At 41.6% G+C, this 144,179-nt stretch overlaps 2 protein-coding genes across 5 annotated transcripts; one reads left to right on the plus strand and one right to left on the minus strand.

Annotated features, from left to right (window-relative positions):
- Positions 1–24,117: 24,117 nt before the first annotated feature.
- LOC132537714 (ATP synthase membrane subunit K, mitochondrial-like) lies at positions 24,118–24,477 on the minus strand. Its single transcript, XM_060188627.1, has one exon. The coding sequence runs from the start codon at positions 24,475–24,477 to the stop codon at positions 24,199–24,201; it is 279 nt and encodes a 92-aa protein (XP_060044610.1). The 3' UTR covers positions 24,118–24,198.
- Positions 24,478–27,123: 2,646 nt separating this feature from the next.
- Positions 27,124–101,965, plus strand: USP46 (ubiquitin specific peptidase 46). Of its 4 annotated transcripts, none has more exons than XM_007539702.3 (9): positions 27,124–27,305; positions 58,753–58,833; positions 64,197–64,410; positions 66,663–66,892; positions 75,342–75,418; positions 89,367–89,450; positions 92,392–92,589; positions 95,175–95,253; positions 95,962–101,965. In XM_007539702.3, the coding sequence occupies exons 1-9, from the start codon at positions 27,270–27,272 to the stop codon at positions 96,061–96,063; spliced, it is 1,101 nt and encodes a 366-aa protein (XP_007539764.1). In that variant the 5' UTR covers positions 27,124–27,269; the 3' UTR covers positions 96,064–101,965. The 4 variants fall into 4 exon arrangements, with proteins under 4 accessions (XP_007539764.1, XP_016040398.1, XP_060044049.1 ...); XM_060188065.1 differs by lacking the exon at positions 27,124–27,305 and adding an exon at positions 30,382–30,493; XM_016184912.2 differs by lacking the exon at positions 95,175–95,253.
- Positions 101,966–144,179: the final 42,214 nt, after the last annotated feature.

Consider the following 144,179-nt stretch of genomic DNA (forward strand, 5'->3'; position numbering starts at 1 on the left):
TTTAATGAGTAATAAAAACCTTGCTTTCTTGAACTTCTTAGCCTTATTTGTTAGAGGTTGAATGTCTACACAAAAGAATATTTTTAAAAACATACTTTTTTTTTTTTTGCCTTCAGGGTTATTTCAGAGCATGAATTCACTGCTCCTGGAGGCTTTTTCCCCTTTTGTTGCCCTGGTTGTTTTGTCGTTGTCGTGGTTATTATCATGTAGTTAGATAAAACAGAGAGAGACAGAGAGAGGAAGGGAAGACAGATGGGGGAGAGAAAGATAGACACCTGCAGACCTGCTTCACTGCCTGTGAAGCTACTCCCCTGCAGGTGAAGATCCAGGGCCTCGAACCGGGGTCCTTATGCTGGTCCTTGCGCTTTGTGCCATGTGCGATTAACCTGCTGTGCTACCGCCTGACCCCTCAAACCTACTTTCTTTTTATTAAATTAAGTTTTAGGCATATCTTCAAATAAAGAGTAGAATATTAAACATCAATATCAAGTAGTATGAAGCTTCAGCAATTAGAAATATTTTAACAGTTTCATCCCATCTGTCTACCTACCATTATTTATGTTGCTATTTGTTTTTTTTCTTATTGTGGTGCTAGGGGAAGAACTGAAGATTTTGTGCATTAACACTGAGTGACCTTCCTGCCCCAATTTTTATTCTATATTATTTTATTTTTATCATCATCAGGGTTTCATTATTCTGAGCCATCTTTTTTTGTTTTCCAGATAACTAAGGGTAGGAAAGAGAGCATAATGGCTTTGCAAAAGGCTTTCATGCCGGAGGTTTCAAAGTCCTAGGTTCAATCTCCCAGACCAACACAAACTGGAGCTGAGCTCTGGCTAATGAGAGAGAGAGATAGAGAGAGAGAGAGAGAATATAAAATTCTACTTTTCTTCAAACACTATATGGTTAACCCCTCAAAAAAACTATTCATAGGTTAAAGCAGAATAAATAATCTTATTTGCCCTTATTACATGTCAGAGTAATACAATGTCCATTAATGGTGGAGAGGTGTCTTGTTTTTTTTTTTAATTTTTAAAAAATATTTATTTGTTCCTTTTTGTTGTCCTTGTTGTTTTATTGTTGTAGTAATTATTATTATTGATGTTGTCATTGTTGGATAGGACAGAGAGAAATAGAGAGAGGAGGGGAAGACAGAGAAGGGGAGAGAAAGATAGACACCTGCAGACCTGTTTCACCACTTGTGAAGCGGCTCCCTTGCAGGTGGGGAGCTGGGGGCTCAGACCGGGATCCTTACACCGATCCTTGTGCTTTGCTACCGCCCAACTCCTGGTGGAGACGTTTCTTTGCAGTCCTGCATCTTGGTTGAGACCATGTAGGTTCTGACCACCCATTGTTAGTAAAACTCAGGAGTGGTTAAAGAGGCAGCACAGCAGTAGAGGACAGGACTTGCAAGCACAGAATTTTGAGTTCAAACCCCAGCAGTGCATATGCCAGAGTGATGCTTTGATTCACTTCCCCTCTCTTTGTCTTTCTTTTTTATTTATTTTATTTATTTTTTTATTAAAGAAAGGATTAATTAACAAAACCATAGGGTAGGAGGGGTACAACTCCACACAATTCCCACCACCCAATCTCCATATCCCACCCCCTCCCCCGATAGCTTTCCCATTCTCTATCCCTCTGGGAGCATGGACCCAGGGTCATTGTGGGTTGCAGAAGGTAGAAGGTCTGGCTTCTGTAATTGCTTCCTCGCTGAACATGGGCGTTGACTGGTCGGTCCATACTCCCAGTCTGCCTCTCTCTTTCCCTAGTAGGATGGGTCTCTGGGGAAGCTGAGCTCCAGGACACATTGGTGGTGTCTTCAATCCAGGGAAGTCTGGCCGGCATCCTGATGACACCTGGAACCTGGTGACTGAAAAGAGAGTTAACATACAAAGCCAAACAAATTGTTGAGCAATCATGGACCCAAAGCTTGGAAAAGTGGAGAGGAAGTATTAGGGAGGTACTCACTGCAAACTCTAGTATACTTCTGCTTTCTTACTTTGGTGCCATACTCCAAACTCAGGCAATTTCTGCTTTGCGTTTCTACTTCTTTTTTTTTTTTTTTTTACATGCATAACATTCCCCAGATTCCCATTTAGCAATACAACCCCCACTATTTCATTCATCATTTTTCATGGACCTGTATTCTCCCCACCCACCCACCCACCCCAGAGTCTTTTACTTTGGTGTAATACTCCAATTCCATTTCAGGTTCGACTTGTGTTTTCTTTTCTAATCTCGTTTTTCAACTTCGGCCTGAGAGTGAGATCATCCCATATTCATCCTGCTGTTTCTGACTTATTTCACTCAACATGATTTTTTCAAGGTCCATCCAAGATCGGCTGAAAACGGTGAAGTCACCATTTTTTACAGCTGAGTAGTATTCCATTGTGTATATATACCACAACTTGCTCAGCCACTCATCTGTTGTTGGACACCTGGGTTGCTTCCAGGTTTTGGCTATTACAAATTGTGCTGCCAAGAACATATGTGTACACAGATCTTTTTGGATGGATGTGTTGGGTTCCTTAGGATATATCCCCAGGAGGGGAATTGCAGGGTCATAGGGTAGGTCCATTTCTAGCCTTCTGAGAGTTCTCCAGACTGTTCTCCACAGAGGTTGGACCAATTGACATTCCCACCAGCAGTGCAGGAGGGTTCCTTTGACCCCACACCCTCTCCAGCATTTGCTGCTGTTACCTTTTCTGATGTGTGACATTCTCACAGGAGTGAAGTGATATTTCATTGTTGTCTTGATTTGCATTTCTCTGACAATCAGAGACTTGGAGCATTTTTTCATGTGTTTCTCAGCCTTTTGGATCTCTTCTGTGGTGAATATTCTGTCCAATTCCTCCCCCCACTTTTGGATGGGGTTATTTGTTGTCTTGTTGTTGAGTCTGGTAAGCTCTTTATATATGTTGGTTATTAAATTCTTGTCTGATGTATGGCATGTAAAGATCTTCTCCCATTCTGTGAGGGGTCTCTTGATTTGGGTAGTGGTTTCTTTTGCTGTGAAGAAGCTTTTTAATTTGATGTAGTCCCATAGGTTTATACTTGCCTTAGTCTTCCTTGTAATTGGATTCGTTTCATTGAAAATGTCTTTAAAATTTATGCGGAAAACAGTTCTGCCAATATTTTCCTCTAAGTATCTGATAGTTTCTGGTCTAACATCCAAGTCCTTGATCCACTTGGAATTTACTTTTGTATTTGGTGAAATACAGTGATTCAGCTTCATTCTTCTGCATGTTTCAACCCATTGTTTCCAACACCATTTGTTGAAGAGACTCTGCTTCCCCCATATAATAGTCTGGGCCCCTTTGTCAAAGATTAGATGTCCATAGGTGTGGGGCCTCATTTCTGGGCTCTCAATTCTATTCCACTGGTCAGTGTGTCTGTTCATGTTCCAGTACCAAGCAGTTTTGATGACAATGGCCCTATAATATAGTTTGAGATCTGGCAGTGTGATGCCTCCGGTTCTGTTCTTTTTTCTCAAGATTGTTTTGGCAATTCTAGGTCTTTTCTGGTTCCAGATAAACATTTGTAGCATTTGTTCTATTCTCCTAAAAAATGTGCTTGGGATCTTGATGGGGATGGCATTAAATTTGTAGATGGCTCTGGGTAATATATTCATTTTGATGATGTTAATTCTTCCAACCCATGAGCATGGAATATCTTTCCACTTCTTTGTGTCTTTTTCAATTTCTTTGAGTAGTGACTCATAATTTTCAGTATGCAAGTCTTTCACTTCTTTGGTTAGGTTTATTCCTAGATATTTTATTGTTTTTGTTGCTATAGAAAAAGGAACTGATTTCTGGATTTCAATTTCTTCTAACTTAGTGTTTGCATAGAGGAATGCCACTGACTTTTGAATGTTAATTTTATAGCCTGACACATTACTGTATTGCCTGATGATTTCCAAAAGCTTCTTGCTAGATTCCTTAGGTTTTTCCATGTATACTATCATGTCATCTGCAAATAAGGAGAGTTTGACTTCTTCTCTTCCAATCTGTATCCCTTTAATTCCTTGCTCCTGCCTGATTGCTATGGCAAGAACTTCCAACACTATGTTGAATAGTAATGGTGATAGTGGGCAGCCCTGTCTAGTACCTGATCTGAGGGGAAAGGCTTCCAGTTTTTCACCATTGAGTATGATGTTGGCTGTAAGTTTGCTATATATAGACTCCACTATCTTCAGGAATTTTCCATCTATTCCTATTTTTTGTAGTGTTTTGATCATAAAGGGATGTTGTATTTTGTCAAAGGCTTTCTCTGCATCTATTGATATGACCATGTGGTTTTTGGTCTTGCTTTTGTTGATGTGGTGGATCACATTGATTGATTTACGTATATTAAACCAACCTTGCATGCCTGGGATAAACCCCACTTGGTCATGATGAACAATTTTTTTGATATACTGCTGTATTCGGTTGGCTAGAATTTTGTTCAATATTTTCGCATCTATGTTCATCAGAGATATTGGTCTGTAGTTTTCTTTTTTGGTTGTGTCCCTGTCTGCTTTTGGTATCAGGGTGATGTTGGCTTCATAGAAGCTGGCAGGGAGTATTCCAGTGTCTTCAATCTTCTGGAAGACTTTTAAAAGTAGAGATATTAGTTCTTCTTTGAAAGTTTTGTAGAATTCATTTGTAAAACCATCTGGTCCAGGACTTTTATTTTTGGGAAGATTTTTGATAACTGTTTCAATTTCATTAGCTGTGATGGGCCTGTTCATGTTATCCACTTCCTCTTTACTTAGTTTTGGAAGTTGGTAGGTATCTAGGAAATCATTCATTTCTTCCAGGTTCTCTAACTTGGTGGCATATAGTTGTTCATAGAAGCCTCGCATGATATGTTGAATTTCTGCGGTGTCTGTTGTGATATCTCCTCTTTCATTTACTATCTGATTTATTTGGGTCTTCTCTCTTTTTTGTTTTGTGAGTCTGGCTAAAGGTTTGTCGATTTTGTTTACTCTTTCGAAGAACCAACATTTACTTTCATTGATCTTTTGTATGGTTTTCCTATTCTCAATGTTATTTATTTCTGCCCTAACTTTAGTAATTTCTGTCCTTCTGGTTGCTTTAGGGTTCCTTTGTTGTTCTTCTTCTAGGTCTTTAAGATGTGCAATCAGGCTGTTTATTTGTGCCTTTTCTTGTTTCCTAATGTGTGCTTGTATAGCTATGAACTTCCCTCTTAGAACTGCTTTAGCTGTGTCCCAAATATTTTGATAGCTTGTGTCTTCATTTTCATTGAACTCTTGAAACATTTTGATTTCTTCCTTGATTTCCTCTTTGACCCAGAAGTTGTTAAGAAGTGTACTGTTGAGCTTCCACATTTTGGTACTGTTACTAATCTTTTGTTGATTGTTAAGTGTTAGTTTAATTCCACTGTGGTCTGAGAAGATGCTTGGGATGATTTCAGTGCTCTTGAATTGGCTGATGCTGTCTTTGTGGCCTAACATATGGTCTATTCTTGAGAATGATCCATGTGGATTTGAGTAAAATGTGTATTCCAGTTTCTTGGGATGAATGACTCTGAAAATGTCCAATAGTTCTAGTTTATCTATCTCTTCATTTAGCTCCCTTATGTCTTTACTGATTTTCTTCCTGGATGATCTGTCAAGTTGAGAGAGTGGGGTGTTGAAGTCCCCTACTATGATTGTGTTACTGTTAATATATTGCTTTAGCTCTTTCAGTAGAAGTTTGATGTATTTAGATGGCTTCTCATTGGGTGCATAGATATTAATAATTGTTAAGTCCTCTTGATTGACTGATCCTCTGAGCATTAAGTAGTGTCCATTCCTATCTTTTTTAATCTTATCTATTTTAAAGTCTATCATGTCAGATATGAGAATAGCTGTTCCTGCCCTTTTTTGTGGGCCATTGGCTTGAATGATAGTTTTCCATCCTTTCACTTTAAGTCTGTGTTTGTCTTGTTGCGTTACGTGAGTTTCCTGTAAACAACATATTGTTGGGTTGTGTTTTCTGATCCATCTTCCTACTCTGTGTCTTTTAATAGGTGAATTCAGGCCATTGACATTTATTGATATCAAAGATTGAAGATATTTTAACGCCATTCTTGTAGATTTTTAGAGTGTTTTGATATATGTTCTATTTGTGGTGGTCTGGTTGTTTATAGGAAACCTTTCAGAACTTCTTTCAAGGCAGGCTTGGTGATGGTTGCTTCCTTCAACTGTTGCTTGTCTGAGAAGGTTTTGATGCTTCCATCTAGTCTGAATGACAATCTAGCAGGATATAGTATTCTTGGCTGAAAGCCTTTCTCATTGAGCACTCGATAGATATCTTGCCATTCTCTTCTGGCCTGTAGTGTTTGTATGGAGAAGTCTGCTGCTAATCTTATGGGTTTTCCTTTGTAGGTGACTCTTTGTTTTTCTCTTGCAGCCTTGAGGATCCTTTCTTTATCCTTATTCCTTTCCAATCTAAGTATGACATGTCTTGGTGTCTTTAGGTCTGGGTTAATTCTGTTTGGGACCCTCTGGGCTTCTTGAATCTTTATGTCTTTGGTGTTGTCTAGACTAGAGAAATTTTCAGCTATTATGGCCTGGAGAACGCTTTCTTCCTCCCCTTCTCTTTCTTCCTCTGGTAAGCCAATAATGCGTATATTGTTTCTTTTGAAGTCATCCCATAGGACTCTGTTGTTGTTTTCAGCATCTCTTAATCTCTTTTTGAGATCTCTTACTTCTTTTTTAGTTGTCTCTAATTCATCCTCAATCTTGCTAATTCTGTCTTCAGCCTCATAGATTCTATTCTCTCTGCCCTCTACTGCTTTCTGGAGTTCATCTATTTTGTTGCCCTTCTCTGATACTGTTTTAGCTTGTTCAGAGAGTTGCCTTCTTAGCTCAGCAATTTCAGCTTTCAGCTCTCTAATAACCATGAGATTATTAGAATTTTCTTCCAAAAAAAAAAAAAAAAAAAGAATTTTCTTCCATATTCTCATTTGTTGTTCCTGCAGTTCTGATTACAATTTTTTCAAATTCTTTACTCACTCCTGTTATTATTTCCTTAGCTAATGTTTGGATGTTGAACTCGTTGTTTTGTGCTTCACCCTCTGGAGGACTTTTAGCTGGACTCTTGTCCTGGTTCGAGTCTCCAATATTTTTTCTTGTTGTTTTAACCATTTTATATAAGTTAACAGTTTTTTCAATCCCTGAGTTAGAGTTCAGTGGTGTAAAAGCCTTTTTTTTTTCCCCTGTAGGCTATGGGAGCCTGAGGGCTTTTAAACTATCAATAGGCTTCTTGGCTTAATCACTGACTCCTGACCAAGAGATAAAGCAGGGTGTGGCAGAGATAATCCAGTGGTTATGCAAAGAGACTTTCACAGCCCCTCAGCTATGCCACCGAGGTATAGGTCTTCTCCTGAGTTTCCCGGTTAGATCTCTGTACCCTGGTGTCCCTCCCTGTTGCTGCTCCAGATTCTGAGGGTAGTAGCAATGGTGACTCAGAGTTGCACTTGGTGAGTCTCTGGGGAGTGCTTTCCTCCCTTCAGTTGTCCCCTTGTTGGTGGAGCAGACTGGAGGTGGTGTCTCCACTGACAAACTGTCAAACTGTTAGCAGTCACTTAATCTCTCCTTAGGCCCCTCTCTCCTCTCTGTCTCCAGCCACGCGTGTTTGTACTCACGGGTGATTTACTGGGTTTCTGTGGTCATTCTAGTCCTGTCTTGTTTCGGTCCGGGTGGTCTCCTTTGGTATTCCTAGTTGATCCAGGAGAGGAGAGGAGAGGAGAGGAGAGAAAGCGATCTGCTGCTCGTAGCTCCGCCTCCGGAAGTCTCTCTTTGTCTTTCTAATAAATGAACATTAAGAGATCAATAGTGTTCAGGGTGTTCTTGGCCATAGACACCAGCCAGTAGTTTTTGTTGGTATTGTTGCTTTGTTTTTGTTGTTCTCTTTTTCTTGATTTTGTTTGTTTTAAAGATAGAGACAGAAAGGCAGACAGGCAGAGAGAGAAAGTGAAAATTACCACAGCACTGAAGCTTTCTTCATTGTAGTGGGCTTGGGCTCAAGCCTGGTTTGCACACATGGCAAAGTGGCACATTAACCAAGTGAGCTATTTTGTTGGCTAAATAAAATAAAAGAAGAACTCTGGGGGTGGTGTGGGAAATAGAGCAATGGGTGAGGCATGCAACTCTCAAGGATGAGGATATGTTCTCAAGGATAAGTTCCATCCCTGGCATTGTATGTGCAGGAGTGATGCTCTCCCTTTATTTCTCTCACTGAAGTCAGCCTGATGCTGTTGACTGGCTATGAAAGAAGGGCAAACGCTAGAAGAAGAACTGAAGATAGAAAGTAAATTAGAAAGAGAGAAAGAAAGGGAAAGAGAAGAAAGGAAGGAAGGAAGGAAGGAAGGAAGGAAGGAAAAGAAAGAGAAAAAGAAAGACTGACTGCGAAGCTTTTATAACAATGACTATTATACAATGACTGTATATGGCAGTGACGCAAATCCTTTCCGTGAATTCCCACGGGCCAGTGTGGGTCATAGCCGTAAGTACAGCGGTAGCACAGGTGCTATTCTCAGGGCCCAGAGACTGCCCCTGTCTGATTTTTTTCTTTCTCATCAGATAATGCAGTTCTGCATCCATTAGGACATGGAGTGCCATTCATATCTGAAGTATCAATTATCACTGTTATCATATGTTCCATTTTTGAATTAATCACCTCCAGAGAACTCACTTTCAATATTTTATTAAAGTCTTTTAATGCTTAACATTATGAGGAAAGTATTTATTTAGTTGGCTTCCCATGAAAATGATGATCCATTTTTTTGTAGTTTCATTTGCCTTTATTTATTGAATTTTAAATAGTACTGTTGAATGTACTGACTCACAGGGAAAATATACAGATGCTTCAAAGAAGAGGCGAATTTGCAGATCTTGTAAATGGAATTTATTTTATTTTATTATTTTTTTTTTGCAAACTAGAGAAAAATAATTTAGAAAAATAATTTTAGAGAAAGCTAAATTATATCTCTCAGCACTTTCTTGTCCATGTACTTGGAAAGAGAGAATGAGAATGAGGTTCCTGGGGCATAACAGAAGTTCTGGATCTTTTTGGATAAATACAACCCTATTATATGCCAGTGAAACTCTGCTTTTATACCAATACCTAGCCCATGGAGATGGCATGACAAAGGCCAGGGCTGGGCAATCCAGCAGAATCCAGCAGGGCCCTGCAGGGAACAAGAATTATAAGCAGCCTGTTTATAGACTCTTCAAGTTGCTGCCAGTGTCCTGGTATTTTTCCCTCATGGCAGAAAATTAGTCTTCTTGAAACTATTTAACAGGGACCTAGAAGGCAGCATAAGGGAGTAAAGAGGCCTGGAGAGGAGACTGTTCAACGAGGGGAACATGCCCCACTGGAGGATACCACCCCGATTCTGCTTCTCCTGGCCATTACCACGAATGTGGACATGCAGTGACTTGAGCTTTTGATATGCCAAGAGAAGACAGTAATCTGAATTTTAATTAATTAATTAATTAATTAGTCATCAGGGTTATCACTAGGCCTTTATGCTTCTACAATGACTCCACTGCTCTAATGACCATATCCCTCACCCTTTTTTCTTTTTTTAAAAAAATATTTATTTATTTATTCCCTTTGTTTGTTGCCCTTGTTTTTTTTTTTTTTTATTGTTGTAGTTATGGATGTCGTCATTGTTGGATAGGACAGAGAGAAATGGAGAGAGGAGGGGAAGACAGAGAGGGGGAGAGAAAGATAGACACTTGCAGACCTGCTTCACTGCTTGTGAAGCAACTCCCCTGCAGGTGGGGAGCCGGGGGCTCGAACTGGGATCCATACGCTGGTCCTTGCGCTTTGTGCCACCTGTGCTTAACCTGCTGTGTTACCACCTGACTCCCCCTTTTCTCTTTTGATAAAGGGGGAAAGAGAGAGAGAGAGAGGAGACTCTCACACCACAGCACTGTTTTACTACTTGTGAAATGTCCCCTTTATTCATGGTGCTCCCATGTGGTGCTGGAGGCTTGAACCCAGGTCCTTGCACATGATAAAGTATGCATTTCTACTGGGTGAGTTATCTCCTGGCATCAGAAGAAACTGATGCCTTTACCAGAACAGAGACTTCAGTCATTCACCTTGTAGGGGTAAATTAGCTATGTCAATCAGAGGCAAGGCATTTGCTATTATATGCCACTTGCAGCCTAGACATTCTATTTTTTAAATTTTTTATTAGTGATTTAGCAATGACTAACAAAATTTTAAGATAAAAGGGATACAATTCCATGCAGTTCCCACCACTAGAGTTCTGTGTCCCATACCCTCTCTTGGAAGCTTCCCTATTCTTTATCCTTCTCTGGGAGTATGGACCAAAATTATTTATGGAGTACAGAAGGTAGAAGGTCTGGCTTCTGTAATTGCTTCTCCAGTGAACATGGATGTTGACAGGTCAACCCATAACCCCAGACTGTTTCTATCTTTCCCTAGTGGGATAGGGCTCTGGAGAGGTGGGGTTCCAGGACACATTGGTGAGGTCATCTGTCCAGGGAGGTCACTAAGATATCATGGTAGTATCTGCAACTTGGTGGCTGAAAGGTGTCAAGATATAAAGCAAGTTGTTCAATAAACAGGCACCCAAAGGTGAGAATAGGACAAATGAAACTAGAGGTCTTCATGTGGGAGGAAGCTGGGAAGTCTTTTTTAGATATGTTCCATATGGCCCATGACTTTAGTAATTTTTGCCTGATTCTGATAGTTAGCATGCAGGTGGACTACAAGTATTGTCTGGGAAGATGGTGTCAGAGTTGAGAATAAGATTAGAAAGCTGGATTAGGGCACAGAGTAGCTCCCAAACACGAGAAGAGTATATAAATACCATTAACAGTTAATCCCATGCATCTGCCCATGTCTATTTATATTTAGCACAGGAGCCTGTGTAACTTCTGAGTCCCTGTCAGTCTAGGCTCACAGTACATGGTCACAACTAGGAACATTTTAGGCTGCACTCATTTCAGGACCAGTCTGGAGTGGCAGAGTAGGTTGACCCAGTTCCCTTTGGAGAATGGGGCAGTCCCTGTAATTGCTGCTCAAGGGGACTGGGTGGTGGTGCACCTGGTTGAGGGCACATGTTATAATTGCTGCTCTACAGTGAGGGCAAAGGGATGCATTGGATCGACCTTCTCATGGTGCATCCCGTGAGTACCCATTTATTGGGGAAACTGACGATCCTTCCTAGCCGACTGAATCCACATGGATCCCAGTCACTTTCAAAGCCAGCAACAAGCAGACATCAGGCTCAACCTGACGCTGTTGACTGGCTACAGAAGAAGGGCAAACGCTAGAAGAAGAAGTGAGGGCAAGGTCCTAGAGAGGCCCATTAGAAAGTTTATGATGACATTCCTGATGGAACTGCCCAGTGATGGAGAAAAGAAGGACCTATTCAAGGTCTAGTCCCATTATATCAATGTGGAAATCCAAGGATTCCCTGACTAGGGCCCCCATGATGGGGTGGCTTGGAACTGACCAACAAGCCATTGTTAAACTGTGCCATTCCTTTACTCTTTTTTAAAGATTTTATTTATTTATTTATTTATTAATGTGAAACATAGGAGGAGAGAGAAAAAGCCAGACATCACTCTGGTACATGTGCTGCCGGGGATTGAATTCAGGAGGACCTCATGCTTGAGAGTCCAGTGCTTTATCCACTGCGCCACCTCCCAGACCACCACTCCCTTGCTCTAATCCAGTTTTTGTAGTCCTTACTTTATCTGACAAGGTTAGACTTAAAGTGATTGAGAGAAATGAAATGGGGGAGGGGGGTTGGAGAGGAGGGTTTCTAGGCCTACATAGTAAATATTTGATTAAGTACTTTATGGTGTCTTCTTAAGTCTTTCTACTTGCTTACTGAATTTCCTGAGTCTAAATAGAATTATAGCAGATTACTATGTACATTTACTTTGAGGTACACATTTTCCCCTAACTTATGAATACCTGTGTACATGCACCCTGTCTCTTAGGCCCTGTTTTATATCTAAAGTCTGTAACTTTGTTAAGGAATGCACCATTTGAAATGGAATTAGGGAGTCCCTTGAGTTAGGAAACGTCCCACCAGATTACCAAAGTTGGAGGGTTGATGTCTCAGATTCAGCAGCTCTGGATACAGTCTGAAGGAAAGCATGGTGTGGAGGCACTGGTTATATTGGATTAGTTGAGGTCAGCTGAAGCAGTAGCACAGGGAAGGAGATCAAGAGGAGAATTATGAAGAAATACAAGCAAAAGGGGGTCAGGTGGTAGCACAGCAAGCAGGTTAAGTGCACATGGCGCAAAGCACAAGGACCAGAGTTAGGATCCTGGTTGGAGCCCGCGGATCCCCACCTGCAGGGGAGTCGCTTCACCAGCAGTGAAGCAGGTCTGCAGGTGTCTATTTTTCTCTCCCCCTCTCTGTCTTCCCCTCCTCTCTCGATTTCTCTGTCCTATCCAACAACAACAGCATCAATAACAATAACAACAACCAGGACAATAAACAACCACAACAATTACAACCAGGACAACAAAAGGGAAAAAAATAGCCTCCAGGAGCAGTAGATGCATAGTACAGGCACCGAGCCCCACCAATAACCCTAGAGGCAAAAAAAAAAAATACAAGCAAAGTTCCAGAGATTCCAGGATAGGGAGAAATATGGATTTTAAAGAGAATGAGGAAAGTTCCTTGCTGTGTTAGAGTTTAATATGGCAATATATACTTATTATTATAACCAAGTTATTTTGGAGCTTGGTTTACTAAAAAAAAAAAATCCTGGGAAAAAAAAAAAAAAAAAACCACCATTTTTTTTTGTACCATACAAGATTTCACCATGGTTTATGTCATTTAGTGTTATTTACAAATAGTTATATCCTAGTTTTTAAAAATTACTTTAATTAATTTTTTTAGTTTTTTTAAGTGTTGCTTATTTATTTATTTATTTATGAGAAAGACAGGTAGAGAGAGAAAGAACCAAGCATCACTCTGGTACATGTGCTGCCAGGCATTGGACTCAGGACCTTATGGTTGAGAATCCAATACTTAATCCATTTTACCACCTCCCAGACCACTTTTTTTTAGTTTTTGTCTTAACCAGAGCACTGCTCAGCTATACTTTATGGTGGTGCAAGGAACTGAACCTGGGACTTTGGAGACTCAGGCAAGAAAGTCTCTTTGCATAGCCATTATGCTATCTACCCCCCCCCCCCCCCCACTATTTCTTAGATACTGACAGACTTGTTGCTTGTGATCCACCTCCTGTAAGATTTTAGGTAATTTGGTATATGTTATTAGAAATGCTTTAACAATTTTAGCAGTGTCTGCATTCTTGCAGTCAACAGATTTGAAACCTTAAATGTTTAGACTAGTGGAATATATACTCAGAACTGAAATCTATGCATTTACAGACATTGAGACATTCAGTCTATTTCTCCCTGACATATTAAATAGTGATTTATAAGGCTATAGGTTAACAGGAGTATAGACTAACACTGTTCCCACCATCATAGATCTGTGTCCCCCTTCAAAGGAGCTTAAAATCTACCCTCCCTCCAAAGAGTCTTATACTTTGCTGCAATACTTCAAACCATTTGCTGTTATATGCCACTTGTAACCTAGACATTTTTTTTTTTTTCTACCAGAGCACTGCTCAGCTCTGGCTTATGATGGTATGAGGGATTGAACCTGGGACTATGGAACCTCAGGCATGAGAGTCTTCTTATACAACCATTATACTATCTATCCCCACCTATAACCTAGACATTCTAAATGAATGTATAAGGATTGATAAGGATTGGTGCAGTGCCATTACTCAAAGTGCATGTGCTTTTAATTTTCTTTAAAAAACAAACAAATAAACACACACACACTTTACCACTCAGCAATGGTAAATGAAGTGCTGGAGGTTGAACCTGGGGCCTCAGTCTTGTAAGTCCTAAACTGTCTTGCTGAGCTACTACCCCAGCTCACGTGATTAAGTAAGGACTGGGAGTAACATTTTCCCACAAGAAAGCTATCACCTTACAGCCCCAGCCTTTAATGAATCCTCAGAGGAAGGCTGAATATTTACACAGAATGTTTTATAAAACTCCAAGCTTGGACTTGCTGGTGAAGATAGTGGGACTTTAGACAGACTGCTTTTGTCTTTCTAAACTGAGATAGTCAGATAACATGTTTAACTGGGACTGGGTTTCAGTGTTGAGTGGTCTTCTAATTAACCAGAGAGAGAAAGCATGACTATACAATTACAACATACAGACACAGTGATCTTTTTCATGGTTAACTAAGTGCACTTGCAAAATTAACTTGAACTTTGGGAAATTAAATTGAGTTGAATGAGAAATGTTAGACTTCAGAAAGTAATTTGAATCAAACTTGATATCTTATAGAAGCCTAAGGGTGTTTGGATTAGACCTCTGGTTCTATGTCAGCCTGACATAGAAGTTGCAGCAGCAGGTCTTAATCAGTCAACCTCTCTTGAATGAAAGTCGGTTGAATTAGATGGATCTGATATTCAGTTTTGTAAAAACTGGCTATTTTTCTTTTTCTTTTTTAATTTCTTTATTGGGGAATTAATGTTTTACATTTGACAGTAAATGCAAGTTTGTACATGCATAACATTTTCCATTTTTCCATATAACAATGCAACCCCCCCCCCCAGGTCCTCTGTCATCCTTTTTGGACCTGTATTCTCCCCTCTACCCACCTGGCTATTTTCCTTTGTTGCTTGTAGTCACTGACTGTTCATTTCTCTATCTTATTTTGCATACACACGTTCCAGGCTTGAGCCACCCCCCCCCCCACTTACTCCACTAGAGGAAGTCTGGATGCTGTGATGTTTCTCTCTCTCTTCCTCATTCACTCTGTCTCACCTTCTATCTGAACAAGTTGGCCTGGAGTGGTGAAGCCTGTGGTGATAACAAAATTGAAAAAGCCTGATAATGCTAAGCGTGTGGAGTGTATAAAACATTTGAGACCCTGACACACTGTTGGCAGGACTATAATATGGCCATTTAAGAAGCTGGCTTGTCAGTATCTCCTCAAATCGTCAATATACATGCCCTGTGACCCAGAAACTTCTGCATAAGTATCAGTTTATTAGACATGTGAACATATATGATCCAAAAGACACAAATAAAAATAGTCACTGAAGTTATTTTTACCAATGGTATCAAGTTAATAACAAGCGAAATATCCACATGTGAACATATATGAACTAAAAGACACAGACAAAAATAGTCACTGAAGTTATTTTTACTAATGATCTCAAGTTAATAACAAGCGAAATATCCACCAAACTTGAATTTGTAAATTGACTGATACCTTCATACAATGGGATGCTATACAGTGTCACAAACTAATGAAGTATAGGCTTTCTGAGCAAAAGGGAAACAATTCATAAATGAAATATTGAGCAAAAGAAACCTAGCACCCCCTCCACCCCCCTCAAAAGAAAAAGCACACTGCATGGTTTTATTTATTCAAGCACACATAAGGAAATAAACCAGGCAAATGTAAGTTTTGGTGTTAGAAGTCAAGAAAAGGAGGAGAGATTGGAGGCTGCTGGGGGTAATGCTCTAGTCCAGCATGATGGCTGCATGAATGTGTCTGCTAGGTGCCAACACATACGCTCTTTCCTGAATGTAGATATTTATTCCCTTTATTTATTCATTGCCTAGAGACAACCAGAAATCAAGACAAATGGGGAGGTAGAGAGAAAGAGAAACACAGAGACACCTGCAGCACTGCTTTATCACTTGAAAAGTTTTCCCCCTCTCTGCAGGTGGGGACTGGAGACTTGAACCCGGGTCCTTGCATTGTAACATGTGCACTCAACCAGGTGCACTGCCACCTGGCTCCCTGAATGTAGATTTTCATCCATTCCAGAAAACAAGTTGCTTAGACACAATAGCTATAGCTTAAAAAAAATAGAGAGATTCATTTATTCATTAGTATTAAAGCGGAAAGAGAACCAGGGCATCACTCTGGCACATGTGATGCTGGGAATCCAACTCAGGACCTCATGCTTGTGAGTCCAGTTCTCTAACCACTACACCAGCTCCCAGGCTGTGAAAATAGCTTATTGAAAAATTGTGATAATCTAGCAATCTGTGATAAGTGTTGCTGAAATTCATCATTTCCTAACACTGACTTCAACCAAATGAGTTATTATTTTTTAAGTATTTATTTATTTTGGAGAGACAGAGAGACATTGAGAGAGAGGGGAGAGGTAGAGTGGGAGTGAGAGACATCTGCAACTCTACTTCACCGCTTGTGAAACTCCCCCCCCCCGCAGGTGGGGACTAGATCCTTGAACCCAGTTCGTGTGCACTTGTAATGTGTGCACTTAACCAGGTGTGCCACCACTCAGCCCCACATTATCATGTAACTACCACTGTCCTAGCTATCTTGAATTGTACTTATTGTTATTTTTATCAAGATTCATTGCTTATTTTTATCAGAGAACAGAGCACTGCACCTGTTAAGCCATGGGCCTCATGCACTCAAGACGTGTGCTCTACCTGCTGAGCCACCTCCATAACCACTGCCCACCCCACCCCCTTTAAAAATAAAAATAAAAAAGCCCAGGAAGCAATGAGTATAGTGTGCCTAAGGTGGGAATATACAAAATACCATTGTCTTAAATCAGAATTCTGTGAAAAACAGTGCATGTCCTTAGTGATCATTTTAATCAATTATTACTCTTGAAACTTTTAACTCATTGACAGTTCATGTGTGACTTGAAAGCCTTAGTAAACAAATTTGGCATTCTTGGCCAATCTGCTTCTCATAACCTACCTTGTGGCCACTTGGTAGCCCGCATTGCAAGTGCTTTGCTTTACAATGGAAGAATACCACTGACACCACTAAGAGGCTGCTGCCTATGGGGGTCCTGTCAGCATCCCCTTAATCTGTCTGGTGCTATTTTCTGAAAAGAAACGGAATGCTGATCCCTGCCTAGGGATAAACTGTATAGTTCAAGAGTTCAGGGCTGGGGGTCGGGCGGTAGCAGGGCGGGTTAGGCGCACGTGGCGCATAAGCGCAAGGACCCGAGTAGGGATCCGGGTTCGAGCTCCGGGCTCCCTACCTGCAGGGGAGTAGCTTCACAGGGTGGTGAAGCAGGTCTGCAGGTGTCTGTCTTTCTCTTCTCTCTCTGCCGTTCCCTCTTCTCTCCATTTCTTTTTGTCCTATCCAACAACAGTAATAACTATAACAAAAATTAAAAACAACAAGGGCAACAAAAGGGGAAAAAATGGCCTCCAGGAGCAGTGGATTCATGGTGCAAGCACTGAGCCCCAGCAATAACCTGGAGGCAAGAAAAAAAAAGAGTTCAGGACCATCCTATCTTGCTTTCAATGCATCCTGCCATTGTCAATTTTTAAATATTTTTAAATATTTATTTATTTTTCTTTTGTTGCCCTTTTTTTATCGTTGTTGTAGTTATTATTGTTGTTATTATTGATGTCGTTGTTAGATAGGACAGAGAGAAACGGAGAGAGGAGGGGAAGACAGAGAGGGGGAGAGAAAGATAGACACCTACAGACCTGCTTCATCACCTGTGAAGCGACTCCCTTGCAGGCCCGGGGCTCTAGCCTGGATCCTTATGCGGGTCCTTGAGCTTTGCGCCACCTGCGCTTAACCTGCTGCGCTACCGCTACCGCCGGACTCCCGGCCATTGTCAGTTTTCTTAGAAGGAGAGAACCAAAGAGAATTACAGCTGCTGCCCCAAGAAAGGAAATCTCATTCCAGTTGCCACGTGTGACTCCTTGCCCTCCCACTAGGTGGCGATGGTGGTAGGTTGCTAACATTTTGGGAGTTAGTTACTTGGGGTGGGGGTGGGGATTTGAGAACAAAGCAAAAAAATATGTATTTTTCAACTGCAATGTCGCTTTATTGAGGAAGTAATTTTTTCTTTATTGCAAACAGTGTTCGTGGATGTGGAAGGAATATAAACTCCCTTAGTCCCTCTCAGCAAGACAGCCTGATGGAAATCTTATCTGGCTAGAAAGCAATTCACCTTAACCTAGAGAGTCTGTGTTTACAGTGCTTCCAGTTTTATTCTCTATTCATCACTTTCTTCAGTCGTACCCCTTCCCTCAATACACATTGAGCACCTTATGTGCCTTGCTGTTCTGAAGGATCTGGCAGTGAACAAAGCAGTCAAAATTCTTTGGGAATGATGGAGTATATGTTCCTGCCTACTTTATTGAGAACATAGAGTTAATCTCAGGTTATTTCACTCACCCTAATGAATAGATTTCCTTCTTTTGGAAGTTCTTAGGTCCTTGAGCTGCACTCCCACTCTTCTTTCTATTAACTACCCCCATCGAGTCTCATTGGTAAGTTCACTAACCTTTTCACCTTTGTTGACAAACTGGTCTGGGTTCTTTTCAATCATGATACAAGAATTATTAAAACAACTAGACTCTTCCCCTGATTCCTTTACCTCTTTTAAGTTGCAGTTTTAGGTGTCTTCTGATTTTATGGTCAGATCACTCTGGAAAGTTTTGTTTTTGAGGAAGCTCCTTTGCTTCAACTTCTTCAGCACACAACTAAACCTTCTTTCTTATTTTATTTTATTTTTATTTTTATTTTTTATTTTATTGCTGGGGCTTGGTGACTGCGCTATGAATCCACTGCTCCTGGAGACCATTTTTCCCATTTTGTTGCCCTTGTTGTTGTCATTATTATTATTGTTGTCATCGATGTTGTTGTTGGATAGGACAGAGAGAAATGGAGAGAGGAGGGGAGGCAGGGAGGGAGGGGGAGAGAAAGATAGACACCTGCAGACCTGCTTCACCACCTGTGAAGCGAACCCCCCCTGCAGGTGGGGAGCCGGGGCTCGACCCAGGATCCTTACACCGGTTCTTGTGGTTGGTGCCATGTGCGCTGCTTAATCCGCTGCATTACCGCCTGACCCCCAACAGCTAAACCTTCTAAGCCCCCTGCCCCACGCGCCCCAACCCTTAATCCAGTATGGCTACCTGCTATAGATCATTCAAATCAGAACTTGACATGAGTACAGGATGGTAATTACAATGATTCTGATCAAATGAACCAAATAATATTCTCCTGACTATTAGAGACTCTTCTATGTAAATATATAGCATTGTGCTGAGATGTAAGATCAATTTTTTTTTTATAAATAGGAATATAAAAAATGCCCTTTGCGGAGTCGGGTGGTTAGCTAGTGGGTTAAGCGCACGTGGCGCAAAGCGCAAGGACCAGCATAAAAATCCCGGTTTGAGCCCCCGGCTCCCCACCTGCAGGGGAGTCGCTTCACAGGCGGTGAAGCAGGTCTGCAGGTGTCTATCTTTCTCTCTTCCCCATCTCTCTCCATTTCTCTCTGTCCTATCCAACAACAACAACATCAACATCAACAATAAGTACAACAACAATTGAAACAACAAGGGTAACAAAGAGGAAATTAAAAAAAACTTTTAAAAATGCATTTTGATAAAAAACTTATCAAGGAAGATGAGATGGAGAAGAATTCCTCTGGAAGTGAGGTTTGAATTGAGCTTTAAGGATTGAGTGGACTTGAAATAAGAGGATGAATACTAGGCTGAAGTTAGGCAAAGACATGAGCCTGCAGGTTTAGAAGCTTGACATGAGAATGATGTATTTGATTTAAAAGCTGGTAGAGGTGAGGCAGAGTTAAATTGGGGAGGTCTTTGCAAATAGCAGAGAGCTGGATATTTCTGACTTCTTTGGTTGTCTGTTAAACCGCCCTTCGAAACCAAACATCTTTAATTTCTCTTCTTACCTCCCTCTCAGCCAATTACAGTATGTATTCTATCTGCCACCTTATCTTTGTATGGAGGAGTCTTTTTTCTTTATCAGTTATTTAATATTGATTTATAAAACTGTAAGATAATAGGGGTATAATTCCATTCAGTTCCCACCACCAGAGTTCTGTGTCCCATCGCCTCCATTGGAAACGGCAGTAGTTCTTGCACGGAGGGTCTTCTATCCTTATGTCTATCCTCACTCTCTATGCTCGCACAGGCAGTTTCATCCATAGCCACATGTGCTATATTAATTACTCTTTTATTTGTCTCCAGTTCAGATAATTCTTCTGAGCTCCATACTTGTACTGGGCCGAACTATTCAGGGGTTTCATGGTTATCTCAAAGTATACACCCCTGGAACCAAATTCACCTGCATCATCTTCAACATTTGCTTTCATAAAAAAACAGTACTCTTTATTCTAGTCATAAACTTGCCATCCATCTTTGACTCATCCTTGTGCCTTGTCTCAGCCAGTCATCAAATTCAGCTAGCTAGCTTCAAAAAAAGTCTTCAATCTGTCCTTTCCTTCTTTTCCCATGGTTACTTCCTTAACTCATGCCACTGACAGCTCTGGACTTTTCTCACCAGACTTCAACTGGCTTCTCATCTAGAGTGTCTTTGCTCTTCTTCAATCTTCTTTCTCCATATGCTCAGCCAACTGGAATAATCTTTTCTTTTAATTAATCAAATTACATCAGCAAATAAAAATCTAATCATGTTCCAACCTAATTTTAAGACCTTTCACTGCCACTTCCAGATAAGTTATTTGTTCTAAAGGTTTAGGAAATCTTAACCATCATGAAAATCTTTATTATTTCAGATGCAGAAAGTGTTGTAGGAACTTTAATCTGCTGTCCATTACAAAGTTAACTTATCCTTAATTTCTACTAATTGCATGCAAAAGTAGCAAAGACATTCATTCAATAGCTATGCCAAAGAAGATCTCATTAGGAACTGTGTATAAGTGCTGGGTCTGCCATGTTTTATCTTGTGATCACTAGTGAGTGTGTGATGATACAAAATATGTCTTTTTTTTCATTTTTTAAATATTTATTTATTTTCCCTTTTGTTGCCCTTGTTTTTCATTGTTGTAGTTATTATTGTTGTTATTGATGTCGTTATTGTTGGATAGGACAGAGAGAAACGGAGAGAGGAGGGGAAGACATAGAGGGGGAGAGAAAGATAGACACCTGCAGACCTGCTTCACCGATTGTGAAGTGACTCCCCTGCAGGTGGGGAGCAAGGGGCTTGAACTGGGATCCTTAAGCCAGTCCTAGCGCTTTGAGCAACGTGCACTTAACCAGCTGTGCTACCGCCCAACTCCCAAAATATGCCTTTAATAAATATTTGTTCAGTACATACTAAGGGGGGGATGAGCTATCTATCATAGTTACTCACAGAATTGAAATATAAGCCACAGAAACTAATTTGGTAATCAGATTCAACTGCCATTAGATTGCTCCCCCCCCCAAGATGACTAGTATTTCCATATCAAAAGAGCTGTAGTAAGAGGAAAGGAATGAATATGTCAGGCACATATTCCTGGGACCAGATGACATTTTATTAAAAAAAAAAAAAAGTACATGATAAGTTTCTTCTCTCTAGGAGTTTCCAGGCCACTTGGAGGGAGACAAAAGTCCAGATGTTTTACATTTGGCATATGTCTTATGGACAAGTCACTGAGCTTCCCCCACCTTTTTTTCTTTTTAAATGGTGAGCAAGGGCAGGGAGGATAGCATAATGGTTATGCAGAGTACTTTCATTCCTGATGCTCTGAAGTCTCAGGCTCACCCTCACCCCTTAACAAAAGATAAAGTTGAACAGTGCTGTGGTAAAAAAAAAATAAATAACATTCATAAATAAAATAAAATGGTTGGCAGAAACATCAGTCTCTTCATGTCTGATAAGGAGTGGGGAACTGATACAAATCAAATGCACAATAATAATGGCTATTACTGGCAAAGGGTAGATAGCATAATGGTTATGCAAAGAGACTCATGCCTGAGGTTCCACAGTCCCAGGTTCAATCCCCTACACCACCATAAGCCAGAGCTGCACAGTGCTCTGGTTTAAAAATAAAAAATAAAATAAAATAAAAATAATGGCTATTACTTATACTAAAGTTCAGGGTTGTGTGTACTAAATAGTCAGAAGGTTGCTGCACAGAGGGGTTCTGTTTTAATGTGCAGCAGGGGCCCCAAACTAGGGTGTGGCAGACCATATGCACTGTGGGGCTCAGGGGAACAGAATCTGGCAAGCTGTGGTCCAGCAAGGGGAGTGCTTCTCTCTGGACCTGCCTTCAGGGCCTTCTACTATGGAGACCAAATGCCAGAATGGCATCCTCTAGGATTGCTCTCAGCATGCTATAGTGGTTATTTGTAAGGCTGTTGCTGCAACTCCTAACTGGCTTATAGCTTTTACTTTTTTCCCTTCCCGGTTTCTATTAATTTGTAGGTACAGACCAGAGTAAAGTCCCATACCTGGTGGATCTCTTTCCAATATGGTTTATTGGAGGTTGTCTCTCTGTATCTGTGCTTGTTTGATGGCCTTTGTCCTTTGCTGTGGAAAACCTGTTTCTGTGTTGGGGTTTTCTATATTACACTGTTGTCACTTTGCTATTGATGGCAAAAGGACAAAAACAAAAAAACAGGTTTTCTCTATTTGTCCAACTTGCCCCACCCCTTTAGTTTTATTTTATTTATTTATTTTTAAACAATTTATTTTCATGACAGAGAGAGATATATGGATGCACCAGAGAGTTGCTCAACTCTGATTTGTTAGTGTTGGGGACTGAATCAGGGATCTGGGAAACTCAGCCATTAAAAGTCTTTTGCAGACCCATTATGCATTCTTCCCAGCTTACCCCTTCATTTTCTTCTCCTTCTCCTTCTTCTTCTTCTTCTTCTTCTTCGCCTCCAGGGTTATTGCTGGGGCTCAATGCCTGCACTATGAATCCACAGCTCCTAGAGGTTATTTCCCTCCCTTTGTTGCCCTTGCTATTTATTGTCATTGTTGTTATTATTGTTGTTGCTAGATAGGACAGAGAGAAATCGAGAGAGGAGGGGAAGATAGAGAGGGGGAGAGAAAGATAGCCGCCTGTAGACCTGCTTCACCACCTGTGAAGTGACCACCATGTAGGTGGGGAGCTGGGAGCTTGAACGGGGATCCCTGTGCCAGTCCTAGCGCTTCGCACCATGTAAGCTTAACCCACTGCACTACCACCCGGCCCCCTTCCCCTTCAGTTTTCATACTCACTTTCCCATTCTAGAGTTCAACAGTCATCTCAGCTATCCTCTAGTTGCAAAACATCTTTCCTCAATATTCTTTCATTAGCTTGTCAACATTTTTATTATGTTGCCTCTTATCAGTTCCAAATGTTTCCTCATGGAGTGAAGCTGAAGTTAGGATTAGTCTTCAGTTGATGCCTTTTCCAATTTAGACCTATGACTACACACCAATCTTGTAGCCATGTAAAAATGGATTTAATTATTCATGAATTTGACAAGATCTGTGGTGTTCAGTTGATATGCTTTGTATGTAATTCACTGCCTGAATTACAATCTGAATATTTGTCTGTACTGAGCACTTCAGTTATAGGCTACAGATTTTAAAATACATGCAAAAGATCCTTTTAACTTGCTGACATAGCACTCAGCAATCACATGATGTTCAATTTTCATTTTGTCAATGGTATTTTCAATCTTTTGGATCTTGTAATCCATTGTGCTAATGTTAGCAGAAATACTGAACTTGATTATGATATAAAATTTCCATATCATTTAAGACTTTGGAGTATTGCCTTTATAGTAGATGGTTTGTGAAACTGAGTCTGAGTTTTAGCCTTGAGGTTACTTCTAACCATGTTTTGTGACTTTCCTTAAGTCCAAATTTTTTCAGGCCTTGGTTACCCAATAGACTGTATGTAGGTTATTGACTTCACTTCCTCCTTCAAGGTTTCATTTACAATACTTGGCTAACTCCATGGAGGTATGATACTTGATCCTCTGAATCCTATTTTACTGATCTGTAAAAGGCCATGATAGTAACATCTAATGCCTGATAGTTACAGTGGCGACTGAAGATTATATATATATATATATAGGGCTGACATGATAAGATGATAAGAAATTCAAGTGAGTTTTCATTCATTACCAGAATCTGTTTGAAAGGAAGACTTTGGAAGAACAATGTATAAGCTGGCATATTACTCCATTAAAAATATATACAGTCAGAAGAGCTGGATGTTGGTACACCACGTTGAGTGCACACATTATCATGCACAATAACGCGTTTAAGCCCCTGGTCCTGACCTGCAGGGGGGAAACTTCACAAGTGGTGAAAGAGTGCAGCAGGTTTCTCTCTCTTTCTCCTCAATTTCTCTCTGGACTATCAAATAAAAATAAATAAATATTTCTTCCAGGTTTATAATTTATTGTGCAAATTTTCACGAGTTGTTGTTAGCTTCACCAGGCAATAGGAACTAAGCAGGTAAGGTACAATTTTGAATCCATTTGTGCTGCTTTCACAGAGCACAGAGGGAGAGTTTTTTTTTTTTAACTTTAATTTGAAATACAAGACTAACAATTCAATTCCTCCATATGTGGCCAGCACACAATTCATTTTACTTGTGAGAGTACAATAACTGAAATACTTTTTAACACCAATGTACTGGAATAGGGCATCAGATTTTGGACCAGTCATGATTCTGATCTTCTGAAAGGTCTAATGCAGGATGTGTCTTTCAATGTACACACTCTCACTCAGCCTGGCCAGAAACAGATGCCCTCATAAATAAACATTAAAACATATGTATATATTATATCTATCTATCTATCTATCTATCTATATATGTATATGTAGTGAGGCAGTGGCTTACCTGGTTAAACACACATTACAGTATACAAGGACCAGGGTTCAAGTCCTTGGTCCCCACCTGCAGGGGGAAAGCTTCACAAGTGGTGAAGCAGGGTTGCAGGTATCTCTCTTATTTCCCTCTTTATCTTCCCCCTCCCCTCTTAATTGCTCTCTGTCTCTATCCAATAGGTAATAATAATAGATTAAAAAAAGGAAAAAAGTAGTAAAAGATTTATTAAAAAATAAAAATATATACAGGGCCAAATGTGTATGGATAATTGTGTGCCCATTTGTATGTGGTTATCTATGTATGATATATATATATATATATATATATATATATATATATATATAATTTTTTTTTTTTAAACTAGGGCATTGGTCAATTTTGGCTGTGGTAATGTGCCAGAGACTGAACCTGGGACTGCCAAGCCTCAAGTATATAAGTCTGTTGTGGGGGCTGAGTGGTAGCGCAGGGTAAGCGCACATGGCGCAAAGCACAAGGACCAGAGTAAGGATCCCGGCTTGAGCCCCCGGTTCCCCACCTGCAGAGGGGTAGCTTTGCAGGCAGTGAAGCAGGTCTGCAGGTGTCTCTCTTTTCTCTCCTCCTCTCTGTCTTCCCTATCTCTCTCGATTTCTTTGTCCTGTCCAACAATGACAACAGTAATGACAACAACAATAATAACGACAACAACAAGGGTAACGACAACGGCAATGAAATGGGAAAAATGGCCTCCAGGAGCAGTGGATTCGCAGTGCAGGAACCGAGCCCCAGAGATAACCCTGGAGGCAAAAAAAAAAAAAAAAAAAAAAGACTATTGCATAAACCATTGTATTACCTCCCTGAGTGGGGTATTACAATGCTTGCAGACAGCTCTCACCCCGGTGGAACTTGAGTGCCAACTCTCAACAGCCAGAAGGTAGCTTGTTCTGTGCAAATTTTTAATACTCATTTTTGATCCTAGACTGGCTAGGACCTCTACCAATTCATTCTTTCACCACTAACTAGTAACATTTTTCTTAATATTATTTCCTCGAGCTTCACATTTTGCTGATGCCACAAAGCAGATGGGGTTCTACAAAAAAGCATGTCTTGATTTCCCAACTTGTATTCACAATTTCTAATAAAAGAACCAAATGGCATTAAAATAATAATAATAATAATAATCTCACAAAACCTCCATCAGCAGCTGTCATCTTTTATTTCCACTAGAGGTTTTGTAGATATTAGCAATCAGTGGTTTTTAAGCCCTATATGCACAGCACTAAACAGATAATGGGGGACTGGAAACATGATTATTTTCCGAGTATGCTACCTTTGGTTAGATAAAAAGCTAGCTTTTGTTACATCAGTTTCTCTTCTAATTCAACTATGTTGGTTCAAGAAAGACCACATTTCACCTTTCTGTTTAAAGCTCTGAATCGCAACCTTGTATGTAAATTGTTCCACAACTTTGGAGTTGGATAGGCTTCTTAGCTTTACCTGCACTTTATCTGCGAAGTGGTGCACGGATTCGCGCTCTGCTCCAGCAAGAAATGTGTATCATTAGATGTAGCACCCTTCCTACAACATAAAGAAGTTGAGTGCCTGTCCCAAGAGCACTGATGTTTGAATTGAACATAAAGAAAAAAGTTTGTTCTCATGCTTTGTGGATTCGGATGGCTCCTCGAGCAGTTCCAGTCCTTGGCAACCCCCCACCCCCGACTTCTCCTATAACCAGAGAATGTCATAGACTGACTGACTGAGCACGCCGGTTCTGGCCTTCGCCCAGACCTAGATACCTGTGCTACAGACATCCGGCCCGCCCCCTTGTCCTGACCCCGTTTACTTCTCGGGTCCCCACGGGTGCCATCAGGCTGAAGCCCCGGGGAGAAATGAAAAGTTGGACGCAGCTACCCCTGTCCCTAGCTGTAGGCTTCCTCCAAAATATAAACCTTGGGAGGCTGGGTGGGGGTGTGTGTGAAGAGGTAAAAGAGTAAGTGAGGACGGAAAACGGGCCCCTGTCCCAGCCTCTCCACGGCACCGGTGCCCCGGCCCGCCCGACTGCCTTCCAGCCCGCGCTCGGCCCCTGCGGGTGAGCCGCCCCCAGCCCGGCAGCTTGCCGCTTCCCGGGGTGCGCGGGCCCCGAGAAGGGTCTTCCCGGGAGCCCCGCGCGCTGCGGCTGCAGCCGTTGCACGATCGGGGCGGGCCGGGCCTGCATTCCAGTCCGAACCGAGAGAAGCAGGAAATCCAAAGGGAAAGGCAAAGGCCGAGTGCGGGCTGGAGGGCGGCGGCGGAGCAGGGCCCTAGGGCCGGGGCGCGGGGCGCGGGGCACCGGGCGCCGGGAGCCCAGAGCCGGGTGCGTGCCGGCCGCCCCTCCCCGCTCCTCCCCGCACCGCCGGCCGCGGCCCAGGCAGCCTCTCTCCGTCACTCCCCGCCCCTCCTCTCTCCCTCCCGCCCTCCCCGCCTTCTCCGCCCTCCCTGCCCGCCTCCTCCTCCTCCGCCTCCTCCCTCCCGGCCTCCCTCTCCCAGCCAAACTGAAAGCCGGACCCCAGGCCGCTTCGCCGCCTCCCGGCCTCGCAGCCAGCGCTCCACCATGGACAGTCCTGTTTTCACCTTATAAAGATGGCGGTGCGGGATCGCTGCAACCTTTAGACTAATGACTGTCCGAAACATCGCCTCCATCTGTAATATGGTGAGTGGCCGCCGCCGCCGCCTCGGGGGTAGCGCCCGCGGCGAAGGGAAGAAAGGGAAACCCGAGCCGCAGCGCGCCCCGCGGCGGTGGGGGTGGGGGCCGGGGCCCCCGCGGCGCGGCCACAAGTTCCCGGCCCCCGGGCGGTGCTGGCGGGCCAGCCTGGGGCTCCACGGGCGGCCGCGGGAGGGGATCCAGCCCTAGGACCCCGGTGCCCGCCCTCAGGTCCCGGGGCCGCGCCGGAGAGCCTCCGCCCTCGGGCTGCAGTGGGAGCCTCTTGGGGGAGGGGAGAGACCAAACCCGGACGTCCCGGGGGAGGTGGGGGGTGTTGTGGCGGAGAAGCTGGGGATGGGGGCACCCATTCTGTTCCTACCCAGTGCCCCGCCGGCCTCCCCTACCGCCCTTATCTCTTTTTGAGTTCCCTCCTTCAACTGTATTTAAAATTCACTTTGCAAAGGCAATCGGTGTGTCTGGAGCAATGAGAAAGGTAATAAAGCTTTGAGAAAGTGCAGAATTGCTGTTGGAGAAGCGAACTTCTACCGGGTTTGTGAAAGCCGGGTGCTTTGCTCGGGCTGCCTCAGTTTCCCCATCTGCGAAAACTGGGCAAGATTAAGGTGGCAGGAAGATTTGGAGACTGTAGGGAAGGGGCCGGTTGTGGGCGTGGAGGAGGTCTCCGGGGGGTTCTGGACTGGCCCTGTAGACCCTGCAGAGTCGGGTGGGCGTGGACACAGCTCGCAGACATCACCCGGCTCTGATGGGCACTGGACCCGGGAGGTGGTGGTTACTTTTTAATTTGGGTTTCTCTGATAGCTTTCCCTTTGAGGTTTCTGCAGAAACTGCTTCTCACCCTGGGGTACCCAGGGTGCACCCTGCTGGCACCCCCACTTGTCAGAACCTTGGGGAGGGCAGCCTGCTACCCAGAGTATGGATGGCATTGCGCTCCTGTGCAGGGCTTTGCTTCCTTCTCCAGGATTCTGTCCTCGCCCCATTGCTGAGACAGTTCTATCTCCATCTCAATATCCATCTCTCTCTTTCCGTCTCTCTCTCTCTCCATCTCTCTCTCTCTCTCTCTCCCTCTCCCTCTCTCCCTCTCCCTCTCTCCCTCTCCCTCTCTCCCTCTCCCTCTCCCTCTCCCTCTCCCTCTCTCTCTCCCTCTCTCTTTTTCTCTCTCCCTTTCCCCAACCCCCCGCAGTTTGGGAGAAGCCTCCCTTGAAGCTAATAACTAATGGTACAGGCCCCTTAAGAGAATCCACGGAGGCTTGATTGAGAAGCCTTGGGCTAAGGTGATCTGTTTGCCCTTCCCCCATCACACCGCCTTTCTCCACATTTCTGTTGCAAGATTAGCACATTGCAAAGGAGTATTAAGAAGCCATGTGTTAGCTCAGGGGTAGAATTGAGACCCACTGGTGCTGGCTTCAGTTTTCTGAGCTGTTGGACACGGCCCCTTCCGGGGCCAGCAGAGCAAATGCCAGGGCTTCCCTGGGCGATAGCTGCAAAGACATTGGCAGCAGGACCAGTTAGATGTGGTGGGTGGCTCCGGGAGAGCTTCCATTTCCTTTCTTTCCTGACCTTCTCTCGCAGACTAGTCCCTAGCATTAAGGTTGCTGGGTGCAGTGAAAAAGTGATACCTTTCTTCTGGGTTTCTCTCTCTGCCAAGACCAGTTTCTGAGCTCTTTGTGCAAAAGGTCCCAGCCCTTGGTGCAGTCCCTGCCCTGCTTGTGTGTGGTGACACCTCTCTATTGAAGCAGATGGGAAACTTGAGAGCTGGTATGTCCCAAGAGGAAGCCCGCCTTCAGCTTTTCTTTTTTTGACCTCTGTACAGCTGGGGCCTCTTGACACACCTGGGCTGAATGTCACAATCTGTTTCTAGTAAAATTCAGCCAGGGAGACAAGCTTCAGGGAGGACAGGAGAGGAGCAGACCAGTGCTGGAGAGTTGACACCCCATATGAGTTCTCCCAAAGGTGCCAAATTTAGGATCCCCATCCAGGTGAAGGGAGGGGTTAATTCTTTTTTTTAAATAACATAATCTGTTCCCTCAAAGAACTTATTGAAACCCTTCCTTTTAAATTATTTATGTTTTTATTTTTAAATTAAAAATTATATTTATTTATTCCCTTTTGTTGTCCTTGTTGTTCTGTTGTTGTAGTTATTATTGATGTCATTGTTGGATAGGACAGAGAGAAATGGAGAGAGGAGGGGAAGACAGAGAGGGGGAGAGAAAGATAGACACCTGCAGACCTGCCTCAATGCCTGTGAAGCAAATCCCCTGCAGGTGGGGAGCTGGGGGCTTGAACTGGGTTCCTTACGCCAGTCATTGCGCTTTGTGCCACTTGCGCTTAACCCACTGTGCTACTGCCCGACTCCCTTATTTATGTTTTTCTAATGTTTTATTTATTTATTGGATAGAGACAGAAATTGAGAGGGAAGGGGGAGATAGAGAAATGGAGAGAGAAAGAGACACCTGCAGTGCTACTTCACTGCTCGTGAAGCCTTCTCCCTGCAGGTGGGGACTGTAGGCTTGAACCCAAGTCCCTGTGCATAGTAATATGCAGGTTCTACCCGGTGTGCACTGTCTGTGGGGGTGGTTAATTTTTATAAGAATCCTAGCTGAGTACTGTGTCATGAGCCATTGATGAGACGTGGATTCAAAGTTCAGGCAGACTTCCTAGGTGAAGTCCTGCCTGGCTCTGACATATACTAGCTTTTTGTCTTTGCACAAGTTGCTTTCCATCTTGCATTTCTTTCTGTAGATGGGAGTGACAACAGGGCTGCCACCTAGCACTGCTGTATTAAATTAGTTCTTGGGGGTACAGAGCCTCGTGCATAGCAAGCACTCAACGAGTGCAAGCTATTGTCATTAACATCACTTTTCACCTTCTTGTGTCACCTTCCAATTGTTTAAAGGACAATCCAGATGATGCCTTCTTGGCCCTGGTAGAAGCAGCTATTAATATAAACAACCCATATGTTAATTTACACAAATCAAGCTGAGTGGCTGTGTACAAAGGCTGGGGTGGGAATCCTTAACCCCGCCCCACATAAACGTCTGTTCAGGTCATCTTTGTCCCTCCCAGTCTCACTTCTCAAGTGAAGACGATGAGGAGGAGACGACTGTCTTTTCATCAGATCAGACTTAGATTTCTATTGGATTCCACTTACGATTCTGCACTTGATGATGAATTGCTTCCAGGTAGGTTTTCTGTGGGTGTCTTCTGTTTGGCTTCTCTCTGGGTCTCTTATTGGTCCTTCCTGACTTAGCTTCATTTGGTTCCAGTTGTTTTGAGTAATTGTTAGTAAGAGCAAGTGGCATTGCATTCTTTTTTTAAAAAGCAAACTGATTTGTCATGTCTTGAACAGGCCAGTGTGTGTCCAGAATGGTGTTACAAAATCACCCTGGGTTAGACTTGAACAAGCCTCGACCAAGCATTGAAAAGGAATTTGTTTCGTTCACCAGACAAGAAAGGACCCAGCAAAGCAGAAAACAGAACTTAGGGCAAATCCTTCATTTGATAAATAAATGCCTTTTCTCAGACTTCTCACACTGGGCTTAGATATAGGGGTCTTAGAAAAAGAGTTATATCCTTCCATTTGTCCTCTTCCCACTGATGTTTTATTGTCCACTGGAAGTTTAATTTTTCATCCATGTGAATTTCTGTCACTGTGATTCTTGGTCAGCTCACTTAGGGCATGCCAGCTTAGCTCCATAGCATGTCTGGTTTGGAGATAGTAAAGCTTGTTTGGCTGGTGTGTTGTAATTTTCAGAGTGCCCTGGCTGCTACCAGGCATGAGGAAATAAATGTCCCTGTTGATAATCCTCTGGTTTTTGTCCAGGCCAGTGGATTTAGTTTCATATGTATTTTTTGTGGCTCTATAGATGGAATTTTTTTTAAATCAATTTTTTTTTGGTATGTCTTCTGTTTGAAGAGCTTAAGGACTTTTCCAAAGAGGAGTTTGTTTGTTTGTTTTTTTATACTTGGAGAAACCAATGTACCTTTTAGAAATGTGGCTTCTACCCAAACAAAATGGTCTAACTTTAATGTTAATTGCATTTGTTATATCCCTGAATGTTGTACTATAGGGTAAGTGCCACGTATCAAAAAGATCATGCTTTGTTCCCATAAATGATTCCCTGTCTTCAAGGAATCTGTGGTTTCTTTTTATTTTAAAATGAGAAAAAAAGTATTATTGTTATTTTAAAATTTTCTTTATTGGGGGATTAGTGGTTTATAGTCCACAGTAAAATATAATAGTTTGTACATGTAAAAATGTATTGTTTTTAACTAGAACACTGCTCAGCTCTGGCTTATGGTGGTACTAAGGATTGAACTTGACACTTCAAAGCCTCAGGCATGAATTTTTTTTTTTTTTTCCTGCACTCCACCACTGGTGTTCTCTCTCTAGCCTAATCAGTGGTTTCTTATCTTGTGGGCACAGCACAAGTGAAGATACAACAGTTTCAATACAGTATATAGCATTTGTACAGATAAAGGTTGAACAAGGTTTCAGGAGCAATGCAGAGGAGAGACTGATGAACCTAGGAGAATGTTTCTGTGATACATTTTCATGTGACTATAAAGTTTGTCAGCTTTTATTTTATGTAAGAGCGTGACTATGGTCAATGTACTTTAGAAGTAGAATCTGTACCATTCATGTCTCTTCTGGTAAACATGAGTCTAATGGTGACTTTGCACCAATAATATTACTTGAGACTTTAGTTTTCTTTGACTTGTAAAACTAATTCCCCCCCAAAAAATAATAAAATAGGGAGTCGGCCGGTAGAGCAACAGGTTAAGCACAAGTGGTGCAAAGCACAAGGACCTGCGTAAGGATCCCAGTTTGAGCCCCCGGCTCCCCACCTTCAGGGGAGTCGCTTCACAGGCGGTGAAGCAGGTCTGCAGGTGTCTGTCTTTCTCTCTCCCTCTCTGTCTTCCCCATCTCTCTCCATTACTCTCTGTCCTATCTAACAACAACATCAATAACAACAATAATAACTACAACAACAATAAAAAACAACAAAGACAACAAAAAAGGAAAATAAATAAATTAAAAAATAATAAAATGAAACACATTATTAAAGCTACTAAAATAGAATTTTTTTCTTCTTTCTCCCACTGTCTTCCTTGGCTTGTCATGGTGTTTCTCTAAGAAAAATTATTTCTCTAAGATTTATTTATTTATTTATGAGAGAGAGAGAGAGAGAGAGAGAGAGGGAGGGCACCACGTGATGGTTCTCTGGCACATGTGATGCTGGGGAATCTCACGTGTGAAAGTCCAAGGCTTTCTACCTCCTGGCTGCAAAAATTTTAAATTAAAATTACATTGATTGGGAGTCGGGCGGTAGCTCAGCGGGTTAAGCACAGGTGGCGCAAAGCACAAGGACTGGAGTAAGGATCCTGGTTTGAGCCCCCGGCTCCCCACCTGCTGAGGAGTCGATTCACAGGCAGTGAAGCAGGTCTGCAGGTGTCTATCTTTCTCTCCCTCTCTCTGTCTTCCCCTCCTCTCTCCATTTCTCTCTGTCCTATCCAACAACGACATCAATAACAACAACAACAATAACTACAACAACAATAAAACAACAAGGGCAACAAAAGGGAAAATAAATATTAAAAATTTTTTTAAAAAATTACATTGATTTAAATTATCATGTAGGTTTCCAGTGCTCAGGATTGCATTTCTTTTTTTGATTTTTTAAAATACATATTCTTTAAGCATTTTATTTGCTAGGACAGAGATAAATTGAGAAAGAAAGGGAGAGACAGAGAGATACCTGCAGCACTGCTTCACCTCTTGTGAAGCTTCCCTATCCCCCCTGCAGATGGGGTCTAGGGGCTTGCCCAGCTCCTTGTGTGTGGTAACACATGCACTTAACTAGGAGCACCACTGCCTATCCCCCAGAATTGCATTTCTAGATCTGTATATACTACACTGATAATCACTGCTGAAGGTGCTGGTTGGTGGCATACCTGGTTAAGCACACATGTGAAAAACTATGTGAAAAACCCAAGTTTGAGGCCCTGCTCCCTACCTGTAGGGGGAATGCCTCACAACTGATGAAGTAGGTCTGCAGGTGTCTTTCTCTCTCTCTCTTCCTCTCTATCTTCCCCTCCCCCCTCAATAAATAGAAAAAATAGAAAAAAAAAGAAAAGAAATCACTGCTGAAAATCTAGTTTCAGTCTGCCATCATTTGCCTATTCTCTGCATCCTTCCCTTTACCCTTTTGGTAACCACTCTTATAATGTGTCATTTCACAACCCATGTAGTTGTAAAAATGACACTTTTTCTGGTCATCTTTTTAGTGAGTATAATTTATTTATTTATTTATTTCTTCCTCCCTCCCTCCCTTACTTTCTTTCTTTCTTTCGCCTCCTGGGTTATTGTGGGGGCTCAGTGCCTGCACTACGAATCCACTGCTTCTGGAGGCTATTTTTTTCCCCTTTTGTTGCCCTTGTTGATTATTATATTGTTGTTGTTGAGCATACTTTCTTAAGTCTTTATAAATACATGCATTTCTTGATTTACTTTCAACTATTTGAGTACCTAAGTCCGTTCTTTAAAACTATTGAACTTGTCAGATATCAGCCTTTTCCCAGACGTTAGCTTACTGGATATATATATATTTAGCATCTACTGAACAACCACAGTGGTTTACTGGATAGCATGCTGAATACTAGATTTCAGTTCTTTCATTTACTCATTTTTATGGAGCTGGGTCCTTGTGCATGAGTGATTTCATTGTTCTAGAGTTTTTTTTTTTTTTTCTTCTTCCCCCATTCAAACATAAAAAGAGAGCAAGAGAGATTGGCACCATAGCATGGGATCTTCCCCTAGTGCCACGGTACCTGTGATGTGGTGTCTGTGCTAGAGCTTAGGCTGTATGCATCTCAAGGCATGTGCCAGACCCTGTGAGCTATATCTTTGGCTCCCAGATTTCAATTATTTTAAATAAATTAAATCACTTTGATGTGAACACAGATTTGAAATAAAACTAGACTTAAAAAATAAAGATGAGGGGGTCAGGTGGTAGCGCAGCAGAGTAAGCACACATGGTGAGAAGCTCAAGGACTGGCCTAAGGATCCTGGTTTGAGTCTCCCCACCTTCAGGGTGGGGGGAGCGGGGGTCTCTTCACAAGCATTGAAGCAGGTCTGCAGGTGTCTATCTCTCCCCCTCTCTGTCTTCCCCTCCTCTCTTCATTTCTCTCTGTCCTATCCAACAACAACATCAATAACAATAATAATAACCACAACAATGATAAAACAACAAGGGCAACAAAAGGGAAAAAAATAGCCTCCAGGAGCAGTGGATTTGTGGTGCAGGCACTGAGCCCCAGTCATAACTCTGGAGGCAAAAAATAAATAAAATAAAAAGTAAAATAAAATAACGACCATCTTGTTTATCAATTACTTGTTTATCAATCAAATATAACCAAATATAATAAGAATTGTTGGAGATTAAAAATTTTTTTTCCTCCAGGGTTATCGCTGGGGCTTCGTGACTGCACTGCTCAATGCCTAATCCACTGTTCTTGGTGGCCAGTTTTTTCCCCATTTTGTATTGGATAGGATAGAGAGAAGGAGGGGAGGTTAGAGGGGAAGAGAGATAGACACCTGTAGACCTGCTTCATTGCTTGTGAAGTAACCACCCTGCAGGGGGGGAGCTGGATCCTTATGCAGGTCCTTGTCCTGTACTATGTGCACTTAACCAGTATGATACCGTCTGGCCCCCTAAATTTTTTTTTTTTTAATTATCTTTATTTGTTTATTGGATAGAGAGCCAGAAGTCGAGAGGGAAGGGGGAAATAGATAGGTAGACAGACAGACAGACAGACAGATCTGCAAAATTGCTTCACCACTTGCAAAGCTTTACCCCTACAGGGGAGGACTGGGGGCTTGAACCTAGGTTCTTGCATATTGTAACATGTGCTCAACCAGGTGTACCACCATCTAGCCCCAGTTGGAGATTTTTTTTTTTTAATGGCTAAAACATGGAAAGGACTCAGGATTTGTTGTAGTGGAAGAAGTATTTGATTTTCAAGCTTGAGGTCCTACGTTTGATCCTCAGCATCTCATGTTCCAGAGTGATATTTTATTTTTCTCTTTCTGTCCCCTCCCTCTCTTGTGTTAATAAACAAATAAATCTTTAAAAAATACGGAGATCTTATAATGTGGGGGAAGAGATAGCTTGCTTTTTCCTCTATTACTGTTTCTCATGTTTTCCACTCTGAAAAGATAAGTGGACACTTTATTTTAATGTACTATATAGAAGCATTTAGTCATGTGTGAGTGTATACTTGGATAATTATCAGAGTTTAGGACTTGCAGCCTGAGATGGGATGGGCTATTGTTTAAAATTTTTTTTTCCCCCTAGCATTTCAGGTGTAATATCTAAGAGTTGGTGTTGGATGTGGACCTGACAGGTCTGAAAATTTTTGTTTCTCCAAGAAAACAAAGTTAAATACCAACATTAAAGATTGCAGTACTGTTTTCTGAATATCAACTTTATGTGTTCTGGTACACACAATCAAATCTATTTATTTTTCACTAATATGGAATGTTGGGCTGTTCAGGTTACAGTTGGCAATAATACTCAGTTTTGATTCTCTTAGCAATTAAAAAGAATGTCTTAATTCATATGTGTCCCTTTTCTCCCAGCTGGTAGGTTTGTCTGATTAGTTTGAATGAGTTGAGGCATTTAATTCTGTGGTATCTATTGGTAGTTTTCGTGAGTCTCCCATGAAGCAAATACCAGACAAATTGAATGAATTGTAAGTGATAGTATCTTTTAGCCGTAGTTAACTTTTCTGCTCCAAATGTTTTACTGCTCTCTCTTCTAAATCTTTAGGTGTGGTGAAACCAAAAGTTAGTCCAGAGACTTGTTGATTTTTTCTTTAAGAAAAAAGACCATCTAAAAAATGAACCAGCAAAAACTTTCTTGAGGCAAATAAATTATGTATACGCAGCTGATTTTGGTATTAAAGGCTTTGGAGCTATTTCTGTTAATTGGGTTATGGCTTGGCATTTGAGGGGTGTCATAAGTCCTGCCAGTGGAGTTTTATTTACTTTAAAAATATTTTTAATTTACTTTTAATTATCTTTATTTTTTGGATAGAGACAGCCAGAAATTAAGAGGGAAGGGGGAGATAGAGAGGGAGAGAGACAGAGGGACACCCGTAGCACCGTTTCACCACTCATGAAGCTTTCCCCCTGTAGGTGGTGGGAGTTCAGGATGAAATCATAGTAGTATTTGCAACTTGGTGTAAAGGTGTAAAGTAGGACAAAATGTTTAGTAAACAGGAACCAAAAATAGTGCAAATAAGAATAGAGATCTTAGGGTGAAACAAGCTAGGAAGTCTATTTAGTTATGTTCCTAGGAGCCCATGACTTCGGTACCGTTCTCCATCTTATTCCTTTCTCTCTAGACAATGACCACTATTATAAATTTGGTGCTTATCACATTTTTAATTTTTTTTTTTTTTAACCAGAGCACTGCTCAGCTCTGGTTTATGGTGGTGCAGGGGATTAAACCTGGGACTTTGGAGCCTCAGGCATGAGAGTCTTTTTGCATAACCATCACACACAAACTTTTTAAATTAAAAAATACATTCATTTTATTTTAATGAGACACACACCAGAGTACTGCTCAGCTCAGTATGGTGGTACAAGGGACTGAACCTGGGACCTCAGAGCCTCAGTCACGAGAGTCTTTTGTGTAACCATTATACTATCTCTCCAGTCTACTTATCACATTTTTATACTTTTCTAGTTATATAGATAGTCATAAGCCCGGAGTAGTTATTGTTTCCTCCCGTCTTAAAAAAAAAAATTTAGAATAGAAACAGAAATTGGGGGGGGGGGGATAAAAAGAAGAGAGACACCTGCAGCACTGTTTAACCATTTGCAATATTTCCCTTCTGCATGTGGGGAGTAGGGGCTTGAACCTGGGTCCTTGAACATATTATTTTAACTTCTGTATAATGTTTCCTCATAATCCTCTACAACACATTTATTCACTTCACTACTGATATTTTGTTGGGTTTACAGTTTTGTGTGTGGGTCATTTAGGGCAATGACCACTTTCTACATTGTATCTCACTGTGTGTATGTCTAATGTTTCTCTGGAGCATGTATCTAAAAAGGAAATTACCAGATGAAAGGAAATGGATATCTTCTACTTTAAAATACTGCCAGTCTTCTCTCTAGAGTAGTCATGCCAGTCTGCGTCCTCACCAGCCACATCCAGGAGCTCCAGCTGCTCTGCTTGCTTACACCTGATACTATTAAGGCATGTTTTGCCAGGATGGTCTACGTGAAATGGTATCCTTGGAGTTTAAACTCTTGAGTTTCTCCATTTAATAGAAAGGCTGAGCATCTGCAATTGTTGTGTAGGGTTGTTTTCAACTATTTTCCAGGGCTTTGAAAGTCAGAAGTATAATTCTGATTTTACTCTGAGAAGGAGGTAACTTGTGCATTTTACCAGTTGTGCCACCATCTAATCCTAAAGAGAAAAGAACCAGAGCATCACTCTGGCACATGTGATGGATGCCTAGGATGGAACTCTGGACCTCATGTTTGCCAGTCCAGTGCTATCTATATCCATTGTGCCACCCTGGGCCTGCCTGAAAACAAGGAAATGGATCATGAACAGGGCAAGTGAGGCAGACCAGAGAAAACGTCAGGATAGGAATAGAATGAAAGGTAAAGAGCCAGGGAATAATAAGGAGGTAAAAGCCTGTAGCAAAGGGACAATATATAGACCTGGTCTGGCAAAGATGCCGGGATGTGGAGAGTGCTTTCTGGCCACAGGACTGTGTTGGCCTGTCCTGTTAGTTCAAATTCTGATGTACCTGCTTTCCTTAGTTGAAATTGGCTTTGGTGAAAATTTGCATCGGAGTCCTCTTCCCATGAGAACAACAACAGGCTAGACTTGTGGAGTCTTTCCTGTTTACCCTGATGCCTTTTGAAGTTCTGTTAGAAAAGCAATGTATTGGGCAGTAGTGCAGTAGGTTAAGTGCAGGTGGCGCAAAATGCAAGGACCTGTATAAGGATCCTGGTTCGAGTCCCTGTCACCCCACCTGCAGGGGAGTTGCTTCACAAGTGGTGAAGCAGGTCTGCAGGTGTCTTTCTCTCCCCCCCTTCCCTCCTCTCTCCATTTCTCTCTGTCCTATTCAGCAACAACGACATCAATAATAACTACAACAATAAAACAACAAGAGCAACAAAAGGGAATAAACAAATAAAAAAAAGGCAATGTGAAATTATGTTCTTTCTAAAATACCTTTCTTTTTCCTTTGGGTTGCTTAGATTGTGCAGTGTTGGTATTCTTCATAGTGGCTTGGTCCCCTTCCCCCCATCTCTAGTTGATTGTGGTTTAATCCTGCTAGTTTCAGGGCCGCTTGTCCCCGCCCCAGGAAGGAACCTGGACAGAGTTCCAGAGGGACAGAGTTGGAGGGTTCTTGGCGCCGCCGTGGGGGAAGGAGGCAGGAGAGTTCTGTTTGGTGATTAGTTTGGGTTAGTTTATGAATCATTGTTCCTGAATAAAGAAATACAGCTTCCCTGCCCAGCCGTGCGTCCTCAAGTCTCTGTTACCCACCTGTGAAGCTAGCCCGGCCAGCTGGAGCCCCCCAAAATAAACAACAGTGCAGCAAACTTTTTTTTCTTTATATGAAGATCTGATTATTTGTATTTGCGAAATTTTATTTCCTGCATTTTATTTAAATTTTCAGGATATGGATGTTGCTGTATTGAACAGTGAAATGCATGGTTTTAAGAATATGGTTGGGATTTGGGAGGTAGCGCAGAGGGTTAAGCGCACGTGGTGCAAATACCAAGGACCCATGTAAGGATCCTGGTTTGAGCCCCTGGCTCCCCACCTGCAGGGGAGTCACTTCACAGGTCGTGAAGCAGGTCTGCAGGTGTCTTACCTTTCTCTCCCCCTCTCTGTCCCCTCCTCTTTCCATTTCTCTCGGTACTATCCAACAACAATGACGTCAGTAACAACAACAGTGAAACAACAAGGACAACAAAAAAGGAATAAATAAAAAAGAAAAAAGAATATGGTTAACAGTTAATTTTACAATATTGTACTGTAATGATTCTTTGGAATACTGAAGAATTGTATTTGTAGGTGCATTCTTTTAAAAATTCAGACTCAGGGGTTCTACCCTCATACCTCTTGATTAAGTATATCTAAGGTGATCTCTGTACTCTGCATGTTAAATAAGTATTTTGCTTCTTTCCAATTATCTCACCACTTGGTTACAGATAAGCTGAGCACCACACTTTGGTAAATACTAATTTATTGGGCAATAAATAGCTTTGACATCCTTGAAAATACACTGCTTAAAGAAATGATCTTCCACATAAAAGATGTTTTTAGGGAGTTGGGTGGTAGCGCAGTGGGTTAAGTACAGGTGGTGCAAAACGCAAGGATCAGCCTAAGGATCCCTGTTCAAGCCCTGGCTCACCACCTGTAGGGGGATCGCTTTGCAAGTGGTGAGGCAGGTCTGCAAGTGTCTATCTTTATCTCCCCATCTCTGTCTTCCCCTGCGCTCTCCATTTCTCTCTGTCCTATCTAGGAATGACGACATCAGTAACAACAACAATAATAACTACAACAATAAAACAACAAAGGCAAACAAAAAGGGAATAAATAAGTAAAAAAGAACACATTAAAAAAAGATTTTTTAAATTTATGTATAATTACTTCAGGTAGTAATTTAACATCAAGAGCTATAGCTTGTGTCTGTTCTGTTGGTGTATTTTATGATAGTGGAAGGCCAGACTTTTATTTACTTGATACTCATGGAACATGCAGTCTTATTTTAAGTACCTGCGTACTTTTTAAAGGAAACAAAAATAATTAATTTAAGAAATACTAATACTGAAAATATGGAAGAAAGATGTATTATACAACACAGTTTAGATTTAACAGGTATTAAAATTTAATACTGGGTTAAGATCTTTGCTTTAGAAGTATTACCTTAAGTTTTTAAAAATGTAATTACTATTAGTGACTTAATAATGGCTTATAAGATTATGGAGATACAGTTCACATTGTATCTATCACTGAAGTTCGTGACCCCCTCAAAGACAAATACTGTATTTCTCCCAAAGTTTAGAAATATTATTTTAAAAGCCACTGGCCACCCTCTCCTCTCTTCTCTCTTTTGCCATGCATGCCTTATTTTATTTTACTTTTTATTCTTTTTTTTTTTAAACATGAAACAAAAAATATATAATTGACAGAAGAAAAGAATCACAATGAAAAGCAACATTTCATCTTATATCTTAAATAATTTTATCAAAGACTATCAGTATAGAACATGATGAAATCACAAATAGATCGCAAGGATTTTTTATCTCTTAAAACGTCTCTGAGTGCAGGTGAGGCGCTGTGACATCCATATGGGGTGCGGGGTGGGCTAGGAAGGACCTGACACTGGTTTCTAACTTCTGGAATAGATGTATGTGTGTATGTTTTTTTTTTTATGATTTTTTTTTTATTAAAGAAAGGATTAATTAACAAAACCATAGGGTAGGAGGGGTACAACTCCACACAATTCCCACCGCCCAATCTCCATATCCCACCCCCTCCCCCGATAGCTTTCCCATTCTCTATCCCTCTGGGAGCATGGACCCAGGGTCATTGAGGGTTGCAGAAGGTAGAAGGTCTGGCTTCTGTAATTGCTTCCTCGCTGAACATGGGCGTTGACTGGTCGGTCCATACTCCCAGTCTTACTTTTTATTCTTATTTAGGAATTTATGAGCAGAATGTCAGAGTGTGTGTGTGTGTGTGTGTGTGTGTGTGTGTGTGTGTGTTAATATGTTAGGTTTCTTTTTTGGAACTATCTTTTGCCACTCAACTGTATTTGAGATTATGTTGACACATGGCTCTAGTGTATTTATGCTAACTGTTCAGTGTTGTTTGAGTTAACTGTGGTCTACCTGTTCTCTTATCTAGGGGCTGTTCAGTAGTTTACAAACATTCTCTGTGGAGACAGTGCTGCAGTGAGTGTGCATGCCCCTGTCATTCACACATGCTCTGCTTCTCTGGGAAGTCCTCCTGGAAGTGGTCCACCTGTTTTTAGGACCTGCACTTCTGTAGCTTAATAGGCACTGTGCTGCCAGTTTACTTCCAGAGTGGTGGTATCAGTTGGAGCTCTTTTGTATGGAACTTCCAGGACCGTGGCAAGTTTCTTTGTATAGGTTTAGCAGTAATGGATGAGTGTTAGGCACTGGGAACTTTCTTATTTATTTATTTTTACCAGAGTTCTGCTCAGCTTTGGCTTATGGTGGTGTGGAAGATTGAACCTGAAATCTCGGAGCATCACCATGAGAATCTCTTTGCATAACCATTATGCTATTTCTCCCACCTGGGAACTTAATTAAAAAAAATACTTTTTGTCTTTTTAAATTTTGAGAGAACTGTAATAGGAAGTAGGTGAGGTGGGTATCTAAGTCTAAGTAGACACTATTTCATTATGAACTTTATACTCACTCACTACAGACTATTGTGTATATTTGCTTTATTTATTTATTTATTTATTTTGTATATTTGTGTATATTTTGCTTTCAGGTATATATTTTGCCCTAATTTAGGGATACTTGTGAACATATGCTCTATCTTACGGGACCTGATCTGTATCTAGGTTTTGGGACTTTGCTAGGAAGTGAACCTCCTGGAATGGAATTAGAGAATACTATGAAAGGAAAGGTCTCACCCGAGTAATGAGGCTGAAGGGTTGACATTCCATGCCTGATGTCTCTGGACACAGTCTGAAGTGAAGCATGCTGAGGTGGTACTCGTTGCGTTGATTAGTTTGGGATCGGCGGATGCAGTGTCATTTGGTATGAAGTGAGAGAAGCATGCAGGAAAGTAAGCCCCACCCTAGAGGTTCCAGGACTGGGGGAAAGATAGGCTCAAAAGAGGAAGTGGGAGGTTCCTGCTGTCTTAGGGTTTAAGAAGACAATAGATAGTTATTGCTATAATCACATTATTGGACAATTGGATTAATTCTGAAATATCCCTTTGTTAGAATTTGCTGTATCATACACAACATCACCATAATTTATGTCCTTTGACATTATTTGTATATAGCTGTGCCACCAGTTGCTTCTGTTCTCTCTGGTCTAAGCTTGTAAAAGAGTCATCATATCAAAGACTCAGCCTATGTATTAAAAAGACTCAGTCTGTGCTTTAAAAAGTTTGAGACATTCAATCAATTTTCCCCTCTCATATGAATTAAATAGTGATTTATCTGACTACAAATTGATAGGAGTGTACATAAACACCATTCCTACTACCAAAAGACTGTGTCCCATCCCATCATTATCATCCCCCCACCCCCCACCCCCGTCCCTTGAAACTGAACATCCACCCTCACCCCTCAACCCAGGGATTTTATTTTGGTGCCCTACTCCAAATTCAGTCAAATCCTGTTTTGAGTTCCCCTTTCTGTTATTCTTTCTCAGCTTCTGTTTATGAGTGAGATCATCCCATACTTATCTTTATCTTTCTAACTTAGCTCACACCAAGGACTCCATAATACCCAACCAAAAAGAAATGTGTGCACCTATGTTTATAGTAGCACAATTCGTAATAGCTAAAACCTGGAAGCAACCCAGGTGCCCAACAACAGGTGAGTGGCTGAGAAAGCTGTGGCATATATACACAATGGAATGCTATGCAGCTATTAAGAACAATGAACCCACCTTCTCTGACCCATCTTGGACAGAGCTAGAAGGAATTATGTTAAGTCAGCTAAAAAAATACTTTTTTTTCTAAAAAATATTTATTTATTTATCCTCTTTTTGTTTTATTGTTGTAGTTAGTATTGTTGTTGGATAGGGCAGAGAGAAATAGAGAGGAAGGGAAGACAGAGAGGGAGAGAGAAAGATAGACACCTGCAGACCTGCTTCACCGCCTGTGATGCTACTCCCCTGCACGTGGGGAGCCGGGGACTTGATCCCAGATTCTTATGCCAGTTCTTGCGGTTTGCACCATATGCGCTTAACCCATTGCGCTACCGCCCGACTCCCAAAAAAATACTTTTAAGTAATTAAAGAGTTGGGCGATAGTGCAGCAGGTTAAGCGTATGAGGCACGAAGCACAAGGACTGGCTAAAGGATCGAAGTTCGAGCCCCGGCTCCCCACCTGCAGAGGAGTCGCTTCACAGGCGATGAAGCAAGTCTGCAGGTGTCTATCTTTCTCTCCCCCTCTGTTTTCCCTTCCTTTCTCTAGTTCTTTCTGTCCTATCCAACAATGATGGCATCAATAACAACAACAACAATAACTACAACAACAATTTAAAAAAGGGCAAGAAAAGGGAAAATAAATAAGTTTTAAAAAATACTTCAGGGAGTCGGGCGGTAGCACAGCGGGTTAAGCGCAGGTGGCGCTAAGCACAAGGACCAGTGTAAGGATCCCGGTTCGAGCCCCCGGCTCCCCACCTGCAGGGGAATCGCTTCACAAGTGGTGAAACAGGATTGCAGGTGTCTATCTTTCTCTCCCCTTCTTTGTCTTCCCCTCCTCTCTCCATTTCTCTCTGTCCTATCCAACAACAACGAGATCAACAACAACTACAACAGTAAAACAACAAGGGCAACAAAAGGGAATAAATAAATACATATTTTAAAAAATACTTTATATGTATTAGATAGAGACAGAGAAACTGAGCTGGGACAGAGAGGTAGACAGGGAGAGAAAGACCTGCAGCACTACTTCGCCACTCATGAAGCTTTCTACAGGTGGGGACTGGTAGCTTGGATTCAGGTCTTTATACATGATAACTGTGCACTCAAACATGTGAACCACCACCCAGGCCCCAGTCGCTTAAGTTTTTATTGCTGCAGCTTGGTTCTGAGGAGTATCTATGGCTGAAAAACCATTTTAATACTGGCAAGTCTATGAAGGCAGGAGCTGTATCCATCTCATTCATTGTTGATTTCCCACCATTCAGCACAGTGTCATATGCATATGATAGGTGTTTAGTAAAGAGTTGGGCAAATGAATGCAGGAGATGGAGCTTGGGAGAGGGGAAAAATTGTCCTGCCTTTAAGCAGTGCACCCCAGGTGTTATTGTATACAGGGCTTACCTGTGGGCCTTGTTCAGATTCTGATTCAGTAGGTCTGTACTGGGGATCCAAGACTGCAATTCTAGCAACTTCTCTGACGGTCATATGCTTCTGCTTTGGGCAGGCACTCTTAGAACAAGGCCGAAGGCATAAAAGAAAACACCAGTGTGCATACTGGCAGGGTCATTGTTGGCAAGCACCTTATACCAGAGCTCAGCAGTGCTCTTGTCCTCTTTCTTTCTCCCCTCTCATTTTTTTCCCCACAATAAATAAATAAATGAATCTCCTAAAATTTTTATTGTCATTATTATTGTTGTTGTTGTTATTTTATTTATTACCAGAGCACTGCTTAGCTCTGGTTTATGGTGGTGCAGGGGACTGAACCTGGGACTTTGGAGCCTTAGGAATGAGAGTCTCTTTGCACAACCATTATGCTATCTATCCCCACCTAATAAATATAAACCTTTACAGCTCTAAATCATTAAAAACCTACAGTTGCTACAGTCTTCAATAGTAAAAAAAAAACAAACAACTTTCATTCAGAGGAATTTAGGATTTGGAATCCTGCTTGGCATATGTCAGTGTTTCTCACATCTTTTCGACAGGCAAAGGCAGACAATGAAATTTACCTTCCTCAGAGCTTTCTAATGGTGAATCAAAAGAGATCCTGCTTATGGAAGTAGTTTGTGAGCTGGATTGCCCTCTTGCACCTTATTTTCCACAATTATCCTGTTAGCCTACTGATAATTTCCTTCAGTTCAGCAAAATACACAGCTGGAGCTGTGGGATCCAGTGGAGCTCTGTGTTCAGCCTGCTTTTAGTGGGCAGTTGACAGGAGTGGGGTAAGTGTAGCACCCCGTGTGTTGGTGCCAGGGAGGGAAGTCCCTTCTTATATTTCTGTTAGAGGGGGAAGTAGGGGAGGAACAGTGTATTAAAGGAACCAAAAATTGTTAAAGAAATCAACCCAAGACTGACATCTTGCTTAGACATATGTTTTATCCAAAAGCCACGACACAGCTGGCCTGGGCCTGTGGAGAGACCCCCACCTGATGATCCTACACTCTCTGCAAGGAGACCAACAGGAAAATGTAGACGCCAGAAGGCTGTGTTGGCTGTTGACCATCAAGGATCCACAAAGAACAGCTGTCCACGATGTCAGGTTCCTGTTCTCAAATGAGTTAGCAGAGTAGACAGAGAAAATTGTAATGGCTTTGCTTGCTTGCCTCAACTTACAGATAATACCAGGAGGAGAGACGTGGTTTCTGATTTACTCTACTTTGTAGAATTCCTAAAAACATTCAGTGTAATCTTCCCCTGGCCTGTGTGCACACTGGGAGATCTCTGTACCAGGCAAGGCCCAGTCTGTACACACTGGTTCTCTTAAAGTAACCTGAGGGCTGTTTCTAGGTTCAGATTTCTCCTAGACTTGAGTTCTCAACTGCTGGCTTCTTTCTTCCTCCTCCTCCTCATCTTCCTTCTTCTTCTTCTTCTTCTTCTCCTCCTCCTCCTCCTCCTCCTCCTCCTCCTCCTCCTCCTCCTCCTCCTCCTCCTCCTTTTTTGCCTCCATGGTTATTGCTGGGGCTTGGTGCCTACACTATGAATCCACTGTTCCTGGAGACCATTATTCCCATTTTTGTTGCCCTTGTTGTTATAGCTGTTGTTGGATAAAACAGAGAGAAATTGAGAGAGGTGGGGAAGACAGAGCGTGAGAGAAAGATACCTGCAGACCTGCTTCACTGCCTATGAAGTGACCCCCCCCCCCGCATTTTGGGAGCCAAGGGCTTGAACCAAACTGCTAGCTTCTTTAAGAAACTCACCTGATTACACCAAAGCAAAAGACTCTGAGGAAAGGGGGAAGGAACAGGGTGGAGAGAGTGTGGGGTCCTGATACATAATGGTGGAAAAGGACCTGAGGTGGGTGTGAGAGTGTTCTGCAGATACCTATCATGGGGAGATGAGAAACTGTACTCATGTGAACCACTAATCCCCACCCCATAAAAAAAAAAGTCACCTGGAATCTATGTTTGTTTGTCTGCTTTTCATTTAACAAGAACTTGAGAGAGGCCCACAGCTCCCTAATCAATTTAGCACTGCTGCAGGAATATAGTGTGGTGACTAGTTAATTTTTTTCACCAGGGTTATCACTGGGACTTGGTACCAGCATGACCCCATCATTCCCAGTGGTTTCTCTCCCCCTCTCTCTCTCTTAACTATTTTTTAATTATCTTTATTTATTGGGTAGAGACAGTCACAAATTGAGAGGGAAGGAGGTGACAGAGGGAAAAGCAACACCTGCAACACTTCTTCACCACTGCAAAGCTTTCTCCCTGTAGGTGGGGGTCGAGGCTTGAACCCAGGCCCTTGCACATTGTAACATGTGTGCTCAACCAGGTGCACCGCCACCCAGTCCCTTTTTTTCTTTTGCTAGAGGTTGAGAAATAGAAAGAGACAGGGAGAAACAAACAAAGAAGGGGAAGCATCTGCAGCACTGCTCCACTCTGGTGAAGCTTTGCCCCTGTGGGTGAAGACTCGAACTCTCCAATTTATTGCCTAAGTCAGACATGTCTTAATGCGAGAGGGGGAATGTGCAAAATCATTTAAGTATTAGTAGGTATAATATGAGCTATTCAGGGCAAACCAGTCTGTGGTCCAACCAGGATGAACCCATCATTAGACCCTGCCATTTTTTTTTTTTTTTTGCATTGAAAAACACGTCATAACTTCTGACAATGCAATAATTCTGTTACAAATGTTTTTGTAGTTGGGGTCCAGCTTTCTTTTTTGGAGAGAGCCAGTGTGATACGGAGAGAGTAAGGCAGATGAAAATAAATAAAAATGAAATGCCATGCAGAACATGTCTGCATGTGTGCTGAGGGCCACCTATTATCCCCAAGTTTCTTTTTCTTCTGAAGAAAACCCCATAGAATGGAGATAGTTCTTCAGACCAGTGATTCAAATGCCAGTTTCTTGACCTTTATGTTTTCACAGTATCTTTGGACCATTCAGACTTATTTAGTTGCTTTCCTTAAATCTGTCTGCTCACCTGTTTAACTGGTTTCCTTCTGTGCACAGACATCTGTGGGTGGGTTTGATGAACTAGTTGTATACATTTTTTTTTTTTTTTTGCCTCCAGGGTTATTGCTGGGGCTTGGTGGTGCCTGCACTATGAATCCACTGCCCCTGGTGGCCATTTTTCCCATTTTTGTTACGCTTGTTCCCTTGTTGTTACTGTTGTGATTGCTGTTGTTGTTGTTGGATAGAACAGAGAGAAATGGAGAGAGGAGGGGAAGACAGAGAGGGGGAGAGCAAGATAGACACCTGCAGACCTGCTTCACTCCTTGTGAGGTGACCCCCCCTGCAGGGGGGGAGCTGGGGTCTCGAACTGGTGTCCTTATGCCAGGCCTTGCGCAGGTCTTTGCACTTTGCACCATGTACCCTTAACCCTCTGCACTGCCGCCCAGCCCCCGGTTGTATACTTTCTAATGGGTATCAAAATTCCTACAGTTAAATGTTCAGACTCATTCCTCTTAAGGAAGTCCCACCCCCTCTGACTTCATGACCTAGAATTTAGGAGACATTAGCTCTGATAGAGGTTCTTTGTGGTGGCTCAGAGGTTCTTTGTGGTGGCTGCTGGAAGAATATATAACAATGCTGGCTTAGCTTGGACTAGATGGGGTGCATTGCACCAAAACAAAGGATTGTGAGGAAGGAGGGAATGGAGAGGATGATGGGGTCCTAGTGTATGATTCCAGTCTTGACCCTGCCAATTACCAGCTCTTGTGACATTGGGCAGGTGACTTCAGCCTGTCTGGGTCTAGAGGTTGGTAAGGAGCATTTCTCCTGGTAAGAACTAGTAAACTACATTTATTATGTCTCCATTGAGAGAGAAGACCAGGGAGGGCAAACTCAGAAGGCAGAGAAAAGGAAGAAGAAGCTGACTGAGATATTATTGAAGACCCAGCACTGACGCAGTAGAGCAAAAGCTTTGTAATCAATCAGGACACAGTATTTTTCCTTTTGTTGGAAATATGGGTGAATCATGTGGTAAAAGAGTTTGTTATTTAGTTGTGTATAGTTATCTGCTGTTTTGATTCATGTATACAGCTAGGTGTTCTTAATTGAGAAATACACAAAGTAGCTAAACTGTGTTTTTTTAAAAAAATTAAAAAGTTTTTGATAAGGTAAAATGAATTTGCTTGGTAGAATTTTGAAATTACACAGAAGGATATATGTTGAAAATACACCTATCAGGGAGTCAGGCAGTGGCTCACTGGGTTAAGTATACATAGTATAAAGCGCAGGGACCCATGCAAAGATCCTGGTTCGAGCCTCCAGCTCCCCACCTGCAGGTTTCCTGCATCACAAGTGGTGAAGTCTCTTTTCATAGCCATTATGCTGGTTTTTTTTGTTTTTTTTTTTAAGAATTTATTTATTTTTTTAGTTAGAGACAGAGAAATTGAGACGGGCAGGAGAGAGATACCTGTAGCCCTGCTTTACCATTTATGAAGCTTTCCACCCTGCAGGTGGGGACCAGGGGCTCGAATCTGGATCCTTGAGCACTGTTAATATGTGTGCTCAACCGGGTGCACCACCACCTGGTCCCCTTCTCTCTCTGTCACCTTCTCTTCTCTCTGTCCTATCCAATAAAATGGCAAAAAATGACTGCCAGGAGCAGTGGATTCATAGTGCTGGCACCAAGCCCCAATGATAAGCCTGGAGGTAAAAAAATATATATATATTTGTCGTTCAGTTCATATCTTTTGCACTGATCAATATTTGCAGTTTCTTCTGTTTCCATTCAGAGGTATAAAAGCCAAGTATATTTATACTGTATTCCTGTTTTGTTTGTTTGCTTGCTTTGTTTTTGAACACAAACAGTACTTCCAACACATACTGATCTGTCCCAATCTACCCCTTAAACTTTTGGTATCTTTTGGCTGTCTCTATGAAAGTACAGTTTAAAGAGCATCCTTATTCATTTTTTATGATTGTAGAGGATTCAGTTGCTTCGAGGTATTAAATTCACTTATGCAGACCCCCCTTGGTAGGTGTGTAGTAGTTTTCCAATCCTGAATTTTTTACACACAGACTACAGAGAACAATTTTGTACACACGTCATTTTGCCTATGTAGGAGAGTCTGTCAGCTGATTGCCAGGAAATGGATTTGCATGTGTAACTTGAGGGATTTTGTAAAAAATCGCCCTTGACTGGCAGTATGTGTGAACCTTACTGCCCACAGCCTTACCAAAGCAGTGGGCTATTAAAAACCTTTTGATCTTTGCCAGGCAGGGAGAAAGTGGTATCGGTATGCCTCCTCCCTCCCTTTTTCTTTGTCAATATGTTTTTAGTATGCATTTTTCTTATTAAGAGTGAATTTAGTAGCTATTCACACAGTTAAGAACATAAGCTTAATTTCATTTAACTTTTTGCTGTTCAGTCTGTAGTGAAAGAGTAGTTTTATTTTTATTTTCAGTCTGCCAGAGAATGATGGTTTTGTAAAATAGAAAAAAATTACTAGTGAATTGGAATTAAATCCCAAAAATGTATAAGACAGAAAGCTCACTTTTTTTAATTACTAAACTCAACAGATAAGAAATAGCGGTATCCATATACATGTTTTTGGCTTCTGAATTTAGCTCATGGCAGAATGTTGATGCACTGAGTAATATTGTTGCAAAGAACTTACTCTTTTCTCCTATTGCCATTTCTTTGGGAATGGGAGAAGAAAGCACAGAATTTTATGTTTCGTTCTTTCTTTCTTTGTACTTTTTTTTTTTTTTTTTTTGCCTCCAGGGTTATTGCTGGGGCTCAGTGCCTGCACTACAAATCCACTGCTACTGGAGGCTATTTCTTCCCCTTTGTTGTTTATCATAGTTTTTAATTATTGTTATTGTTATTGCTGTCATTGTTGCTGGATAGGACAAAGAGAAATCCGGAGAGGAGGGTAAGACAGAGAGGAGGTGAGAAAGACAGACACCTGCAGACCTGCTTCACCGCTTGTGAAGCGACCCATCTGCAGGTGGGGAGCCGGGGGCTTGAATTGGGATCCTTACACTGGTTGGCATGCTTTGTGCCATGTTCGCTTAACCCCGCTATACTACCACCCGGTCCCAAATTTTATGTTTCATAATCAGTACACTACAGGATGTTTTCATTACAGCAGAATATAACACTCCTGATGTGCAATAGTGATCCAGAGGGACTTGGCTCCCAAAGGGCGGGGACACCATACAAACATATTCAGGCAGTTTTTCCACGCTGTGAGGTGGTGAATGATACTGATGTCCTGACTCTTCACTAATGAAGATCTTGAACTTGAACTGCAGGTTGAGGGTGTGGGGGGTGATGCGTAAAGCCATGCTGTAAGTCAAATTGGCAGCAGGTTAGTGAAATAGCTCGTTTGGATAGTGTGATACTTTACAGTGTGCACTTCCAAGGCCTGAGCCTGGCCACTGTTGCATTGAAGACAGCTTTGGTACTATAGTCTCTTTTCCCTTTCTCTCTCTCTCTGTCTCTACCTAAAATAATGAGTCAAATGGGCAGAATTGGCTTCTTCAACTTGGGACCCCTCTGGGATCTCATAGTACTTTTCTGAGAAACTATGGAAGGCTACTTCTGGGTAAAGTAGGAGCCTGAGAGACCTCATGCTTAATGTGGCATCTCGGAGGTATTGTAGAACACTGGGCTGGGGGTGGGATTCTTGTTCCTGTGCATTTCCTCTTCACCTTCAGCTAGAAGACAGGTCTGGTTTTCTTTGTGCTTCTTTTAAATTGCAACTATCTCTTGTATGAGGAAGCTCTTTAAAGACACATGGAGAGTCATTTTCCAAGCTAGAGTCTCTAAATACTCTGTGCTGTTCCTTTCTGAGATAACTTGGTATATTTATGTATCTCAGGGTCTTCTTTCTTTATAGCAGATATTGTTGCTTCTATGCTAGCATTGTTAACTGGTATCATAATGAGATTTGTTTCCAAGTCATTTCTCCAGTCATTTCTCCCTCTCTAGTAGTGCAGAAGGCATGAACATGACAGAATGAAAATGGCCTTGGCCAGGCTGTGGTGCATCCAATACAACACATGTTATAGTGTGCAAGGACCTGGGTTCAAGCCCTGGTCTTCACCTCCAGGGCTGGAGCAGTACTGCAGGTATCTCTCTCTCTCTCTCTCTCTCTCTCAATCTTTCCATGTCCCTCTCAGCTTCCCTCTGTCTTTATCTAAATAAATAAATAAATAAATAAACAAAATATTTTAAAAAACGAAAATGCCCTTTAATGCCTTCCTGTGGCAGAATGGCTCCCCATGAGGCCTTGAGCAGGAAGTGCATACAATTGACTGGGAAATGTGAGTGTAGTGCAGTGATACTGAGACTGTGAGCTTGCAACTGACCACTGCCTCATGCTAACACTAGACCTTGGCAAGTTGCTTACCCTCCACTATCGTCATCTATGTAATGAAGATAGAGAGTGAGTTCCCGTTAGTGACTTACATGGAGAGGAGAGTTTTGCTTAGTGTTGCTCTCTGGGGCCAGGTGACCTGGCTGCATTCCAAGTAGGACAGGTGTCCTTAGGTACTTTGGGTATTGTTTACCTGGTAGGTGATCACATGAGAGCAAGTAGTTCAGCCTCCTCCTTAGCTTAGCAGATGTTAGAAATATGAATGAAATTTGTTCAACTGGAGGCCTTGACTGTGGGAAGCCTCTAGTGCTAGGTGGCTTTGAGAAGGTGACAACAGCAGCTAAGCCTAGGGATCAGGGCCAAGCTGGCCCTGTGTGACACTCCCATCCAGAAACACCAGGCAGCGAGGGTGTCAGGTGCAACTGAGGATGGAGAACCTCTACCTGCCCATTGTAATCCTCAGTGCTTCAACATGGCAGTTCACTCTCTGGCTCACTATGTACTTGGCAAAAAAACCATGTCTCTGAACAACTTCAGTGGTGCACAGGTATCCAGAGCCCTGGAGAATGTGCTACTTAGGCAAAGTATGAAGCGCCTACTGAGGATTAAGAATAATCATCACCCAGTGGGGTTCTGCTGGCCTGAATACAATGTAGGAAGACTTTATCTTCTCCTATTTTATTTTGGATAGAGACAGAAATCAGTAGGGAAGAGGGAGGGTAGAGACAGCTGCAGCATTGTTTTACTGCTCATGAAGCTTCTTCCTTGCAGATGGGGACTGGAGGCTTGAACTGGAGGCTTTGGGCACTATAATGAGTGCACTCACCTAGGCGTGCTACCACGCAGCTCCCTTCTCCCATTCTTTATAAAGTCGTAAAAAGCCATCTGGGTGACTTTCTCCTTCTACCCAGCACTTTTTATTGTGTAACCATCAGGGCAAAGCAGCTCACTATAAAAATAACACTGCATGTTGTCCCATCCAGAAAAAAAAAATAAATAAAATAAAAAAGCATAATGGTTATTCCAAGAGACTCTCATGCCTGAGGCTCTGAGGTCCCAGGTTCAATCCCCCACACCATCATTAGCCAGAACTGAGCAGTGCTCTGGTGAAAAAAAAAAAAAAACAAAAAAACTCACCCTTCCCTTGTTTCTCAAATTTATTCACTCATCACATTTACGAAGCACCAAGAATCCAACACTCTGCCTATCCACTGAGCCACCTCCCAGACTGTGTTAAGCACTTTTTATATGCCAGATGCTCTGGAAGTCCTGGAAACCAATCAGTAGTCATCCTTTTCCTCATAGAGTTCATGGCCTGGTGAAGAGTTTAACAGCTTTTTGGCAAAGGGCTAGATGGCATATATTTTAAACTTTGTGGGCTGTAGTTTCATCGTTCTGACTACTCAGTCCTGCTCTTGTTACATTGTGAAAATAGCTACAATAAGTCAAGGGATGATTTAGGCTGTATTCCAACAAACCTTTATTTGCAAAACCAGGTGGTGGGCCGAATTTGGCTAGTGGACCATCATTTGCCAACCCTCAGTACTGTGGAAGGACAGGTGGTAAATAGTCATGTCATTAGAAATTGTGGTGAGTGCTACTATCATGTATACAAGATTCTGTGAGAGGGAAGGGCTGGGGAAGTTAGCTTTGAAGAAGTGACTTTGAAATTAAATGAGGGAAGGAGGAAAGGGGACAGAGAGCTGGCTGTCCCCATGTCTCTAGTTTAGAGGCATACCAGCTGTTTTGCAACTTTCTTTGAATTGAAAAATAGTAACTTTTTTCTTGGTCTGTAGTTCAGGACAATTCTTCTCCCCACTATAATTTCACACCAAGGGATGAGTTTATTAATATAACAACATACTTTGTTCTGCATACTTCTGGTAGGTCCTTTTGCTGCTACTTTATAGTCTGTATTCAAACATTCAGAAGTTGGAGGAAATCAGACTGTGTATTATTCTTTTTTTTTAATACTTAAAAAAATTTTTTTAAATATTTATTTTCCGTTTTGTTGCTCTTGTTGCTTTTATTGTTGTTGTCCCTGATGCTGGATAGGACAGAGAGAAATGGAGAGAGGAGGGGAAGACAGAGAGGGGGAGAGAAAGATAGACACCTGCAGACCTGCTTCACCACTTGTGAAGCGACTCCCCTGCAGGTGGGGAGTCGCTTTTCTCTTTTCTTCCCTTCCCTTCCCTTCCCTTCCCTTCCCTTCCCTTCCCTTCCCTTCCCTTCCCTTCCCTTCCCTTCCCTTCCCTTCCCTTCCCTTCCCTTCCCTTCCCTTCCATTTCCTTCCCTTCCTTTCCCTTCTCTTTTCTTTTTTTTTTTTTTCCAACCAGAGCTCAACTTTAGCTAGTGGTGCTTCTGGGGATTGAACTGGGACCTTGCAGATCATCTGCTTGACTACTGTGCTGTGTCCCTAGCCATCTTGGACTTAGGTCCCCCTGTATTATAACAATATTCTTTTTTTAAAAAAGAAACTATTTCTTTTTTTAAAGTATTTATTTATTCCCTTTTGTTGCCCTTGTTTTATTGTTGTAGTTATTGTTGTTGGGATCCTTATGCCGGTCCTTGTGCTTTGTACCACATGCGCTTAACCCGCTGCGCTGCCGCCCGACTGTATATTATTCTATTATTAGGTATAAAATGCCTTTAGTTTAGAACTTGTTTTTTGATGCTGTTTTTCTCTTCCCTTTTAAACTTAATTTTTTTTCTTATTCTATTTGGCTTAAGATTCATCGCCCTTGAAACCATTTTGAAAGGAAAATCCATTTTCCCCTTGACTACATCTCATGCTTCTCCTGACTTCAACTCCATCTTTACATTTCTTGTTTTTTATTGTTGGTGTAGTTATTATTGTTGTTATTGATGTCATCGTTGTTGGATAGGACAGAGAGAAATGGAGAGAGGAGGGGAAGACGGGGGGGGGGGGGGAGAGAAAGATAGACACCTGCAGACCTGCTTCACCACCTGTGAAGCGACTCCTTACGCCTGTCCTTGCGCTTTCGCACCACATGCTCTTAACTCGATGTGCTGCATGATTCCCTACTCTCTTGGATTTAATAGGCATTTTCTTTTCTTTTCTTTTCTTTTCTCTTCTCTTCTCTTCTCTTCTCTTCTCTTCTCTTCTCTTCTCTTCTCTTCTCTTCTCTTCTTTTATTTTCTCTTTTCTTCTCTTCCCTTCCCTTCCCTTCCATTTCCTTCCCTTCCTTTCCCTTCTCTTTTCTTTTCTTTTCTTTTTTTTTTTTTCCCAACCAGAGCTCAACTTTAGCTAGTGGTGCTTCTGGGGATTGAACTGGGACCTTGCAGATCATCTGCTTGACGATTGTGCTGTGTCCCTAGCCATCTTGGACTTAGGTCCCCCTGTATTATAACAATATTCTTTTTTTTAAAAAAGAAACTATTTCTTTTTTTAAAGTATTTATTTATTCCCTTTTGTTGCCCTTGTTTTATTGTTGTAGTTATTGTTGTTGTTATTGATGTCATCATTGTTGGATAGGACAGAGAGAAATGGAGAGAGGAAGGGAAGACGGGGGTGGGGAGAGAAAGACAGACACCTGCAGACCTGCTTCACTGCTTGTGAAGCGACCCCCTGCAGGTGGGGAGCCGGGGGCTCGAACCAAGATCCTTAAGCCGGTCCCTGTGCTTTGCGCCACATACACTTAACGCGCTGTGCTACCGCTGGACTCCCTCATGTTGGTTTTTATAGACGTTAAAGTGCCGTTGTTCTGACAGCATCCTCTTGTTAGGCAAAGGTCTGTTTCCTTTCTCTTTCTTCCCCCAAATTTCTACATATTTTCCTTACAAATTGCTTTAAAAAGAAATGTCTTTCTATATTGATCTTATGAATTTATGATTCATCTTTACAGAGTTGTTGTTGTTTGTGTTCTTCTAGCACCCCTTGGAAGTCACAGATTTGCTTTCAGAAATGCTTTGAAGAGCTAACATTACAGTCTTCTTGTTGGAACTTGTCCCAGCCCAGATTCTATTTTTAATAAAGTATGGCACATTGTTTTTCAGAGGTTACTCATTTCTTTTATTTTCTTTTCTTCCGGTAGAAATGAGCACTCTGTTTCCTCTACCTCCAGACCCTGTGATTTGCCACCATAGTGAAGTGTTTTGTTGAGCATCTGGTCAGAGAACAATCATTTCCAGTGTCTCCCATTTGCCTTCCATGCCACTGTGCTTAGGCTTGTAATGCAAGTCACAATTTACTGCAGATAACGTTCCCAGTTCTGCTTGATTTTCTCTGCCATCCTGAGCAGTCAGAGAGGCTGGGGATTGGTAGCTGTACCTCTCAGCCAGGAAAGTAAGACCAAGAGAGTGGAGCGGTTGAAATCAAAGGCAAGTTCATACTGGCAAGCAAAAAACAAAGGTCATACATATACAGCTTTAAGGTGTATGCTCTGGGCTGTAGATAATTGGTCTGTTGAATAGTTTCCTTTTATTATTTATAAATATTTTTATTGAGGGGAACAATGTGTTATCATGGAGTGGGCAATGAGTGTTATAAGAAGGGAGTTGTTGGAATGTGGGACACACTGAGGGCCACTTGAATTCGGTCAATTCTAGTGAATCCAGTCTGCTCACTTGTATGACTTTTTTCCTTCTAGCTTTGTACATCTGTCTGGGCATCTGTTTGAAGAAAGTGAATAATTTGGCTCAGATTTTTTTTTTTTTTTTTTTTAACCAGGTGGTATGACCAAAAGACTGGGTGAGGGGCTACATATAAGAGTAGTTGAAAGCATGACCAATGGACTGCACTGAGCAAAAATGAGAGGTGCTGTGGCTGTGGTAGTGGCACACCTGGTTGAGGTGTTACAGTGGCATATATTACAATGCACAAGGATCTAGGTTCAAGCCCCCAATCTCCACCTTCAAAGGGAAAGCTTTGCAAGTGGCAAAGCAGCGCTACAGGTCTCTCTCTTCTCTAACTCCTCCTTTCCTCTCGATTTCTCTGTCTCTACTCAATAAATAATAAGCAAAATGATAAAAAAAAAAAGTCTCAATGAGAGGAAACTAAAAGGACAAGTGGTAAGTCCTGCCATGTGAGTGGGGTGGTACTGGGATGTTTTAAGGGAACTGGCAGGCAGAGCTCAACCTCGGTGGCTTTAGGATGGTTTCCAGTTCTAAAGCACATCTTTGCCAATGGGAAGACAGCAGGAACTGGGGTGTGCATGTGAGTGGGATGAGGAGGAGAGTAGTGTGGACAAGAGGGCGAAGGTGCAGTGGTCAGAAGTAGCACTGGACACCAGGACGCAACTGCCTTCTCTTCTGGACCCTTCCAGACCTCATACTGTTTTTTTTTTTTAAACCTGATTTTTCTTAAAAATTTTTAAAATATTTTTTAATGTTTTATTTATTTATTATTGTATAGAGGCAGAGAGAAATTGAGAGGGAAAGATAGAGAGGGAGAGAGACAGAGATACCTGCAGCCCTGCTTCACCACTCATGAAGCTTTCCCCCTGTAGGTGGAGACCAGGGGCTTGAACCTGGATCCTTGTGCACAGTAATGTGCATGCTTAACCAAGTGTGCTGCTGCCTGGCTCCCCAGACCTCATACTTTTAAGAGAATGAGCAAACTTGCTCTGATGGGTACCTTGGACATGCTGACCTCGGAAGAGGAGGGATATGCTCTGAGGCATAGCTTGTCCCCTTGCACCACTGTCCTTAGTATGTGTCACCATCCTTTTCCCAGAAAGAATATTAAGTTGAAAGAAGCAGATTAAAGCCAAGGAATCCCAAATGGCAAAAATCACGCATTAACTTGACTATATAGCTACCTCATAAAGAACACTTTAATGAAGTCTGTTTCCATGTTCTATACTTTTATATCTGGAATTCCTCCTGGGCTCTAAGCCACATATTCTGATGTTGCTTCAGAAATGACTATGGGTATATTTAGTGGACTTCATTTACACTGATTTATGATTAAGAGGTAGCTTTATTGATAATTTTCAGTGATTTTTGTCTATACTATAAAATTTGGCTGTAATCTGGCGAGTGTTATTTTAGAACATTCAGCTTGTACATGGGGTTATATTATAGTGCAGGCAATGCAAAACACACCAACACACACACATACACAAACAAACACACACACACACACATACACACACGTGAGAGGGTAGTGAAATTTTTGTATATGCTGACAGCCACTAAACTAGTGTCAGGTCAGAGGTATAGGAATGAATTCAGATTGATGACACCATTGTAGACCTGACTTTTTCAGACAGACAGACAGACAGACAGACTAGTGGTGGCCCAGGTGGGCTGGGGGAACAGTCACAGCAGCAACAAAACTTCTTCCCCCAGTGCTGTTATACTCCCATGTGGTGTGCTGGGGGCTTGAACCTGGGCCATGTGCACAGGAAAGCTGTTGCCCTACCAGGTGAGCTATCCATGTCTCCATGTAATTGCTTTATCTTTCAGACGGACGTTGTCTACTAAAATACAAGCTTCCTGAGAGCAGCCATCTGTGTCTGTTTTGCCCACTTCTCTGTTATCAGTGCCATAGAATAGTGGCTCATAGTGGATACACTAAAAACTGTATCAGAATGAGAACCTGACTTGCAAAGTGGTGCAGTGCTATATACACCATCAAATATTAGAAAATCCGCCACAGCTGCTGAGCTTGACCTGTTTTATACAGAAGTTCTTGGCAGTTCAGAACCTATTAATTGTGACCAGGAAATAATCACACACATGTGCCTGTCACAGACCTCCTTTCCTAACAAGCGGTAATTGTAGCCAAGTAAAACAGATTTGAGGGGAGGACTAGGTTGTATGAGAAAAGGAATACAGCTGACACTACCTCATCTGCTGTTTTCTTCTGTCTTGTCAGTCTGAACATCACCAAGCACCTTGGTGCCTAGGGGAGAGGTTGTCTCAAAAGTGGACTCTTGAAAGTGTCATTTTACTTTGTCTCTATTATACACAACCAGTGTTGGTGATTTTTCTTTCTTTTTCTTTTTTTCCATTTCTTTAGGGCACCAATGCCTCTGCTCTGGAAAAAGACATTGGACCAGAGCAGTTTCCAATCAATGAGCACTACTTCGGATTGGTCAATGTAAGTATTAAACAATGTATTACTATTAATTTTTAGAACCACACCTTTTTATTATTTTACTTTATTTTAATGAGAGAGGGGTGTAGAGAGAAAGTACAGAGAGAGACAGAGAGCACTGCTCTCAGCTCTGGCTTGTGTTTGGGGATTGAACCTGAGATTTTATTTTGTTTGTTTGTTTTTAAAATTATTTATTTATTCCCTTTTATTGTTGCCCTTTTTTATTGTTGTAGCTATTGTTGTTGTTGTCATTGTCAGATAAGACAGAGAAATGGAGAGAGGAGGGGAAGACAGGGGGAGAGAAAGACACCTGCAGACCTGCTTCACCGCCTGTGAAGCGACTCCCCTGCAGGTGGGGAGCCGGGGGCTCGAACCGTAAAAGAATTTCTTTGTTTAAATTTTAAAATTATTTTTATTTATTTATTGGATAGAAACAGCTAGAAATCAAGAGGGAAGGGGGTAGTAGAAAGAGAGAGAGAGAGAGAGAGACACCTGCAACCCTGCTTCACCACTTGCAAAGTTTTCCCCCTGCAGGTAGGGGCTGAGGGCTCGAACCCCAGTCCTTGTGCACTGTAACATGTGCACTCAACCAGCTGCGCCACCACCTGGCCCTGAATCTGAGATTTTAGAGCCTCAGGTGTGAAAGTCTTTTGCTTAATCACTATGCTATTTCCCAAGCCCCCAAATGTATTATTTTTATTAAATGTCGCCTAGTACTTAAAGCAACTCCATTGCCATTGTTATCACTTCAGATTGTAAATACTTGTTCATCCTCTCTAGTTACTTGAAGTGGCAAATGTCAGAGTGAAAGCAGCTTTGTCCAGTGTTTAAAAGCTGTTAGTTGTATGGGCTGTTCTAGAAAAGAAGAATTTACTTACTGTATCATTGGATTAGGTCTACTGGTCATACTCTCTCCCTGCTCAGACCCTGTTAGGAAGGGTTTTCCTTAAACACATGACTTTCAGAGTGATTTTACATGGCTTTGTAGCCAAATCTGCTCTTCTTTTTTCTCCCTTTTTCACTTGAATACACTTCTCAGAAGGCTGTTGTCTCAATACATGTCAGTGTCCATAGCACAGGGGCAGAAATAAATAACCCTCTGGGTTCTTCAGAGGATGGGCAGATAAACAGGTAAGCACAGGGCTGACTGATAAAAAGGAAAAGAGAAATTCATTAGTAACTCTCCAAGTGGCTGGGGAGATGGCTCAGTGGTAGAGTATAGGGCTCAGATGTGGACACCCTCAGCTTGCACCCTAGTACCACATATGTTGGAGGGATTCTTTCTCTCATCAATAAATAATTAAAAAAAGAAGAAAGAAAAAGGGCTGAAGGAATAGTTTATGGGTCCGGGCACTTGCCTTTTCATGCTTGTCACTCAGGCTCGAGTCCTGGTAGCACCCTTATCTCTCTGTTCCTATCTGAATGGAAACACACCGCGGAAATGGTGAGTTCATGTGTGCAGGAGGCCACAGTTCACCAAAAAGAAAAGAAACATATGTACATCTTCTACACATGGGAGAGTACCAAGAAGTCTGCATAACTCATCATTTGCCCCTGACATTCTCTTGAGTAGCGTCACTAATGCAGAGGAATTTGGGAAGAAGAAGGGAAGGTCATAAACCCCTGTGATAGAACAAGATAATAGTTTGGTTGAGGGTGGGATGTATTGATACCTATCTTGGAGAAATGTGGAAATGTATCCTTGTGCCAACAACAATCCTGCAAGTCAACATTTCCTCATTAAAGTGATATTGAAGTGGAGGGGAAAAAGAAGAGTTAGAAGAGCTTCTGGGGACAGATGAAGTTCTGAGTAAAAGAGGAGTGGGAGGAAGACTAATGTACTAGAACTTAGGGCATTGCCTTGGTGAAATATAAAATTGTAGTTTTAAAATTTATCTTTATGATGGAAAATTATTATTACTTATTTTATTTTTGTTCTTCTTATTTTTTTGTAGTGACAGGGAATGTATTCAGGGCCTTTTGCATGCAAGATAGCACCACTGAGCACCCTCCCTAGATCAATTTTTTTTTTAAAGATTTAAAAAAAAATTTATTTATTTATTTCCTTTTTTGTTGCCCTTGTTGTTTTTATTGTTGTTGTAGTTATTATTGTTGTTATTGATGTCATCGTTGTTGGATAGGACAGAGAGAAGTGGAGAGAGGAGGGGAAGACAGAGAGGGAGAGAGAAAGATAGCCACCTGCAGACCTGCTTCACTGCCTGTGAAGAGACTCCCCTGCAGGTGGGGAGCTGGGAGCTCGAACCGGGATCCTCAAGCCAGTCCTTGTGCTTTGCGCCATGTGCACTTAACCCGCTGTACCGCCCGACTCCCTAGACCAACTTTTTTATTCTTTATTTTAGAGAGAGAGACAAGAGAGATGCCACAGCACCACTGTGCTATCGTGGAACTGCCCCCTGGTTCTGTGTATGGTGCTCTCATGTGGTGCTGGGGCTGTGAACCCAGAGCCTCACACTCAAGGTGTCCAGTTTACTCTCTGAGCTATCTCTTAGTCACTTAACTTCTACTTTTAATATTATATTTTTTTAGGCTTATTCATTTTATAGCACAGGGAGAAGTTGAATACAGGGGAGAAGAGAGGGACTTAGACTGACGTGCAGCACTACCTCACCACTCATGAAGCAGTGCTTCACCATACCTTTGCAGGTGTGGACTAGGGTTAGAACCAGGGTCCTTGATTGTGGTGATGCAACAGGTGCACCTCTGCCCAGACTGAACTTTTTTTTTCTTTTTTCTTTTTTACTATAGTACACAGTTATTTATCTTAAGCTCTGTGAAAAAAGTTGGTAAATTTATGGAGATCCTGCCCTGATTAGGAAAAATACAAATGCAGATTCTGGAAGAAAACAGTGAAGGTCATTTCCTAGTTGTGGAACATTGTGAGATATAAATGTAGTAATTGTTTCATTATGTTTATTTCAAATGGTAACTTATGAAAGTTCCTCCACCTATTTTTTTAAAGTAATTTTTATTTTGCGGGTTGGGCGGTAGTGCAGCAGGTTAAATACACATGGCACGAAGTGCAAGGACCAGTGTAAGGATTCTGGTTCGAGCCCCTGTTTCCCCTGGCTCCCCACCTGCAGGGGAGTCGTTTAATAAGCTGTGAAGCAGGTCTGCGGGTGTCTATCTTTCTCTCCCTCTCTGTCTTCCTCTCCTCTCTCCATTTCTCTCTGTCCTATCCAACAACAACGACATCATCATCATCAACAACAATAACAATGATAAAAAAAAAAAAAACCAAACAGGGCAACAAAAGGGGAAAGAAGTAACTTTCATTTTTATTTTTTAGGCTTACTTCTTTTAAAGAGGAATTGAGAGGGTCAAGGGGAGATAGAGAGGTAGAGAGAAAGAGAGACACCAGTAGACCTGCTTCACCTCACCGCTTGTGAAGCTTTCCACCTGCTGGGGGGCTTGAACCCAGGAACTTGTGCATGGCCACGTATGTACTCAAGCGGGTGTGCCACTGACCCTCCAATTTCTCTTTATAAAGAGAGTTACCTTCTGTTACATAATTATGTCAAAGTGGATTCAAATGTATAAAAATAGGAGCTATTCTATCTTAGCATAAATGGAAATGTCATGTTGAGTACGGCTGAGCATCTGTCTCACTCTGGAGTCAACGGCACAGAAACTAACACCTGATCTTGAGAAGATGTTCACATTCTATTTTTGTCTTACACAGCATTTTGTAATCTTCGATTAATCTTATTTCCTTAGGTCTTTTTTTTTTTCTTTTTCATTTTAGTATGTAGGGAAAATTCACTACTGTGATCATCTCAGCTGTGTTTCTCACTGAGTCTATTATACAAGTTAATTTTATAGTCTGTTGACAATCAGTGAAATGATGACCTTTCCCCTCTTTCCTCATAATGTGAACACCCAGTATTCTTGAGGGGTCTGAAATGTTCCTGTGTGGACTCTCCCCTGGTGGCAGGAGACCAGTGGCTCCATGTCAGGAGTGTTGCCATTTTGGTGGCAACAAGATGGAGGGTCCTTTCAGAGTTCTGAGAGGATGATGTAAGGAAACACTTCTTTGCCTCTGTTACTCTGGAGCAAATGAGGAAGGGTGGTCTGAGACCCGTGGGCAAAGACTTGATAGAGAAAAATGAAAACAAGTCCCCACTCACTTAAGGCTGTTTTCAACAAACAGGATCCCACTGCCTGGATTTCTTTCTGTTTTGAGTCATTATTTTTCTTGCCATAGGAATTTATTTCTTAAAGCATTTATTTTTTTCCTTGCCTTATTACATTTTTCTTATATTTGATAGGATAGAGAAATTGAGAGGTAAAGGGAGACAGAGATAAAGAGAGAGAAAGAGAAACACCTGCAGCACTGTTTCAACACTCGTGAAGCTTCCCCCCTCAGGTGGGGACCACAGGCTTGACCCTGGGCCCTTGTGCATAGCAACGTATGCACTCCACCAGATGTGCTGCCACTCAGCCTCACCATAGGAGTCTCTTAGCTATTGCAAAATAGCCTCTTACTACTTATTATTATTTTTAACATTTAAACTTTAAAAAAAATATTTATTTATTTATTCACTTTTGTTGCCATTGTTGTAGTTATTATTGTTGTCATTGATGTCGTCATTGTTGTATAGGACAGAGAGAAATGGAGAGAGGAGGGGAAGACAGAGAGGGGGAGAGAAAGATAGACACCTGCAGACCTGCTTCACTGCCTGTGAGGCGACTCCCCATCTGTGAAGAGAAGTCTGAAGTGGTGGGGAGCCGGGGGTTTGAACTGGGATCCGTAGCCAGTCCTCATGTTTTGTGCTACCTGCGCTTAACCCGATGCTCTACTGCCCGACTCCCAACATGTAAACTTTTAAAAATTATTTTATTGGGGGTTAATGGTTACAGTACAGTTGTTAGCACAGGGGTACAATTTCTCATCTCACCATGACAAGTGTTTTCAAAACATTCTCACACCCAGTTCAGGCTCTTTTCCACCACTGTGCACTAGAACACCAAAGCCACCCCCCTCCCACACCTTCCCTCCACTCCCTCACTAGAGTCCTTTGCTTTGGTGCAATACACCAAACCTAGTCCAAGGTATTTTTTATTTTAGTTGGCTGCTTTTCTAGGCCTTCATATAATATAAATTTTTTAAAATCCAGACAGGGTGTTTATATTATCCCCTGGGGTCCACCATGGGCTAGAGAGGAACCAGGCTTTTCTAAACTTGGATTTTTTTTTTTTTTTCCTTGTTAACCACATAGTGAGCAGGACTCGGATACAGGGCAGTCTGGACTGGCTTTTGGAGGGTGGCCTTCTCCCTCTCCCCACCTGCCCCAGAGGTGGCAGATTCCCGGACTATGATTTGAACCCTCCCTGTTGTCCTTTGGCAGTTTGGGAACACATGCTACTGTAACTCCGTGCTTCAGGCATTGTACTTCTGCCGGCCATTCAGGGAGAATGTGCTGGCATACAAGGCCCAGCAAAAAAAGAAGGAAAACTTGTTGACGTGTCTGGCAGACCTTTTCCACAGCATTGCCACACAGAAGAAGAAGGTTGGCGTCATCCCACCAAAGAAGTTCATTTCGAGGCTGAGAAAGGAAAATGGTGAGTAGTCTAGAGACTAGTGTGTTTAAGGCTCCGAGATAAGGGGAACTGACAAGTTTTATGGATCTTCAACAATAAACCCCTCCCCATTTTAAAGGGGATTTTATGGCCAAGTACTCAAAATAATTATATATATATTTTATTGCCATCAGGGATTGCATGAGGAATCCACTACTCCCAGTGGCTATTTTTTTTTCCTTTTCCCTCCCTTTTTATTGATAAAGACAGGGAAATTGAGAGGGTATGGGGAGATAAAGAGGGAAAGGAAGAACAATACCTGCAGTACTGCTTCACTACTCATGAATTTTCCCCTCTTACAGGTGGGGAAACTGGGTCATTGTGTATCGTAATGCGTGCTTTACCTGGTGTACCACCAGTCAGCGCCATATATATATATATATATATATTTTTTTTTTTTTACCAGAGCACTGCTGAGCTCTGGCTTATGGCAGTGTGCTGGATTGAATTTGGGACTTGAGAGCCTCAGGCATGAAAGTCTCTTTGCATAACCATTATGCTATACCCCCACCCTGCCCCATATATATATATTTCTTCCTCCAGGGTTATTGCTGGGCTCGGTGCCTGCACCATGAATCCACCGCTCCTGGAGGCCATTTTTTCCCTCTTTTGTTGCCCTTGTTGTTGTAGCCTCATTGTGGTTATTATTATTACCATTGTTGATGTTGTTCATTGTTGGATAGAACAAAGAGAAATGGAGAGAGGAGGGGAAGACAGAGGGGGAGAGAAAGATAGACACCTGCAGACCTGCTTCACCGCCTGTGAAGCGACTCCCCTGCAGGTGGGGAGCCGGGGGCTCAAACCAGGATCCTTACGCTGGTCCTTGCGCTTTGCGCCATGTGCTAACCCACTGCGCCACTGCCCGACCCCCGCCCCATAATATTTTTAAAGGAAAAATATTTTTTTCTTTTCCATCAATATACACAAAACAGACCTGGATTAAAAATGTGCTTAACATTTTAGATCAATCATCCTGTTTTGCTGTTGTCTTCTTCTGTGACTCACCTAGGGAGTTTTGTTTCTTTTTTTTTCCCCCCTGGGTAGAATCTTTATAAAAAGAAAAGTCACCCAAGACAAGGGATACAGAACTTCGGTGGTGGGTATAGTGTGGAACTATACATTGTAATTTTACAATCGTGTAACTCACTATTAATCACAAATAATTAGTTACTCAAGACAGCCTTCCAAGCTAGACACTGGAATAAACCAATTGACATGTTGAATAAAATAGAACTATCTTGTAAACTTATCTTTAGTGATTAAAATAAATACAAATGATCTAATCAGTATCTCTATTTGATTAATCTCTGGATTTTATTTACCTAAGAATCGAAATATTAAATTCTTACTTTTACATGGTAAATGTCTTACACCACCAGATGTTTCTTCCCACCGCCTCCCCCCTGTCTTTTGAGAGAACGGTAGTAGAGATTAGGTTATTCTGAAAGTTTTGCATTATGACTAAATATTTGATACAGTTATGTCTGTTTATCCTAGATTTTAGCCATATAGTCTTACCTGTATAGTTAATCAAATGTTTGTTTTATAAAGTCTTGTTTAATTTGATTGCTATCTTCCACAGTTGTAGTTTTACATACTAGAATGAAAGTAATTTGAGAAGGAAGCAGAGGACTCCCGAGTCTTGTTGTGAGCATGATTAATAATGAAGTTTCACAGCTGCATTCATCTCTTGATTGTTTGTCCTTTTGGCAAGGAACAGCAATAGGCTTGTGGATTGTATCTGGTTTCAGCCCACCATCACACTCACAGAGAGCCCTCATTTCCCTGATGTGCTTCATTTAAACTGCTTCTAGGCTGCTCCAGGGCTTAATATGATCTTTAGGAAGGGACCCCAGTTGCTCTGGATAAATTACAAAATGAATAATTGATCATCGATGGTCACATTGTATCAAATGTTGATATTTTATTAGAAACATAGAAAGTAATTGCTGTTCTTTTTTTTTTTTTTCTGAATAAGGAAAAGATCAGTAGCTTTTTCTATATAGACTGACTTTAGAGAGATCTGGGAAATTTAGTGTTTGGTGGGTGGTAGAAAATGGAAATGAACAAGAATTCTTTTAAAACTTAGCCACCGAAGTTGCAAAATAGAGGTGAATATATTCCTTACCTGTCTACTCTTTCTGTATGAAAATTGAAATGTGGCATGCAAAATTAAGCATTTTCATTTGCTTTTCAAGAGCCAGAAGTTGAAATAATGACCTTCTCCTTTTCAGATCTCTTTGATAACTACATGCAGCAGGATGCTCACGAATTTTTAAATTATTTGCTCAACACTATTGCGGACATCCTACAGGAAGAGAAGAAACAAGAAAAGCAAAATGGAAAATTAAAAAATGGCAACATGAATGAACCTGTAGAGAATAATAAACCAGAACTCACCTGGGTTCATGAGATTTTTCAGGGAACTCTCACCAATGAAACTCGATGCTTGAACTGTGAAACTGTAAGCACTTAAGAGGAATTTTATGACATCTGGTTCTTATTCCTATAGGTTTTGGTGGAGCAGTGAAGTGAGGTATTATAGCACCTAGCATTTGTCTTCAGTACATGTAGATGATTCTACTTGTAGTGAACCTTAGGTGGAAACTTTTGGAGGTATGTCTCCATCCAGTGTGCTCATCTGATTAATAGACAGTGCTGTGAGCAGTTTTCAAAAGCTGGTTTGCTTTGTAGCCTGGGAACATTTTAGGGTCCATAGATTGAGTTACTGAACTGGGCCTTGCTATCATGTGAAGATTTTGTTACAAGGAGGTCATATTTGATACAGAACAGACTGTCCCCAAAACTTAAAGCTGTTGTTTGGTGAACTTGAAGTCAGAATGAAGGCATGATTTTCATTTCTATAGTAGTTGATTTAGGTGAGTCCCTTAGAGTGCTGTTGTGAAGTCTCAGTGTAGGTGTCTAGTATAGTTAAATTTGAAGACTCAGTTCCGGGGTGTCATGCTTTTTTGATATATTTGTTTTAAGCTTTTAGTGATCTCCTCCTGTGTGGAAAAATCCCAGCTCTATAGCCAGACCGCTAGACCTTGTGATGATCATACCAGTCAGTGGTTAAGGGACCTTGCGCAAATGGTCCATCTTCTCTATCCTCAGTCTCTTCTATGAATTGATGGCAGTGAGAATGCCTTGCTCCTAGGTTGCTGGAAGATTAAGTAAGTTCGCATGTGTAAAGCCTTTATTTAGATCCATGCTTGCATACAGCAAATGTGCAGCAAATGCCAACTACTATTATTTATTAAAACTGCTAGCAATGTAACCTGAGTTCATTAGTGGTCTCGAGAGTTTTTTGGCATTGTATTAAAAATTGGTAGGAGTCTGTATTTTTTCTGGATAGAATTTTCATCAGCTACTTCAAAGGGGCTATGATTGAGCAATGGTCAAGAAATGTGGACTTATAAATCAATATCTGTATAAAGTGAAAGGCATTATGGATTTTGGCAATTTTCTGTTTGTTTATACAATTTTAAAAAATCAATATTCTGAATTGCTCAGCAGACTAAAAATTAGAAAACATAATTACGCAAAAAATAGGCTACAAATCACCAGTAATCTCTTTACCCAGAACTGATAAACTTGTCAGACATTCTCACAATATTTATTCATCTAGACATCTTTCTTCCCTCATTTTTTCCTTCTGTCCCTTTACATTTCATACTCCTGCAAATTTAAATGAATACAGAGGTAGGAGTATAGATTAAGTCCCATGTATATATCACTTGGGATCAATGATTATTAACATACTGACCCATTTTGATCATCTCTTGTCCCATACCCTACATCTTTTCTTTCTTTCTTTTTTCCTTTTCTTTTTAAAATTTTATTTATTTATTATTGGATAGAGACAGAGAGAAATTGAGAGGGGAGAGGAAGGGAGAGAGGGAGAGAGACAGAGAGACAGAGAGATACCTGTAACTCTATTTCATCACCTGTGAAGCTTTCCCCCTGTAGGTGGGGACCAGGAGCTTGAACCTGGGACCTCACACACTATAGTGTGTGCTCTTAACCAGGTGCACCACTGCCTCCCCACCCCCTGCTTTTCTTACCAAAAATAGTTCTATTTCTAAGAAAATTCCAGGTAAGATTTTATTTCTTTTTTAAATCACTGTTACATATTTCTGACAGATAGAAAGTCTTTTTATGTAAATATAGTAGCATTTTAACACCTAAGAATAATTCTTTTAAATAATTATTCACTTGTCAGTGTTTGTACTTCTTGTGTTATTACTATTTATTTATTTTTGCAGTCATTTACTTCAGAGCAAGATCAAGTATGGTTCACACATAGCATGCGATTAGTCTGTCTCAGGTGTTTCCTGCGTTGTAATTTTCCATGTTCTGCAGACTTCCCATGGTTGTATTTAACACACATATACTGAAATGACACCTTGTTTCTGTCATTCTACTGTGTTTAGTTACCCACCTTTTTCTTATTCTTATTCCCTTTACTTGCTTTTGTATCAGTGAAATAGATTAAGTATGTTTGTACATGTTATTTGTGTATATATCTATATTGCATGTATGAATGTTCATTTCAAATTGTTTTAGAGATTACTCTAGGGATTATATATGGATCCTTGACTCAGTTTATTTTTTACCCCTTCCCAACAGCATGAGAATCTTTAGGACACTTTATTTATGTTTGTGCTTTGTGATAAGCTTATAAATTTTAGCATTTTATGTCTCTCAATCCATTGTGATTTTTCTTTTTAATACAAAATCATTTTGAGAATAATTTTATATACTTTTAAATTTCAAAGTTAAGACTGTATTGTAAAAATGATTTTCAGGTATGTGTTTTTTTTTTAAAGTAAGGAATACTTTGACATCACCCTACTTTATCTCTCATTTTATCCTACCACCAAGTTATTTCTTTTTTTAAAAAAAATTTGTTTATAAAAAGGAAACACTGACAAAAACCACAGGGTAAGAGGGGTACAACTCCACACAATTCCCACCACCAGAACTCCGTATCCCATCCCCTCCCCTGATAGCTTTCTTATTCTTTATCCCTCTGGGAGTATGGACCCAAGGTCATTGTGGGATGCAGAAGGTGGAAGGTCTGGCTTCTGTAGTTGCTTTCCCACTGAACATAGGCGTTGACAGGTCGGTCCATACCCCCAGCCTGTCTCTCTCTTTCCCTACTAGTAGGGTGGGGTTCTGGTGAAGCGGGGCTCCAGGACACATTGGTGGGGTGGTCTTTCCAGGGAAGTCCAGTTGGCATCATTTTCTACTTTGTTTCTTTCTTGATAGGACAGACATAAATTAAGAGGGAAGGGAGCTAGAAAAAGGGAGCGGGAGGGAGGGAGAGGGACAGAGAGAGTGAGAAAGAGACAGAGAGAGAAACGGAGAGAGACCTGCAGCAATGCTTCATTGTTTGTGCAGCTTCCCCTCTGCAGGGGAGACCTGGGGGATTGAACCCTGGTTCCTGTACATAGTAACATATGTAATCAACAGGTGTGTCACTGCCTGACCCCAGTTGCATTTCTCTCTCTCTCTCTCTCTCTCTCTCACTCTCACCTGTGCTTCCCTCAGTCCGTGCTACTTTCTTCCTATCTTAGACCAGCCATCATCTCTTGACTGGCAGTGTTAACTATCTCAATAACTTTCTTGTTAAGTTTTCTGTTTCTCTTTATATTTGGTTTGTGAAAATAAATGGAAGTGTAGATGTCTTTGTGGTAGATGGCATACTCTGAGAAAAAAATTAAAAAATGTACTTTTTTTTTAAAAAATCTCCTGAAATGATTAGTTGATTTGAGAACCAAACTGTTTTTTCCTTTGGTGTTACTTGGATTATAACTTCTAGTTTCTAAGATCCTTCAACTGGACAGGATCTTGGGACTCGTTTAATCCTTTCAAAGCCAGCCCCTAAGGCCCTCTGGTGACTTTATGGCCTGTTGGTCACAAGTATCAGCTGGACACTATCCAGAGACAAGAGAACTCAATCACCTGAGGCAGTGCATTCCATTTTTAGAAAGCTCTAATTGTTAGAAATCCTCAACTTCCTAGGAAAATACATAGCTGCAGGCCCTTTATGTTCCTGTAAAATGTTGAGAGAATAGTATAAAAGGAGAGCTGGCATTCAGGTTGGCTCCCACAGGATGAGGAACATGGGGCCCCCTTTGAATAACATCCTCTGCCCAAGGTTGGTAGCTCTGAGGATTTTTAGTCGGAACTGCTAAGGCCCAAGGTAGTGAGATCTCATATGAGATTAAACCACCCTTGAGGTCCTTAGCACCAAATTAGTCCCTGGGGGGAGCCTTGCCTTTGGAGCTGGCTCATCTACTACTCTCCTCAGTTGTGGGAAACCCCTTTGTGTCAGCCAGCCCTCCTGCTTTCAGAAAACAATGTGTTTTTTTTGTTTGTTTGTTTTTATTCTTTTCTTTTCCCCCTTCCCGGGTTTCACCCTTTGTAAATGTTGCTTGTGATTGCAGTAGGGATGTCAACTGCAAGATTTATGGAGACAAACAGTTTTATTCTACAGTCCTCTTGGAGAAACTACTATAAGGGGGTAATTCAGTACAGGCTTTTTGAGATCACATTGATATGGGCTCTTCAGAATTGAGGCCCAGGGAGTTTCTACTCTCACCATAGTGCTCCCCTGGTGGTTTATTGCTTGGATCATAAGATTTATAGGACCAGTTGGAGCTTAATTTTGTTGTTGGTGATTTTTCCCTCTTCCCATCTAAACTAGGTTTTTGCTCTGCAAACCCAATGGCTTCTCCATGCCTTTCAGACACATTTCTGTGACTGGAGCCAAAAGGTTGTCTAAAGAATTGCTTTATTAAGTTCCAGTTGTACAGCTAGCTCCCTCTTGCTCTGCCAAGGTCAAAACTGATCCTGCAAAGGCTTTTGGAGGCCTTCACAGGGAAGGAGTTGGGATGGGTGGTGTGTGATCACTCCCTCAGCAGGATTTTGAGTCCCCAGATTAAGGTGGGCTTCAGTTGGCACTTTCCTATCCCACTGTTTTGACAATTCCTGAGCCAGTACATTTTCGATTCCTGGCTGAGCAATGAGGAGCAGAGCCTAGTCAGTCACCTTTACTACTAAATCCAGGAAAGGAACCTAGGGGCTGAGGAGCACAGTTGAATATGATTTTAGTCACTGAAGAATTCTACAGAGGTCAGAGAGAGAAAGCTCACCAGGCAGGGCATATGTCTTGTGAGGAAAAGTTTCAGTGCTTGGTGTCTCCCTCTCTTTCTGTCTCTGTAGCGGAATGAAAAAGCAGCCTGGGAGCAGTGAAATCACTCGTATACCAGGCCCTGTTCCACAGCCCCCAATTTTTTTCTTTAGCAAATGTCATAATTTATATGTATGGTATATATAATTGGTCACTCAATTTATAGTTCTTTTAAAAAGATCAAGTAGGGGGAGTCGGCAGTAGCGCAGTGGGTTAAGTGCAAGTGGCGCAGAGCGCAAGGACCGGCCTAAGGATCCCACTTCGATCCCTGGCTCCCCACCTGCAGTGGACTTGCTTCACAGGCGGTGAAGCAGGTCTGAAGGTGTCTATCTTTCTCTCCCCTTCTCTTTCTTCCCCATCTCTCTCCATTTCTCTCTATCCTATAATGACAACAGCAATAACAATAATAACTACAATAATAAAACAAGGGCAACAGAAGGGAATAAATAAATAAATATTAAAAAAAAGATCAGGTAGGATATCAAATACCCTTGACTTCTTTTTTCTTTTTTTTTTGGGGGGGGTGGGGGCCCTTTATGCCTAGAATTGGAGTAAAAGGAAGAAGAATAAGACACAGCCCACACTTGCTGAGAATATTGGAGTCTTAGTGATATATATGTTTCCTTGGAGACAAGCTGTATTTTTCACTTAGACCAGAATGAGATCCTTGTGTGGGGGAAGAAAATGGTTTTATTTTCTGGCAGCTTTCTTGGAAGAAAAAGACTAAAAAAAAATTGTTTGATCACTTATTGCTTTTGGCTATGCCATTCTGGGCCAGAGGGAGAGGAAAATTCAAATGGAAGGGCTTGGTGCTGCCTTTTGATAATTCTGCTTGGGACTGAACTATGGGAGTATTCCTTTCTCACACTCTGCATTCTGGAAGCAGTTTTGAGTCTGGAATTTGAGAAATTCACAGCTTCTTTCTTTCTTTCTTTTTCTTTTCTTTTTTGAAATCAGTTAATTATATTTGTACCTGTCTTTTTTTCCCCTCCTCAAAACAATGTGTAGAGAAAAAGATATGCAGCCATGAGGAGATAGCTTTGTTTTTTGCCCTTTTTAAATCAAGGACTTTAGTAGATCCTGATTTCAGCTATTTAAACTACATGTGCTTTCAATTGACTTTTATCTTTTTAATTTCTCCCAGAGAAGGTCCTTTTTAGGATTTACACAAAGATTTTTTTTTTGTAGTTATTATTGTTGTTATTGATGTCATCGTTGTTGGATAGGACAAGAGAGAAAATGGAGAGAGGAGGGGAAGATAGAGAGGAGGAGGGGAAGATAGAGAGGGGGAGAGAAAGATAGACACCTGCAGACCTGATTCACTGCCTGTGAAGTGACTCTGCAGGTGGGGAGCCCGGGGCTTGAACTGGGAACCTTATGTTGTTCTTGCGCTTTCGCACCATGTGTGCTTAACCCGCTGGGCTACCGCCTGACCCCCTGGATTTACACAAAGTTTTGCTATGGATTCTTAGAAAACGTCAGATACAGGATATATAAAAAGGAACTCATTCATAACTGCCTTGAAGATGTCACTGCTGGCAACCATATTTCCATTTGTTTAGATTTTTGTTCACTTATTGAAAGGTACAGTAGCTCCTAAATACTGGGTATTATTTTAGGTACTTAGGATATAACAGCTAATTTTAGGAGAAAAGATAGTCCCTGCCCTTCTGTTTATTAATGTACATATTGAAAGCTATACATTTCCCTTTGAGCATTGCTTTATTTGCACTCCACATATTTTGTTTCTTTTCTTTGTCATTAGTTCAAGATAACCTTGGTTGTGACTTTTTTCTTTGATCTACACATTGCTTAGGAGTATGCTATTCACATGCAGATGGTGTAAATGAAATAACCTCATACATGATTTCATGATAATGACAATATTTCTATAAGTCACTTGAAAATTATAAAAAAGGTTTCATTTTTGATCCAAAGTGGGAACAAGTTTCTGGTTTTTTTGTTGTTGTTGCAGTTATTATTGATGTCATTGTTGCTGGATAGGATAGAGAGAAATGGAGAGAGGAAGGGAAGACAGAAAGGGGGAGAGAAAGATAGACACCTGCAGACCTGCTTCACCACCTGTGAAGAGACTTCCCTGCAGGTGGGGAGCTGGGGACTCGAACCAGGATCCTTACTCTGGTCCTTGCGCTTTGTGCCACCTGCGCTTAACCCGCTGCGCTACCATCCGACTCCCAGCTTCTGCTTTTAAAGAGAGAATATTTTCTTAGAAATTTTGATTTCTGGAAGTCGGCTGGTGGTACACCTGGTTGAGAACACATGCTACCATGCACAAGGAGGCAGGTTTCAAGCCCCTGGTCCCCACTTGCAGGGGGAAAGCTTCACAAGTGGTAAAGTAGTGCCGCAGGGTCTCTCTCTCTTTCTGCTCCCCCTCCTCCCATTTCCCCTTTACTTCTCAGTTTCTCTCTGTCTCTCAGTTTTGATTTCTGGTAATCCTAAATAGTGACTACTTCAGAAATAGAAATAGAAAGAGGAACATCACATTTCTCCAACCTAACAGTGAAATTCTATGGCATCAAAGACACTGGACCTCAGTGTTATGATCAATCACAATCATTTGAGTCTCCCTTCTCCACCATGTGTGAGGGATTTACTTGGATTACCTCTCAGTACCCATGTTCTTCATACATAGGGGAATGTCTCAAGGACATAATGGTATAATGGTGATAGAAGTTATTCCTGCCATTATTTATTTACTTAAGATATACAAGATAGCTAGTCCATATGATGCACATAGGGGAAGGTGAAGAGGAGGAAGTGGTAGTCATCCAGAGGTTAAAAAAATTTCACATCTTTCAGATTAGCTTCTACTTACTCAATTACTAGATGCACTATGAAACATATTTTAGTTTTTGCCACCAGAATTATCACTGGACTTGTTGCCTGCACAACAAAGTCACCACTCCTGTGGCCTTTTTTTTTTTTTTTTTCTTTTTTGATAGAGACAGAATTGAGGGAGAAGAAGGAGATAGATAGATAGATAGATAGATAGATAGATAGGTAGGTAGGTAGATAGATCCCCAAAGCACTACTTCACTGCTCATAAAGCTTCACTGCTGCAGGTGGGGTCTCTGGAGCTTGAACCTGAGTCCTTTTGTATAATGTCCGTGCTCTACCAGGTGTGCCACCTCCCAGTTCCATGAACCACATTTTCAAAGTTAGTTGCTACTTTTTGTAATAGTCCTGCTGGATGTTTGTTAAGTCTGTAAGTGTATATCTTTTCCAAATTTAGGAGATAATGCTTTTGCCTGAAGGTTTCCTGATCTAGGTTGGACTTAGCTAACTTGTTCCTCCCATAAGACAGTAAGATGCCTATTGGAACGTAAACCCTCACTTTGGTGACCTTAGCTGAAGTACAAGATCCAGAACTGGTGAGGTGTGTGCCGAGGGGAGCTGAGGAAAGCTGGAGTGGTTCAGCACACTGGCTTGGTTAGGAGCAGTATGACACCCACATGAGTCAAGGAATTGAAAGCTCAAGGATTATGTAAATATCCATTTCCTAAGTCTGATTCAAAGTCAGAGTAGGGATTTTTTTTCTAGTTAGGTTATTTTCATGTGACTTTCATTGCAAATGAGTATAAAGTCACACATGATCACTACAGTTATGGTTTTGGGTCACTGGATTAAAATATTTTATCTATCTGTCATGTATCTTGTGCCTGATACTTTTTTTTTCTTTCTCCTTTTGTTTTAGGTCAGTAGCAAAGATGAAGATTTTCTTGACCTGTCTGTTGATGTGGAACAAAACACATCTATCACCCACTGTCTTAGGTAAGCTTGAGAATTCTGACTTGGCTTTAGCTAGTATATAAGTGGATGGGTGGTGGTGGTGGGGGAGAGTCCTGTGTTTCTGCAGGAGATGATCTTCCTTTCTGTCACACCAATATAATCCTCTTATTTTCTATTTCCCCTTTCCCAAGAGAGATTAAAAATAAGCATGTGTGGTCTAGAGAAAAGTCATGCTGAGAAGAGAAAGGATGAAGTGGGAATCATTAAGTTTAAAACATCAGTTTTTAATATTTGATACAGATGTATGCTTTTGGCTTTCCTCTCTCTCTCTCTCTCTCTCTCTCTCTCTCTTTCTCTCGGAGTCATACCATTTAATTTAAGAAGTGCTAAGGATGCTGAGCATTACTTTTTTTCTAAGCTCATTGATTATTTTAAAAATCGTGCAGCTTTCATCTGAGAATCAATGAGGGAATCCCTTCTTCCTTCACCTTTCAGCATTCTTGTAGGCCAGTCATGGAAATTCTTTCTCTATAGTGTTGAGACTATAAAAAAGCCCAGGTCTAAGAGCAGTACCTGCCTAAGATTACTATAGATTCTTTGTGCTGACTTGCACTTGGAAAGGGAAGCCCCACCTCACATTCTCCTCTCCAGTTCCTTCTCTCCTCTTTAACAAGAGGCTGTGAGTGCTTTTAATTAGTCCAGTCCTGTTTTCCACACTGAACAGAGGGGTGTAAGCCCAAGATATGGACTCTGTTCTCTCAACACATCCTTATTGGAATTCAGAGGTGATGATCAGTGCTTTGAAAGAAACTAAACAGGTTTAGAAAGTGGCTGGGAGTGGGGATTCAGTTGAGACCAATGGTTAGGGCAGACCTCCTACTGCTTAAAGATGCTACATCTCAGAGATATTGTACAGTGTCGTAACAGGGCACCACTGATGTTTAGCAATAGAATCAGGTGACAGAATTATTCCTATATCAATGTAGGTTACTTGGCACTTTTTAGAAAAATAACAGGAGTTGCGGTATCAGCTGACTATTAGAAAGTCTTTCATGGGATGATCTCACTCACAGGCAGAAGTTGAAAAACAAAATCAGAAAAGCAAACACTAAGCAGAACTTGGACTGGAGTTGGTGTATTGCACCAAAGTCAAAGACTCTGGGGTGAAGGAGGGCAGGAGAGTTCTGGTCCTGGAACAGGATGGCAGAGGACCTTTTGGAGCTGAATTGTTATATGGAAAACTGAGAAGTATTATGCATGTACAAACTATTGTATTTACTGTCGGCAATGAAACAGTCCCTCAATAAAGAAATTAAAGAAAGAAAAAGAAAGAAAGTCATCTTTCAGGGTGTTTTAGTTCTTCTGGACACAATGTATTCGATGTAGTGGGAGGTGACTTCCTGATTGTATTCTCATTCCCCAGGTGTCTGAACCTCCTCTGTCCCCCTTCAAACTCTGCCATGTTACCTCAGCACTTTCATTGGTTTGGCATTTCAGTTCTTGTCTCTCAGTGCCTTGGCTCCAGGTCTCCAGGAAAATTTGGTTTGCAAAATATTTTACATGCTTGGATGGCCTTGCTTTCTTCTAGATGGTTCTGCTTGTGGCATACGTTCCGAATATTCCTATGAGAAGAAGCCTTTTTGTTTATTTTTTTATTGATAAAGACAGAGAGAAATCAAGAGGGAAGGGAGGGAGGGAAAGAGAGAGAGAAAGAATAAAAACACCTGCAGTTCTGCTTCACCATTTGTGAAGCTTCCTCTTGTAGGAGGGAACCAGGGACTTGAACCTGGGTCCTTGCACATTGTAACATGTCCCCTCAACCAAGTGTGTCACTACCTGCCCCTCCACTTTCTTCTTCTTCTTTTTTTTCCCCCTAAAGATTTGATCCCAGGAAGTAGAAAAAGTTAGGCTGTACCAATGTTAGTCACAGATGAGGGGGAAGAAGGAAAGGTATTGTTTGAGAAAGGCACATGTTGGAGGACACAGAATTTGAAGGCTGATAACTTTCCCTCCATTCTAGAGAATTCCTGAGGTATTTATAAGATCAAATGGCTATGACTGTGACTTGGAGACCAACGAGACAGAGGACTCACTGGTTAGCTAGCATTTCAACATTTGGAGACTCTTGTTATAAAAGTTAAAGATGGGATGAGTAAGTATGAAGTAGCCTCGGAACACCTTTTAAATAAAATTAGAGCCTCATCTGATTGAATGGTCCAGGCTGATATTCTTGATCTGCCTGTCCCACCCCCGTTTCACCTCATCCTTAAACTAGACCTTGACTGAGTTAGCCATGCCCGTCCTCACATATGCTTAGTATCTCGCCTCCCAGCAGAAAGAACAGCCTGCCGGGTGCTGCCGCTCACCCTGGAGAGTTCTGAGATGGGTGGCAGCATTCCAACCTGTCCCGAAAGAAGGAAGTGCATAAAAAGGCCCAGGGAATACATGATGCCAGCTGGTCCATTAGTTTTCTCTAGTAGAGACAAAAGAGAAGACTGATTAGAATCTTTTCTGTCCTCTCTCAGGGCTTAATTTGGCTAACCTTCTTTTTTTTATTTTTTTTTATTTTTTTTATTTATTTTTTTTATTATTATTATTTTTTTATTTAAGAAAGGATTAATTAACAAAACCATAGGGTAGGAGGGGTACAACTCCACACAATTCCCACCGCCCAATCTCCATATCCCACCCCCTCCCCCGATAGCTTTCCCATTCTCTATCCCTCTGGGAGCATGGACCCAGGGTCATTGAGGGTTGCAGAAGGTAGAAGGTCTGGCTTCTGTAATTGCTTCCTCGCTGAACATGGGCGTTGACTGGTCGGTCCATACTCCCAGTCTGCCTCTCTCTTTCCCTAGTAGGATGGGTCTCTGGGGAAGCTGAGCTCCAGGACACATTGGTGGTGTCTTCAATCCAGGGAAGTCTGGCCGGCATCCTGATGACACCTGGAACCTGGTGACTGAAAAGAGAGTTAACATACAAAGCCAAACAAATTGTTGAGCAATCATGGACCCAAAGCTTGGAAAAGTGGAGAGGAAGTATTAGGGAGGTACTCACTGTAAACTCTAGTATACTTCTGCTTTCTTACTTTGGTGCCATACTCCAAACTCAGTCAATTTCTGCTTTGCGTTTCTACTTCTTTTTTTTTTTTTTACATGCATAACATTCCCCAGATTCCCATTTAGCAATACAACCCCCACTATTTCATTCATCATTTTTCATGGATCTGTATTCTCCCCACCCACCCACCCACCCCAGAGTCTTTTACTTTGGTGTAATACTCCAATTCCATTTCAGGTTCGACTTGTGTTTTCTTTTCTAATCTTGTTTTTCAACTTCGGCCTGAGAGTGAGATCATCCCATATTCATCCTTCTGTTTCTGACTTATTTCACTCAACATGATTTTTTCAAGGTCCATCCAAGATCGGCTGAAAACGGTGAAGTCACCATTTTTTACAGCTGAGTAGTATTCCATTGTGTATATATACCACAACTTGCTCAGCCACTCGTCTGTTGTTGGACACCTGGGTTGCTTCCAGGTTTTGGCTATTACAAATTGTGCTGCCAAGAACATATGTGTACACAGATCTTTTTGGATGGATGTGTTGGGTTCCTTAGGATATATCCCCAGGAGGGGAATTGCAGGGTCATAGGGTAGGTCCATTTCTAGCCTTCTGAGAGTTCTCCAGACTGTTCTCCACAGAGGTTGGACCAATTGACATTCCCACCAGCAGTGCAGGAGGGTTCCTTTGACCCCACATCCTCTCCAGCATTTGCTGCTGTTACCTTTTCTGATGTGTGACATTCTCACAGGAGTGAAGTGATATCTCATTGTTGTCTTGATTTGCATTTCTCTGACAATCAGAGACTTGGAGCATTTTTTCATGTGTTTCTCGGCCTTTTGGATCTCTTCTGTGGTGAATATTCTGTCCAATTCCTCTCCCCATTTTTGGATGGGGTTATTTGTTGTCTTGTTGAGTCTGGTAAGCTCTTTATATATGTTGGTTATTAAACTCTTATCTGATGTATGGCATGTAAAGATCTTCTCCCATTCTGTGAGGGGTCTCTTGATTTGGGTAGTGGTTTCTTTTGCTGTGAAGAAGCTTTTTAATTTGATGTAGTCCCATAGGTTTGTATTTGCCTTGGTTTTCCTTGTAATTGGATTCGTTTCATTGAAAATGTCTTTAAAATTTATGCGGTAAAAAGTTCTGCCAATATTTTCCTCTAAGTATCTGATAGTTTCTGGTCTAACATCCAAGTCCTTGATCCACTTGGAATTTACTTTTGTATTTGGTGAAATAAAGTGATTCAGCTTCATTCTTCTGCATGTTTCAACCCATTTTTTCCAACACCATTTGTTGAAGAGACTCTGCTTTCCCCATGTAATAGTCTGGGCCCCTTTGTCAAAGATTAGATGTCCATAGGTGTGGGGCCTCATTTCTGGGCTCTCAATTCTATTCCACTGGTCAGTGTGTCTGTTCATGTTCCAGTACCAAGCAGTTTTGATGACAATGGCCCTATAATATAGTTTGAGATCTGGCAGTGTGATGCCTCCGGTTCTGTTCTTTTTTCTCAAGATTGTTTTGGCAATTCTAGGTCTTTTCTGGTTCCAGATAAACATTTGTAGCATTTGTTCTATTCTCCTAAAAAATGTGCTTGGGATCTTGATGGGGATAGCATTAAATTTGTAGATGGCTCTGGGTAATATATTCATTTTGATGATGTTAATTCTTCCAACCCATGAGCATGGAATATCTTTCCACTTCTTTGTGTCTTTTTCAATTTCTTTGAGTAGTGACTCATAATTTTCAGTATACAAGTCTTTTACTTCTTTGGTTAGGTTTATTCCTAGATATTTTATTGTTTTTGTTGCTATAGAAAAAGGAACTGATTTCTGGATTTCAATTTCTTCTAACTTAGTGTTTGCATAGAGGAATGCCACTGACTTTTGAATGTTAATTTTATAGCCTGACACCTTACTGTATTGCCTGATGATTTCTAAAAGCTTCTTGCTAGATTCCTTAGGTTTTTCCATGTATACTATCATGTCATCTGCAAATAAGGAGAGTTTGACTTCTTCTCTTCCAATCTGTATTCCTTTAATTCCTTGCTCCTGCCTGATTGCTATGGCAAGAACTTCCAACACTATGTTGAATAGTAATGGTGATAGTGGGCAGCCCTGTCTAGTACCTGATCTGAGGGGAAAGGCTTCCAGTTTTTCACCATTGAGTATGATGTTGGCTGTAGGTTTGCTATATATAGACTCCACTATCTTCAGGAATTTTCCATTTATTCCTATTTTTTGTAGTGTTTTGATCATAAAGGGATGTTGTATTTTGTCAAAGGCTTTCTCTGCATCTATTGATATGACCATGTGGTTTTTGGTCTTGCTTTTGTTGATGTGGTGGATCACATTGATTGATTTACGTATATTAAACCAACCTTGCATGCCTGGGATAAACCCCACTTGGTCATGATGAACAATTTTTTTGATATACTGCTGTATCCGGTTGGCTAGAATTTTGTTCAATATTTTCGCATCTATGTTCATCAGAGATATTGGTCGGTAGTTTTCTTTTTTGGTTGTGTCCCTGTCTGCTTTTGGTATCAGGGTGATGTTGGCTTCATAGAAGCTGGCAGGGAGTATTCCAGTGTCTTCAATCTTCTGGAAGACTTTTAAAAGTAGAGGTATTAGTTCTTCTTTGAAAGTTTTGTAGAATTCATTTGTAAAACCATCTGGTCCAGGACTTTTATTTTTGGGGAGATTTTTGATAACTGTTTCAATTTCATTAGCTGTGATGGGCCTGTTCATGTTATCCACTTCCTCTTTACTTAGTTTTGGAAGTTGGTAGGTATCTAGGAAATCATTAATTTCTTCCAGGTTCTCTAACTTGGTGGCATATAGTTGTTCATAGAAGCCTCGCATGATATGTTGAATTTCTGCAGTGTCTGTTGTGATATCTCCTCTTTCATTTACTATCCGATTTATTTGGGTCTTCTCCCTTTTTTGTTTTGTGAGTCTGGCTAAAGGTTTGTCGATTTTGTTTACTCTTTCGAAGAACCAACATTTACTTTCATTGATCTTTTGTATGGTTTTCCTATTCTCAATGTTATTTATTTCTGCCCTAACTTTAGTGATTTCTGTCCTTCTGGTTGCTTTAGGGTTCCTTTGTTGTTCTTCTTCTAGGTCTTTAAGATGTGCAATCAGGCTGTTTATTTGTGCCTTTTCTTGTTTCCTAATGTGTGCTTGTATAGCTATGAACTTCCCTCTTAGGACTGCTTTAGCTGTGTCCCAAATATTTTGATAGCTTGTGTCTTCATTTTCATTGAACTCTCGAAACATTTTGATTTCTTCCTTGATTTCCTCTTTGACCCAGAAGTTGTTAAGAAGTGTACTGTTGAGCTTCCACATTTTGGCACTGTTACTAATCTTTTGTTGATTGTTAAGTGTTAGTTTAATTCCACTGTGGTCTGAGAAGATGCTTGGGATGATTTCAGTGCTCTTGAATAGGCTGATGCTGTCTTTGTGGCCTAACATATGGTCTATCCTTGAGAATGATCCATGTGGATTTGAGTAAAATGTGTATTCCAGTTTCTTGGGATGAATGACTCTGAAAATGTCCAATAGTTCTAGTTTATCTATCTCTTCATTTAGCTCCCTTATGTCTTTACTGATTTTCTTCCTGGATGATCTGTCAAGTTCAGATAGTGGGGTGTTGAAGTCCCCTACTATGATTGTGTTACTGTTAATATATTGCTGTAGCTCTTTCAGTAGAAGTTTGATGTATTTAGATGGCTTCTCATTGGGTGCATAGATATTAATAATTGTTAAGTCCTCTTGATTGACTGATCCTCTGAGCATTAAGTAGTGTCCATTCCTATCTTTTTTAATCTTATCTATTTTAAAGTCTATCATGTCAGATATGAGAATAGCTGTTCCTGCCCTTTTTTGTGGGCCATTGGCTTGTATGATAGTTTTCCATCCTTTCACTTTAAGTCTGTGTTTGTCCTGTTGAGTTAGGTGAGTTTCCTGTAGACAACATATTGTTGGGTTGTGTTTTCTGATCCATCTTCCTACTCTGTGTCTTTTAATAGGTGAATTCAGGCCATTGACATTTATTGATATCAAAGATTGAAGATATTTTAACGCCATTCTTGTAGATTTTTAGAGTGTTTTGATATATGTTCTATTTGTGGTGGTCTGGTTGTTTATAGGAAACCTTTCAGAACTTCTTTCAAGGCAGGCTTGGTGATGGTTGCTTCCTTCAACTGTTGCTTGTCTGAGAAGGTTTTGATGCTTCCATCTAGTCTGAATGACAATCTAGCAGGATATAGTATTCTTGGCTGAAAGCCTTTCTCATTGAGCACTCGATAGATATCTTGCCATTCTCTTCTGGCCTGTAGTGTTTGTATGGAGAAGTCTGCTGCTAATCTTATGGGTTTTCCTTTGTAGGTGACTCTTTGTTTTTCTCTTGCAGCCTTGAGGATCCTTTCTTTATCCTTATTCCTTTCCAATCTAAGTATGACATGTCTTGGTGTCTTTAGGTCTGGGTTAATTCTGTTTGGGACCCTCTGGGCTTCTTGAATCTTTATGTCTTTGGTGTTGTCTAGACTAGAGAAATTTTCAGCTATTATGGCCTGGAGAACGCTTTCTTCCTCCCCTTCTCTTTCTTCCTCTGGTAAGCCAATAATGCGTATATTGTTTCTTTTGAAGTCATCCCATAGGACTCTGTTGTTGTTTTCAGCATCTCTTAATCTCTTTTTGAGATCTCTTACTTCTTTTTTAGTTGTCTCTAATTCATCCTCAATCTTGCTAATTCTGTCTTCAGCCTCATTGATTCTATTCTCTCTGCCCTCTACTGCTTTCTGGAGTTCATCTATTTTGTTGCCCTGCTCTGATACTGTTTTAGCTTGTTCAGCTAGTTGCCTTCTTAGCTCAGCAATTTCAGCTTTCAGCTCTCTAATAACCATGAGATTATTAGAATTTTCTTCCATTTTCTCATTTGTTGTTCCTGCATTTCTGATTACAATTTTTTCAAATTCTTACTCACTCCTGTTATTATTTCCTTAGCTAATGTTTGGATGTTGAACTCGTTGTTTTGTGCTTCACCCTCTGGAGGACTTTTAGCTGGACTCTTGTCCTGGTTCGAGTCTCCATTATTTTTTCTTGTTGTTTTAACCATTTTATATAAGTTAACAGTTTTTTCAATCCCTGAGTTGGAGTTCAGTGGTGTAAAAGCCTTTTTTTTTTTCCCCTGTAGGCTATGGTAGCCTGAGGGCTTTTAAACTATCAATAGGCTTCTTGGCTTAATCAATGACTCCTGACCAAGAGATAAAGCAGGGTGTGGCAGAGATAATCCAGTGGTTATGCAAAGAGACTTTCACAGCCCTTCAGCTATGCCACCGAGGTATAGGTCTTCTCCTGAGTTTCCCGGTTAGATCTCTGTGCCCTCCCTGTTGCTGCTCCAGATTCTGAGGGTAGTAGCAATGGAGACTCAGAGTTGTACTTGGTGAGTCTCTGGGGAGTCCTTTCCTCCCTTCAGCTGTCCCCTTGTTGGTGGAGCAGACTGGAGGTGGTGTCTCCACTGACAAACTGTCGAACTGTTAGCAGTCACTTAATCTCTCCTTAGGCCCCTCTCTCCTCTCTGTCACCAGCCACGCATGTTTGTACTCACGGGTGATTTACTGGGTTTCTGTGGTCATTCTAGTCCTGTCTTGTTTCGGTCCGGGTGGTCTCCTTTGGTATTCCTAGTTGATCCGGGAGAGGAGAGGAGAGGAGAGAAATCGATCTGCTGCTCGTAGCTCCGCCTCCGGAAGTCGAATCCTTGGCTAACCTTCTTAAGGGTTTGTTTTTACAATGAGAATTTTGAGATTTCTTCTTTACCAGTATGCCTACATTTCTCTTATGATGGTTTTTTTTTTTTTTTTTTTATCTTTTGTTTATTCTGATGATGCAAAAAAAAAAAGGTGAAAATTGAGTTGAAATTGTAGGATTTGATCACAAGTTCTCTGCTACCTCTCTGCAGAGAGGCTTTATTTAGGTGATTGAATACAGTGTGTTTCCACTGAACTTGTGTCCCAAGGAAATAATGATATAAACAATGGTTCAATTCAGATTACAGGTCTAAAGAAGCAATTAAATCTGTTACAGCAGACTGTAATTTGATGTTAGTCATGTCAGTACTGTGTGTTAGGTAGGCACCGCCAGTCATGTATACCATGGGAGAATACTGAGAAAGTTTATTATTATTATTATTTTTGAAAAGTTCAGGGGACCTAGGCAGTGGCACACCCAATTGAGCACACACATCACCATGTACAAGGACCTGAATTTAAGGCCCCACCTCCACACACCCCCGTCGGCTTCTACCTGAAGCAATTTTCTTGGAGCTGGGTGGCGATGCTCCTGGTTAAGCTTGCATGTTACAAGTGGTGAAGCTGTGTCGCAGATGTCTTTCTCCCTTTCTGCCTTTTCCCTTCTCAATTTCTTTTTGTCCTATAAAAATAAAATGAATTAGATTCAGGAATGGCCTCAGGCAGACATCTAAAATATGTAATGTTTATCTGAATCTTCCATGGTCTTTTGGATATTTATTTATTTGTCTTCGTTTTCAGGTTTTCAGTGCCTTATTCCCTCTCTAATACTCTGTCACAAAAGCAAACCTTGAACCTCAGAATGCTTTGTGCTGGAACCACTTTCAGCTTTTCTGTCTTCTGGTACTTCAGAATTCCCTTTCTCTTAGCACTGGGGAAGCCAGCTAGGTATTAGGATAAAGTAGCCTTTTCATTCTCCTAAAGCTTGATTTTAAAAATATTTTATTAGGAAAAAAAAAACAAAACTGTTTCAGACTGGAGAGACTGTGCATCACTCCTGTAGGCCTGAGGCTTCCAAGTCCCAGGTTCAGTCCCTTGCACCACCATAAGCCAGAGCTGAGCAGTGCTCTCTCCAGTGAAAATAAATATAGTAATACATTTCTCTATTTATTTTGAGAAACTTCTTTGATGTATAAGTTTATGTACATCTACAACCCACACTCATTGTTATATATAAATGTGTGTGTGTGTATGTATGTATATATATATATATATATATATATATATATATATATATATATCCTATTAGTTTCTGGAAATTCAATTTTTTTTATTTATTAGTGAGAGAGGTATTTTAAAATATGTGACACATAAGCCTTTTTTAAATTCTTTGTCACTGAAGCTGCACTGCTCGGGGCTGGCTTTTAAAAATATATATATTTATGGGAGTCGGGCGGTAGCACAGTTGGTTAAGCGCAGGTGGGTGCAAAGCAAGGACCGGCAAAAGGATCCTGGTTTGAGCCCCTGGCTCCCCACCTGCAGGGGAGTCCCTTCACAAGTGGTGAAGTAGGTCTGCAGGTGTCTTATCTTTTTCTCCCCCCTCTGTCTTCCCTACCTCTCTCCATTTTTCTCTGTTCTATCCAACAATGATGACATCAATAATCATTACAACAATAAAGCAACAAGGGCAACAAAAGGGAATAAATAAATAAATATTTAAAAAAATAAATAGTTAAAAAATATATTTATTTATTCCCTTTTGTTGCCTTCTGTTGTTTTATTGTTGTAGTTATTATTGTTGTTGTAATTGATGTCATTGTTGGATAGGATAGAAAGAAATGAACAGAGAGGGGGAGAGAAAGACACCTGCAGATCTGCTTCACCGCCTGTGAAGTGACTCCTCTCCAGGTGGCGAGCCGGGGGCTCAAACTGGGATCCTTATGCTGGTCCTTGCACTTTGCGCCATGTGTGCTTAACCCGCTATGCTACCACCCGACTCCTAGGGCTGGCTTTTAGAGAGAGAGAGACAGAGAGAGAAAAGGAAAGATACCATAGCACTGAAGCTCCCTGGAGTGAGGTGGGGACTGGGCTGACACCTGGCCTCTGCACATGGCAGATTATGGCAAAGCAGGCAACCTCCTAGGTGAACCATTTTGCCGGTTTGACATATAAGCCTTGCTCATGGAATTTTTTTTTTTCCTCCTCCAGGGTTATTGCTGGGCTCGGTGCCTGCACCATGAATCCACCGCTCCTGGAGGCCATTTTTTTTCCCCCTTTTGTTGCCCTTGTTGTAGCTTCGTTGTGGTTATTATTATTGCCCTTGTTGACGCAATTCGTTGTTGGATAGGACAGAGAGAAATGGAGAGAGGAGGGGAAGACAGAGAAGGGGAGAGAAAGATAGATACCTGCAGACCTGCCTCACCGCCTGTGAAGCGACTCCCCTGCAGGTGGGGAGCCAGGGGCTCGAACCGGGATCCTTACGCCGGTTCCTGCGCTTTGCGCCACATGCGCTTAACCCACTGCGCCACCGCCCGACCCCCGGAATTTTTTTTTTTAATCTTCTATACTTATCCAGCCAGTGATTGTCACACTTTGCTGTGTATCAGGACCCATTGGAAGGGGGCTGGAAGTAGGAGTCTAGGCTTCATTCAACTTCAGCAAGCCTTTGGGACACATGCTCTGAAGAAAATAGGATGGCAATGGGATAGTGGCTAAGTGTGTTTGGAGAGAGTGGCCAGGAGTGACTCTGCCAAAGAGGTGACAGTCAAATTAGTAGACAGGTAGCGTTGGCCATTGAAGTGTCTGGAAAGCAACTCCATAGTCTGGGGGTGGGGGGTGGGCAGGGAGTACTGTCTGCAAGTGCTCCCAGGCATGACCCATTGGTGAGACAGCAGAAGACTGGCTGGCTTGACAGGAACAGAATGGAGGAGTAGGAGGTAAGGTGGAAGGAAGTGAGGAGTGAGGAGGTGAGCTAGAAGGAGTCGTCGGGCATTGCCAAGACATGTGGATCTGATTCCTCTATGCACTGATGACTCGGTGGAAGGGTTTGCAAAGGGGAAGCATGCAATGTTTAGTCTACATCAGGCACTTGATAGTACAAAAATGCTCCTTTGCATGTGTCTCTATTAGACCTCGAGTGGCATGGGGGCAAGAACTCACCGTGACTCCCCGGCACCTAGCCCAGAGGGTTGTCGGTTCATGTTTGAGTTCTTAATGAAGGCACGATCTCTGTTTTCTTTTGATAAGCTCTGTTTTAATGGTTGAGTCATTAGCACCATGTAAATAGCATTTTCTGTGTAATAAAATCTGGTGATTCTGATGCAAGGCCACTCACTGCAAGTAGGGAAATGTCACAGACATTCTCTAGACTCTAGGGTATTATTATATGCTGGATGTTCTTTTCAGCTTTTGAAGCAGTACCACAGGAATGTTAAGTAGAATCTCAATAACCAGAAAAGAGTGAAAAGCCATGACATTTAAAAATGAAAACTACAAGTAGTGCAGTAAAACCTCATGATGAGAAAATGAATACAGATGTGGCAAACACAATGGCATTTGCTCTTAAAAGGAAGCAGGCTATAGTTCTTATGCTTTGAGTGTGTGGAGGCCGGAACATGGGCTTCATAGGAAATGGTTACTTGTCAATAATTTGAGACTTGTTTAGTTCAATATCAGGCTGGTTGTACATGGTTTATACTTCACTGTCTTAACTTTTGTGCTCTTTGAAAATGTGGATCACCTGTGACATACTGTCTTCTATATGATTAAGTTAGATATAAGTTAATCACATAGACTACAGGTAGTAGTATAGTGGTGGGGTTTTTATATAGTCAGTCCTTTTTTCTTCTCCTTTTTGGTTATTATTGGAGCATCATTTATCCCAGATCAGTTTTCTCAGATAGAAAGAGAGAGGCAGAGGAAGAGCGGGAAAGATACTACAGTACCTACTCTTCCCCTATGTAGTGGAGGCCAAGCTGGAACCTGGGTCCTCTGCAGGACAAAGCAGGAGTATTACCCAGGTGAGCTATTTTGCTGGACCCTTGTTAGTTTTGTTCTATGGTCAATTTTTTTATAAACCACTTCAGGAATGTGTCTATTAGGGCCTGGGAGTTGGCACAACTGATTGAGCACATATAGTGCCATGTATGTTCAAGGACCCAGGTTCAAGTCCCCATTTGCCGAGGGGTAGGGGGAGAAGTTTCACAATCAGTTCTGCAGTGCTGTTGTTGTAGCGGTCAGGTGTCGGGCACCGCGGAGAAGAGAGTGGACGTCCGAGCAAAGGGGTACACAAATCTTTATTATAGGATGGGGGGGTGGCTTAGGCCACGTGGAGTCAGCCGACAATGGCCGTCCCCACTACCTGACCACGGGGCGAGAGAGGGGAGCGAGATCTGAGAGAGGGGGAGCTGAGAGCCCAGAGAGAGAGCAGTGTGTGTGTGTGTGTGTGTGTGTGTGTGTGTGTGTGTGAGGGGGCTTTTTATTGGGCGACAACCAGGGGTGACGTGTGGGGCCGGGATTGGTTGAAGGGGGTACTGCTAGGATTTCGCGGGGTGTGGTAAAACCTGGGGGCAGAGACTGCATCAGAATAATTCCTCAGCAACACAGTGCTGCAGATATCTTTGCTTTAGTCTCTCTCTCTCTCTCTCTCTCTCTCTCTCTCTCTATCTTTCTTCCTTCTCTCTCAGTTTCTTTCTGTCCTATTAAAAAGAAAAAGAAAGCTGCCAGAAGCAGTGGATTCATCATGCAGACACCACTTCCCAAAGATAACCCTGGTGGCAAAAAAAAAAAAAAAAGAATGTATGTATTATCCTTATGCAAGGGCTAAGCAAGCTTCTCTGTCTTGTTCCAGTTTTAGTTATATGTTGAATTGAGACACTCAGATTTTTTTAATCTTTAGTTGACAGTCTGTTATACTCTGAAGCATTTGTTCTTTTTGAATCAGTCAAAAGCCCTAATATATATACTGTGTCCCAGTAAATAAAAGTACCCTTGAAAATCTCTCCTGCTGAAATTATAAGCCAGCTTAGCTGAAATGCTGAAATGGCACTAGGGTACCTACTCACAAGAAGGGTCTTTTGTCATTCACCTAGAAATTGCCCTAAGGTAATAGAGGGGTTCAGACATGGTCTGCCAAGTACATTTTGAACTTTTTAACAGATGAAAACATTTTTCTCTGCAGAGACTTCAGCAACACAGAAACACTGTGTAGTGAGCAGAAATATTATTGTGAAACGTGCTGCAGCAAACAGGAAGCTCAGAAAAGGTGCGTGAGGGAGGAGCACGTGGCAGCTTTGTGTACTGAAGAGAAACCAGACTGTGGAGCCTGTTCCCATGGGCTAGCAGCCGTGGTTCTTTGGGGACTTTGATTCCCTTCCTCACTGGTAAAATTGGGATGAGAATGTGCCAGCCCTGGGGGTCGGGGAGATCATTCAGAGGTAGAGTGCATGCCTCACACATGTGAGTCCTGTGAGTCCTGGGTTTGACCCCCTGCTGCACCACTTTAAAGACAAAAGCAAAGAAATACAAGAATTAAAAAAAGCAGAATTTTTTTCCATAGTGGCACAGCGCTCTGGTCTGTCTGTTTCTCTCCTCTTTTTCTTTCCCTACATCTCTCTCTCTCTCTTTCTCTCCCTCTCTCTCTCTTTCTCTCTCTCTCTCACACACACACATGTGCGCGCACGTGTGTGTGTGTGTGTGTGTGTGTGCCTGCTTGGAGAGTTGTGCATTAGTTTGATTGTTGGCCTCATCTGCTTGCTATTCGTCTGTCTGTCCATCCTGCCATCCATCCATCCATCCATCCATCCATCCATCCATCCATCCATCCATCCATCCATCCATCCATCTAACACATACTTAGTGCTAGTCAGTCCAGATGCTATGTTGTTGGGTGAATAACTATCATTGTTAATCTCTTGTGATTAAAGGCAAATAGTAAAATGGACCTCACATAATACTCAGGAGACTCAGTGTTAGTGTTGCCTAAACATTGGGACTTCCTATCTGAAAATATCAGAGGTTAAGAAACAGTCTTTGATTTAGTAAGGAATCATGAAGAACTCAGTAGCACATGTGTTATATAGATAGGTAATAGGAAAGCCATCACAGTCCATTTGCTAAAGGTCCTAGGCTGCCCATCTTCTTGGTGGCATCAACTAGTTACAGGTCTTAGAAAAGGTGACATAACCAGTGTGTCTATTATCTAGCCTTAGAAACCAAGAAACTTGACATTTTAACTAGTCCATGAAGTCTTACTGTTCAGGGCATATTCAGAATAACTCACAGATGCTCATTACTGTTCTCTGAAGCCCTTAGGAGTCTAGAGTTGAGGCTGAAATAATTTCTTTGTCCAGTCTCCCAGCCCTTTGCCCTTTAACATGCACATCTCCCCTTGCTGATCAAAACTTACCAAAGGCTAGTCATCATAGGAAGCAGAAGTGGAGTGGTGATTCTCTTTCTAGTGGTCAGGTGCTTTATCTCTGCTCCTCATTTTACATTCTAAGTCTGGGTCCTCCCATGTGGTGTGAAGGTTTTTGCTACTTTGTCCAGGAGGTTTTTTATGTTAAAATGTCATGTTCTAGGGCTGAGGAGATAGGATAATGGTTATGCAAAAATATTTATGCCTGAGGCACCAAAGGTTTCAGATTCAATTCCCAGTACCACCATAAGCGAGAGCTGAATAGTGCTCAGGTAAATAAAATAAAACATAAAATTACAGGGTCCTCATAAGTTTTGTTTTTGCTGATATGGATGTTTTGCTTATGTTTTATGAACAGGATGTTTATCTCAGTAGAGGCCCCCAAAGTGCTATCTTTTTTTTTTTTTAATATTTAGTTTTATAAGATAGAACCATAGTATCACTCTGGCACATGGGATGCTGGGAATCAAACTCAGGACCTCATGCTTCCAAGTATAATGTACAACTTATTGTGCCACCTCCCAGGCCCAAAAATTATTTTCTTAAAATTTACCTTCTTTAAATAATATGCCCTGAAAATGTATGCAAGACTTGTAGTGTTTAGAATAATTTGGAACATCCACAAATTAGGATCCCAGAAGGTATTCAGAAGAACCTCTCTATTCTAGCAGAGTTAGCTACAGAAACTGTAGTCTCTGTGACTTCTGACTGAAGACTACTAATAAATGCCCATCTAGTGAAAAGAGCTGTGTGTATGTAAGTTTGGGAAGTGTTGCACCAAACAAAAGAGAACACTTCACTGCAAGATTTTTCAAACCTCCAGTATGCCAGCATTTGGGGAGAAGAAGCATCAAAAGAGAAAATAGCAGCATCCAAGCTTGGTCACAGGAACCCCATATCTAGAAAAATCTCCAGTGCCCTCTTTCTCCCCCCCCCCCCAGCGTTATCATTGGGGTTCAGTGCCAGCACTACAAACCCACTGCATTTTTTCTATTTTATTGAATAAGACAGAGAGAAATTGAGAGGGGAGAGGAGATAGGTAGAAAGATAGACACTTGTAGACCTGCTTAGCCATTTGTGAAGGTGGGGAGATGAGACTTGAACTTGGATCCTTATGTAGGCCCTTGCACTTAGTATTATGTGGGCTTACCTGGGTGTACCACTGCCCAGCCCCCACCCCAGTACTTTTTCTACTGGACCCAGCTTGGGAAATGTAACCCCAAATTAAGCTCTGCATTTTATAAACAAGGAAGCTGGGAGGCAGTGAAGGAAATAACTAACTCCAGTACATAGGAAGAAGGAGTGAGAGAGGGAGTCCGTGTGTCCCGGGGTTCCTGACAGACAGCAGAGCTGGGCTGGACAGCCCTGCCCATCATCAGAGTCCAGACAGTCCTTTGCTTGTCTTCTTCCCAACTTCCTTTTCTCAAAATCCATCACCCCTGCTCTTTGTTGTCTCAGAGGTGTGGGTTGGGGTAGGAGTATCCCACCAGCATTTCTCCCTGGGAGGCAGAGGACATTGCAGGAGAGCAATCACACATCTGATTTTCACTGATGCAAAAATTCTGTAATGTCACCTTTCACTAGGCAGAGAGCCACCACCACTCACTGCTTGCTCCAGGTGGCCAAGAGGGCTTGGCTAAGCCAGCTTTCTATAAGGCAAACACACAGTTATTCTGGAGAGCAGTTTGGTTCTCTACTCGTCTGGAATGTCTCAGAGCATTGCAGCAATGTGTTTGTATCCCTAACAGGCATGGGAGTACAACTGATGTTCTGCTTGATGGCTTTTTAGGATGAGAGTGAAGAAGCTGCCCATGATTTTGGCCTTGCACCTAAAGCGGTTCAAGTACATGGAGCAGCTGCACAGGTATACCAAGCTCTCCTACCGTGTGGTCTTCCCACTGGAACTCCGACTCTTTAACACCTCCAGCGACGCTGTGAACCTGGACCGAATGTACGACCTGGTTGCCGTGGTGGTTCACTGTGGCAGGTAAGGGCAGACAAGGAAGCAGGGCACAAGGGAACAGTGTGTGGCTTGTCTCAGTGCTGAACAACACCCAGTCATCTACTTTTGGTGCTGTGAGACCAAGTGATGATAGCCTTGGGGGGGGGGCATCTTATCCAAATTCTTGCTGCTTATTATCTCAAAATCAATATAAACGTAACCTGTACCCACATAACATAAAAAGCATGACATTAATGATAATCTCAGCACCTGATCATAAGGAAAATAATAACCTCATTGGGTAGAAGTCATGCTTAGAAGGAATTTGGAATGGAAAAATACATGTGTATGCTATGATTTTAATTTTAAAAACCTCAAGTCGTGTGTATATGTGTATGTGTGTGTGTACGCACACATATATATCAGTAGGCTGTCAGAAAAGTCATGATGTATTTTTACATAGAGAAGTATTCGTGGTCTGGGTGTTGGCGCAGTGAATAAAGCATTGGACTCTCAAGCATGAGGTCTGGAGTTTGATTCCTGGCTGCACATGTACCAGAGTGATGTCTGGTTATTTCTCTCTCTCTCTCTTCCTATCCCTCTCATTGATAAATAAATTATTTTAAAAAAAAAGAAGTATGTCATGGCTTTGCTGACAACTTAATGTATATGATGTTCTCTTAAGTATTTCAAGATGCATGAATAAAGACTGGAAGCAAGAGATTAAACTTAGTGTTTGCATTGACATCTTGAGTGATTTAAAATAGTCTCTTAAAATACTCTATGCAGTTTTCAGACTTTCCTCGGTATACTCTAAAGTATACAGTCAGGTACCTCTCCAGGTAAGGTGATCCACAAAGACTTATTTGCCAAGCTGACATTGGAGCTGAGGCTCAGGGGGGACAATGGAGAAGGTGGGCCAGGAATGCAAACCCCGCAGGTGGCTCATTTCAGGGAGTTCCTGTAAGAGCAACGGCCTGAGATGATATGGGTGATAAGTGTGCAAACAGAAGAGACCTGAGAACTGAATTCCTGGTGGGACAAGGGTAGAGAAAAGCAGGAACAGATCACTTTGTGTTTGAGCAGAGCAAGCAGTAGGAAATACAGCTTTTCACTTCAACTGTGTGCATTGGAAACACAAAACTCTAGACTTAGGATGAGAATCTCCTCGCTTAAGAAGATCTAGCTACATAGTAACAGTGGTTGCTCTTTTTGTTCTGGCTTATGATATATAATCAGTATCTTCTTGTTTTAATCCTTGTCATTGTACACTATGGTCTAACATCTTTCTAAAACATAAATCCAGGGACTAGGCGGTGGTTTACCCAGTTAAGTGCACATTATACTATGTGTAAGGACCCTCACAAGATCTGGGTTCCAGCCCCCAGTTTCCTACCTATAGGGGGGAAGCTTCACAAGTAGTGAAGCAGGTCTGCAGGTATCTGTCTTTCTTCCTCCCTCTCTGTCTTTCCTCCCCTCTCGATTTCTTTCTGTCCTACCCCCCCCCCCCCGTCTGTTCCTCCTCCCCCCCAAAACAAAACAAAACAAAAAAAAGAAAGAAAGGAAAAATGGCCTCCAGGAGTTGTGGATTCGTAGTGCTGGCACCTAGCCCCAGTGATAGCCCTGGAGGCAAACAAAAAATAAAAATTCATCATGTTGGTCGCTCTTTAAAATTCTCTACGAGGGAGTTCAAAACTGTAACTGTGATACTTCATGCTTCGTATCCCTGACTTTTGTTCCCTCCTTTCCTCAGAGTAACTGAACCTTGGCCTCTTTGTGTTTATTTATTTATTTTTAATATATTTATTTATTTTGGATAGAAATATAAAATGAGAGGAAAAGGGGAGAAACAGAGGGAGAGAAAGAGACACGTGCCACTTGGGAAGATTCTGGGGGCTTAAACCCAGGTCCTCATGCACAGTACTATGTATGCTCCACCCGGTGCATCACCAGCTGGCCTCCATCCCTATATTTTTATTGTTCTTGTTCCTGAAACTTCTGAGAGTCCCATGACTTGTCTCAGCACTGCCCTCATTTCCTTTAAAGAAATTGTCTTCTGTAGGGTGAGGAGATAGCACAATAATTATGCAAAAAGCTTCCACCAGAAGCCAGAGCTGAGCAGTGCTCTGGTTAAAAACCAACCAAACAAGGAGTCTGCGGGAGTGCAGTGGGCTAAGCGCACATGGTGCAAAGCACAAAGATGTGTAAGGATCCAGGTTGGAGCCCCCGGCTCCCCACCTGCAGGGGAGTCACTTCACAAGCAGTGAAGCAGGTCTTCAGGTGTCTGTCTTCCCCTCCTCTTTCCATTTCTCTCTGTCCTATCCAACAATGATAACAACACTAATAACTACAACAATAAAACAACAAGGGCAACAAAAGGGAATAAATAAATATTAAAACAAAACAAAAAAATTCTTCCCGCCAAATCTCATGTTATCAGATATACCCTCTTTCCTTTCTCCTTAGTACCTTATATGGCATAGCACCATAGTGTTTTCTTTTCATTGCTCACTCACTCATCAGTGTTTACCACCAACCCTTGAATTTTTGTTGAGTTTTATAAAGCTGCACATTGATAATTTTTTTCTTTCTTTCTTTCCTTTCTTTTTTTTTTTTTTTTTTCCTTCTAGTGGTCCCAATCGTGGGCATTATATTACTATTGTGAAAAGTCATGGATTCTGGCTTTTGTTTGATGATGACATTGTAGAGGTTGGTATGCAGTTCATTCTTCAGTAAGGCTGGGGCCTAGATGCATTTTGGTGTGTGTGTTTAAACATTTTCCAAAAATAAACTTGTTGTCTTTTAATCTAACTTGTAAAAAAAAAAAAAAACTTAATATTTACTTAATAAAATTGAATTCTACAGTTTTTGTGGAAAGGGGGCACTTTTTTGTTAACTGATGAGCCACAGACATGAGACCTCTGTGCTACCACAAGTCATACTTACCTTTAGAAAGTCCTGTTTCCTGCTGTGACTGAAGCACTCTCTGATACAGGTCAAATAAACTTTGATGTCCTATTAGAATTTATTCATTATATTGAATGCTATTTAAACAATTTTTTCCAGCCTCTTGGATCTCAAAATTCTTCTTACTAGTATTTTTAAATAATAGTGATTATTATTATTTACTGCCAGAATTTTCTCTGGGCCTTTGCACCTGTGATTTCATTTTTCCATTTCTTTCAGTGTACCTTGGTCTGTTTTTTTTTTTTTTTTTTTAAGAAAAAAAGATTTGTAGGTAAAGGTTGAGAGACAGGGAGGGGGAGAGAAGGACATTTAATAATTACTGCTTGGTAATTTGAAGTTTCCAGTTGTGATTTTATAAGCATTTCCTGTAGTGTCCCTGATTTCCATTACTTTTTCTTTCTTCTCCCAGTAATTATTTAAGTAATCATATTCTTTCTTTTTCCATCACAGAAAATAGATGCCCAAGCTATTGAAGAATTCTATGGCTTAACATCGGACATATCGAAAAATTCAGAATCTGGATATATTTTATTCTATCAGTCACGAGAATAACTTAAAGAACTGTGGGACTAATTCACCTGCGAAAAACAACTCGCAGCACTGTTACTTGGTTTCCCTGCAGACTGTCTTCTTCCCTGGCAGCCCACCATTACCTGAGGCACAGTGGTCTGACTGTGTTAGAATTGCTCCCTTTGTTTCTCTACATACAGCACTTCTTGTGGTTTTATTTTCGTCTGCAGTAGTTAACTGCAATCAGATGGTAGTAAAGTTTATCTGAATAACAGTTGCTAATTTTAGGATGGGGTAAATGCTGCGTCTGGCTAATTTAGGATGCCATCTCTGAATATCTACAGTCTCCTTTGGGTCTTTGCTAAGCTTCCTAAATGGTTTCTTGGATTCTTCTTTTTAGTACATTCCTTTAGTTCATCACTGAAAACATGATGACCCACTTTCAGCTTCTCTACCTCTTTTGATAGAGAACAGGAGAATTGTGCAGCTCTTCACTTTTTAGAGCTGCAACTACAGCTTTAAGTTTGTGCAACTAGAAATGTTTCAGAGTGAGTAAGCTTGAAGTTAAAATCTTCCTCCATGTGGGATAGGGTGAAGAGAAGCTGTTCAGAGTGACTAGCATTTACCCTGGGCTGTGCCTGCATTGCCAGTAAAATTCCAGGGGCCAAGCAGGTGTGGAGCTCAGGCAGGCAAAGCCGAGAGGAGGAAGCTTTCATGAACAGTAAAAAAGTTATCTTTCTTATCTTTCTACCAAAACCAGGTTTCAGGAAAATAACTCTATGCCATTTGTTTTTAGTGACATTTTTCTTCTGTAAGGTCGTGTGAGTTGTATTTATTCTTTATCTGGCACTGCTAAGTTTTCCAAGGTATCTTTCCAGTCCTGCTGGTGTTTCGCCATCTCTGGTGGCTGGGCTGAGAGCCCACAGCGACAGTGTCTGGCATAACTCTCCTTAACTAGTCAGCACCATTGCTGCTCACCAGGAATAATGAAGGCAACAGCAAACGTCTTTACTACCATCGGCCACATTGTACGACTGTTCACCTTTCAACATTTCAGCCTGGTTACTGAGACCCTGGCAAGTCCTAGGGCTAAGATGGAATCTCCCCTCGGGTTTCTACTGGAATTAACTGAGTAAGAAGATGGTTCAAAGAAAGTGTCAGTGGGCAGGTGGAGAAATGAACAAAATGGCGGCAATGCTTTGGACTTCCTAGAATGCTTGACAAGATGGAGTTGGTTTTTTTTCTTTTGGAAGAACCTCATCTCACCAGTTATTTTTATGTTTTTCCCCACTTTTGTTATAATATATTTATTAGATTGTTTGAGTATTGGTACCTTTTATTAAAAGGGTCAATTTGGAATTTAGCCATCATGTTGGTTTTTGGATTTTTACAAATACTATGAGTAATAGATCTTGGCTTCCTGTGGGAAGTCAGTTGACTTCCATACACTATAATATACTGTGAACATATTTTATTACCTAGTAAATCAACGAACAAACATGCAAATCATGAGCATAATGTGAACTAAAATTAAAACTGAAAATATTAGTGATCGTTTTGCAGCAGTTAAAAACAGCACTTTATTTAGATGAAAACTGGATTTCTTATCTTTGATGTATCTTGAACTGATTACTGCTCACAGCTTAAATAAGCATGCCAATACTTCATTTGTTTATGCTTGAAGTGAAATGTTTTACTTTTCACTGGAGAAGACAAAAACAAAACAAAACAACAAAACAGGGTGATCTTCACATTATTGTTTATTCAAGTGATGAAACTATATCTTGCCTTGTTTAGAGGTAAATTCACATTTATAAACATTTTGTCTCCTTTTTTTCCTTCCATAACACATGCAGTAATCACTACCCAGGAGGTGTCTTTTAAACACCTTTTAAAAAAGTGTCTTTAAGGAGAAACACTTTCCAATTAAATAAAGGTGATTGATATAGGGAACTGTTTGTATTATATGTAACCCATATATTTGACTGCAGGTTGCAAAGTTTTTAAAAAAACTGATGATCTCTAATATATTTGAAACTGACTTATAAGGAAAACTATTGAAAAAAGTCTTTGAAATGATTCTGGAAGCTAATTTATCGGAAAAAATGTCTTAATTGGAAACCTACAAAAGTAATATCTAAATGCTAAGTCATAAATTCAGTACATTTTCTTTCTTTTTTTTTAATATGTAAAGAGGTTTTTTTCTTTTAAACTACCAGTCATATAATAATAGTTCTACTTCTCCTTCTCCTCCTCCCTTCCCCTCTCCCCACTTAATTTTTTTTTCTCATTCCAGAGCTTTGCTCAGCTCTAGCTTATTGTAGTGGAGGGGACTGAACCTGGGACTTTGGAACCTAAGGCATCACAGTCTATTTGCATAACTATTATGTTACCTTCCATGGCAAGTAATTCATTTAGTAGATTCAGCTCAAATTAAGTATACATGGAGAATCATTTGAATTAAAGAAATATAGAAGGTAGTACAGAGTCATTGAAATGACTTTGTGGAACAAGAAGATTGGAAGAATACCAAAATGTCCTTATCCACCAACACTCCATTGGTTTTTTTTTTTTAAACTTTAGAGCTCTGATAATTTTTTCCCTCTTCCTTATCAACACATGACTACTAGGCAGCTACATTTCTTCCTCTAAACATTTCATGTTATGTCAAGATAATAGCGTGCAAACACTTTAAATTTCTCACTTCCCATTCTTCAAATAAAGCAGAGTGATGTGGAACATGTGAGACCATTGTGAGGTCAGTGGTAGTACAAAGGCTCAGCAACATTCCCTCAAGCGGTCTGGGTTTTTTTTTTTTTTTTTTTTGTAATTTTCTGGCAGGAATGAGTGGAGCTGCTGCATTTCTTGTACCTGCTGGAGGTTTTAAAGTAAGTTACAGTCTTTCACACACTTGAGAAAGAGACGTTGTTTGCGTTATTGATGACTACTTTAGCCTCTTGAAGGTGGTGTGTTATGCTGAAAACATCATTTGTTTCAAAGTAGAATCTGGTCGGATGGTAGAGTCTGGTCCGGTTACAGGGATGCGCTCCCTTTGCACAGCAGAATGAAGTGCACTGGTGTGGGGCACATGCAGCTGCTGCTTTCAGTAGGAGTTGGGCTGTGTTTAGTTTTATGGGCTGATGGACTTTGGGTATAAGATGAAATGGAAAAAGTAGATGACAAAAATGATCCCTATGCATTTATTTTCACGGGTGCCCTTAATCTCATGGGCATACCTAACAGTGATGTTCTAACTGGAGCTTAGGGCTTATTTTAGATACTGGAGTGTAGCTTTATTACAGATGGATTTTTATCTTTTAAGCACTGAATTTTGATCAACTTTGTGTATTCATGTGTATTGAAATATTGTGCTCTAAAGGTTTTGCCCGTGTTTGCTATTATATGGCCAAGACATTGATCAGCACTATTGTGGTTAATTCATGTCCATGGCATGGGTCAGGGGAAATAGGACTTCCTGCTTTTCTGCCTAATTACATTTCTGCGTGCCAGTATTACATTAATTTATTTCTAACTTCCATTTCTGTATAACCAAAATAGTTACTGTATTTATGTGGCATTCATTTGAGTGTGTTGCTAAGAACAGCTTAGTTTTAATTTTAAATAACCTGTACCTGATTTTTTTTATGTATCCAATTCAAGCACTTTAAGCAATGTCAATCTTGTGAAATTTCAATCAGTTTAACACCCTGCCTCTAAAACTGTTTGCAAAAAAAAAAAAAAGAAAAGTAACATCAATAAATGAAATAGGAATTCTCTTCCTAGAGAATTATATCTGAGTAATGTTACATAGGTAGGCTTAAATTCTTTTTATGAAGTAGAAGTCACCAGGAAGACTTGTGTTTGAGTGGTCATGCTAAACAGTTGTGAAGTTCTGGACATTTGAGGAGCCTTTCGATAAGTATAGTGTATTAAGGCAGTGCTGCCATCAAAGCTGATAAAGCCAGTGTTCTGGAGACAATACACTTTTTTTTTAATTATTAAATGAATAAGATCAACAGAGTTAATCTAGAAACCTGTATCTGCGGAGTAGCAAATTAAGAATATCAGTGTAAAAAAAAATCAGGAGTAGTCAATTAGGCATTGCAGTGAATTGTTTAGCAGGAGTTTTACATAGTAAATCATCTTTAGTAATTATGAAATGAAGATATTCATTGCTCGGATGGGGAAGCAGCTCCCAGCTCCTACCAACATCTGTCCTGAAAATGTTAAGAGGGGTGCAGTTTTGGCCTTGGTGTGCTAACAGTCAACCCCAAACTCGGAATGGGTTCTGAGCTTGGTGAACCCACCATTCCCTACATTCCCTACATGGGCCTGCTAGAAGGGGGCAGGAGAATGCTCAAATCAGTGATCTGAGCATGGCTGTACTGAGTGAGACTCACTTGCTTTTACTGTGCTACCCCCCACCCCCAGTCCCAATCCTGTCTGTCTGGGAGACCGTGTGTGGACAGGAGATTGTCATCAAGTACATGTGCCTAGGCATAGACCTACTTGTGGTAACAAAACCTCCATTGTGTCTCTGCTTACCTTTTCTCAGGAAAACTACCTGTGTCGTCCATGAAGGATATAGGAGGGAAAAAACATAGGCTTTCCTGATTGATGCTTTTTTTTTTTTTTTTTTTTTAAACCAGAGCACTGCTGCTCAGCTCTGGCTTATGGTGGTGCAGGGGACTGAACCTGAGACTTTGGAGCCTCAGGCATGGGAGTCTTTTTGCATAACTTACGCTCTCTCCCCTACTCTGGGAAAAAACTTTGGGGAAGATCAAGAGAGAGAGAGAGAGCACTGTGCCACAGCACCTGGGGAAGCTCCCCTGCTGTACTATCTTTTCCTCACTCTCTTTCTGAATGGAAAAGGCAAACTGGGAAAAGCGTTTTTCTTTTCTAGTCTTCATTTTGTCTACCTGTCAAATGAGGTTTATAGGCCAAGCCTGGCACCCTCAGCATGACACTATTTCTAGGGAGTGGAAATTCCTCTAAATTCCCTTCCCTCTGTTCATTTAGTATGTAAGACACCTTTAGCAGGGAATGAATGAAGCCTACTTTTCCATTGCCTTACATTAATACACAAAGATAAAAAATATTTTTGTTCGTTTTGTTTTTCCTTGAGGGGAGGAGATTCTTGATTGTAGGGATAACACTAAAGACCAGCCAGTAAGTTTGGCCTCCTGCTGGGCCCGGTGAAGAGATCTGTCAGTGAGCACAAGTGGACATTGTGATAGAAGTGAGGGACCAGGAAGGGGAAGCAGCACCCCCTGGAAGTCCTTGGAAAAGAGAAATTCAGATTGTAGAGCAAACTGGGGGAGCCCCTCAGAGTAGGCACAACTTGGTACTGGGCCTGGGTCGTAATGTGAAGATGGATATTATTAGATAAAGCAGGCTTTGTTTTACCCTTTGGATTCCCCTCTCACACCCACACACCCCACCCCTTGTCCTTCCTACCTGCTTTTAGTGTTGCCTTAGCCAATCTCTTACATCCTAGGGAACAATACAGTTTAAAGGATAATGTGTAAAATCATTACATGGCAACAATGAACTTAAGCATTTGCCTCTCAAGTCTCATGTTAAAAGAGCCAGAATATTGGAAGTCTTAACTGCATTTTATGAATAAAAAAATCTAAAAGTCTCTTTACATTACTACCAAATGATTAAAGCCTATCCAAACTTATCAGAATCAATCAGGGCATTAGCATTTTTTCCAGCTGTGTGATAAATGATTTTATTGGCTTGCCAACCTATGTTCCAGTTTTTGGATTCAATTATGTTTTAATAGTGCTTTGGACAACATGTGGTAGAAGCTTACAAAGAAATGAAAAGTAACTTCATTTTGGTTATGAGATACCAGAATCAGATGGCGTTAGATTTTGTAAAAAGGATTCCTAAACTGTGCTCATTTTCCCACGATTCATAATAAAGTATTTATTAACAACCTTGGATGTCGGGCTGAGCTTCACTGATGGGAGACAGACAACCAGGGACTCATGGTTGAGCTGTACACAGTATCTCTTTATTCATGCAGGATGCAGCGCAATCTATACCAAGCTAGACTAAACTAACAACTAACTAAAACGAACAATGTTGTCTTTATATATACTTCCCAAGTAGGGTGTGAATAGGATGTGACGCAGAGAGGGTGGAGAGAAAAGTGACTGGTGAAAATCAGGGTGTGACAAGGAGAGGATCAGGGTGTGACAAGGAGAGGGGGTGGAGCAGGTGAGACTTCTACCACTAAATCACCAATGCCCTGGAGAGAAGGTGGTGCTTTATGTAAATATAAAAGTGATTTATGTAAATAGACTGGCAGCGGCAGCAGTTATTTAAATAGAATGCAGTGTTAAGCAGGGGGGATTTAAACCAAATGAAACAGAAGGGGTTTTTAAAAGCAGAATTAGAAGATACCAACAATTCCCCCTTTCGTTTTAACTAATGGCCATAGTATCAGGATTGCGGGGCACTTTGTGAGGCAGGGAGACTGATAAGAGGCACACCTTTTTGGGGTTCTACTGTCCCTCCTGGCTCAACCTCTCTGTGGAGAGAGAGACTAACAGGATTGACACACCCCTCAAGCTCAAGCCCTTCCAAGCTCAACCACATCCTCACAATTCCCCAACATCTCTCTCTTACTTTATGGCCATATATAACTGGGTCAATGTCTGTAAAAGGCTTCATCTCTGTCAGGGGAATAGCAGTGTAGGGGTGAACAGAAACCTATATCATACAGGCATTTTCAAAAGAACTGGCATAAGACATGGAAAACAAAATAGGTGAGCAGCAATAACCAGTGTGATGCCAAGGGGAGGACTGAGGGGGTATTTTCTGCCTCAAAGGGCATTTCTTGCCTCTGGGGGTATCAATTGCCTCTGGGGGCGCTTCATGCCTCTGTGGGCATCTCTTGCCTCAAAGGGCGTTTCCTACCTCTGTGGGCATAACCTAATAAGGAGGGAGAGTTTTCTGTCTCTGGGCACAGAGCCTGCAGGCGAGGGGACATGGCCTATAAAGTCCCAAGGCTCTGGCTGAAGTTAGTCTTTGAGAAACACAGCAGTGTGTACCAGTAAGTCCAATGAAAGTGTCAGTTCAAAGTAGATGACCACGGAAGAAAATGCCAAGGGATGAAACACTGCATGTCTGTCTCGATGGGGAATGTCGGCCACCAGAATTCTGCTTTTCTGTAGAGAGTGAGCTTTGGAGTCTGTGAATCTGTTTCTTCAGGTCGTGCCAGGTCACATCATTGGTTTCTGGGGGTGTGTTGTAGTCATTCCATCTTGTGGGCGATGTCAGAGAACAGGGGTCCAAATGCATTTCCAGAAATTTTCATTTGAGTAGATGCTTTTTCATGTGAAGACTTGACAGCTGAAATTCACTTACTTGTCAAACAAAACTTGTAGCAGATTAGAAGTTTACTATAATTGATAACTCCATTATAATTGGAAGTCCTTTTTAGTATGATTTTAAGGTTTGTTTAAACTCAATAAAATGTGGAAAGGTAAACAGAAGAACCACGGTAGAAGCATTAGGCATGAGAATAATTAACATAATCATTGCACTATCTGCCCCACCCATAACTCATACCATTTCAGGATTAAACTTTTCAGATTTATGCCAAGACGTAAAAAATTAAAGGAGGAAAAAACAATTTTTTGGATTATTTCTGGATGTCTCTAGAAATCATGGCTGCATCTAGCATTTTTTTTTAAGTCAATGTCAAACAAAAATTCAGTCATTCAAATCACTCTCTTATGAAACAGATCTCACCATGTAGCATCAAGAGTCCCCGGAGGGCGTCCTAGTCCAAAAAGCTCCTCGAAATTCCATTTTGGGTGCTTCTGACTGTTCCTGCTGGATTGTTTCAGGCACCCATTTTTAAAAGTGTCTTCCCATTGAAGATAGAATCCAATCAGGAGAGTAGAACTAACCACATGCCAGGGTACTGGAGAACGCTCCTCAAATTAGAGTAGTCCTTCTCCATGGGAGACATGCGAGAAGAAGTCCAAAGTCCCAGTGGAAATCTCCATGCATATCCCAAGGTCTATGACGGTCATAAAGAACCAAATTGTGGCCCAGAGCAAAATGCAGTCCTTCTCTTCGGGAAACATGGGCGAGAGAATCCAGAAAGTCCAAGGAGAAATCTCCGTGCATCTCCCAAGCTCTATGATCCCGGTCATAAGAAACCAAAGTTCCCGGTCAGGGAACCAAAGTGTGGCCCAGAGTAAAATGTTCCAGAGACAGAGAAACTGTCTCATAATGAAACAGTAGAGGCTTTGGCAAACCTCTTTATAATAAGTAGAAAGGCAACCCATGGTGGATGGGTAGCCAAGTTTACTTATCTGGGCGATGGGCGGATTAGGTGCCAGTCTCTGTTTCAGGGCTTATGTCAGTCCCTTGTTCGGGCACCATATGTGGGGCTGAGCTTCACTGACGGGAGAAAGAGAACCAGGGATTGATGGTTGAGCTGTACACAGTATCTCTTTATTCATGCAGGATGCAGCGCAATCTATACCAAGCTAGACTAAACTAACAACTAACTAAAATGAACAATGTTGTCTTTATATATACTTCCCAAGTAGGGTGTGAACAGGATGTGACACAGAGAGGGTGGAGAGAAAAGTGACTGGTGAAAATCAGGGTGTGACAAGGAGAGGATCAGGGTGTGACAAGGAGAGGGGGTGGAGCAGGTGAGAATTCTACCACTAAACCACCAATGCCCTGGAGGGAAGGTGGTGCTTTATGTAAATGTAAAAGTGATTTATGTAAATAGACGGCAGTGGTTATGTAAATAGAATACAGTGGTTATGTAAATAGAATGCAGTGTTTAGCAGGGGGGATTTAAACCAAATGAAACAGAAGGGGTTTTTAAAAGCAGAATTAGAAGATACCAACACTTGGAGTATCAGATTCATGTTGTATGACAGTGTGTCTTGTAAGCGGGTATGGAATTTCACAGAAACTCCTTGTGGAAGGCTGGGCACTTGTGAGTCGTAATCTTGTTTTGTTCTTCCCTTTTCAAAGTACTATGGGACTCAGAGAAGAAAACAGACTTAGATTTGACCTGGCAGGAGGCAAAATAATTCAATAGTTGAAGCCACCATTTCTATATTTTTAGCCAAGTCCTCTTCCTGTAAACCAACAGAACTGTATTTGTGTTTCAGAGTCTCCTAATTGACCTTGTCTAAGAACATTCTGTGCTGAAAATAAGAATGAGCCCTCATACCTTCTGCATCAAGCTAAGTCTCTCCACTGGAAAACTCTCCAGATTGAAAATCATTTGCTTCCTTTGCTGAGGTGGTTAGAAAAGTTTGTTACAGTTAACTTACTATTTTCTTATATTTGATAAGATAGAGAGAAATTGAGAGGGAAATGGGGAGAAAGGCACTGCATCACTATTTTACTGCTTGTGAACTTTCCTCCCTGAAGGTGGGGACCAAGGGCTTGATCCCAGCTTCTTTTTTTTTTTTTAAATATGTATTTATTTATTTTCCCTTTTGTTGTCCTAGCTGTTTTTTAAAGATTTTTTAAATATTTATTTATTTCCTTTTTTCACCCTTATTTTATTGTTGTAGTTATTATTGTTGTTATTGATGTCATTGTTGGATAAGACAGAGAGAAATGGAGAGAGGAGGGGAAGACAGAGAGGGAGAAAAAAGACAAGACACCTGCAGACCTGCTTCACTGCCTGTGAATCAGTTCCCCTACAGGTGGAGAGCCGGGAGCTCGAACCGGGATCCTTATGCAGTTCCTTGTGCTTCGCGCCACCTGTGCTTCATCCTCTGTGCTACCACCCAACTCCTGATCCCATGTTCTTGCACATAGTAATGTGTATACTCAACCAAGTGCACCACCGCCCAGACTCAGAAAGTAGTTTTTGTAACGGGTTATGGAACCCATGTGGAAAAGAGATTTGCCATACTGGTCTCTTCTATTTATTTACTCTGCAATAAATTGAAAGCTCTTTGAAAAGAAATTGCTTCATATTTTACTATCTCTGCTACCCCAAGGCCCAGAGAACAAAAACAAGTATGAATTGCTAGTCTAATATGCTATATATGCCAACTTGGACCTCAGAGACTCCAGAGAAGGTTGGAGAGGAACCTTTAACTGGGTCTCTGCTGATAGATCTGGTCTTTCAAGCTGTGTCATCTGAGGAGTCTGAAATTTCGTGAAGAACAAACCGTAAGATCTGCCATCAAATGGGCAGTATAGAATGTGGCAGAATAAAGGGGTGTGAGTCTCAGAGCAGGAATAGGAGGTGGGTGGGATTAACACTTAATATTACTATTTAACTTTGACCTGAGTGGGGGAGGGAGGATCACACTGGAAATCAGCCTCAAACTGTGTTTGCCCTGCAGAAATAGATGGGACCCCAGTGAACCCTACAGGTGCTTTAACTAATACACAAGTGATATATTCCTTGTTCTCACTGTTGTTGCCCTGACCTTGTTCTCTGTGTGCATGTGTATGTGTGTGACTAAGACCTTGTGTATGTGAGGTTGCACCACTCTAGGGCTGACTGTCACATTTAGACCAGGGGTTGGCAGTAGGGGGCACTCTATGCTGAGGCACTCCCCTGTGGTAGGTGAACTATCTTTCAGCTTTCTTTGGCAGAATGGCTGACTTTGAGATTAAAATGGTCACGTACCACTGGCCTGTGCTCCTAACCCCACCTTCTAAGGTGGGCCAGTCATTATTAACTGGTTATCACCACCATAGCATATGGAGAAAGGCAAATAGGCATAAGATCTGAGTTCAAGTCCTAACTCTGGCTTCCTGCTTGGGTGTTTGAAGTTTGTCACTTCATCACATATTGGATATTGTATTGGGGGTATGATGCTAAATAATGAGTAGTATTTGACCACACTAGGCTTCACAGGTCCTGAAGGATGCTGAAGACAATTGTCTAAGTGGTCCTGGAAGTAGTATGGTGGATAGAACACTGGACTCTCAAGCATGATGTCTTGAGTTTGGTCCTCAGTAGTGTGTGTTCTGAAGTCATGTCTGCTTTACTTTCTCTTCTTATCTCTCTCTCTCTTTTTTTACAAGAGGTTTCTTTTTTCATATTTATTTATTTACTTTCCTTTTTGTTGCCCTTGCTTTTCGTTGTTGTTGTAGTTATGATTGTTATTATTGATGTCATCATTGTTAGATAGGACAGAGAGAAATGGAGAGAGGAGGAGAAGACAGAGGGGGAAAGACAGACACCTGCAGACCTGCTTCAACACCCGTGAAGCGACTCCCCTTCAGGTGGGGAGCCGGGGGCTCGAACCGGGATCCATCCCCCGTCCTTGTGCTTAACCGCTGCACTACTGCCTGACTCCCTCTTCTTATCTCTTATATTAATAATAGTAGTAGTAGTATACAACTGTTAGAACAACTAGAAATATAGATTAACTTAGTTATTTAAGATGTTCTGGGATATTATGCTATTCTGTTGCATTTTTTCTAACCCCCACAACATTGTCCAGAAATGAAAGACAAACAAGAGGCAAAGGGATTGACAAAATAGCTCAAAATACTGTGCAGCTTTGCTTCGTATGAAACTCAGGTTCAATCCTGGCTTCCACTGCATTGCAGGAAGCTTCAGTGTCGTGACGATCTCTTTCATTCTCCTTACTTCTCCTCTGTCTCTCTCATAAAAACTAAAAAAAAAAAAAAAAAAAAAAGAAAGAAAGAAAGAAAGAAAAAAAAAAAAGGAAAAGAAAACAAGGCAAGGGAAAGAAAAACATTCCGACGGCTAGGAACTAGCCTGAAACAACAGCTCCACCTTGGATGCTGTCCGGAACAGCCCTGGATAGACATAAATTATCTCACAGAACACCAGCCTCAGATAAGGTATACTGTGACCATGATGAAGTGAGAGAGAAAGCAAGGCCACATTACAATAATGATACATTAAAAAAAATAATAATGGCACTACAGACCATCAAAAGGCTGAATAACTCTCCTATGTGATACCAGTCAGTGACAGCGTTAGCTTTGCTGTCATATCCTTAGTAAGATGAGACTTACTAAGAATCAAAAAATTAACACCACTTCCTTGTAGCACTCAACCTAGGGCAAACCCCTGTTCCTTGAACTTAAGTTACCAAACCAAAGTCCCAACCCTATGAATTAGAACACCCTCTTTCTGAGATGCCCCATGGTGTGTGGTCTCTTGTTGGCTACTAGTATTCAACTAAAGTTGTATTCCTGGTGGTCTGACTAGAAAGTCCCAACGGAGGAGTATGCTAGGCTGAGAGATAATCACTTCCAAGGTTGGCCTGGATGTACTGTTCTCAGGATGGAGGAAGAAGTACCACACACAGTCAAGGTTGTCACTAGTGTCCTGATACATAATTGATTCACAATTCTAGCTTGGAGGGAGTGGTGGTATAGGCTGAATGCCAAGGCCTGCTCCTTCTTCTTCTTCTAGCGTTTGTCCTTCTTCCGTAGCCAGTCAACAGCGTCAGGTTGAAAGCTGTCAGGAGCTGCTTGTTGCTGGCTTTGAAAGTGACTGGGATCCATGTGGATTCAGTCGGCTAGGAAGGATCATCAGTTTCCCCAATGAATGGGTACTCACGGGATGCACCACGAGAAGGTCGATCCAATGCATCTCCTGAAAGTAATTGACTAATCTACACCTCATATTTCCCAATCTGGAAAATAAAAGAGGGATATGGTGTACAGGAACTACTGAAAGGAACAACTGACATGTTGCTTGGTGATTATGAACAGGATATAACACTGGTCAACTTTGCTCATTGTTTATGGATTCCTGGAACACCACAATCTCTTTTGAGTTGCTCAGGCTCAGACAAGTACCTGGAGCCACTAAGGTATGAAAACTTATTTGAGGCAGGATCTAAAACTAACATAATGGGGTCTAAGCTTCACCTGAGGGAAAGTACAAAGCCTGTCTTCCCTGACAGAAAAGATCCTGTTTTTTTTTTGTTGTTGTTGTTTGTTTTTTTACCAGAACACTGCTCAGCTCTGCCTTATGGTGGTGCAGGGGATTGAATCTGGCACTTTGGAGCCTCAGGCATGAGAGTCTGTTTGCATAACCATCATGCTATCTACTCCTGCCCCAAAGATTCTGTTCTACCTGAATTTTGTGTACAACTAGATTGTTTTAGATTCATAGGGGCAGGACTTGGCTAGGAGTAGGGAAGACATTAGTTCCTAGGGATAATTGAGGAAGTCATGCAGGGTCTAGTGCCCTCTAGTGGGGATTGCTGAGAATTACTCCTAACATCCCCACTCCACACAAAGTATCCGCTGCAACAAGTCTATATATATAATTTGTCCTTTTGTTGTTAAAAAACAAGCAAAACAAACAACCCCCCCAAAATTAATGATCTTGAATATAATTCAAGACTTAAGCTAAACAGACTCTCATCTTTCTGCAAGTTGGAAAGGATGTTGCCAGTGTCAAGGAGAGAAGAAAATGGAGCTAAAACGTCCCTCCTTCACATGTGAAACTTCATCCTTAGAAAAGCCATTGAGTGAATACAGAAACATGGCATCAGAGTGGAGAAGCCTAAACCAGTGTGAGAGAATTGGCTGGTGTTTCTGTTTAGCCTGTTAGTATTATGATACACAAGGAAGAGAGAAAAGGCAAAATAAATAAACAAATAAGTAAAAATGGCAGATCCAGGCAGTGGCACACCTGGTTAAGCATACACACTGCAGTGTGCCAGGACCTAGGTTCAAGTCCCTGGTCCCCACTTACAGGGGATATCTTCAAGAGTGGTGAAGCAGACCTGCAGGTGTCTCTTTGTCTCTTTCCCTCTCTATCACCCTCTCTTTTCTCAATTTCTATCTGTCTCTATTTAATATTAAATAAAAAATTTAAAAAATGGCATCTGAGGTATTATGTAAGGGTTGACATGAAAGAAGAGAGAGCTTCTTAACTTGAGGAGGGGCAGCACACACCTCACCACTAGCCAGTTCACATGGTAAAGCATTAGTTTCATCCTTACAGTGCTACCTAAGTACTGTTTGTTTTAGCAGTTTAAATTTGGAATAGAGTCCTTTGCAAATAATTTTTATTTTATAAATAAAGTCCTTTGCAAATACTTTTTTATTATGTGCCCTTTTTTGTGCACAAAGAGTAGAAGAACTCCTGAAAAGGTATGTGGAATAAGATCTTATTTGTTGTTTTATAATGTCTGGAAAATTGTTTTGCATTTTGAAGTCCTTAATTTTTAATGGATTTTAAAATTTTAAATTATTTATTGAATAGAGGCAGAAGTTGAGAGGGAAGGGGGAGATAGAGAAAGAAAGGAGGGAGAGAGAAAGAGAGAGAGAGAGAGAGACTTGAAGCTCTATTTCGTTATTTGTAATGCTTTCTTCCTACAGGTGGGTATCAGAGGTTTGAACCCAGATTCTTGCACATTGTAACATGTGCACTCAACCATGTGTGTGACCACCCTGCCCTGAAGTTCTTGTTTTTATAAAGATATCTGCTGAACCCAAACCATAGGATATATATGAAAACTTTAATTTTGTTAAGATCAGGATTCCCCTCTTCATTGGGATAGATGAAGGAATAAAGGATTGGGTGGACTACAACAATAAAACAACAAGGGCAACAAAAGGGAATAAATATTAAGAAAAAAATTATTTAAAAAAAGGGTTGGGTGGAAATTTCTAGTGAATTTCTGAGAGCAGGAACTATAAGTAAGTGAACAATGGAAATGTAACAAGAAAATTAATTTAAAAAAATGCACACAGTTGAAGGGAACACAGAGAAATAATATGGTTATTTTTCAGCGGGGACTATAATGAGTGCTAGATGAAGCTGACTGATAGAATCTATTTTCAAACAATTCTGGGAAGATAGATCTAGTTTATTTTTAAAATCTTCATGGGAAGATTTATTTTTTAATATTTTATTTATTTCAGAGACAGAAATTGAGTGGAAAGGGGGTTAGAAATAGAGAGGAGTGTCGGGCGGTAGTGCAGTGGGTTAAGCACACATGGCGCAAAGTGCAAGGACAGGATTAAGGATCCCAGATCGAGTCTCCGGCTCCCCATCTGCAGGGGAGTCACTTTACAGGCGGTGAAGCAGGTCTGCAGATGTCTATCTTTCTCTACCAATCTCTGTCTTCTCCTCCTCTCTCCATTTCTCTCTGTCCTTTCCAACAATGATAAGAACAATAATAACTACAAAAATAAAACAACAAGGGCAACAAAAGGGAAAATAAATAAATAAAATAAAAAAAGAAATAGAGAGAGTGAGACACTTGCAGCCCCGCTTCCCTGCTTGTGAAGTTTCCTCCCTGCAGGTGGAGACCAGGGGCTTGAACCTGGATCCTAGTGCACATTTAATGTGCGCCTTCTACCAGGTGTGTCACCATACACTCCCCTGAATGGGAAATTTTAACATGTGCAAAAGAGAAATCTTCTAGAGAGAATCAGGTACCAAGCTTTTATGAAGCCAGCACTTCCCTTTAGCAGCTGACTGTGGCTAGGTTTGTTTCAGATGGATGGCTTTTGCAGACGGTACTGGAAAGTCACCATACCAGCAAGTCCCTGATGCTTCAAGAACTCTGAACCTGTGAAGGGTAAATGCAAAGTAGTGTGCAGCTCAGGTTAACACATTCTGAAGGATTAGCCACTTATTTTGACATTCACTAGACTTCCTCTCACAAGAAATAATATGTTCTTCTTGTAACCTGAGACGTTTCATGATTGTTGATGGGCAAGTTATCACCTTTACTTAGAAAAATCACACAAAACTCAAAGTTTTTTTTTTTTTTTTTTTTCTAATTGACTTATTAGGGAAATGATGATTTACAAGTTACTTGTGGTCACATGGGTGTAATATTTCATCTTCCTGAGATTGGGCTGTGCGTACCATTTCTACTACTAACCCAGTCCTTCCCTTAGCATCATGCGCTGGGCCACTAATACCCACTCAATCCTGTCTCTCTTCCACCCCCACCCCAGTTCTAACAGAGAGCATACAAAATTAGAGATTATGGTTTTATGTATGCAAAACAAAAACTTCAGTGACTCTCAACTGTGTTTCTCAATTTCCACCTTTCCATTTACACTTTCTCTGGAAAATTCCCAAAGGAATGGGGTCAGGCTCACTACATCTATTTCTTTCCACCATTTCCTGTTGGTATTTTTCCTCATGGCATGCCACTAGCAGCTTCTACTGATCAATAGATTAAACCAAAGAGTAGTAGAGAAGAAAAGAAGCTCCCAGAAAATAGTACAAAATTTCTGCGGACTGCAGAACTGAGATTACCAATAGGATGGGGCCCACTGAGTGTTGGTGAGAGGACAGTGGTACTTAGGTGGGGAGTAGGTGTAGTGACTGCTTGAAGAGGTGTGAAATTGTCCTTCTAAAACATTGTAGTCTTGTAAACCAAAGATGCCTCAAACACAAAGAAATGAGAGTTTAAAAAGAAAAATAAATAAATAAACTAGCTAGGACTAGGTGGGGGTACACCTGTAGTGTGCACCCAGGTTCAAGCCCCCAGCCCCCACCTGCAGGGAAGCTTTATGAGTGGTGAAGCAGTGTTGCAGATTTCTCTCTTCCTCTGTATCTCCTCTTCCCAAGTAGAGATAAGGAACCAAAAGCTGTGAGATCTTATGTTGGCATTACTTTCTAAGTGAGTATTATTAAAGCAAGAGCAGAGGGGCTGGTGGAGCCTGGGCAGGCATTGCTGTTCTTTGTGCTAATGCCTAGTAGAAACAAAGTTCCATGTCAGCTCTCCCAAAGATCCATCTCTACCTGGTGCCTGCAGTTAGGACCCCAGAGCTGCAGAAAGCTGAGCAGGTAAAAAGAAGGTGCTCCTAGCATCTGATGGTTGGGCAGAAACCAAAGTGTCTTAGAAATAGAAACTCACCCTCCCCACCACAATGTCTAAATGAGTTTTTTTTTTGGGGGGGGGTCTTCTTACATTTTTTTTATTGGGGAGGGGTTTTAATGGTTTACAGTCAACAGTAAAGCACAATAATTTGCACATGTGTAACAACCCTTCATTTTCCACATAACAGTTGAACCCCCTTTAGGTCCTCCTCTGTCAAATGAGGTTTTTAAATTGTCATCTTTCATTTATTTTCATTCAGTAGCCCTGCTTTCACACATTCAGACTGTGTTTGCTAGTACTCTTTGCTGGTATTCATTATTTTTAATCACACATTTTATGAGCAGTTGCTACATGCTAGACACTAAGCTAGGCACTTTGCATGTGCTACCTCAGTGGGTTCTCACAACAGTCCTGTGAGAAAGGCTCTATTATTTTCGTTTTAATCTAGGGGTGAGAAAGCAGGGTGGGACTACAGGAACTCTGTCTTTTCTGAAGCTCTTTGTTCTCAAGCAATCTGGTTCAAATTTCAGGTACAAATTATGAGATGATTTAGACCTAAGCTCTTGTTTACCCAAGGACTAGATCTTTTCTCAAATAACACTGCAGTTGAGAGAACAGACTTTGAAAGCAAACCAACTTCCATTTCAGTGTACACTCTGCCACATACCTGTTATATGTTCTTGGTCAGTCTCAGTTTTCTCATCTGCACAAGTGGGGTGATAGCACTCGTTACAGCCTAAAGTGCTGAGGATGAATGAGATGAAGCACGTCGGGTGTGTAGCACAGCGCCTGCAGTTGAGGGCAGAGCATTCAATACATTGCAAGCTGGAATGTAAGTGTCCAGGAAGTGGTAGCTATTATTCCGTTGTTATGAATTCATTACTAGGCTTGGGATAACCACACACAATGGTGTCCATCAAATCTTCCACTAACATACTTGCTTAAACTAGGAAAAGAGTTGCTTGGATCTATCGAAGAACAACATCAGAGCCAAAAAAAAAAAACCCCACATTATGATAAAACAGTTTAGCTTATGTTTAATGTTTATTTATTTACTTTTAAGATAGAAGAAGGGGGTGCTGGGTGATGGTGCACCCAGTTAAGGGCACAGAGTACTACGTGCAAGGATATGCACAAGGACTTGGGTTCGAGCCCTTGTTCCCACCTGCAACTGGGACACTTCACGAGTGGTGAAGTAGGTATGCAGGTGTCTTTCTTGCTCTCCCTCTCTCTATCTTCCCCTCCCCCTCTCAATTTTTCTCTGTCCTAGTGAATGAAAAGAAAGAGAAAAGAAGGAGGAAGAGGAGGAGAAAAAGAAGAGGACTATAGTATTCCTTGGGCACATGTCATACCAGGCATCAAATCCAGGACCTCCTGCTTGAGAGTGCAACATCTTATCCCTTTTTCATTGCACCATCTCATGAGCTATAATACATGCAATTTAGTTCCTTTGCTCTGTGATGGTCTGATGGCCTGAGAATACAGCTGGCGTTTGCTCTGTAGTCTGTGGCCTGGTTCTGCCACTAGCTGTGTAAGAGCTTTTCCCTTTAGGGCAATAGTCTGGGCTGGGAGTTGTCCTGATTAGCCAATGAAAGGGAGCATGGAAGGAGCCCTGTGACCAAGTAAGCAAACTGTCCCATCAGTAGCTTTGAGAGAAATTTTGGCCCTCTGGGAGCTGTTTATGCTGCTGGTGTCTCATTAAGTCAGCGTTTTTCTCTGGAAGTGCTGTTTCTGCACTTGCTGAAGGACGGAGCAGGGCCTTGTTCCTGTGCATGGCCCTGGGGCTCTATGAGGGGAGGCGTTTGCTTAGGGGCAGCTAGTGGCAGGCAGTTCAGGGTAGCACAACCTCTGGTCACCCAGGTGGCCCACACAACACCAAATGTTCCAGTTACTTAACAATTTGGCAGCACCTCTCACAAGTCAAATAGGGGTTTCTTTCTTTTTTAAAATTTTATTTATATTTATTTATTCCTTTTTGTTACTTTTTATTGTTATAGTCGTTGCTGGATAGGACAGAGAAAAATGGAGAGAGGAGGAGAGAAAGACACTTTCAGACCTGCTTCACCGCCTGTGAAGAGACTCCCCTGCAGGTGGGGAGCCGGGGGCTCGAACCCAGATTCTTACGCCGGTCCTTGTGCTTTGCACCACCTGCGCTTAAGCTGTTGCGCTACCACCTGACTCCCTCTTTTCTTTCTTTCTTTTTAATTCCTTCCTTCCTTCCTCCTTCCTTCCTCTCTCTCTGTTTCTCTTTCTCTGCTTCTTTCCTTCTTTCCCTTTTTCCTTTTAATATATATATGTGTGTGTATATATATGTGTGTGTGTATATATATATATATATATATATATACACTAGTATAGCTACAGGCCCTTTGAAATATAACTAAAATATGTCCACTAGCTATCTACAAAATGGAGGACCCCCCCCCCCAACTCTTCATCTGCACTATTCCAGCCTTTAGGTCCATGATTGTTCAACAGTTTGTTTGGCTTTGTATGTTAACTCTCTTTTCAGCTACCAGGTTTCAGATACTAGCAGAATGCGACCAGACTTCCCTGGACAGACAACCCACCAATGTGACTTGGAGCTCCACTTCCCCACAGCTCTTTCCCACTAGGGAAAGAGAGAGAGTATGGCTTGACCTGTCAACACTCAAGTTCAGCAGGGAAGTAATTACAGAAGCCAGACCATCAACCTTCTGCATCCCATAATGACCTTGGGGTCATACTCCCAGAGGGCTAAAGAATAGGAAAGCTATCAATGGAGGGGATGGTATATGGAGGTCTGGTGGTGGGAATTGTGTGAAGCTGTACCCCTCTTATCCTATGATTTTGTCAGTTTCCTTTTTATAAATAAAAAATTAAAAATATATATGTATACATATACTTAATATATATGTATTTAATTTTGTATAGAGAGGGAAAGAAGCTATAGAGGAGAGACAAAGAGACACCTGCAGCACTGCTTCACCAATTTTGAAGCTTCTGTTCTGCAGGTGGGAACTGGGGGCTTGAACCAGGGTTCTTGTGCATGGTAATGTATGAGCTCAACTAGGTGCACCACTGGACATTCCTCTTTCTTCCTTCTTTCCTTCCTTCTTTCCTTCCTTATTTCCTTCTTTCCTTCCTTCCTTCCTTCCTTGCTTTCTTGTTTTCTTTCTTTTCCTTTTAAAGTTTGTGTGTGTGTGCATATATGTAAGAGACAGAACACACACACACACACACACACACACACACACACACACACACACAGAAAGAGAGGAGAGAGATACCTCAAGAGCAGAAACTACGTTCTTTGTCTTTCTTGTTTAGATACATTGTTGGAAATCAAACATGCAAGGTACCCTCTCAGCCCCTAGAGCTCTGATTTTGATTTAATCAGACACACTCTTGTGTTCATTGACACCAGTCAAACAATGTGCATACTTTTTCTTTTTAAAAACACTTTGCATCACATTAAAAATAAATATAAATTCTCACTTTTCACAATTAGATAAGCATAGCAGATAAATAATAATCTTCATAATGCCTTTGAGGGTCCATTTATTCTTTGACATACATATTCTGAAAAGCTACAGATTGACACACAACTCATGATGACAATAATAGTTATTATTGTTATTATTATTATTATCATTATTATTTTTACTGTTAGAGCCTCAACAATATAACCCCCACTATGTCATTTATCATCCTTCATGGACCTGTATTCTCCCCACCCACTGACCCCAGAGTCTTTTACTTTGGTGCGATATGCCAATTACATTTCAGGTTTTACTTGTGTTTTCATTTCTGATCTTGTTTTTCAACTTCTGCCTGAGAGTGAGATCATACCATATTCATCCTTCTGTTTCTAACTTATTTCACATAACATGAATTTTTCAAGGTCCATCCAAGATTGGCTGAAAACAGTGAAGTCACCATTTTTTACAGCCGAGTAGTATTCCATTGTGTATATATACCACAACTTGCTCAGCCACTCATCTGTTGTTGGACACCTGGGTTGCTTCCAGGTTTTGGCTATTACAAATTGTGCTGCCAAGAACATATGTGTACACAGATCTTTTTGGATGGATGTGTTGGGTTCCTTAGGATATATCCTGAGGAAAGGAGTTGCAGGGTCATAGGGTAAGTCCATTTCTAGCCTTCTGAGAGTTCTCCAGACTGTTCTCCACAGAGGTTGGACCAATTTACATTCCCACCAGCAGTGTAGGAGGGTTCCTTTGACCCCACACCCTCTCCAGCATTTGCTGCTGTTACCTTTTCTGATGTATGACATTCTCACAGGAGTGAAGTGGTATCTCATTGTTGTCTTGATTTGCATTTCTCTGACAATCAGAGACTTGGAGCATTTTTTCATGTGTTTCTCAGCCTTTTGGATCTCTTCTGTGGTGAATATTCTGTCCATGTCCTCCCTCCATTTTTGGATGGGGTTATTTGTTGTCTTGTTGTTGAGTCTGGCAAGCTCTTTATATATGTTGGTTATTAAACTCTTATCTGATGTATGGCATGTAAAGATCTTCTCCCATTCTGTGAGGGGTCTCTTGGTTTGGGAAGTGGTTTCTTTTGCTGTGAAGAAGCTTTTTAGTTTGATGTAGTCTCATAGGCTTATACTTGTCTTAGTCTTCTTTGTAATTGGATTCATTTCACTGCAAATGTCTTTAAAATTTATGCGGAAAAGAGTTCTGCCAGTATTTTCCTCTAAGTATCTGATAGTTTGTGGTCTAACATCCAAGTCCTTGATCCACTTGGAATTTACTTTTGTATTTGGTGAAATACAGTGATTCAGTTTCATTCTTCTGCATGTTTCAATCCATTGTTTCCAACACCATTTGTTGAAGAGACTCTGCTTTCCCCATTTAACAGTCTGGGCCCCTTTGTCAAAGATTAGATGTCCATAGGTGTGGGGCCTCATTTCCGGGCTCTCAATTCTATTCCACTGGTCAGTGTGTCTATTCATGTTCCAGTACCAAGCAGTTTTGATGACAATGGCCCTATAATACAGTTTGAAATCCGGGAGTGTGATGCCTCCGGTTCTGTTCTTTCTTCTCAAGATTGTTTTGTCAATTCTAGGTCTTTTCTGGTTCCAGAGAAACATTTGTAGCATTTTTTCTATTCTCCTAAAAAATGTGCTTGGGCTCTTGATGGGGATAGCATTAAATTTGTAGATGGCTCTGGGTAATATATTCATTTTGATGATGTTAATTCCTTCAACCCATGAACATGGAATATCTTTCCATTTCTTTGTGTCTTTTTCAGTTTCAAACTCATAAGTTTCAGTATACAAGTCTTTCACTTCTTTGGTTAGATTTACTCCTAGATATTTTATTGTTTTTGTTGCTATAGTAAAAGGAATTGATTTCTGGATTTCAACTTCTTCTGACTTAGTGTTTGCATAGAGGAATGCCACTGACTTTTGAATGTTAATTTTGTAGCCTGACACCTTACTGTATTGCCTGATGATTTCCAAAAGCTTCTTGCTGTATTCCTTAGGTTTTTCCATGTATACTATCATGTCATCTGGGGAGGGTTTGAATCATTTTATTGGGTTAATTGTTTAAAGTGCAGTTATTAATACCTGGGTAAGATTTCTCCTCTTCCATGACAGGTGTCTGCAGAACACTCTCACTCTCAACTGAACAGGGTTTTTCTTCTTTTTTTCTTTTTACCTCCAGGGTTATTGCTGGGGCTTGGTGCCTGCACCACGAATCCACTGTTCCTGGCAGCCATTTTTTCCATTTTGTTGCTCTTGTTGTTTTATCGTTGTTGTGATTATTATTACTGTTGTTGGATAGCATAGAAAGAAATGGAGAGAGGAGAGAAAGACAGAGAAAGGGAGAGTAAGATAGGCACCTGCAAATCTGCTTTATTGCTTGTGGAGCGACCCCCCTGCAGGTGGGGAGATGGGTCTCGAACCAGGTCTCGAACCGGGATCCTTATGCCGGTCCTTGCGCTTTGCGCCATGTGCGCTTAACCTGCTGCACTACCACCTGGCCCCCTCAATTGAAGTTTTAAAGACATTTTCTATACCAGAGTTACTTCATTAATGAGAAGCCACCAACTATTATTTGATAATATGGACTAGAGCTTATTTTTTATGTATCTATCTATTATTGGATAGAGACAGAGAGAAACTGAGAGATAGAGAGGGAAAGAGACAGAGAAACTCCTGCAGTCCTGCTTAATGAACACTCATGAAGCTTCCCCCCTGCAAGTGGAGACCAGGGGCTTGAACCTGGGTCCTTGCACACTGTAATGTGAACACTTAGCCTGGCCCCCGGACTGTAGATTATTTAAAGAACACTTGTTTTATTTTTTCTGTTGTAAGTAAACTTATGTTGATGAAACTGTATATTCTTTTTTTCCCTTTGAAATTGTATATTCTTGCATGGATGGCATTTTTTTTTTTTTTTTTTTTTTGCCCTGGGAATCAAGCCCAAGTCTTTATACATGCAAGGCATGCATGTTTTGGAAAAGCACAAACTCTGATATTCAGAAAATATTTTTTTTTCTTTTTTAAACTTTATTTATTTATTTTTCCTCTTGTTGCCCTTGTTGCCATAGTTATTATTATTGCTTTTATTGATGTCATCGTTGTTAGATAGGACAGAGAGAAATGGAGAGAAGATAAGAAGATCTGGTTCCCCGCCTGTGAAGAGACTCTCCTGCAGGTGAGGAGCCGGGATAGAGAGGCATAGAGAGGGAGAGATATCACAGTGTTGGAACTTCTGCTGCCAGGTGATGTTGTGTACATAATGAAGCACCCTGAACCTGTGCTGTGTACATAATGAGCACCCTACCCAGTGAGCTTTTCTCTCTCCAACTCTATAAATATGCATCATTTTAAGATAAAGGAACACTTTTTTAAAAAATTGCATTCTGGTTAAAAGTAGTTCACTGAGAATCTGCCTGAGTTCAAATCTTGACCATTCTACTTTTTATTTATTATTTTTTTGTCATGACTGGGACTTCACCATTCCAAATTGACATTTTCAGATAGAGAGAAAGACACTATAGCACCCAAGCGAGCTATGATGCTGACCTGGCATTTATTCCACTTCCTAGTGGCTTTGTGATTTTGAGAAAATCACTCACATCCTCTTCTATAATAGGGTGGTGATAATTGCCCTGGGGTCATGAGGATCACATGAGATCAGACTTGTAGAATGTTTTGAGCAGTGACTGGCAAGCACAAAGTAAGTGCTCAATATTGTTTAAGAGGTTTAAGTCTAATGTTCATGGCTAGGATTTTCAATTTGCTTATTTGTTTGTCCTTCTGGCACATTTCCAGCTCTCATTCACGTGATCAGGGATAAAATTAATTCATCCACAGCTGTTCTTTAATCTCTGGTTATTTCCTGACTCTTTGGCAAATAAATTATCAACCTTTAAACTGTACAATTAGTCCTAGCTTGAAAGCATTTGTGTATATCTCCAAGACCATGTACAGTGAAACAAATCTTTTGTTTCCCTGTTTATACATAAACTGTGGGATGTAACTACTGAAACCTCCTCTCTAGTATTTTGGAAAGAAAAAAAAAAGACTTCAGTACTTAGTGTTTAGCAACAAAAAGAAAGCTTATAATATTATATTATATTATATTATATTATATTATTTATTTATTTTTATTAGTGATTTAACATTGATTTATAAAGTTATAAGATAACAGGCGTATAATTACACACCTTTCCCCACAACCAGAGTTCTGTGTTGCTTTTCCCTCCATTGGAAACTGTATTAGTTCTTCCAAGTTCATAGATATGGGTTGACTACTATTTCTATAACTCTCTATATTTCTTTTCCTATGGTCATGCCTTCTCTTCCTTTGTAAGTCATTCCTACTACTGCTGAATGTTAATCTCTTTTTTTTTTTTTCCTTTTCTTTTCCCTCCTCTCTCTAGGAACTGATGGAATTGGAGTTCAGAGCCCTCTGATCATCTTCTGGGAGTATGGACCAAAATTCTTTTTGAGGTCCAAAAGATGGAAGCTTCTGGCTTCTGCTGGACATGGGCATTGGAAGGTCAATCCATTCCCCCAGCCTGTGTCTTTCTTTCCTTAGTGGGGTAGGGCTCTGGAGAAGTGAGGTTCCAGGACACATTGGTGAGGTCATCTGCCTAGAGAGTTCAGGATGGAATAATAGCATTCACAACTTGGCAGCTGAAATTCAGTAAGATATAAAGCAGGACAAAATGTTTAATGAACAAGAACCATAAAGGAGGAACAGAGCAGATGGGAATAGGGATTTTAGGATACATAGAAGCTATAAAGTCTGTTTTAGATATGTTCCTAGGGGCCTGTGGCTATTGTAATTTTTGCTGAAGCTTGATAGCTAACCTGCAGGTGGACTAAAAGTATTGTCTGGGAAGATGGTGTCAGAGTTGAGAATAGGACTAGGAAGCTGGATCAGGGCAGAGAGTAGCTCTCAAACTTAAGTAAAATATATAAACACAATTAACTATTTACTATGTTGATCTGGCTCAGGGCCCATATATATTCATCTTTAGCCCTCAGAAGCTGTTTCTAGTTTGGGAGCCTCCTTCTGTGGATTGAGTGAATCCTGACTGAAGTTTTGGATAAAGGTCTAGCAGGCCTAACACCCCAGAGGGAGAACCCAGCCCCTGTAGTTATGCAAAATAAAAATGCTGCCTAAAATGCCTTTCCCACTTTGTGGGAATGGCCCACAACAGGAAAGTCTGGAGCTAGAAGCAGATGCTTTGTAAGCAACAGGGTGCTCTTTTTAGCCCTCTTCCCAGGGCTGCCATTAGCAAACCTCTGAGGAGGCTTCTTGCAAGCCAGGTGTCCTGCCATACCTAGTACCAGCCCCCCTGCTTCCCACAAGTCCTGTGGGGAGGCACTTTTACAACTGCCCCAAGTTGTAGGCCGGTACCTGGACAGGTAACCACATGCCCCTGACCATGTGCTCAACTAGTGCAGAGCTGAGATTTCAGCCAGGCAGCCTGGTGTCAGCGTCGGACCTCTACACTGTTTCTCTGGGGGCAGAGTGTGAAACCAGTTCTGCTGCTTTTTCCTTTTGCCTCAATTTCCTCACCTTTACAGAGACAACTAATGACAGTTGTCTCTTAGAATGCTTGGAAGGACAGTTCAAATAATGCACATGCTTTGTAGATTGCAAAATATTATGCAACTAATGTAATTTGTATTTTTTTTTAACCAGTCTATTGCTTAGTTCTGGCTGAAGGTGATGCTGGGTATAGAACTGTAGACCTGGGGGCCTCAGGCATGAGAGTCTTTTGCATAACCTTTATGCTGTCTTACTCATCCCAATAGATAAATCCTTTCATTCTTGTTTTTGTTGTTATTGCAGGCCACTTTGTTACTCTGGGCTGACTCTTTCAGAAAGAGAGGGGCAGATCAAGAGAGGGAAGGATACTACAGTGCCAAAGCTTCTCCCAGTGTCATGGGGGCTGGACTCGAACCTGGTCCTTTAACTTGGCAATGCAGCACACTATCCAGATGAACTATCCTGCTGGTACTCTACTGTGCTTTTGACAAGACTAATATAAAAGGCCTGTGTAGGCATCTTTTTTTTTCTTTTTTATTTAAGAAAGGATTAATTAACAAAACCATAGGGTAGGAGGGGTACAACTCCACACAATTCCCACCACCCAATCTCCATATCCCACCCCCTCCCCTGATAGCTTTCCCATTCTCTATCCCTCTGGGAGCATGGACCCAGGGTCATTGTGGGTTGCAGAAGGTAGAAGGTCTGGCTTCTGTAATCATCTTAACAATGATGAGCATAACACAGTTGGCAGAGGGCAGAGAGAGGTCGTGCTTCCCTCCTCCTAGGGACAAACCTAATTTCTCAGCCTGTATCATAGTTGGAGTGGGGAGGGGACTCCTGGCTGGCTCATTCTGACACAAGCAGAGTGAATGATGTTCACCACCACCTATCTATCCACAGCATCTCCTGTATGTGCCTCCTTTCACTCTGCTCTCCACTCCCTCTGCTGGCCAGGTGCAGAGCATCAAAGGGCAACCTCAGAGCACAGCTGGAAGCTGGTGGTCCCTTGGCCGCCAACAGCTGGCTGAGCTTTGCATGAGTAAGAAATAGATCAATCTCACAGCAAACCACTAAGACTGGGGTACTTACAATAATGCACACACCCCGACGGACTCTACCTAGATCTCTGCCCTTTTGTTTATTTACTTTTACTTTTTTGCCCCTACTGGATAGAAATCACACCCTGGAGATTAAGGCTCCATCATTTGGTGAGAGAAGGCTTTGTTCAAGCTGACCAAGAGCTGGAATTCTTGCTCCACATTGTTTCAATTAGTGGACAAGCTAACAAGTAATTTGCTGTCGCTTTTTAACTTCATTCTCTAACAAAATGAAAAGCAGGATTTTGAGGAATTGTAACTCTTTGAAACTTTGGGGCCTAGATACTCTGGTATTAATTCTATCCTCAAATCTCATTATCCCGTGGAGAATCCCTGCTGAAATTTACAGGAGCTCGAGCTCAACTTAAAAGCTCCAAAGTGCAATCATTGCCTTAGAAGGGGACTTTCTACTTGGATGATGATGATGATGTGTGTGTGTGATTTGTGGAATGTGTTTTAAGCTCATTAAGTTTTCGTGGGCTGAGTCTTTCGTAATAGTGAAGATACTCTCAGTTCCATTAGACAATCAGACACGATAGCATGCCCACTGCAGAAACAGGCCCAAGCTTGAATTGCAGAGAAAACACAAGATAAAAGCCTGCTCACTCCTGTGTTGTGAGGATGAAGCCTGCCCATACTGGCCTTGGGATTGCCAGGCTGTCACAGTCACAGCAGCCTCTGAGAAGCCACAAGGAGCTTAGTGATCTCACGGAGCTTAAATAGCTGCCATAGTCCAGGAGTCCGTGTAGTAGCTACTCCAGTGTGGAGATAATTACAGACTGACTGCTCCCCTTCCCCCACTCACATTTGATGCACTTCCTATCCCAGTGAGATAGTGTTAAAAAGTGGGCCTTTGATTGCTCAACAATTTGTTTTGCTTTGTATGTTAACTCTCTTTTCAGCCACCAGGTTCCAGATGCCATCAGGATGCCGGCCAGGCTTCCCTGGACTGAAGACCCCACCAATGTGTCCTGGAGGTCCGCTTCCCCAGAGACCCACCCTACTAGAGAAAGAGAGAGGCAGACTGGGAGTATGGACCGACCAGTCAATGCCTGTGTTCAGCAGGGAAGCAATTACAGAAGCCAGACCTTCCACCTTCTGCATCCCACAACAACCCTGGGTCCATGCTCCCAGAGGGATAGAGAATGGGAAAGCTATCAGGGGAGGGGGTGGGATATGGGGACTGGGTGGTGGGAATTGTGTGGAGTTATACTCCTTCTACCCTATGGTTTTGTTAATTTAGCCTTTCTTAAATAAAAAATATATATATTTTTTTAAAAGTGGGCCTTTGGGAGGTGAGTAGGTTCAGATGAGAACATGACAGCATTTGTGCTTTGCAGCATCTGGATTGTGTCTGGCCATACACTTGATGCAGGTTCTAGTTCAGGCCCCACCATATCCGGGAAAGCTTTGGTGCGGCGGTGCTTTTCTTGTCTTTCTGTCTCTGTCCTCTTGTATTTGAAAAAGTCAGTCCAGAACTGTAAAATAAAATAGGATAGAATAAAATAAAAATAAAATGGATGAAGAAACCCTAGAGCATCTCTTGTCTGCCACACAAGGCTGCAGTGAGTCTGTAAGACATAGATTGTGGGGGCACAGCTTTTGGGAAGGCAGGAAGAGGCTCTGGATAGCACTCTGCCAAGCACTCTGCCTTGCACTCTGACTCCATGCCTGTAGTTGACAGATGCACATTTAAGCCACTTGTCTGTGGAGCTTGGTCACAGCAGCCAAGCTAAGATGGTGGCTCCTTCTCCTTCTCCTTCTCCTTCTCCTTCTCCTTCTCCTTTTTCTTCCTCTTCTTCTTCCTCCTCCTCCTCCTCTTCTTCTTCTTTAATATTTATTTATTTATTCCCTTTCATTACCCTTGTTGTTTGTTTTATTGTTGTAGTCATTATTATTATTGATGTCATCATTGTTGTTGGATAGGACAGAGAGAAATAGAGAGAGGAGGGGAAGACAGAGAGGGGGAGAGAAAGATAGACACCTGCAGACTTGATTCACTGCCTGTGAAGTGACTTCCCTGCAGGTGGAGAGCCGGGGGCTAGAACCTGGATCCTTACACTGATCCTTACTCTTTGCACCACTGATGGTGGCTTCTTTACACTTCATTTAAAAAATAATTCCTGCACAACAGTATGTCTCTTGTACCCTGTGAAAAGGATGGTGGTTGCCAGAAGGGAAGGAGAAAAGGGTGGAGAGGGATGGGCAGAGGGTCAGCTTAATAGTTTAATGATGCTGGAATATTTCTTTGTGGCATATTTCTTTGTGGGACTTTGCTCATGTATGATTTTACTGCTTGTAGGCCAACTGCTTTTTGTTGGTTTTATTTCAGAGGGATAGATAGGCAGAGAGAAGAGACCACAGAATGGTTCTGCCATCTGGGGAGCTTCCCTTAGTGTTGGGGTGCTTTCATGTGGTATTGAAGCTGCAACCTGGTCTTCAAGTGAGCTACCACCCAGCACCTCACCCCTGGGACTCTGAAGGTGGGTGACAGAATAACAAGGTCTGAAGCTGTACCCTCCAAGTTATGGTACTGCAAATGAATGCTCAATGAATATATGTTGATTTTAAAATAATAAGTAAGCAGGGAGCCAGGTGGTGGTGCAGTGGGCTAAATGCACATGGTGCAAAGTGCAAGGACCGTGGTAAGGAACCCGGTTTGAGCCCCCGGCTCCCCACCTGCAGGGGGTTTGCTTCACAGGTGGTGAAGCAGGTCTGCAGGTGTCTATCTTTCCCCTCTCTGTCTTCCCCTCCTCTCTCGATTTCTCTCTGTCCTATCCAACAATAATGACAGCAATAATAACAACAATAATAGCAACAATGATAAACAACAAGGGCAACAAAAGGGAAAAAAATAAAAGTCTAAAAAAAAGTAAACAAAAAAGTTTTCTAGAGTTTGGAATGCAAGGATAGGATCCTTGACCTTGACCTAATGATCTTTTGATGAACCATGTAGTAGAACTTACATGAATAATTTTCTTTCCAGAACCTGAGAGCTAGGAAAACTATGTGTGTGGGGGGGGACAGGTGGTGGTGTGCCTGTTTGAGAGCACATGTTACAGTGCACAAGGATCTGGGTTCAAGCCCTTGGTCCCCATCTGCAAGGAGAAAGCTTTGCAAGTGGTGAAGCAATGCTGCAGGTTTCTCTCTGTCTCCCACTTTTTCTTTTCTTTTTTTTGACCAGAGCAGTGGTCAGCTCTGGCTTATGGTGGTGCTGGGGATTGAACCTGGGACCTTGGAGCCTCAGGCATGAAAGTCCCTTTGCATAACCATTATGCTGTCTCCCCAGCCCTCTCTGTCTCCCACTCTATCACCTACTTCCCTCTTTATTCCTGGCTGCCTCTAGCCAATAAATAAATAAATAAATAAATAAATAAATATAATAAAAAAAGGGAAACCTACTCTTAATCTAGGCAGTTTGCTATACTCCTAGTTGCAATCACTCAATTTCATACCCTTCCCAAATTTATAAACTGCATCACATGACACAAACAGCAGTTATCTTTTTTATAAAATTATTTTTATTTATTTGATAGAGAGAAATCGAGAGTAGAGGGAAATAGAGAGGGGAAGAGACAGAGAGACAACTGCAGCCTTGCTTTACCACTCACGAAGCTTTTCTCTGCAGGCGGGCATCAAGGACTTGAACCCCGGGCCTTGTGCATTGTAATGTATGTGCTTAACCAGGTGCGCCACCACCTGGCCCCAAAAAAGTAGTTTTCTATTTCCAAGTTCTTGGCACTCCCAGTTTTGCAAGAAGACCAGGAAAATCTGTTGTTTCTACACCTTTCCCATCAGATCAGTTGAGTCTCTTTTCCTTCAAATCACATCAGCTCAGCTTCCTTTCCTGAGGTCGGCCATTAATTTGGCTCACTCAACAACCAATTCCCAAAGGGAAAAGAATAGTAATCTCGGGGAGTCGGGCGGTAGCGCAGTGGGTTAAGCGCAGGTGGCGTAAAGTGCAAGGACCGGCATAAAGATCCCAGTTCAAGCCCCTGGCTCCCCACCTGCAGAGGAGTCGCTTCATAGCCAGTGAGGCAGGTCTGCAGGTGTCTATCTTTCTCTCCCCCTCTCTGTCTTCCCCTCCTCTCTCCATTTCTCTCTGCCCTATCCAACAACGACGACAACAATAATAACTACAATAAGAAGACAACTAGGGTAACAAAAGGGAATAAATAAATACTTAAAAAAATAATAGTGATCTCGTGCTAAGATAAAAATCAGTCAGTTCTGGGGCAGAGTGGTGGCACACCTGGTTGAGCATACATGTTACAGTGCACAGGGACCTGAGTTCAAACTCCTAGCCGCCACCTTCACGGGGGAATCTTCGCAAGCAGTAAAGCAGCACTGCAGATGGCTATCTCACTCTCAATTTCCCCCTTCTTTCTTTATTTCTCTGTCTCTACCCAATAAAAATAATAAAAGTTTAAAAGAGCCAATCGGTTCTTAACTCTCTGCTCTTGTATCAATGCCCCCTAGTGGTTGTTATGAAAACTTTGGCAGGACTCCACTTCTATATGTTTAATGTCTGTCCTTGGTGGGGGTGTGTGTCTCAGTCAAATGCCAGTAGCCTTTGATTCTGTCTGAACTGGAGTGGCCCTGAGATCTGTGATGTTGAATCACTCAGGTCCAGCACACACACACTTCCAGTTTTCATTCAGTTGAAGAGACTCCCTGGGAAGATTCTGTCATGCCTTTTGATTTTTAAGTCACCAATCCTCTAGCACCTTAAAGCAAATTAAAGTGATGATGGAAATACATCATCATTATCATCATCATCATCAAAAGTTCATTGTAAGGGCTGACTTCTAATGATTTCATGCTTGGGGTGGGTGGGTAATGGAGGGTTACTGCTTAGTTATTGTTTTGCCGTAGAAGTTGCCCCTTATGGGGACAAAGGTTGTTTTCTCTCCAGGAATCCAAAGCACTCTCAAAAAAACAATCATACAGTTAAATTCCATTCATCATATACCCTGCACTCAGTAGATTCACTACACGGAAACATAAACCTCCTTCCTTCCCTCCTTCCCTCCTTCCTTCCTTCCTTCCTTCCTTCCTTCTTTCTTTACCTTTCTTTCTTTCTCTCTCTTTCTCTCTCTGTCTCTCTTTCTCTTTATTTCTTCCTGTTTTTCTCTCTTTCTCTCTTTTGTAAGAGACTTCAAGGATCCTCCTGTGAAATCCTCCCAAACAACTGAATGATACTATATGAGTACAATTACCTTTTCCTCCCCACATAGCTGAACTTCATCCCTTTGTTACAAATGAATAACACAAAGAATCATGTATAAAAATAAGCTATTTTTAAAGATTTGTGATTAGTGGGCTGGGCAGTGGCACACCTCGTTAAGCGAATACATTACAGTGTACAAGGATCTGAATTCAAGCCCCTGGTCCCTAACTGCAGTTGGGAAGCTTCACAAGTGGTGAAGTAGGGCTGCAGGTATCTCTCTGTCTCGCTTCCTCTCTACTTCTCCATTTCCAATTTCTTTCTGTCTCTATCCAAAGAAAATAAAAAAAAAATTGTGATTAGTGGTGGTTTTTAAGATTGTAATATTACAGGGTATAGTTCCACATTACATCCTTCACCAAAGCTTTGTGCCCCACTCTCCCTATGATAATGACAATACTTCTCACAAAGTAAAAATAAGCTGGGTAAGCTAACTCTTAGTTTCTGGAGAAGTTTTTTATTTATTTATTTATTGTGGGATTAATGTTTTACAGTAAATTTGATGGTAAATACAATAGTTTGTACATGCATAACATTTCCCAGTTTTCCACATAACAATACACCCCCCACTAGGTTCTCTGCCATCTTGTTCTGGAGAGGTTTTAATGGTGACTAAAAACATAATAAATGTACACTGAATTAGAATGTCTAGCCAGGAGGTCTTGTGTATCTTCTGCTATACTAGCTATAGCAAATTGCTTTTATCCTCAATATATATTGCTCACTTTTATCCTCAATATATATTGCTGAGTAGCAAATTACCTCCCAGTTTAGCAGCTTATACCAACAAACTCTTTAATGGTCTTTGTGGGCTAAAAATTGGGGGGCTTACTTAGGTGAGGATCTTTTCCCTAGGAAGTCTTGTGAGGTTGTGGTCAATTGCCAGCTGAGACTGTTGAGGGCTTCATTGGAAGAAGATGTGCTTCTATGGTCACTCCATCAGTGTAGGCAGGTGATGGAATATTTACTCATCTCTTGTTGGGTCTCAGATTTTAGCTGGATGTTGACTGAAGATGCCAGAACCTTGTTGTGGGTTTCTCCATGGGGTTGCTTACAACACACCAGCTTGCCACTCCTAGCAAGACATATAAGAGAGAGAGGAAGGGAAGGAGGGAGAAAGGGGGGGGGGAGAGGAGAGATAAAGGGATAGAAAGAGAGACAGAGGGAGAGAAGGTGAGAGGGAGAGAGGGAGAGGGAAGAGGAGAGGGAGAGGGAGAAGTAGGTATGTTATGGTCTTTATAGATTTTGCCTTGGAAGTCACATAGCATAACTTATGTTATATTGGTCATAGAAATCATGAGCCCACCCAGGTTGAAGGGGTGGGGAAATAGATTTTACCTTTTGATTGGAAGTGAAATGTTCTCAGTAAACATTTGGAACTGAATATATGGCTATAACCAGTTTTGGAAAAATTCAATCTGCTGTAGCACTTTATACATAACCTCTATTAGAATGCCTATCATCGGGAGTTGGGCGGTAGCGCAGTGGGTTAAGCGCAGGTGGCGCAAAGCACAAGGACCGGCATAAGGATCCCGGTTCGAACCCCGGCTCCCCACCTGCAGGGGAGTTGCTTCACAGGCGGTGAAGCAGGTCTGCAGGTGTCTATCTTTCTCTCCTCCTCTCTATCTTCCCCTCCTCTCTCCATTTCTCTCTGTCCTATCCAACAACGACAACAACAATAATAACTACCACAATAAAACAACAAGGGCAACAAAAGGGAATAAATAAATAAATAAGAATACATACCTTCTTTCCATTATTAGTTTCTTTCATGTCTATCCTAATGAAAACTCAAGCACCTGGAGGTTTGCACTGCACTTTATCCTCTTTAGATTTTTTTTTTTGCACCTGTATAAATATATGTTCAATAAATGGCTTAAACTCAGCTTTCTGGGCCTCTTTTTTTTTTTTTTTTAAAGCATTAGGGACAGTAAGAATATGACCTAAATTTCCAAGTCTTTTGCCAACTATAACACTATAAATAACAGGCTGAGCTGGTATAGCTACTGACCAGTATTTGCATTTCTGTATGTAAAGCTCTATAGCAGGGGGCCAGGCGGTAGCGCTGCAGGTTAAGCGCATAGTGCAAGGGTTGGCACAAGGATCCCGTTTTGAGCCTCCGGCTCCCCACCTGCAGGGGGGTAGCTTTACAAGTAGTGAAACAGGTCTGCAGGCGTCTATCTTTCTCTCCCCCTTTTTCTCTGTCCTATCCAACAACGATAGCAATAACAACAACAACAATAACAACAACAACAATAACAATAAACAACAAGGGCAACAAAATTGGAAAAATGGCCTTCAGGATCAGTGGATTCATAGTGCAGGCACCGAGCTCCGGCATTGACCCTGGAGTCAATAAATAAATAAATAAGTTAATTAATTAAATTAAATAAAGCTCTATAGCAGTGATGTGCTACAGAAATTTTTGGAATGACAGGAAATTTCAATATTGCATTTACATGTCACATGCAACTCTTAAGTTAATTTTAATTGTAAATAGCACATGTGGCTAAGTGGTAACTTATGGGACAGCTCAGAACTAAAGGATTAGTTCTGGAAATTCTACTCCAACATTGTAGCCCCAAGTGCTACCTACTGACTTTTCTTTTTCAACAGAAGAAACAAAAGCTACAAAACTTTTTTGAGTGTCCCTCCTTGTTCCTGCTTTTTGACCAAATCTATTCTCGTTGCTGGTTTCAGCAACATTTCCTTGCTACTTACACTCTATATTTCTTCAAACTTTTGTCTGATTTTCCTGGACAAACATTGCTTTTTGTTCCCACTTTGTTTCCTACCTGGGAAAATTACTTTCTTATGTCTCATCTGATTCACATACACTTATGTAATTATCTGTGCTGAATGGTTGTCGCGGTTTCTGAAGCCAGTTACCACTTTCCCGAGCTTTAATTAAACCCAGCCTCAACATTCTTGCTGTTCAATGTGCTCACTAAGACCCTTTAATATAGCTCCTCTGTCCCCCCTTGTTTAATTCTAGTTGTCATTCTCTGTATGTTTCTTTTTGACATGTCTTGCTTTTTATTAAACATTGCTCTTGTTTTTAATGTGGTGTTTGCAGAGCGATGCTTTTCATCTTTTTTTTTTTTTTTTTAATAGCTTGGAGAGGGTTGGGCTAGCATCTTAACTGATGAGAGTTGTGCAGCGCTGTAACCCTGCTTAGAACAATTTGAGAATCAAAAGAAAAAGGTTTTTTTTTTTTCCCCTGAACCCGAAGGGACAGCCTTGCAAAGTTCAGAAGGAATGACTATGGCACTGGAATATATGCATTCTAAGAACAAAACTTATTTTCACTGAACAGTTGTGGAGTTGGAATCTGGAGTGACCCAGGGATCTACATTTTGCAACAAAAGAACTTAGGCTGCTCTGGGAAGGAGAAGTCACAGCACATTCAGTGGCATCTCAGGAAACAACTCAAAGGTTCGGACAGGATAGTGCATCAATCCCAGTGAATGGCAGTGACGGGCATCATGGATGGCTAGGTGGGACTGTGACACAGACAGGGGAGCAAAGTGGAGAAGAAAATAAAAAGAGAGGAGAGACAGAGAGGTGGGGGAGAGAGTGAGGGAGAGGGAATCAGACACAGTATGAGAGACAGAGAGGAAGAGCCATTGAGGGAGAGGAAGAGATAGACATGGAAAGAAGAAACTGAGAGGGAGAAAGAGACAGAAAAGAGAGAAAAAGGAAGAGAGATGAGGGTAGGTGCACTTGTAGAAGACAGAGAATGTTGTTCACTCTTGCACACACACACACACACACACACACACACACACACACACACATGGACACACGGACACACATGCCCCCAGCATTCACTGGGTCCACCCATCAACTCACCAATCCCTGTGAAGAGTGAGGGGTTCCATAAGACCCAGAGTCTTGCCTCACTGTAGCTATGTTTCTGACACATAGTGGGGAGGGAGTGAAAAAAGACAAAACAAAATGGTATAAAGAGAAAATTAGGGGCACCTGTGGGGAAAGCTTCAGAAGTGGTGAAGCAGGGCTGCAGGTGTCTCTCTGTTTCTCTCCCTATTTCTTCCTTCCCTCGCAGTTTCTCTCTGTCTCTATCCAATAATAAATTTAGAAAAGAAGAAGAAATTGGGGCCAGATGGTGGCACACATAGTTAAGGGCACACACTACAAGGCACAAGGAACTGGGTTCAAGTCCCTGGTCCCAACCTGCAGGGAGAAAGCTTCACAAGTGATGAAGCAGGGCTGCAGGTGTCTCTCTGTCTTTTTCCTTCTCTATCTCTCCCTCCCCTCTCAATTTCTCTCTATCTCTGTCCAAAAACAAACAAACAAACAAACAAACAAACAAACTAACAAGTGACATTAAAGTGTGTTAGGAAGTGAGCTGTGTTATGAAACAAAGCATAGAACAGAGCGGGGGGGGGGGGGGGAGTCAGGCGGTAGCGCATCGGGTTAAGTGCAGGTGGCACAAAGCGCAAGGACCGGCATAAGGATACCAGTTTGAGCCCCCGGCTCCCCACCTGCAGGGGAGTCGCTTCACAGGCGGTGAAGCAGGTCTTCAGGTGTCTATCTTTCCCTCCCCTCTCTGTCTTCCCCTCCTCTCTCCATTTCTCTCTATTCAACAACAACATCAATAACAACATCAATAATAACAACAATAAAAACAAGGGCAACAAAAGGGAATAAATAAACAAATACTTTTTAAAAATAACAGAACAAGGAATGTGCATATAGAAGCATTTTCAAATCTTGAGCTCTGGCAAAGCTTTGTGGAAATTATATTTGAGCAGAGACTGGAACAGAAGGCAGGTGACCACCTTGACTGAGGGTTATTTTAGTTGGAAAATATTGGTAAACTAAGCCCACATGTCATTTAAGCAGACATGTCAACTCTGCCTAGCTTTCTTAATTCTTTTGTCTTTCAGGTGAGATGGAGACACAGTGTTAGGATCTCACTCATAGGTGGAACCTAAGAAACAAAGACAGGAAGGGAAAACACAAAATGAAGCTTGGACAGGGTGTGGAAGGGGAGGGGGAGGGGCTTTGGTGCATGATGATGGAAAAAGACCCAAGTTGGGGGGTGAAAGTGGTATGCAGACACCCAGTAGAGGGAGATGAGCGACTATATCCATGTGTCAGCAACTTTATGATAATCCACTAAGGTCCCCTGTTAAATATAAATAAGTAAAGATAAATATAAGGAAAAAGAAAAAAGAATCTGATACCCCACACATCCATCGCTAGTGACATCTAGACACTTGATTCTCAGTCTATAGTCAAAAATTGTCCTCACAGGTTCAGGGTTGTTAAACACCTCAGTTTCTCATTGTAAGCCGACAGTTGTGTCAGATGCCTGATTGAGATTCAATGACAGGTTTCAAATCTAGTAGAAAAACTGACCTTTTTGAATGGAATGAAATGTGCATTTAGGCAGTGTTATTATCTTTAGCTGCTATGGTCTCAGGGGATGTGAAAACCTGCAAAATGTGTGTCTCTGAGTGGCCTAGCCTGTGTGAGGGGATCTGTGAGGATGTGGAAGGGGGTAAGTGGAAATTTGCAGACTTGGGTTAAGTGAAAAACCAAGTTGTCTTAGCTTAACAATTTTGCCTGGGGCTGGCTCTGTGGGAGAATTTTAATAATGAACATTCTCCACGGCTCTAAAATTATTTAATTTCATGGTGATTTTCTGACTCCCGTTTTATGTCTTGAGGCACAATGAAAACAGATCCTTCAGCATAGGTCCTCCAGAGAGAAAACACTAGAGCCAATAAAAAGTTTCATATTGCCAGAACCCTGAGCTTTCATGCTAAATACTAGATCCAAATGGATGGAGTTTAGAGGACGTAGAGCTGATTAAATAATTCCTTCATTATTTGCAAAATACATTTGAACCTCAAAAATATCTTTGAACCTTTGAAACAACTGCCAAAGACACTTACCCCTGAGGCTCTGATGTAATTCCCTTGAATTACATCATTCTGGGTCCCACTGGGGTAACCAACAGGATAGTCAACGTGACAGCGTGTGACTTATGAAGCAAGGACATGAAACACAGCCTAGGTTTTAATTTTGCTTCCTTGGGAGTGCTCGCTGTGGGGGAGCCTCTGTGTCCCAAGCAGTCCCCTGCAGAGGACTTTATCTGGAAACAGGCCCAGTGTAGAGGTCATTAGTTAAGGTGAGGCTACTAGAGTTAGAGTGGGTCCTAATCTAGTACAAGGGGGCCCTTAGACAAAGGGAATGCTTAGGGTGGGAGGAGATAGTATAATGGTTATGCAAAAAGACTTTCATACCTGAGGTTCAGAAGTCCCAGGCTCAATCTTCCACACCACCATATGTCAGAGCTAAGCAGTACTTTTGGTTAAAAACAGACACACAGGGAATTGGGCGGTAGCACAGCAGGTTAAGTGCATGTGGCGCAAAACGCAAGGACCGGTAAGGATCCCCGTTTGAGCCCCCGTGGAGTAGCTTCACAGGCAGTGAAGCAAGTCTGTAGGTGTCTATCTCTCTCTCCTCCTCTCTGTCTTCCCCTCCTCTCTCCATTTCTCTGTCCTATCTAATGACAACAACAATAAAAACAATGAAGGCAATAAAAGGGAAAAAAAAAAAAAAACAGACACACACACACACACACACACACACACGAATGGGCATGCAAACAAAGCATTTAGACATGAGTGTACACAGGAGAATGCCAGGTCATGACTCAGGCTGATAGAGGGCACTGTATCCACAAGTGAGAACCACTAGCCACTACCAACAAACCCCAGGAAGCTGAGGAGAGTGAACCACAGGACCATTCCCTCTCCCAGGTCTGAGATGATTTGAGAAGCCCTAGAAGGAAGCAACTTTGCAAATGCTTTCTGTTTGAACTTTTAGCCTCCAGAACTGGGAGAAAATGCATCTTTGTTGTTTAAGCAACCGAGATCTGAGATGTTTTGAGCAGTCCTATTAGACAGATAGAGTAAATAAAGCAATAAGAGAAAAGGTACAATTGTATCAATATTATTGTAAAGAGCACCAAATGAATCTCTACAGGGAGATGGGGGGATGCAGTGTGGTGAGTGATCTGTGAATATCAATCATTATTGTTCGAACAGTAGACACAGATCCTCATGGCATTCTCCCACAGAAGGAGGAGCCTGTAATTACAGGGGAAGATTCTGTTTCCTTTTATGCTGGACACTTTGCATGACTTTCAGGCATTAGCATGAGGCAGGCCAAGGTCTTCCCACAGCTCTGCTTGCTGTTCAGGGAAACACCCCTCAGAGATCACTGCTGCTAAGACTAGGAGCTAAGGGTGGGGGGTTTGTGACAAAGGCAGACAGCAGTAGCCTCTGGGTGTGAGGTGGGCTCAATTGTTGATCCTGGAGGATGCACTAAGTGAGCCTGGTAGTACACATCTCAAGGGCTAATGCTGAGAACAGAGAGTGAAAACATTCTCTCCCTGCAAGGACACAAATGTCTGCCTCCACACATTTGTGTGTGGAAGGAGGGGCTGAGGGGGACATTCTTACTTGAAAGTCCAGTGCTTTATCTACTGTTCTACCTCCCAGGTGGGGAGGGGACAGAGGACACTCTTTTACCTTACTGTGTCAGGTAGGCCCTGATTATTCTCCATTTTGAAATTTCTATCCTTTCTAGAGTCTTTAAAAATGACCCAAATTCCTGAGAGCCAGTTCTGCATTTTTTTTTGAGGGGTTGGGGGGGGGGGCACAGAGCTGTTTTTGTCAACAGCTGTTTGTCTGCTGTACTCTCTGTTGTCCTCCAGATTCTAATCCACCTCTGCCACCACCTTCTATACAAGTGGAGAGAGGGAATGTAGACATTCCCTCTGCTGTTTTCCACACAGGGGGGATATATTCTTTAATCTCAACTTGCTGTTATGTTAGGAAGGGGTGGAGGTCCTGGAGTTTTGGGTCCCTCTGGGAGGGAGAAGGGCAGCTTTTTCTTTCACATCCCTGCTGATACTGACCTGACCTCTTTCACTCAGGCTCATTGTTTGGGAATAATAATAGAGTGCTTATCTCACCTCCTCCTTGAGTTTATGGGGAGGGTGGAGGGTGGATTTACAAAGTAGGTTATATCGAAACAAGATGCACCTTAAAACAAATGTCTTTCCCTGACTTTTGTTGTTGTTGTTGTTGTTAGTTTGTTTATTTGGATAGACAGAAATAGAGTGGGGGCGGTAAAGAGGGAGAGGGAGAGAAAGAGAGAGAGAGAGAGATCGCCTCGCAGAACTCATGATTCCTTCCTGCAGGTGGAAGGATTTGATCCTGAGTTCTTGTGATCTATAATATATGTGTGCTCTACTAGATGTGCCACTGCCTGGCCCCCAGGAAGCACGTTTTCATCACATTTTATCAGCCCATTATCTTCTGGTTATAGAAAATCTTTCTCCAGAGTGTTATGGGTGACCACAGATACATGTGCAGTGTGGCCTGAGCTACAAGGTGCAAAATAGAATAGTTGTCCCCTTCTGTGTCATCCATTTAAGCACAACAAGCTCCCCATGGCTCCTGAGCACTGAGCATGTGGCTGGTTAGATCTATGAGGCAATGCTAAGTGTGAAATGCACAATACATTGCAAAGGTTGAACTGAAAAAGAATGTGAAAGACTGTTAGATATTGATCAAGTGGAGAAATGGGAATATTGTTGATGTATGGGTTTAGTGGTAAAGTATTGTTTAAACCTTTCACTTGTTTCTTTTTACCATTAGGTCCCTAAAACCTATAACTTTATAATATTAATTAATTAATTTCATTATAACCAGAGTTATGGTTGGGGTTTGTTGCCTGCATGATGAATCCTCTGCTCCTGATTGCCAGGCTAGCTTCGCAGGTGGGAGAGAGAGACGACCAGAGACTCAAGTGGTATGCAGTTCAGTCTTTATTCATGTGGACTGCAGTGCAATCTAAGCTAACTCTAATCACAATCCTGTCCTTATATATATACTTGCCAAGTAGGGTGGAAACAGGATGTGAGGTAGAGAGGGTGGAGCAAAAAAAGATGGAAATCATGAACCAGCGGTGATTAAACCAATGCTCTGCAGGCAGGGTGGTTCTAGTGGTTATGTAAATAGACCACAACAAGCAGGGGGAACTGGAGTACTGCCCAACACCTGATGACAGTTTTTTAATTTTTTAATTTTTTTAGAGACAGAGAGAAATTGAGAGTTGGGGCTAGACAGGGAGATAGAAACAGAGAGATACCTGCAACATGGCTTGGTGGCTTGTGAAGCTTCCTCCATGAAGGTGGGGACAGAGGGCTTTAACCTGGGTTCTTGTGCATAGTAACTTTTGTACTGTACCAGATATGCCACCACTTGGCTTCCCCTAAATTTTTTTTTTCTAGTAAGACAACTTATTAGAAATCTCTCCCTAGTAACAATTTAAAAATTATGTCTGTGCTCTACACTTGTGTTTCACTGGCTACTCCTATTGCACAGTACTTATCCAAATCCTCCATACAAGTAAAGTCTTCCTTTCTCCCTTCCTTCCTTCCTTCCTTCCTTCCTTCCTTCCTTCCTTCCTTTCTTTCTCTCTTTCTTCATTTCTCTCTCTCTTTCTTTCTTTCTTTCTTTCCTTCTTTCTTTCCCCTTCAATTATCTTCCTTTATTTATTGGATAGAGACAGAAATTGAGAGGGGAGGGGATGATAGACAGGGAATAAAACAGAGAGACACCTGCAACACTGCTTCATCACCTGCAAAGCTTTCCCTCTTCAGGTGGGGACCATGAGAGGCTCAAACCCAGATCATCACCTGGCCCCGTGTTTCTTTTTTAAAACGATACGGACATTTTTTGCCTACAGGGTATTGCAGGGCTTTGGTGCCAGCACTATGAATCCACTGCTCCTGGCAGCCTTTTTTTTTTTCCCCCTCTCACTTTATTGGATAGGACAGAGTGAAATTGAGGATTGAGAGGGAAGGCAGGGGAAGATGAGGGAGACGGGGAGAGAGAAAGATAAACACTTCCAGACCTGCCTCACTGCTTGTGAAGTAACCCCACCCCACCCCTGCAGTTGGGGAGCCAGGGGCTTGAACCAGGATCCCTGAGTGTGTCCCTGTGCTTCATACTATGTGTGCTTAACCCAGTGTGCCACTGCCCGGCCTCCCATGGGCATCTTTCTGAGTTTTTTAAATTTTATTTTCCTACTGAAAGGTCATCCTTGTGTTCTAGAAATTAATTGGGAGCTAATACCTCATCCAGATAATTTAATCTGTTGTCGGTGGCAGTTTTAGGTTTGTTTCAGATGACTTAACAATTTGCTACCAAATACTAAAAGATATAGTGAGTCTTTTCTCTGTAGGCCTGTTTCTTCATTAAATCAGAGTTCTGGGTATAGTATAATCTGAAATACCCTTTCTGGCTTGTGGACTTTATGATTCTATTTTGAAATTTAAAATCTAAAAAAAGGAGACACTTCTAGATTAATCTTGGAGAAATTTGACATTTGAGGTGTGATGGAGTTTCCTGAAGATGAAATCTTCTTTCTTCCCCTTTGAGCTGCCATTCCTGCAGAGGTGGGAGCTAGGAATCCTCGGCCTCCAGAGAGGCCAAGTAGGCAAAAAGGCGGCTATGCTGCCTCCTACTGGGCCAGAGGGGAGAAGCAGGTCTAGACGTGGGCAGCTTAGTAACTGGCTAGCGTGCAGCCAAAAGCTCAGGCAGGACAGTGTGTGTGGGGATTCCCAGCAGCGCCTCTCGTAGGTTTTCCAGGTCTGCTTCATGCTTTTGCCAAAGGGCTGATATTTGATGCAAATAGATCTGTTTATAATGGCTACTCTTCTGGGCTGGTGAAGCTTCAAGAATATAAAGACAGGAACTGCCCTCCAGCTATCAGCCTTTCCGTGACAGCAGGCCTGTGGGAAGGGTAACCAGCTCTGGAGGTTAGTCCAAACTGGCTTCTGTCTCTTTAGTCCAGGAATACTGATCAGCACAGACCACGAGGCATTTCTTTGAAGAAGATGAACTGAACTTCTCTCTCTCTCTCTCTCTTTCATTAACTGCACTGTAAATCCTTAACTCCCCAATAAAATGATAATAATAAAATAGGATGGGGTGGGAGAACTGATAAGATTGTTTCTTTGTTCAAAAAAGATCATGAGACCTTTTTTTTCTTTCTTTACTGGGGAGATTAATGGTTTATAGTCAACAGTAAAATGCAGTAGTTTGTACATGTGTAACATTTATCAGTTTTCCATATAACATTTCAACCTCCACTAGGTCCTCCTCTGCCATCATATTCCAGGACCTGAGCCCTGCCCCCCACACCCCAGAGTTTTTTTATTTTAGTGCAATACACCAACTCCAGCCTAAGTTCTGCTTTGTGTTTTCCTTTCTGTTCTTATTTTTAACTTCTGTCTATGAGTGAGATCATCCCATATTCATCTTTCTCTTGTTGGCTTACCAGAGACTCTTATTACTATAGTTTATGTCTATTACCATGCGACCTGCATTTTTCTTTTATCTTATTGTTGTAGTTATTATTATTGTTGTTATTGATGTTGTTGTTGGATGGGACAGAGAGAAATGGAGAGAGGAGGGGAAGACAGAGAGGGGGAGAGAGAGAGAGACACCTGCAGACCTGCTTCACCGCCTGTGAAGCAACTCCCCTGCAGGTGGGGAGCCAGGGGCTTGAACCAGGATCCTTACGCTTCGGCTCCCTGTGACCTGCACTTTTCTAAGTGACAACTACTGGATTGTTTAGCTCATATGTACAATGCAAAGAACTGAAACACATGAACCTTTAAGCAAAACAAAACAAAAAACAAGTAACCAAACTGTTGCTAAGAAATCAATGGTGTTTATTTTTGGTTGCAGAACTGTGGTGGTGGGTGCAGTGTGAAACTAGACCCCTTTAATCTTATGACCTTGTAAATCATTATTAAAATCACTAATAAAAACAAAACAAAACAAAACAAACAAAAAAAGACCTTAAGGGGTGTTAAGGGGTGGGGGAGATAGCATAATGGTTATGCAAAGAGACTCTCATACCTGAGACTTCAAATCCTCCACACCACTGTAACCAGAGCTGAGCAGTGCTCTGGTTAAAAAAAAAAAAAAAAGAAAAAAGAAAAACTGAGTGAATGACTTGACTTAAAAAGAAAAGACCTTAAGAAGGAAGGGTGTGTCTCATGTTGGTATGTGACAACATGTGTGTTTTACGCACTGTCAGTGGAAAATATAGCTTACTGAGAGAAATTTACCTTAATAAAAACTTGGCAGTGGGGTGGGTGAAGAGAATTCAGGTGAGGTGGGAGGTATCTGAAAAGTACCAGAGGTATCTACCCAAATGGGTCTTCTTATTACAAGTCCTCCAGCTGTCAGGCAGTTGTACCCTGGGACAATACCAGCTCTGGGGACACATAACTAGACCTTTTGATATAGTCTTTTTTTTTTCAATTATCTTTATTTATTTATTGGCAAGAGACAGCCAGAAATTCAGAAGGAAGGGGGTGATAGAGAAGGAGAGAGACAGAGACACCTGCAGCCCTGCTTCACCATTCATGAAGCTTCTCCCCTGCAGGTAATGACTGGGTCTTTGCTCACTGTAACATGTGCGCTCAACCAGGTGTGCTACCACCCAGCCCCTATATAGGCTTTTAGCAGAATCCACACCCACCTCTTCAGTTATGCAGTCTCAGGCTCAGTCATTGTCTGAGGTGGTACACAGAAGAAATTGTCTCAGAGAATAGCTGCTCTCCTCATCTTGAATGACCTGGTTTCTTTTGCTTCTGAATGAAGTGACTTCAGGTAATTTTGAGTCTGTCAGATGAAATAATTTGTGAAGGAAACTGGAACTAGAGGACACACTTTCCATCTTCTCCCCTCTAGAGGCATTCTCCTGTATCAGGGATGTATGTGGATAACTATGCTTTCCTGGGGAGTCCCCTAGGCTCGTGATGACTCTTACTTTCCTGTTTAAACACCTGACTACTAAAACTGTCTGAGAATGTAAGTTCCTGTAGACACCAGCCATGGCTAGAGGAATTACATGTAGATTTGTGATGACCAAGACAGATGTGCTTGCTCTGGAAATGCTAGAATGTGTTAGATGTGAACTCAGGAATAAGTCATGGCTTGAGCACAACAGGTGTTTATTTAACCCTCACACGACATCCTCAGCAGCTACTGGATGGCTCAGCCATGTTGACACCTGAGTACCCAGACACCCCTCACTGCACTGACATCTTCAGCCTGTGGCTCCCGTGGTCTCTGTGGTTGGTAGAGGAATGCCTCTGTGGGCCTAGAGCATAGAACAGATGTCAGGGTGGGTGCTTTCACAATATCAAAACAAAAACCAGAATCATGTGAAAAATAATAATATTACTATGTACTAAATATTTCAGTTTAATGAAAGAGATAGAGACAGGCAGACAGGCAGACAGACAGACAGACAGACAGACACACACACACACACACACACACACACACAGAGGGAGAGAGAGAGAGACTGAGAAAAGCCAAAACTCTGGTTTATGTTGGTGTTGGGGACTGAATCTGGGTTCTTGAAGCCTCAGGCATGGAAAGTCTTTTGCATAACCATTGTGCTGTTTCTCTAGCCATAGCAAAAAAAAAAATTTTTTTTTTTTGGTTTCTTAAAGTTAATGTTTATGCTCCCCAATATTTTTCAGTTAAACATTTCAGATGCTTCCTTTTTGTCTCATTCAGAGATCTCTGTAATCCTTGGTAGGCTTCTGAAGAAGATACAATGGGTGGGGACAGCAGGGTGAGGGGGTGGGGCAAAGGGTGGGGGGAAATCCAGGTGTAAGGAGGAACAGACAGCAAACAGAAGGCTTTGTCTTTCACCCAGGGTGCAGTGCGGAGGATTGGAGCTCAGCACTGGGGCAGGGCTAGAGTCAGGAGATATATTTTAACCCTTGGGCTTGGTGAAGAAGAAGGAAAGATCATGGATCTGTTCACAACTTCTACCTTGGTAACTTGAACCATGACGTATGCTTGAGAGGACAAGAAGGGAAACAGGCTAGGGTAGGATGATGGTACCTATAGGGAAGCTAAGGTGAAAGGGCAAAGTTACAGGTGAATATGTCCACCTGCAATTTGGCCAAGAAATCAAGGTTTGCCGGAGAACTCTGGCAACATCAACGTATGTATCTTGAAGGTCATGGGAAGAGATGAGATTTTCCTATGAAGTTGGGGCATGGGGGGTGGGGGAGAAAGGGAACCCTAACATTCAGGGTACAGACAGAGAAGGACAGCCAGGCAATGTAACCAACAAGATGGTTGCTGAGTTGGATGAAACCGGGTTTACTTAGTATTTTATTGTGCCCTTACTGGTAATGCACATTGAATTCTCTGGTACTGTGTCACTTCTTTCTCTTGCATGATATGATCTTATTCTCATGACAATGAAATTATTAGGAAGTTGACACTTGCCTATTTTACAGAAGAAAAAAATCAGAGAGTAACATAGCAAAAGTCATATTCTTAGCCTATGGCAGACCTAGAATTTGGATCCATATTCATCATGGTTCAGAGCCTTTGTTCTTACTCAAAACTAAGTTATTCTCCTGGCATCTTGGAAACCAAAGGTGGGGTGCTGGTGCTGGTGTGTGGGGCTTATGGGAAGGAGGCTCAGTGCTGAAGGCAATGGTGGGAAAATAGGTTTGCCTGAGCACTTCTCCTGTGTCCAGGCTAAGACCTGCAAGAGTGTGTGGGTCACTGGCTCAGGCAGTTGAATAAAACAATGAGGACGTCTATTGTGAAAAGATACACAATGACCCAGTGTTTGGGAAGGAATTTGAGAGCACTTCTCACTGAAAATTCAGATGAAAAGGAGGCTGGAGGCAGGAAGCAGATGAAATAAGCTAGTGCCTCTGATGGGAAACCTTGAGACCTAATGTTTTCCAGATTCTTCTCTTCGTGTGTGTTCAGAATGGCAGCCAAATCTTCCAGTGGCTGCAATTCCAGATTTCTCTTGTTACTAATTTCCTAACTCAGTAAGACCAAAGTAGACATCTATCTCACTTTAACATAAACATACTAAAAGGTGTAAAATAGCTATTTTTTTTAATACTCTGAAAGTTAAACATTCAGATTCTCCAACTTTCGGCCAATAGTAACTATGAATAGTAATTGAGTTCTTTGTACTTAGAACTGATTTAAATGCTTTATGAGTCCTATTATTTCAAGGCCTACCAATCCTAAAAGGGTAATTCTTTTTTTTTTTTTAGACCCATTTTACATATGAGGCCAGTGTTTGGAGTCTGAACTCCTGTAGTCTCTTACCTCCCTAAATCTTCAAAATGAACAAGACTGTTAGATGGGTGTTTTGCAAAGTCCAGTAACCCATTTGTGCTTTTCACTTAATGAATTAATGTTAATTGGTGTATATCTGGTAGAGAATTTGCTTTAACAATTTTATAATCTACGTGCATCAAGGTTATATTTTGTTCCAATTTTTTCCCCACAAACTTTGGACTTGGGCCAATCCACATAATTATTTGAGTCTGAATGTTCTTATTTTAAAAAATATTATTGTAGGGGCTGAGTGGTTGATGCCCCCTGGTTGAATGCATATATCATTATGCACAAGAACATGGGTTCAAGCCCCCAGTTCCTACCTGTAGGGGGGAAGCTTCCTGAACAGTGAAGCAGTGTTATAGCTGTTTCTCTTTCTCTTCCCCTCTCTATCTCTTCCTCCCTTCTCAATTTCTCTCTGTCTGATCAAATAAAATAGGAAAAAAGTGGATGCTGGTAGTGGTGGATTCATTGTGCAGGTACTGAGCCTTATGGATAACCCTGGTGGCAAATATATATATAATTGTAGAACATACTCTATAGACAACAATGTGTAAAACATACCTGTATACCATCTATATACCATCAAGAGTAGTAATACTAGTAAAACTACCCCTCACTGTTGGGTCCAACAAGAGCACATTCTCAGGAACTTGAGGTTCCTGTGTGGTCTTCTGGATTGAATTTCCTAGACTTCCCTCTCAGATGTGACCAATATCTTGAGTTCTGTGTTAATTAAACATGTTCCTTTCTTT

Source organism: Erinaceus europaeus, chromosome 3 (genome assembly GCF_950295315.1).
Source record: "Erinaceus europaeus chromosome 3, mEriEur2.1, whole genome shotgun sequence".
Classification (NCBI taxonomy): Eukaryota; Metazoa; Chordata; class Mammalia; order Eulipotyphla; family Erinaceidae; genus Erinaceus; species Erinaceus europaeus.

Excerpts from the sequence above, each read along its gene's own strand:
- LOC132537714 (XM_060188627.1), bottom strand. The coding sequence starts at position 24,477 with ATGACTGGTCCAAAATCTGATGCCCTATTCCAGTACATTGGTGTTAAA.
- USP46 (XM_007539702.3), top strand. The coding sequence starts at position 27,270 with ATGACTGTCCGAAACATCGCCTCCATCTGTAATATG. Across the intron at positions 27,306-58,752 it reads TCGCCTCCATCTGTAATATG|GGCACCAATGCCTCTGCTCT; the intron begins GTGAGTGGCCGC and ends CCATTTCTTTAG. Across the intron at positions 95,254-95,961 it reads TTGATGATGACATTGTAGAG|AAAATAGATGCCCAAGCTAT; the intron begins GTTGGTATGCAG and ends TTTCCATCACAG.